At 35.2% G+C, this 144,179-nt stretch overlaps 10 protein-coding genes across 10 annotated transcripts in view; 5 read left to right on the top strand and 5 right to left on the bottom strand.

Annotated features, from left to right (window-relative positions):
* Positions 1 to 5,110, top strand: part of LOC132557652 (general transcription factor IIF subunit 1-like) — an 11,308-nt gene extending 6,198 nt beyond the window's left edge. Inside the window, exons 8-12 of the mRNA XM_060222172.1 lie at positions 259 to 443; positions 1,139 to 1,227; positions 1,482 to 1,548; positions 1,878 to 1,965; positions 4,348 to 5,110. Coding sequence (XP_060078155.1) covers positions 259 to 443; positions 1,139 to 1,227; positions 1,482 to 1,548; positions 1,878 to 1,965; positions 4,348 to 4,555 — 637 coding nt within the window. The 3' untranslated portion in view covers positions 4,556 to 5,110. The remainder of the gene's footprint in view (positions 1 to 258; positions 444 to 1,138; positions 1,228 to 1,481; positions 1,549 to 1,877; positions 1,966 to 4,347) is intronic.
* Positions 5,111 to 6,651: 1,541 nt separating this feature from the next.
* LOC132557692 (F-box only protein 4-like) lies at positions 6,652 to 9,822 on the bottom strand. The gene is made up of 6 exons (XM_060222212.1): positions 9,382 to 9,822; positions 8,877 to 9,088; positions 8,380 to 8,603; positions 7,828 to 8,073; positions 7,494 to 7,657; positions 6,652 to 7,355 (listed from the first exon to the last, which is right to left on the bottom strand). The coding sequence occupies exons 1-6, from the start codon at positions 9,715 to 9,717 to the stop codon at positions 7,275 to 7,277; spliced, it is 1,263 nt and encodes a 420-aa protein (XP_060078195.1). The 5' UTR covers positions 9,718 to 9,822; the 3' UTR covers positions 6,652 to 7,274.
* A 100-nt stretch (positions 9,823 to 9,922) lies between these two features.
* Positions 9,923 to 12,298, top strand: LOC132557651 (large ribosomal subunit protein eL37A-like). The gene is made up of 4 exons (XM_060222171.1): positions 9,923 to 9,975; positions 11,025 to 11,160; positions 11,474 to 11,558; positions 12,177 to 12,298. The coding sequence occupies exons 1-4, from the start codon at positions 9,973 to 9,975 to the stop codon at positions 12,256 to 12,258; spliced, it is 306 nt and encodes a 101-aa protein (XP_060078154.1). The 5' UTR covers positions 9,923 to 9,972; the 3' UTR covers positions 12,259 to 12,298.
* A 7,493-nt stretch (positions 12,299 to 19,791) lies between these two features.
* LOC132557686 (uncharacterized) lies at positions 19,792 to 21,339 on the bottom strand. The gene has a single exon (XM_060222205.1). It carries the CDS (start codon positions 21,262 to 21,264, stop codon positions 19,792 to 19,794), a length of 1,473 nt encoding a protein of 490 aa, XP_060078188.1. The 5' UTR covers positions 21,265 to 21,339.
* A 16,904-nt stretch (positions 21,340 to 38,243) lies between these two features.
* Positions 38,244 to 56,104, bottom strand: LOC132557685 (uncharacterized). Its single transcript, XM_060222204.1, has 24 exons — positions 55,954 to 56,104; positions 55,001 to 55,024; positions 53,991 to 54,240; positions 53,364 to 53,520; positions 51,431 to 51,576; positions 50,755 to 50,932; positions 50,285 to 50,415; positions 49,706 to 49,850; positions 48,544 to 48,665; positions 47,273 to 47,399; positions 46,942 to 47,075; positions 46,544 to 46,667; positions 45,782 to 45,915; positions 45,436 to 45,595; positions 44,904 to 45,105; positions 44,491 to 44,639; positions 43,742 to 43,960; positions 43,186 to 43,412; positions 42,296 to 42,527; positions 41,617 to 41,890; positions 40,417 to 40,673; positions 39,841 to 40,078; positions 39,329 to 39,426; positions 38,244 to 39,164 (listed from the first exon to the last, which is right to left on the bottom strand). The coding sequence occupies exons 1-24, from the start codon at positions 56,102 to 56,104 to the stop codon at positions 38,244 to 38,246; spliced, it is 4,800 nt and encodes a 1,599-aa protein (XP_060078187.1).
* A 16,187-nt stretch (positions 56,105 to 72,291) lies between these two features.
* Positions 72,292 to 73,160, top strand: LOC132557684 (uncharacterized). Its single transcript, XM_060222202.1, has 2 exons — positions 72,292 to 72,825; positions 73,086 to 73,160. The coding sequence occupies exons 1-2, from the start codon at positions 72,442 to 72,444 to the stop codon at positions 73,158 to 73,160; spliced, it is 459 nt and encodes a 152-aa protein (XP_060078185.1). The 5' UTR covers positions 72,292 to 72,441.
* Positions 73,161 to 74,111: 951 nt separating this feature from the next.
* Positions 74,112 to 75,633, bottom strand: LOC132557693 (P2X purinoceptor 7-like). Its single transcript, XM_060222214.1, has 3 exons — positions 75,311 to 75,633; positions 74,669 to 74,884; positions 74,112 to 74,326 (listed from the first exon to the last, which is right to left on the bottom strand). The coding sequence occupies exons 1-3, from the start codon at positions 75,550 to 75,552 to the stop codon at positions 74,167 to 74,169; spliced, it is 618 nt and encodes a 205-aa protein (XP_060078197.1). The 5' UTR covers positions 75,553 to 75,633; the 3' UTR covers positions 74,112 to 74,166.
* Positions 75,634 to 78,954: 3,321 nt separating this feature from the next.
* On the top strand, positions 78,955 to 99,083 carry LOC132557683 (uncharacterized). Its single transcript, XM_060222201.1, has 22 exons — positions 78,955 to 79,117; positions 79,972 to 80,221; positions 80,617 to 80,773; positions 81,516 to 81,658; positions 82,097 to 82,267; positions 83,774 to 83,918; positions 84,341 to 84,462; positions 85,895 to 86,021; positions 87,697 to 87,833; positions 88,125 to 88,248; positions 88,636 to 88,769; positions 89,230 to 89,389; positions 89,713 to 89,914; positions 90,174 to 90,319; positions 91,331 to 91,546; positions 94,790 to 95,016; positions 95,325 to 95,556; positions 95,686 to 95,959; positions 96,259 to 96,515; positions 96,778 to 97,015; positions 97,399 to 97,499; positions 98,097 to 99,083. The coding sequence occupies exons 1-22, from the start codon at positions 78,955 to 78,957 to the stop codon at positions 99,081 to 99,083; spliced, it is 4,713 nt and encodes a 1,570-aa protein (XP_060078184.1).
* Positions 99,084 to 116,365: 17,282 nt separating this feature from the next.
* LOC132557681 (uncharacterized) lies at positions 116,366 to 126,271 on the top strand. Its single transcript, XM_060222200.1, has 18 exons — positions 116,366 to 116,430; positions 116,655 to 116,805; positions 117,562 to 117,683; positions 117,879 to 118,005; positions 118,153 to 118,289; positions 118,839 to 118,962; positions 119,243 to 119,376; positions 120,420 to 120,579; positions 120,894 to 121,095; positions 121,774 to 121,922; positions 122,127 to 122,345; positions 122,512 to 122,738; positions 123,116 to 123,347; positions 123,715 to 123,988; positions 124,131 to 124,387; positions 124,666 to 124,903; positions 125,184 to 125,278; positions 125,498 to 126,271. Exons 1-18 carry the CDS (start codon positions 116,366 to 116,368, stop codon positions 126,269 to 126,271), a joined length of 3,687 nt encoding a protein of 1,228 aa, XP_060078183.1.
* Positions 126,272 to 143,038: 16,767 nt separating this feature from the next.
* LOC132557636 (uncharacterized) overlaps positions 143,039 to 144,179 on the bottom strand; it is a 1,548-nt gene continuing 407 nt past the window's right edge. Inside the window, exon 1 of the mRNA XM_060222156.1 lies at positions 143,039 to 144,179. This exon is cut by the window's right edge and continues 407 nt beyond it. Coding sequence (XP_060078139.1) covers positions 143,039 to 144,179 — 1,141 coding nt within the window.

The raw sequence follows: 144,179 nt of genomic DNA, 5'->3' as shown, positions 1-144,179 counted from the left end.
TTAAGGTCAAGGTCACTGTAACACTTTAATGAACATAAAATTTTCTTTCTTTCATATTTTGGAAAAATGCTTTCAGTTATCAGACTCTGTGTTGTGTAATACATTCAAACATTGTATCAGAGATGTTGATGTCACAGTAGTAGTATATAGAGTCAAGGTAAAATGTCCAGGTAATGCTTGCCTTACTGAATCCATCCTTTTTCTTGAGCATATCAATCCTCGGTAGACTCATGTCACAATACTTTCTTTGGTCTGCAGTAGTCTTTCTGAGACTGGGGACCGTGAGAAAGGAGACCTATACCAGGAGAAGGGAGTGGATGAGGAAAGAGGGTTGAAGAAGCTCTTGGACTCAGACGAGAGCAGTGAAGATGAAGAAGAAAAGAAAAAGCAAGAAGAAAAGGAGAAAGAAGAGGCAGAAAAGAATGAAAAGAAGAAAAAGGAAGGTAATGAACTTTAACTTTCAATTTAAAGATTTGTGGTTAAAATTATCTATCTGTTCCTTGATATCATTAATTCTGGGTTATTATGAAAAATTGTCTTGACTTCTAGCTGTGGTACTTGGTCGTGGTCAAAGGTCATCACAAAATTCAGCTTCATATGACATTAATCGTTATTTAATGAATGTGAAGTCGTATATTAAGAATAATATCGCATTATCATGGTATAAAGGTATTGTCACATAACAAAAGTTCCCTCTTTCTTCTTTCATTTATCCTTTCTCCTCATTTTTCTACATTTTCTTGTCTGCTGAAAACCATGATGGAAGTTGTAAACCTCATTAAATGAATAAATAAGTAAATAAATACATAGTGAAAGCTGTAGTCAAAATTGCAAAATAAAGTACTATTTTGGGACTGAAGAAATTATCATACTTTTAATATTTTCTGTAAGGTAAACATTGAGTAACCAGACTGTTTTAATGAAATATTAATATTTGGAAGTTCACAAGATTTTGCTGTAGATGTAAGTTCATTAGTAAATGGTAATGAGATCAGAGATAAAAGAGAGTATTGGTATGTGATTGATGCCTTATAGTGTTTTTGTGTATGTCAGAGGTAAAATAATTCCCCCTCCCCCACTGGAATTGATAACGATGATCTATATCTTTTGTGACCTTTGTGTTTTGCTGTGTTTTAAGGATCAGATAGTGACAGTAGTAGCTCCAGTTCCGACAGTGACTCAGATATTGACAAGGATGAGAAGATATCATCAGCTATATTCATGCAGGTATGTCCAGAAGATTTTTCTCATGAATATAACACCTGTCAGCACACTGTTATACAAGTGTCAATATTATACATGTCTAACATGTTATATTTAATGAAGCTGTGATGTTGTACTTAATTACTGATACATGTACTATAGTTCCATCAATTTATCTTGTACTTACTATATATATATAAGTATTAAATTCAGACCAGTATAAAAATGAAATATGTGTACAATTATATGTATTGAAGTTCACTCTTTATGATTTACAGAAGAAAGAGAAGCGTTTATCCCCAGTTCCCCGTGCTGGCACACCTGTAGACAGCGAGGATAAAAGCTGTAAGGAGACTAACTTTTATATCATTGGACCAGATCTAATAAAAGTCTTAAATATTGAGTACTATGGTAAAGTAAATGTGGGTCAATATAACTAGTACAGTGCAGTGTGTGAAGACACAATACATTTACAATGTGATATAATCGGTTATTAAAATACTTAATAAATCCTGTATAGATTTAATAATTATAATTTGTATTGAGTGAGTATAGATGAATGTACAGTATATCGTTTCATGTACACCTGTAAAATTTCTTAAGATTTATCATGTAATAATTTCTGATTAGCTATGTTTATAATGTATTTTTCCACCATTTTCACAATGTTTTAGCTCTGAAAAGAAAATTAGAGACTGAGACACAGGCATCAAAGAAGATGAGGACAGACAGTCCAAGTTTAGGTGCCCATGGATCATCAAGGTAAATTTTACAGGGGACATTTCTTGACTGTTCCTATCTTCTGTCATCTACAAGTTTCATACTCACAATAAGTTACTGCAAAACATAAAATCTCTATAACAGATTCTGATTAATCTTGATTCTATAAATGATTTCCTATTGTCCTGTTTCAGTGGTGTCATCACTGATGTATTGTTGTCCTGTTTCAGTGGTGTCATCACTGATGTATTGTTGTCCTGTTTCAGTGGTGTCATCACTGATGTATTGTTGTCCTGTTTCAGTGGTGTCATCACTGATGTATTGTTGTCCTGTTTCAGTGGTGTCATCACTGATGTATTGTTGTCCTGTTTCAGTGGTGTCATCACTGATGTATTGTTGTCCTGTTTCAGTGGTGTCATCACTGATGTATTGTTGTCCTGTTTCAGTGGTGTCATCACTGATGTATTGTTGTCCTGTTTCAGTGGTGTCATCACTGATGTATTGTTGTCCTGTTTCAGTGGTGTCATCACTGATGTATTGTTGTTCTGTTTCAGTGGTGTCATCACTGATGTATTGTTGTCCTGTTTCAGTGGTGTCATCACTGATGTATTGTTGTCTGTTTCAGTGGTGTCATCACTGATGTATTGTTGTCCTGTTTCAGTGGTGTAATCACACAGATGTATTGTTGTCCTGTTTCAGTGGTGTCATCACTGATGTATTGTTGTCCTGTTTCAGTGGTGTCATCACTGATGTATTGTTGTCCTGTTTCAGTGGTGTCATCACTGATGTATTGTTGTCCTGTTTCAGTGGTGTCATTACTGATGTATTGTTGTCCTGTTTCAGTGGTGTCATCACTGATGTATGGTTGTCCTGTTTCAGTGGTGTCATCACTGATGTATTGTTGTCCTGTTTCAGTGGTGTCATCACTGATATATTGTTGTCCTGTTTCAGTGGTGGTATCACAGATATATTGTTGTCCTGTTTCAGTGGTGGTATCACAGATATATTTTTGTCCTGTTTCAGTGGTGCTATCACAGATATATTGTTGTCCTGTTTCAGTGGTGCTATCACAGATATATTGTTGTCCTGTTTCAGTGGTGCTATCACAGATATATTGTTGTCCTGTTTCAGTGGTGCTATCACAGATATATTGTTGTCCTGTTTCAGTGGTGGTATCACTGATATATTGTTGTCCTGTTTCAGTGGTGTTATCACTGATATATCGTCGTCCTGTTTCAGTGGTGGTATCACTGATATATCGTTGTCCTGTTTCAGTGGTGGTATCACTGATATATGGTTGTCCTGTTTCAGTGGTGGTATCACAGATATATTGTTGTCCTGTTTCAGTGGTGGTATCACTGATGTATTGTTGTCCTGTTTCAGTGGTGGTATCACTGATATATGGTTGTCCTGTTTCAGTGGTGGTATCACTGATGTATTGTTGTCCTGTTTCAGTGGTGGTATCACTGATATATGGTTGTCCTGTTTCAGTGGTGGTATCACAGATATATTGTTGTCCTGTTTCAGTGGTGGTATCACTGATATATGGTTGTCCTGTTTCAGTGGTGGTATCACAGATATATTGTTGTCCTGTTTCAGTGGTGTCATCACTAATGTATTGTTGTCCTGTTTCAGTGGTGTCATTACTGATGTATTGTTGTCCTGTTTCAGTGGTGTCATCACTGATGTATGGTTGTCCTGTTTCAGTGGTGTCATCACTGATGTATTGTTGTCCTGTTTCAGTGGTGTCATCACTGATATATTGTTGTCCTGTTTCAGTGGTGGTATCACAGATATATTGTTGTCCTGTTTCAGTGGTGGTATCACAGATATATTTTTGTCCTGTTTCAGTGGTGCTATCACAGATATATTGTTGTCCTGTTTCAGTGGTGCTATCACAGATATATTGTTGTCCTGTTTCAGTGGTGCTATCACAGATATATTGTTGTCCTGTTTCAGTGGTGGTATCACAGATATATTGTTGTCCTGTTTCAGTGGTGGTATCACTGATATATTGTTGTCCTGTTTCAGTGGTGTTATCACTGATATATCGTCGTCCTGTTTCAGTGGTGGTATCACTGATATATCGTTGTCCTGTTTCAGTGGTGGTATCACTGATATATGGTTGTCCTGTTTCAGTGGTGGTATCACAGATATATTGTTGTCCTGTTTCAGTGGTGGTATCACTGATATATTGTTGTCCTGTTTCAGTGGTGGTATCACAGATATATTGTTGTCCTGTTTCAGTGGTGGTATCACTGATATATGGTTGTCCTGTTTCAGTGGTGGTATCACAGATATATTGTTGTCCTGTTTCAGTGGTGTCATCACTGATGTATTGTTGTCCTGTTTCAGTGGTGGTATCACAGATATATTGTTGTCCTGTTTCAGTGGTATCACAGATATATTGTTGTCCTGTTTCAGTGGTGGTATCACAGAAGAATCTATCAGAAGATACCTGATGAGGAAACCTATGACGACCAAGGAACTACTACACAAGTTCAAATCCAAACGTGTCGACATGACTAAAGACGCTATGATGAGTGCCATAGCAACACTTCTGAAAAAGATCAGTCCAAAGAAAGAAATGGTGAAAAATGTCATGTACTTATCACTGAAGAAAGATGGATGACCTTATTGATAACTAAGATGAAGGAATTGTTAAATAATCAAGTCGATGGTAGCCCAAGGCTGCTTATGACTTATGTATCCAGTTGTTATTATCTCACATGTTTCAGGACATGAAACATCAACAAGTGAGAAACTGGACAGATATACCAGTTATTTGGTGGTAACAACTGTCTAAGAATTCAGCTATCCATGGCCATGAAAGACAGTGTTCTCCACTTTCTGGTGTAAATTAATTTTGGAAGAAACTTTCCAAGCCAACTGTAAATTTGACTTTTAGATAATTTACATAGTTACATAGGTCTTGTTTTTTAAATCAGTGTTATAAAGCTTTGGGAGGCGGGGAGAAGAGGTGGCAGTTCACTTTTGGAATTCTCCTTGTGCCAAAATTTAGTGCTATCAGAAAACTGTGTGAAAATGGTATATGATCTTAAACTGTTTTCATCAGTTTGTAAATCCATCAGGTAAACTTGCTGGTTCTTGTTTTGGAAAGAAAGATAAATCTCACAGCTGGTCATGTGGATGAGACAAATAAAAGATTCATTGACCGTTGATTAAATTTGTCTGTTTTTTATATTGTGATCATATAGAAGTGTTGTGTTAAGCATATTTTGTATTGCTTTACTGTGGATTGATAGGTACTGAGGAGGGAGGTGAATTACAACTTGTGTAAACAGTACTAAGTCAGAACAAATAAATAAACACAAACTTGAAATCATATATCTATCATATTTAATTATGTTAACAATATTCATGTGTGTAAAAATCATGTGTGTGTAAAAATAAACAATGTATAAATATATCATAATGATAACAAATTGTATCACAGTGCATTCTCACATCAATAAAATTATCACGACAAATTCTTATAGCTACTAGTAATTGTATTATACAAATATATTAGTGCATATTCCTTGAGTAAATAATAGTCATATATTTGTAATATAAATATGTCACCATAGTTCCATACATCCTATAAACTACTGTTCATATTAGCTTAAACATTTGAACTATAATTATATGATAAGCAATTTGTTATTTGAACGAGGCGCGTGTGCCAAGAACTAAGAAAATGAAAAATTTATGATAACAGCTAATTTTAGGTGACGTTCTATGTAATATTAACTTGGAAATTAATATTTTATCTGTAGCTTTAGGTGTTAAAGTTATTTCTCATATGTCATCTTTATCACAAAATAAAGGTTGGTTTGTGAAGAATTGAATTGTAAAGTGAAATAAGTTCAAGATCCAATTAAATGTTTTGGTTTTCTTTGGTTCATATGATTTGAATACTAGATTGAAGCTATCTATTACGATGTAGATACAACAGAAGAGTTTCTATCACTTGTTAAATCCTTAAAGTCTATATTCAGTAAGACTTCAACCATAATGAGTGTTCTACCAACATTTCATTTGAAATTTTAGCCAGAAATACCAAACAGATGTTTTAAAAACTTGAAATTTAGGCAGGTTAGATGGTGTGACACCAAATAACTGCAACAACAAAAAAACAGTCCCATTATTATTTTATATTCAACACTTTGTAATGCTTTAAATTATAACTTTGAAATACAACTGATAGAATCATGTAGTGCTTAATATAATGACACTGATATATGTTTAAAGTAATATGGGAACTAGTCCTATTTATATCAATTCACAATCTACATTCACACTGTAAACTAACAAGACGAACACTATACTTTCAGTATGAATGTCATACAACACAAAAATTGATGTGAAAGTCTATCAATTATTTTGACAGATAAATGTGATCATAAAATATTAAGTTTCAATTAATCTCATTACTGCTGCCATCTGGTGGGGTATACACAATACACATTATTGGCACATTTGATTCCTCAAACTTTGCTTCCCGGTTTTTAAAAAAAAATTAAAATCCTTATGTGATATACCTCTGTTCTGTAATCAGTATTTGTATCCATAAAAATCTTCAATAATTTCTGTAGAATTACAGGTGACTAAATGCTCATCATCAAGGTAAAAATATATCTATGATTGGTGATGGATCAGCTACATTCTACTATTTAATTATCAGCTTTCTCAAAATCAATATCTGAGGCACAATATAAATAGTCTGAGTAATAAATACTGTTTTATCACTTTAAACTGATATGTTATGTGAGCACATGAAGCTTACAGCTGACACATGTATGCTGTACTTTACAAGATAACTTCATTTTCAGTTGTCCTGTTTTTAGAATTATGATGCATGGAACTAACTCTTTATCCTACCGAGGTAAAGAATGATGTTAAGTTTGAGTTGTGGAGGCTAGCTTCTCATTGTTTGGTCACATTGCTTGGTACTATTCTGAACCTCTATCTGTTCATTCAATACAATATGCGTGTAAAATTCTTCGTAAAATAGGTCTTTACTTGGTGAAAATAACAGATCAATTCTTTCCTGCTTAACAAGACTGCTACATTGAGGACGTTCTGATAGTCTGTGTTTGTCACTCAGTTTAAGGATGTTCTGATAATCTCTGTTTGTAACTCAGTATCTAGCTCCTTATTTTTTCTTTTCTGATGTTACTTGGATATGATCATCTTTAGGTGTGACTAGGCTTTTCACATGGCTGGCTTCTTTGTAGTCTGTGTGTGACTCCTCCGAGTGGGAGTGACCAGTAGCCATTTCTTGGACAGATGTCCACTGTGTCACATGCTGGTGTGACGTGTAGTTAATTGTTTACGGCAACAAACTTTCATCGTCTATGTGACTGTTCAACAACCCACCGAATTCCATTTAATACCTCTGTCAGGTTCTCAGATTCGCAATCACGCACCTGCAAACAGAATGAATGGTATTGGTAACATTAATCACCTCAAACACTGGATTTCAACACACATGTTAACATGATTTGAATGTGCTTCCAATATTTCAGAACAGATATGTGATATAACCTGTCAATATATTTCTTTACCTGCCATGGTCTTGTCATGTTTGACATTCCAAGCTTCTCCACGACCTTGATGCAAGGAATGCGACTGGTGTTGGAGTCTTTAACACAGGATAATACTAGAACTGGAACATGTGTGGCTGACCAGCGCTCATTTACCATGGTGTTTAACTCGTCATTCCCTTCACCTGCAATATAAACATTTCAATTTAACAAAAGAAACACCATCAAGTTTTACCTCATTTACAATTAGCGAAATTTGACTTTGATAAGGAGAAAAATATTTCTTGATGTTTTGGCACATTAAACCTATATCAGTGTCAATAAAACATTGACTTGTTAAAAAAAAGTGTCTTACCAGGAGCTGATAATGTTGAATCTACAACATAGATGAAAGCATCCACAGTTCGACAGAAATCTTTGACTGCTGGCTTGAGCTCCACACCGACTTGTCCACCATCATGTATTGATACCTGCAGTAAGTTATTGCCATTGATACGATCCCATCCTGGTTGTTGTCGGACTGATTTGGAAGCAGAGTATAGCACTGACAGCTGGAAATTTGTACTGTCTGCCATCTTCAGAAGCCAGCCAGAACCAACACCTTATAACAGATTAAGATAAATGAAAGCTACAAATTCCTGTGACACACTATCACTATAACATTACAGGGTAAATACCAACCATGTAGTATAATACCTACCATGAAATTTTTAGGAATAGGAATATTATATACACAATTAATAAAACTTTGTGAATCTGATACAAAGACCATTTACATATTTGTAATTTCTTTCACTAAGCTCAATTTACTATCTCTCATAACTCTATAAGAAAAAAGGGAATTTTTCAAAGATAATGGCTGATGGAAATATGTGATACTGATATCATCAAAGATATATATAAATACCATCAAACTGTCCTGGAACCATCCCCACTTGTTCCAATAACGTTCTTGCTGTCAGCATTTGTCTGACTAAACTGCTTGTGTTTTCAGATTCCAGGCCTGGACCAAACATGGCAATCTTTGGCACTTTCTTTGGAAGGAAATACCTCAGCATATTTGATATGCTTGTTAGCATGGAGTTTCTCTCATGCATAATTTGGTTGATTTCAGGAGAACATCTCAGAAATCTTAATAAAAAAAATTAAGAAAATGAAAGCAAAATCTTACTATGCAAATTGGACTATATACACACACACACATATATAATATATTTATGTTATTCCAAGTGATGTTTAAAAATATTACTAGTCTGAGTTGATCATTACTGATTTATGAAGATTAAAATAATCACCACTTTAATGTACTGTGTATACAAACAGATATTCATTAACATATTGATTGTTATGGCATGTGTAATGAACCATTAATCTACCAAACAGTGCAAATGCCCTGAAACTTACATTTCCTTATTTGACCATTCAGACTGCACTTCCCTGTATAAGGCTGGATTGGTCAAATGAGAAATAATATTCCAGGACTGAATGTTCCGTGTCAGTTTTTCCTGCCACAAGTGATTGTCCTGGCTCACATCATACCAGTCTCTACACACCCCACTCATCCGACAAAGGTCTTTCACTCCAAGGTAAGAGAAGATATGGAGCTTCACATTTAACTGTAAGATAAATGACATTTCATTCAAGATAAGGCTAGGTTTGATAACAGAGCAAATATATTCTAACATTAAACATTAATATGTACACCACACATGATATTTTAGTAATTCTTGATAGATTGATTGGTCTGGTTGCTTTTTATAGATCAAGCTTGTTAATGTCTCGACAATCACTTACAGATGATACTATCAGTACATCACCATGCCAGATTATCATAATCAGATAGTATAAACACATTAATGTTTATTTCCGGAAATTACATTAAGTCCATTCCTTATATACTTGTACTTACAGGTAACCCATGGAAAATCGATGCCTCCTGGTCGACATTTTTCTTTTCGTTCATTAAGCTCCTCTTTTTCATTTCCAGTTTGATCAGATACTGTTGCAGTCCTCCCGACACAAGGGTCTCTTGTTGATCACCCATTTGTTTTTTATATTTCTTCACTAAAGTTTTAAGGATAAAAAGAAGTCCTTCATCCAACAAATAATCATTTCCCAGTGGTGGCGTTATACCTGACCTTTGGTCGTTTTCATACGAAGGTTTTTCGGGCCGTTTAACATACAAACTTGGTCCACAAGCAAATGTTGTTGAACAAATATCATGAGGTATATCTATTTCAATCATTTTCAGGCCAACAGATGATTGACTTTGCGTAAGAAAACTTTTTACTGACAATATTGTCGCTGAATAAATCGTAATGTGAAGAATTCATAGTTACGTCTTTATATATACCAAGTTTCTTCTACGTAATGACAGCGATGTGTCAGCTCCAACGTGGCCAAAATAAGTTGTTAGTTTACTAAGGATGTGACGTCAGAAGCCTACGAGTTCACGGATCAGGAAAACGGAAGTGACCTTTCGCCATCTTGCTGGATAAACATGGTGAGCGATGAAAAATACCCGACATTCAATCGACCATTATCGGCTTCACAAATAAAGTTTGCGCAATGAAAGTTTACTTATTTAACTGATAAAAATTCATTGGTTTATTTTACATAAATATTTCGCTGCAATATGTCAAAGATTTTGTACAAGATACCCTATTTTGAATGTGTTCGAATAGGGTATTCGCGTGTAAATCAAATCATTAGACAGCATAGATATTGATGGTATATGAATGGTGGTTCGTTTATTTTGAGGTTTATTGCACCAGACACAAGGGACAGTGTCATCAATTCGGTGAAGGAAAGTTATCTATTAAATCTTGCGGGTATAACGTAATATTTCCCAACAACTGTCAAATGTTATGATCGAGATTGAAGTAAATTTCCTTTTTGTCTCGGAAGCGAAGTACGTGTTTCCTTACTTATGTTATCGACAATCGCAGTATTTCCCATTTGTTGAATTCGCATGAAGTGCTGTAATAAACAGAAGTTACCCTTTTAAATATAATGTGTGCCCTCAAGACCCACAGCGACAAGAATGTTGCTGGGAAGGGGCCTGTGTATATACATGAATATACACTATGATTAGTGGTTTACTATTCAACCCATTCATTGCAGTAGCATTGATTCTAGCTTATCAACATCCATTCACTTCTTCTATGCGATATATTTTGTAGTGTGATTTTCAAAAATCTGACCATTGACAATTATTGTATATCAAAGACATATGCCATGCAGTCCCAGTTTTCTACAGGCAAAACCAAACATTTCAGCAGACATGTCCAACCTTGATACAGTTTTATTTCAGAGATTGATATTCTCATTCACCAGATATTGTGTCATCATTTTTTTGGTGTAATCAATATGGGTGTACAGTTGAAATCATGTTAAGATATACTTTCACCATCACATTTTACATCTTTAAGTTTTCTTTGCATGAAATTATTTGTGAACTACCTAAAAGAAATGTGAGGTTGACACCTGGAACAATACAATTACAAGTATCATGGAAGTCACTGATATAACACAGTTCTTGTTTCTTTGCAGACCAAGGGAACATCCAGCTTTGGTAAACGGCACAATAAGACCCACACCCACTGCAGGAGGTGTGGGCGCCGCTCTTTCCATATCCAGAAGAAAGTATGTGCTTCATGTGGATATCCTAGTCCAAAGAAGAGGTCATGTGAGTACATAATCTTAATCTTCGTTGTTAATCCAATATGGGCACTTCAACCACAGGGGAACAGTGTTGACATGATATCTTGTGTCAAGCATCAAGCTTTTATGGCATGGTTAAAAGCTGTTGATTTTGTTGAGAATAACGGGGACAGTTAATGTTCAATAGAAAGCTGTAAGTTTTCATATTGAATTGATAAAATATTCTATTGGTGAAAAAATGTCTAAACTACATTGATGTGATTATATAATTGGAAGATGTCAAGACAATCCCTCAAGTTGAGAAAGCATGACAAAATTTTTCACTTTTGTATAAACAGATAACTGGAGTGAGAAATCTAAAAGGAGGAGGACAACTGGAACTGGACGTATGAGGCATCTTAAGGATGTTTTCAGGAGGTTCAGGTAAATTTTTATCACAATAACCGTTATATTGATGTACAGATAGGTCCATTTTAGTATTTAATATGTAAAAAATGAATGTATTAAGCCAGTCCTTTTCCAATGGAGAGTTTTGGTGCTGTTGGTATATTTCTTACTTCATTCAGATTGAAAACATGAAAATTTAATCCCTGATCAGCTACTGTTCTTACTTAAATGAGACAAAAAGACCATATTCCATAAAGAGAAGTAAATACCACGACCAAAGTAATCCAGACTTCCATCCCAGCTTTTTGTTGGCACAAAAACCTTGGTCAGTAAAATCAACTTAAAAGTTTCAGGGTTTTCCATAATTTTGTTAGTAGTAGGCTGTGTAGTGAAAGTAGGAGGCTGGCCTGCTGTGTATGTGTAGTCGTGTACGGAACATTATTGCGGAACTGGATTGGTGTAGGCAGCCAAATGATCAAGGTAGCCGGTAAAATTGGCTGGCAACCGGCTTTTATGGAAAACCCTGAAGTTTTGATAAAAAATTGTATGTACTTTTGAATAAGAATGAAAAATCAAAGATATATATATTTATCTTTACAGAAAGTGTCTGTAAAGTTCCTTAATTTAAGTTTATCTTTAATTTTATCATTGTAGGAATGGGTTCCGTGAGGGTACAGTAGCCAAGTCCAAGAAAAAGACAGCAGCCGCTCCATCATCTGCAGTTGCCACTAAATAGATAAATAAGTCTGCTGTAAATAAACAAAAAAAAAGAAAGACTGTTCTAGTTTGTCATGATTTTTGGTAGTTTTATTCAGTATTAACAATAAAGGGGGAAACTGTCTTTTTGTAGAAAATTGTTTTTAAAGATATTAAAAGATGGAAAGATTGTTAAGAGGAAATAATGTGATACAGTGGACCTGCCGTAACATGGACAACAGCAGTCTTGAAAACTTGCAATCGGGACAAAATGTTTTCATTGTTGTTAATACTCATACTCGCCAGTCTTTAGACCCAGATATGCTTTAAAGGAACAAAATGGACTTTTGATATCAATATTCCAGATATATTTGTTGGCCAGCACACTATGTATTGTGAACAGCATGATGGCACTTGCCTGAAATATGATGATAATGTAAAGAAAATATGAGGGTTTTTGCATAGGTATTAAAGTGTGGCACAAATTGTTAATTGGATATACACATTAATTGGGGCATTTCAAGTGTAAGGTAATTAACCTGATGTAGAAAGAAACCATTGACATTATTTGAATGTCTTGGATGAGGATGTAAGGGAAAAGGCAATTGGCTTGATGATCATGAATACTGGAAATGAGTTTTGTTCATGGGTTATATGAGAAGACAAAACTGACAATAGTGCATTTCTGTTTTCATGCAAAGTTGGCATATCTATATATATTTGTAATCTTCTCACGTAGAAATTGTTTATCATTTGGGGAAACATCTTTGATTTTCTTTAAAGAAAATTCTTTATAAAGGAAGTATATCACTGGCTCTCTGTTAATTAAGTGTAAAGTTCAATGTTTATCCAGCAGTATGATGCATTCCTATAGATGTTGATATGTGTATTGATCATAAACCAGATGTCTATCATAATGTTATAAAGAGACATAACTACATATGGTCAGTCATGCCCAAATTTGATAAAAACTAGCTACATAACCATGATTTTAGCAGTTGCCGGTAGTATATATATCGTCATTGAATTCATGTTACTTGCACTTCTCCATGGAACATCTTGACCATTAAGATACTCGATGGAACATCTTGACCATTATGATACTCGATGGAACATCTTGACCATTAAGATACTCGATGGAACATCTTGACCATTATGATACTCGATGGAACATCTTGACCATTATGAATCGTCATCACTATTTCCTGAGAACAGGACGGCTCATTCCCCTTTTTCGGAAGCAAGTTTTCCATGGTCCCTAGTTTAACGTTTTTTATTGTAAGACTGAAACAAAAATGACAGACAGGAAGCTGCTATGGTTTTGGAGGCTATAGTTTGTAATTTGTATTATAGAGAAGTAATAGATGAATTTTTCTCAGGTTCTGCATGTTGGTTTCACTTGGTGCCTTATTGTGCTTCACCTGTTTTAAAAACTCCTCAGGAAATCTAAATATTTTATTTTGACTGTTGTAGTCTGTTAATGCTCCGTCCATTAAGGTTTTTAAGTCATCTGACCCGAAGGGTCATGATGATATATAGCCATCATGCTTCTTCTGTTGTCAACTTTTGAAATTTCAAATTTCTTCTCAAGTTCCACTAGTGGGATTGTGCTCAAATTTGCATGAGATAGTCCTGACCAAATGTTATTTTTTAGGTATGTCTGAAATCCATGGTGGCCGCCATCTTGAAAAAATATATTTTAAATTCCTTTCTGATGTACGTGTAGATATAATGGTAGTCTACTATACAAAGCTACAAAATAGTGGCAAAACAGCGGTATAAGCATTTCCGGCTTAAACTTCAAGGGGAACATCTCCAAGTCCAAACCTGTCAGTATTTACGATGACTAAGTAACCAGTATCTTATTTGTCTATTGTATATCTAATGATCTTTCACTCAATTGTACCACATTTGTTCACCTACACCTTTGTAAGATACAAATGCCTTTCAGCTGGATGTTGTAGCCCTCATGTTTGAGTGGTTTACACTCTTACCCTGAAGGGCATAATGTTTCTGAAGTATACCTTGCTTCTTGTAACCATGGAAATATGTTAGAAACAGACACTAAGGTAAAATGACTTATTTTATGGTTGTCAAAGTGTGGCAACAAATTAGTCGTCAAATTGCCTGAATGTGTGGACATTTGATACAAGCTAGCACTCTTGTGATGCATTTTGGATATTTTGCTTTTTCTATTGTCTGGAAATGGTTTTCTGATTGTTAAGGTACATTGATATTTTGATATTTCCAAAACAAAATTCCACAACAAATGTTACTGATTATGTTTCATTTTGTTTGCGAATGATGTCAAACCATACCCAAAAAAATCAACAGCAACAGATGATTTACATCAAAATACCAGTAACAGTGTCGAAAATGTGTTAAAATCTATTATCATAACATTAAATAGATGTATATTATATTTCATTTTACCAACGCTTTGTGATATCTTGTTTTAAGCTGTAACAGGAAATGATGTCTTGTTCTTTCTCTCCTCAATCCTGTCCTTTTTGTTATCCATATCCTGTAAATCGGATGATGTCCTGTTTATGCTGTTAACATGTTAAGTTATGGAGGTATGCTGTTGATGTTTTCCCCTTTACAACACGCATTATATGCAAACGGTTCAGTTGTATCAACAAGGCAAACCCCCTTCTCCAATTTGTTCAAAATAAGCCGTCTGTACACAGCTTGAAGGTTTCAACACAGAAGTGTAATATCAGTATATTGCTTTCTTTTCATAGTTGATTTTTTTTTATCATCATGCAATATCAATCAAACTTCCGGTCCTATTTCATACACTTGAGTATGTAAAGAACTTAATTAATCTGTTGAATATTTTGCTCTTTTCTTGGTTTCGAAATTTTAATTGAATATACGCTTATGTACAATGTATATTGATGTTGAAACTAATCCTGATGTTTTTTGAGTTATCTCCCTTCCTTCAACATTAACCGGCAGGCTCCGATCCGACCTAAATCGAGCAGAAGAATGATAATAACTACAGAAAAGAAACTTTATATCTCGTCAAGTGTGGAAAGCTAGCTTATAATAAGTATATCTTAATCTTAGATAATTTCTTACAGTCCGCCAAAAATTGCTAGGCCTACTTTTCTTTCGAAATTTCACGGTAACAGGCATGCGCGTATACCGGAAAATGGAGAAGAGTTTGGTCAAATACTAATCATTATCGGAAACTGTGATGGTATTTGACTTAAACATATTTTATTACAAATAAAGATTTACAGAATTGAAGTCTTAAGTTTTCACAACTTATTTCAGTAATTTCCGTTAAAGTACAAAATTACAATCATGCGGCGGTTTATGCAGGGACGTATAATAATGTATTATACGTCCCTGGTTTACGTATTCATAAATCTCTTATTGGTAGATTTCGGCTTTCAGTGTGTAGAAACCAGACACCAGGATAGTGATGGGAGATATTACATGGATTACCATGTCTACACTTAGCTGTATTAGTATTTGCTCTTAACATGTCGTAATTAACATGACACCATTTATCAAGCGGCAATGAAGAATATATGGATTTAATCTACGTGAAGCCAATATTCCGTCTAACAGGCCTGTCACGTATTGACGATTAAGCGTGTACCAGCTAGTGTTGTATAGTTCAAAGCACACTGTTTTACGCTGGTTTATGTCGTAGTACGACCACCTTGGATACTCCAGGGCTTACAGTCACTTTCGCTCTCTGCAACCCTGGAAAATGTAATAACAAAATAAAAGGCACAAGCGAAATAATTTGATTGGTTCCAAGAGAAATAATCTGACCAATCACAGGCTGATTCGCTCCTTTTGAAGATTACAAGCGAGTGATACCGAACTTCAATACATTACAATATACCGTTATGAGACCTATATATTTGATGTATATCAAAGGATCAAACTAGTTTTTTCTTGTTTTTTGTTTGTTTTTGTTTTCTTGATAAACCGTTTAGACACGATAAGCCTCTGCCACGCATTTAAAAACATTTATATAAAGAAAATACTTTTTTAATAGTTCAGAAATCTATTTCGGTGACTATGCGCGTACAATAATAACAGCGCCAATCGGTGGGTAATAAATACATATACAGCACTTTGTATATTCCTCAATAATTGATATGTCCATTGATATTTTAGATATATTTCAAATACTTGTGTGGTAAGTGGCAACCACGATCAGATAAGGTTCTTCGGTACCCTTGTAAACACTCGAGTATAGTATAAATATATATACAGTTTATGTACTTACCACGTGAATGATGTAACTAAACTCGAGGACACCAGTCCTTTATCACTGTGTGTAATAACAGATACTTGAACTGACCCACACACACCAATGACCTACGATTGGTACACTTTTATTTCATATTTTGTTTGTAGTTTTAACATTTGTTGATATATTGGAAACCTGAGTTCCGTATCAATATTGACCTCTTGGAGGAACGGAAGATTGTATGGAAGCCGTCAGGGAGCAAGAAAACGGTAATTTGTGGAAAGAAGATAACAGACATAACCCTGCTGGTAGCATTAAATTTAGAAAACAATTATAAAGAATGTGGTAATGTTCAAATTTGTCCTACACGACATAATCCATTCCTTACGAGCTGCAGTTTTTTTTTTAAACAAAAATTAAATTCTTGGTATTTGGATTAAATAAATTAAATTTAATGGAAATAAACATAAATGTATTCACCGTATCAAACGATGTCCAAGGCTGTCGCCATTTTGGTTTCGAAGCCAGGAAACAGGGACCGTCTCAATATGTTCCGTCTACATGCTTTTAAACATTAGCGGACTCTTTGCTTTGCTGTTATACCCGTTCAGCAGCAATGGGGACTGATTGAAGCATTTGTAAATATCACCACATTTATAAAATAGTATAAACACATGGTGACGTTTAAACCCTATATTTCGTGGGCGGTCGTAATGGATCATTCTTAATCAAATATTGACACAAACTGAATCTAAACTAGTGTCGGAGGGTTAAGAATGTAACAAAATCACGATGTATCATTTTACTTACAAGTATACGCAATTATACTTCACCGGGACTACCTATTTCCTATATTTCTTTTATCATATATTCCACAAAAATAATTTTTCGTTTCTATAGATTTTCAAACTGTCAACATAAATCTAGAATTCAAAAAACAATGTAGCCTTCTGTGTTTCTAACAACAGACGTGGAGGCTGTTGTCAGTCAATTTCCATGCCTCTTCTATGTTTCGCTTCGCTTAGCATTCATATATATGTATAGATATTTAGCAGCGAGTGTTAATCGTAGTTATTGATACATTGTAGTACCACGGAATATTTCCATTGTATACCAGAAGCCTTCTTGCTTGTATGTTCCATTTCGTGAACCCTCCTCCCTGAGTTCTCTATTTTCGTCTCTTCGTTCTTTTCCATGTCCTCCCAGATCCTGGTGCTGTCTTTTAGAAACATGGTTATTGTGATGTCTTTCCACATCTTGTTGTCTGCTTAGTTATTCAAAAGAAATTTACTAGTATTCTTTAACCACTTTAATTTTCATTAGTTTTTTTCCCTAGAGTAAATGTTTTTTTATAATTCTTTCTTGTTTTCCTACACAACCTCTCTTAATGCTTCGTTTGAGTATACCTTGCAATCTGATTAAAATACATATCTTAATTTACCACTCCAATGCTTTCCTTAATGAAAGGAAAGTATTGGAGTGGAAAATTAAGATATGTATTTTAATCTGATTTGTTATACCTCGCCCATAACGCCAACGTTGAGCATCCGCCTTGGTAAAGGCATCAGGCTGTCCAGCGTCCCTAAAATTCCTAAAAAATCCTAATTTTTTTCAGTTTTGCTAACATTCCTAAAAAAAATGAAAAATTAAAAAGGAATTCCTAAAAAAGCCCTATATTTCTTACAATTTACTGAAAATGTTTTCATTAAATTCCTACTTAAAATGTATTTCAATGTAGTCTCTAGTTCTAATTCTGGGTAGACAATGAAAGGCAGTTGACCAGTGGACCCAGATTGTTATTGGTTGTGACTGAGTGACAGAGGTGTGATTCTTAAGGTCACAGCCAACAGCAGCTGGGACACTGAAACCCTGGAAGACACCTTTCCTGCAACTAAGACATTGTATGTTAGTTTCTATTTTATCAAATTTGCAAAGGTAAGTCAGTTTAATGCTTTCATACTCCTTATTCTAGTTACAAAATTCCTAATTTTAGCCCTAAATTTGCCCTAAAATTTTGTAATTTTAGCCCTAAATTTAGCCCCAATTTTTTGTAAAGAAGTGCTGGACAGCCTGAGGCATTTACCCACGTCTCAATTGAAGATCGTATCTATTCTGATGAAAACAAAACGAATTACGGTGTACGTTGTAAGATGCATATTGGAAATTTAGAAATGAATATTGATTTCAAACAATTCACAATGAGAACACGACAATTAATGTTAAAAGTTAGAATAAACTTTAATAAAATGTTCCTTTTCCCATTCAAACAATGTAAGTAAACATAAAAATAATATGCGTAACGAAAATGCGTAGAAATACATCGCAAAGATTAAAAAAAAGGCGGGGGGGGGGACTAAGGAGAAGAAAGTGAAGCAAAGTAAGACTTGCTCTTATTAGTCCTTTCAAAATTGATGATTTATCGTTTAAGCATAAACGACATGCTATCGTCGGACAATTTTGTACGATAAGAAATGGAAGTTTGAAGTTGTTTATTTACATGCCAAGCAGACTTGAAGTACCCCCACAACGCAAGAACAGGGGATCGTTGTGTATGAAAAGGTTATCATGGGGTACATAAATACACATTACCTATACAATCAATACACAGTTATCAACATCTCAACACAAAGATTTATAGAGCCAAATTGTTGACTTTTAATTCACCTATAAGCATAAATATAATCTCTCATCTAGAAATTTTCGCGTTTGTCATAATGAGATTATTTTCTATCGAATATCCAATAACGAAAAAAGTGCCTAGTAATTTGAACTGATTGAGATTGTATCTGTAACTATTTACTTAAAGTGGACTTTTAAAATGTTATGAGTTTTGGCATGAAGTGACGTGTTGCAGAGACTATGAAAGGGAAAAAAGATCACGTAGTAGAAGCTGCAATCTACATTCGATCCGTGAATATCTCTGAAATTTAACCAAGATAAGCGAATTCTCGTGTGGGAGAAAAGCCAGAATGTTTTCCCAATCATTTAAGATATACAAAAGATTAAATAAAAGGTTAAACACGGTGTCCATTCAAACCTTTTGATTCCTTGCTAAGCGATATTTGGTCAGATAACGTGTTGCGAATCAACACGTGAAATCGATATCACAGATATATGCTATATGGACACTTCACATGGGAATGAAAAACAGTTGACTACTAAATAACAGTTGCGTGTTAAATTAAAAGTACATAAAGTGTGTTCCACTTTTCACTTTTTGATGTAAAATTCAGAGCACAAAGTGCAGCTGTCGACAAATATTTAAACACTAATTCCACTATTGTTGTTAGCTAAGGTACTCATTTCCTTGTTTTCCCGAAAAATATTGTCGCACATACCAGATCCCATGTGAAATTAATTGTAATGCGCAGCCCGGCTTTGCCTCCCGTGTGAGTCGCTTCCGGACGCGTTTCCATTCGACATTCGGACTGACTCCTTTTTCGTCGAAGTCCCGCTGCTGATGGATTCGCTACTAGACGCCATCGAGCCGGAGCCATCCATTGATGAAGACGATTGCTTTCCGGACTGAACTGTCGAAGTTCTGCGCTTAGACTGTTCCTGTTGCTTTTGTTGTTGTTGCTGCTGTTGTTGTGTATGTCCCTGTTGTTGCTGTGATTGCTTCCGTTGTCTCCCAGTTTCTGCAGTGTTCTGTTTGGTCATGGAGCTGCTGGACCGTTTGCTTTTCTTCCCTTTTTCTTCTTCGTTCGTATCCTCCGATGGCGCTGGCGTAAGCGGGGCATCAAGGTAGGAGAGTTCCGAAGGAGTGATCTTTATCCCGTCTCTATACGACGGCGTACACTGGTACTCGTAATGACGATACAAACGTTTGAATTCCACCCTCCAACTAAAGTAAGGACCGTCCCGTCCATTCGATGAATCTCGGAGTTTCGAATCATAAGCCGATCTTGGCCTACCAGATTTCATGCTTTCACTGACCGGAAGTATTCCAGGAACAAGGAGATGGAACAGATATTCTGGATTATTACGAAAGTCTGTGAGTGGAGCACAGCGAAGAATCATCTTGTCATCCTTTTCGTTCGGTTCTAGTTCACGTCTGACAAAGTTACGGTAACTAACCACAGTTCGATCGTGTCCGTATAGACTTGAAGCACTGCTGCTGCTTGATGCAGATTCCCTACGAGCTAGAAGAAACGCTGTTTTGGGGCGTGTTCGATAAGAACGCCTTGATATAGATCCAAAATCAGAAAGTGTTCGAGAATGGAGACAATCTCGAGAAAGTCTAATATTCAATGAAGGTACCTGTGACAAAGATTCATTGTCTGCGTCAGCTTGTGTCTGATTTTCAACAGCTTCAATTGTTTCTGCGATTTTTCTCATTTTCAGCCTGTAGGCTTCGTCAACAGCTGTAAGTCCTTCGCGATTTTTCTTGTCGAATGCGAATTTGTATTTCCACTGCGCTTGTGTAATGACTTTAACGAGATTCAAATTGCCGCTTCGGACAGCATAGTGGAGCGCCGTATTCCCCCATTTGTCTTGTTCAAGTAAATCAAAATCTATTGCGTTGAGAAACACTTTGGCGAGGTCAACTCTTGTGTATATACAAGCAAGGTGCAACACCGTCATACCGTATTTGTCACAATTTTCCAAACTAGCGCCTTTTTCGATGAGCAGACGAGCAATCCCAGTTCCCCACACTTCTGGTTCCATAAAGGGACACAACATAATCGGGGTGCGGCCATTTTCATCTGTCTTTTCCATTTCCATGCCAAGGTCAATGAAGAATCGAACTTGCTGAAAGTACTCTAGTTTGATAATGTCTGTTAGCTGAGCTATAGGCTTAGCCTTCCCGAATCGTTTGGCCTTCATTTTCTGAGGATTGTATTCCAAAACTGTTCACTTATGTTGAAGGTGTCATTCTATGTGATCAATAAAATCTTTTACACTTTTTATGAGGACCACACTCGTCGAAACTATCTGTGTTTCCTTTGTTTATATAAACTCAAAGAAGCACTTCAAATAGAAATCATGGACAAAACAAATAAATCCTATTCCCTTTTTGACGGATACGAAACACGCATATTACAATTGTGGCGCTCCATATCTTTTCGAGTGTCAGTTTCAGGAGAACGGAGTGTAAATTTCAACATTCACTCTTCTCTATTGATCTAAGTGCGTATTACCACCACGATGCTTTGACAACGTTTAAAGTAAATAGTTATTATTTTGGTTGTAGTTTGCGTCCAATTATCTGTACGACACGTAACGGTTTTCAACTATACACGACTAATTCTGGTGTATTGCCATACATATTGTAGCCTTGAGTCGTCTTCGTGTTGTAAACTGTAGTTTGTTTAAATGACAGCAGGAGACCCCCGTTAACATAGGAATAAGGACATTTACGACGCAGCTGTTCACAGGTAGACTCTTCGTCAACTGCAAAATAATAAAATTGTGTATTAGATTTATCATTTGCAATCGTTATACTACTTTCCCATCTTTGTTTTAAATTCCATGAACATTATCAGCAATGGAAAGTGACTGCTGATTTTATTTGTATAAAACGCGAAAAACTTGAATTATTGGAATAAAATATGAGACATTTAAGCCAACAGAAACAGAGCTTAGATTAAGCGTATGATTGAACCAGCAAACACGGTTAATATAATGTATTTTAAACTATGCTGTTTGAATGATCGGATCAACCTATTCCTGAACTGGACTGTAACTTCCATCAAAATAGTTTAGTGGTTTTTTTTTTTTTTTTTAAATTTGAAGAACACCGTGGTCTAAATTCACACATGAAAAATAAATACACATGGAAAATAACAATAACTGGTGTTACCTTCCCTTCTGTTGAGATATGCAAGTCTATTATGTTTCGTAGTGTCTGACTACTTGTTTTAATAAAGACTTTAACGTTACCTTCAGCAGCCAAAATCAATTAAATCTTACAAATTGTGATACTTTGGTAGACGAGGGAGATTATTCTCATACACACAATACTCATACGTACAATATCAGCTAACTATTAAACCACTGATGTTTTCATGAAGGGATTTGTTTCTAATTCAAATAATATCAGTACTGCACATACCTATTACTAAAAAAATTATCATAATTATATTCATTTTTCATTTTGATAATTCTAAAACATCCCAATTGATATTTGTTGTCTGGGTTATTTTATTTTAAAAAATAGCTATAATGTGTGAGCTGTCAGTGGATATTAATTTAGAAAAAAGTGATCATGTATGTTTTCATTGTTATAAATTCACACTCCCGTAACATTTAGTTAACTGGCACTTCCTGAAAGACGTTTGGACCTTTCTATTTTACACTGTTGTACGCACCCGTTCTTTTGTGTTGGACCTCTCCAACTTACACTGTTGTATGTACGTTTAAGTCCGTGTTGGACCTTTCTAACTTAAACTGGTGTACCTACCTGTTCCACTGTGTTGGTCTTCTCTAACGTACACTGTTGTATGTACCTTATATTCTGTGTTGGTCTTCTCTAACTTACAATGGTATACGTACCTGTTCATCTGTGTTGGTCTTCTCTAACTTACAATGGTATACGTTATATTCTGTGTTCGACCTTTCTAACTGACAACGGTATCCGTACCTGTTCATCTGTGTTGGTCTTCTCTAACTTACAATGGTATACGTACCTGTTCATCTGTGTTGGTCTTCTCTAACTTACAATGGTATACGTACCTTTTCATTTTTGTTTGGTCTTCTCTAACTTACACTGTTGTATGTACCCTAGAGTCTGTGCTGGACCTCCTACACAAACCGCTGTATGTACCTGCGTTCGTACCTATGACTTGGCTGTTAGATATTTCATGCTTATAGAGAACTATTGAGCGTTGCCCCGATAGTTACCCCCTCATAGTGGAAAGATAAACAGCAACATCGATTTGTCTAACTACAAACTAAATACCTGCCCTGCAACGCCGCTTCTCTCCTTTATGTGTATGAAACATCGGAGGTAAAAACTGACTCCATGAGCACCGAGAAATGATAGCTATAAGGAGCTTTAGCTATAAGTAAATTAATTCCATACCAGAAATGATTGGTTTGTGCCAGCTCAATTATCATCCAGGTTTATTGAATATCGACGCGCTATTGGTTTCCAAACTATTTCCTCACTGTGTGTACCTGATTCTATCTCAGTGATGATTTGACCGAGATGATCAAGTATTTGCTATCACTGTCTTTTTCCTCGTTTATAAATGTCAAATGGTTATTTCCGACTTGTCTTGTCCAATCTGTCGAGTTCCGTCTCATGGTTCCTCTGTCAGGCTTACATTCATATTACTTAGAGTTACGTATATAAGACTGTATGTCTACTGAATCACTACACAGGTAAAATGTATTATAAGGAAAAGTCACGAGGCATGTCAAGACTCGATTTTCTTTGCAAACAATTTATCTCTACGCACGAAGCATTCAGGAGGTCAAAGGTTAGATAATTTATATGCTACAGGCATGTATTGTGGAGATATTAAGATATGATATAGGGTATTAGCGATCTTGACAAGTCTGCAAGTCCTTCACAATCAATCGCTCAGACTATAGATGCATTGTACTTTTGATAGTGAAGGACTGAACAGGTTTACACCGCCTGTGACTGCTAGTGTATTTAATTAGCAAGATTTGAAATATGTCAAATACATCGAAGTCCGTGCGAATACTAATTTACGGTTGAGGGTAACCAATGTAACGGGACGTTCTATAAATAGTTATACAAAGGTGTATCTCAGGTAAACAATTTTTCAGTACTAATGAACATAAGTGTCGCGCTTCATTGATTTTTATTTAGGCATTTTAATTCGAATATGTAAACACTCTTCCGGGTAGAAAGGACTCTTTGTCGGGTTTGTCATTAGTGTATTGCTATGTTTAAAGCGATGTCAATTGAGAATGTATTTAGTTTATACAGTGAATTGTTATAGCACTAAGTCACCAATATTATACGATATTTCATAACGGACTTTTGTTATTAGATCTGTGTTATGTTTAAAGCATTCATGCTTGTCCTTACTGAGTACAATTTGTGTAGTTGAGTCTTTATTCAAATTTAACACTGAACGTTTATACAAAAAGCTTTATGTTGACTTTCTTTTTGTAAGTGGTAAACTTGTTATTTATTTTAAAACTGTCGTATTATTACTGTAAGTGATAAACTTGTTACTTATTTTAAAACTGTCGTAATATTAATGTAAGTAATATACTTGTTACTTATTTTAAAACTGTCGTATTATTACTGTAAGTGATAAACTTGTTACTTATTTTAAAACTGTCGTAATATTAATGTAAGTAATATACTTGTTACTTATTTTAAAACTGTCGTAATATTTATGTAAGTGATAAACTTGTTACTTATTTTAAAACTGTCGTATCATTACTGTAAGTGATAAACTTGTTATTATTTTAAAACTGTCGTAATGTGTTATACTTGTTACTTATTTTAAAACTGTCGTAATATTTATGTAAGTGATAAACTTGTTACTTATTTTAAAACTGTCGTATCATTACTATGTGTTTGTCGCACCCATAGTTTGACCTTCAGTATATGTTCCTTAGCAACACGCTTTGATATGTTTCGCCTTATGTAGACTATTCAAATTTGCTTGTAACAAACATTGAATATGTGCTTATCTTGAATATCTTCGATATTGTCCAAGGAAAAACACTTTCTTGATATTTCATTATTATTGTTATTATTTGTTTTTGTTTTGTTTTTGTTTTTAAACATTCCACTGTTTCAAGAACAATTTAATTTAGTGATTCTGATGTATACTTTCGTCTATATAAATACCCTGTCACTTTACACCTGAAAGGAGCTGCGTTTCACATAAAGTAATAAAATCGTGGATGTTCCACACCATATTTGTTTGTTCGGTCGCTACACGGGTACATACGATCAAAGCTGGATTGTCACAAACGCTACCTGTTCAGTCTTAAGTGGCAGTTTTGACAAACATTAAAGTTTCAATATAGACAATCTTATCAACTGAATAGAAAGTCTATATCACCTTATACTTTACCTGTATCGGTGAGTTATGTCCACCGTTGTACCTGTGTATGATTAGTCTATTTTACTTACCTGTATGGGTGATATATCAACAAAACTTGGAATGTTACTATTTACCTACCCTAATCCGTCCCCCTCTGTGATTGAAGGATGTGCTTCCAGAAGACTTTCTACAATGCCCACACATTAGCACTCGGGGCTATGTACATTTCAATCACATTCACGCCCGCTTTGTTATGAGTTGACCATTTTCAGTTCTTTTTCCTCAAGGTTCATACTTATTTTACAATCTTTATAACGCCACTTGATAAATATGCCAAAAGATCCTAAATATCTCTATTTGGAATTTTATAAAAGTTCAAATCAATACTCGATATAATACATGCTTCCCAAGTAAGTAAAATAATTGACGAGTTCACCTAGTGTTGACTGGAATCCCCCACAAATCGTTTTATAACATTTCCATCCCCCCTGTATCACTTTAACTGTATGCCATGTAAATGATTTGTTCTTGTCTGATGTCGATGTCAAATAAACTAATATTCATCGAAATAACATTAAAACATATCAAATGTTATTAGCTAGCGATGAGTTTTTGTCTATTAATGGTTTTTAGCTAAATTGATTTCCATAGTAAAAAACATTGCACCAAAATATTTCTGTACATGTTTTGTTTCATACTCGTTACATTGGTGGTAAATTCGCAAACCTGTCTTCAATTTAAATGTACGAGTAACAACTAGTGTTTATAAGTAAATTGCAGATCAAACCCATTGTTAACATGATAATTCAATTATTATCAAAAGTTAGGTTAAGGTTTAAGCTTTAGTACTAGACATGTGTTGATACAGTTGTTACACACAAAATATGGATTTATAAATAAAAAACTAATAAATACATAGATAAATGAAAAATGTGCTGTCATGGTCTTGTCAATAGTAAAATTGTAGTTGTATCTGTAAAGAATCGATTTTATCTATGTCTAAAATATTATAGAATTTTCACAATGACGTGTCTCGCTTGCAGTGCGAGTTTAAAGGAAAGGGATATTTACCGTGGGTAAGTAGGAAGGGTGACTGTTATGAAAGCCCCTGTGGAGTTGGATAATGCTTTAAACAAATCGCCATTGACAGCCAAACATTTGTGATCGGCCGATCGATTGTACAGATCGATGACTACAATACACCAGAAGGTTGGGGTTGAGACGTTCGCGACTACCAGTGTTTAAAGAGGGGTAGGGGTTACCTTCCCCTAATCTGTGATACGAAAAGATAGCAGAGAAATGTAGGGGCACAATCACTTTCTCCAGAAAACTACAAGAGAATTAATGCCATTTCTCAAGAGTACATAGAAACTGCAAGGAATCCATGCCTTTCTCAATGGTTCAGAGAAACCGTGTGAAATTCAGGCCCTTTCTTAAAAGCTAGCACGGAAAGACTTTTGTAACCTTATTTTAAGTATTATCAAAATAAATGTCATCTTATCTATAAATAAGGTGACGTACTTAGTAACATTATAACAATATGCTGTTTTTTCCATTTTGTTTTATAATTAAGAGAATTGAGCTTTTAACGCTAAAACTTTCTAGTAATAGGATTTAAAAACTGCATTAAAACAGACATCTGACTGTATCAGAGCAGAAATGGTAATATTTAACTGCAGGAATATTCAATGTTTCCATAAATCTTCCACTTGCAGCTGTTTAAGAATTATGACTTACAATATTGGAGTCACTCCTTCCTGCTATCCCAGGAAAGCTAATTCTATCGATGCCTTTCAAACTATACCTGACGGTATCTTCAGTAAAAGACCAACGGGCGCCGAAGGAATTTCAACTCATATTTACTGGCAGTAATATATAATTGAGACCTTCCCAATACGTCGGTTGTTAATATCATGCTACCTAGGTAAATCTATACAAGCGTGTAGCTTTATAAGATAAAGTGATGTGTTTTAACATTTATGTTCATGTTTTTGTAAACAGGTGAATACACGTAACACCTTGTAAAGTAAGATCTCAGACATAACCTTACATGTAAACATTGATAATATCTCAGTATGACACCGTGTATTCATCGAGTTCTGGCTGACTGTAGAGGCAATGCATTCGACAACAAAAAGTCGCCATTATCAGTTATGTGCAGTTGTCGGCTAACAAATAAAGCTATTTACAAGGAAAACAGTAAAATATTTGCCCTGTGACCACATGAGTCTAAGGCAACGTGTGTGTGTGTGTGTGTGTGAGGAGTTGATATCATTCCAACATGAGGAATATAAGACTAAGAGGTTTAAAAACATCTCTTGATGCTACCTCCACATCAGAAGAGCTCCCGACGTACTATCTTAATTCTCGAACCCCTGGTTGCATACATACGTACGTTGCGTGCCGCTGCACTAATGCATGGTTTGTCTGAAAGCTTTGATATAGTGTTGTCACTAAAACATATTCAATAGCTGCTAACACGAACGTAATGGGAAACATATGTAAATCCATATTTTTCTTCATCATCCACCTGTTCCTAAATATTGAATTATTGACTAACTGATTAGGGTTTTGAATGGCGAACCAACAATGTTTCAATAAATAGTGCGATGTACAAATGTATGTTGTTTTATTGATCTCAAACATGGAGAACCACCTACCCTGAGAGGAATATAGTATTTTGAATATTGAAATTGATCCAATACGTTACTATGATTACAAAAATATACCACGATAACCATACAAAATACCAAGATAATCATACAAACATACCACAATACTAACACAAATATATCACGATAACCATACAAATATTCCACGATAATAATACAAACATACCACAATACTAACACAAATATATCACGATAACCATACAAATATACCACGATAATCATACAAATATACCACGATAATCATACAAATATACCACATCACCAACACAAATATACTACGATTACAATACAAATATATCGTGATAATGATACAAATATAAACCGTGGTAATGAAATATACCATGACAATCATACGAAACTCCCTATAAACTGTAGTACAGGTTTTACTTGATCAATCCTGATTTTAAAAGATGGTTCTTGACTGGTGGACGTATTATATTAATTCAAAATGAAATTAAAAGTTGAATTAGTTAATAAAAGTCTTTTTAAAATACTACATGCATTTGATCCAAACAAACAACGGTAAAACAAACACCCTAAACTACATGGATATCGACACTTTGAAATACAAATAATCTACTTACCAATCGTGAATGTTGACGCGGTTGTTAGGGTATCAGCTTTACTGGTGTAAGGACACTAGGATGAGAGACCAATATGTTGACCAAAAGTGTACACTACATTCAGAAATCCAGGAAGTTTCATAAATAAAGTACGCTCAACTGAGAAGATTTTTAAACGAACGCTCCTTCGTCCAGATAGTAACTATTGACTTTACGGCTACTCGGCTCTGCTAATCAATTTGAACACGATAGAAAGCCCCAGGTAGTGGAGATTCACACAGGGCACGTCACAGGTGAAAACATATCTGGGTACCTGCCAAGATATTTTACTTGTAAAACACCACCAAATTGTATATATATATACACACACAGAATTCAAAAGTGGTGAACAGATAAATCGAACATGTCTTTCTGTATAAAGGATTCCCTTTTTACACAGATCAATCGTTAGTCAGCGCTGTCAGATCTACCTGTACAGTGTCGACACTACCTACCACTGTTTGTGAAAATTATCTAATGTTTGTACTTGACACACATACACAACACAATGTAGGACTAACCCAATCGTCCTGTCCAAACTTTGTTAGTGCTTTTGGAACGTTTGTGAGGATCTCAAACTTTGAGTGTACATTTAACTATAAAATGACGGTGTAAAACTGCGATATAATGCCCCTCGTTAAATTTGTCTCTTCACTTTTGTTTTTATAACACATCCAATCAAAGTCTCCTTCGGTGAAATGCAGTAGTCAAATGACGTTTACACAATTCGTTTTATGTATTTATCATTGGTCAGTCAGACATTAACCTCGAACATGCATTTTGAATTGATTCGTGATGATGATGATGATGATGGTTTACCTGTAATGTTATAATGTAATGGGTCCATCTCTATGATTTACCTGTAATGTTATAATGTAATGAGTCAATATCTATGATTTACCTGTAATGTTATGATGTAATGAGTCAATCACTCTGATTTACCTGTAATATTATAATGTCACTAAGTAAGTAAGTAACTAACTGAGAGACTGACTGACTGATGAACTAATGAATTCATTAACCTTTCATACGTATGTACTTCTGTAGTTACTAAATACCCCGAATACTTTCAATAAGAATCAGTCAGATATACATCTCCCTAATTAATTCAATTATTTTTCATACTTATTATGTAGATAAAATTACTAAATACCAAAAATATTTTTAATAACTATTAAACAGATATGCATCTCCCAAGAGACAGAGTTCTACTAAATATTAATTTAGTGTCGTATTTCACCTTTCATGATACATGATTAAGCCACATGCAATACGTCCTAGATTAGAATGTCATTTAGATCAAATTATGTGTAGGGGATATATTTATTTTATCATCACATAGATCTAGTTCTATGTAAACACTTTTTTCATTCTTCTTTAGATTCTGTATGGTGTAAAACATATCCTATGAGGACTGATATATATACTTAAGAAATATCACATTTGTTTAACTCGCCTATCTACTCGGGCTTTGACAGTAGATTATGTGAAATATACCTAGAGAACGTACATATTGTAAAGAGTGTAACTCTCCCTGTGACGCATAGGACGAATATAATTTTTTTATTGGTATGTCCTTAATTCTATAACCTCAGATGACCTTATATTAAAGGATATTACCGGAAAAATCTATCCTTAAGGTTACAAAGTAATTGAATGTCCATTATGTCAAAGATTTGTGTCTTCTACAAAAAAAAAAAACAAAAACAAAAACAAAAAACATATATTGTCTTCATTCTCTGTACATTGTCCATGACTGGTTCTCTATATAGTGTATGCCGATAGGCCAAAGTTGAAATTAAATCTGAAAGTTCAGAGATAGGAATAATATTTCAAGCTTATGTACAGTAAAAACCTAGGCACAAGCATTTCTGGATCATGAAAAACCCTGTTTGTCATTTTTATAACAATCCTTAATCGTTGTTGACAGTTAATGTTCCTTTTAACAACTATGGTTATATGAGGATAGGTCTACATGGGAAAACATATACACACATCATCGAGAGAGAAGCAGTATAAAGTAATGGAGAAACATGAAGGTGTACAGTTGGTGATAACAAGTTTCTACAGCAGGAAGCTTCTTATCACGTGCCTCTGTGATTATATATTTGACCAAATAATGACACAAAAAGGTCACTAATTAATATATTTAAAAAAATACTGAGTATGAGAAAAAATTGAATATGACATTAGGATAAGATTTCTTCTCATTTCGTAATAACTTGTGTATAAATTCTACTGCATTTAAGTACAAAACATATTGATTAGGAGCACTGTTAAGTATTGTGCTTTCTCATAGTATCAATAATTCGCTCACACTGGACACTATTGTGGTCTTAGTGGTAGTGCGATGTGGTTGCACTTATCTGGCCCGATTCGTTTTTATTTTCCTGAATTAACGAAATACCAACGGTAATCAAATTATATCTAATTGTAAATGTCAGATTTAAATTTTCTAATGTCTATATCCTGATAATATTATGTAAAGTGATATTTATATAAAACTGTTCTGAAATGTCGATGTAGAAGATTCTACAAAAGACTCCCAAGATAATAAAATCGTTAAATAGTTGATAATTCAATTGCTTTAGACCAACAGACACTATCCAGTCATCCAAATTAAAATCAAATAACATCGTATAGAAACGACTGAACGTGAAAGGAAAACATCGCTATCTTGTTTAATGGTATAAGTATATGGGGGTTTTTTTTGTAAATTACAAGGTGATTATAAGTCAGTGATAATATTACCGAAATTTATATAAGAATATGTGGGCCGCATATCATGCACACAGACCAGTAATGCATACCTTATTATAATGTTTTTTTCATTTAAAAACACAATGGCATGAAGGTTAACCTTGATATTTCTCTCAAAATCGTTCTTTTTTTTTCAATTTAAAAGTGAAATTGAGTCATATACCTGGATGGGTAAGTAAACTGTGCCTTGGTGTCCCACGTAATAGGAGAGCGGCTATGTTTAAATCATAAAGTTATGACTGAAGTAAATTATCAGCACAGGGTTAAATACCGTTTCCAATTACTACGATCTCCCTCAGTTTGAAGTTTAGTTATACATTACAGCCAAACTAATTCGAAGTAAGCTAAATATTATTAATATCATAAACAAAATGAATACATCAAATATTACAAAAGTAAATATTACCAATACTATTAGTACTGTAAAATTAAATCTGAATTATACATTTTTTGAGGATCAGCACAAGTTTAGCCAGAACGGTGATCTTCCACATGTATCTCTAAACTGTCGCACAAATGATTTGGTTAAAACGTTATTTACATAAAAGACACGTACATGAAAATCATTACAGTTTATCAAAGTTACGATTATCACGTAATGCTACATATATAGTAATTATATATAAAGGATTAAGAAACAATTGCTGTGTATATAAATTCGTCTCCTCCAAGGCGTACATTTCATAATTCGTGTGATATATCTAAGAATTGAGCTGCTTTGAGTTGTTGAATTCCAGTTGGTTAAGAACATTTAATGAAACACGTTAACTCTGGATTTTCCATTGCATTTTCTTTTTCAGTTGCATTTATAATTCCAAGGATTGCTTACTAAAAGCGGTTCAAAGCGTATATTCATAATTTTCAATATTCATCTTGTTAACTGGGATAAGGTTACATTGTAGCAATACTATACAATAGTTAACATATATGTACATATTATGTGAAAACGAAGCATGATTGAAATGGTGGTAGCAGAAAATCAGACCAGAACCAAAATATTTGCATCGCGGTGGTCAAGCCATATGGCTATGGCAGCTGGAGCAGTCACAAATAGAAGAGAAAGTGTTCGGTAGTCTCTACAGGTTAGTTATAACTTTTAAGTACCACCCGAGCTTCCACGTGGAGAATGTACGTTAGATCAGCATGAAAAGGGTTACTGGCCGTGGACAATCGTGTACACTGTAAAACTAAATGATATGATGTTTCCTTCTCCGGACAATAAGATGATCCCGAACAGATTCTAACCACAGTCTGTCTTTATAGGTACGTTCAGTAGCCTCACTTACGATTCCAGCTCCCTATTTTTCCTTTTTAAAATCAATTTGGATTTCCCTCCGTAGCCTCATTAGATTCAATAATTGTGTCCTTTCGCATCATGCAGGAGGCCTAGAAGTCTAGGAAGGTGTCTAAATCAGTTTAATTCATTAATTGGCTCTGTTGTATCTGCCAATTTTGGTACAATCTCTGAACCAAGAACAGACAAAACGCCTCAAATATAATTAAATCGAAGTCAATACTTTGTTGCAGACGAAGATTTCGAATTTCATATATAATGACCGAGCATCTTCCTTATTAGTAGCTCTTACTACCTACTGTAGTTAGAGTCTGTTTGGGATCCATGATAACATTCAGTCCTCGATTATAAGAACTTTCTGTTAACAGAAATGTGAACGGCGGTACAAGTATACCAGGTATGGTTGTGTGTTGTACAGGGGATTGTTTCCTCAAAAGTACTTGTAAAGCTGTTAAAAAATATGAAAATGAATTGGTGTATGTGATCGAAGTGCTGACTGACAATACGAAAGCTGAGTTTGGTAGCAAGGTCTTCCAACATATCGACATATCCACGGACTGTGCTTTCTTTTCGGCCATTTTGATTCTGTTTTCATACGAAATGGATTTTATAGAAAGGCTTATAGAAACGGGTCAGAAAGACCTTGTCAAGTTCTTCAATCTTCAATAACTTTCAGATATATTGATTTCTTGTCTTTAGATAACAAAATTATCGACCACGCCCATCGTATATACCAAAGAGAATCGGTCGTTAAGGAAAAGCTCATCTACACCGCTTACTCCAACCTTATCCTACAGGGAAAGCAACAGGGAAAAGTTACCTACAATTATAAAAAGCACGATTATTTTGATTTCCCAACTATAACTGAATTTGCTATTTCTAGATGGTACAATTCCCGCTACTCTACAATATATATCGTTAATATGTCGCAGTTGAATAGATATATAAAAGGGCTTCCTCCCATCATTATGGTTTCCTTATTAAAAAATATCGACTGAGAAACAAAACACATAATGCAGGATTTCGAGATATGCAGATTAATTAAGACTACGAAGGTGCCGTGATCGCCACAATGACGTCATTGGAAAATATTCCAATTGACGAGATGGTATCGATGCCCGTCTGTATGTCCGGTGTTTTCGTTCCTGTTAACCTAGTCCTCATTTGAGAGGGCGACATCACTTTCTTGGACTGACCAATGTTTATGTGTTTGATATCAATATGCTAACCTTTCCTTAACACACGATCCCATTGTCCTGGTTCTTTACAAGTTTGTCTATGATCAATGTTTTCCCTTGTTTTAATGATTATGTTCGAATAAAAAATATTAATGTTTCAATGTTTTCGTTTTACATCGAGTGACAAATCATGCAAACATCAGCATTGATGTAATGCGTTTGGTTCCATTCCTTATTTAGTTCTTTTAACACATACAATGATATAGCCTTTTTTTGGAAAAAAAATAGTTTATGCCTACGATTGTAAAACGACAAGTAAATATTTTTTTGATACAAATTTAGTATGATCTATATTATCATACTATCTCTCCTACAGTGTGTCATTATAAGGATAGCGTTAAAATACCTAGATCTCTGGCCCCACTTGTATAAAACATCTCAACTTGAGATTTCCTCAAGTCGAGATTTTCCTCTGCTGATATCTCCTCAAAAACGGCTTGTATAAAATTTTCTCAAGGAACAGGAGGAAGTCATCGGCTAGGATGTCCTGAAATTCCTTGAGGAATTTTCATACAAGATATTTTCAAGGAGATATTAGCTGAGGAAAATCTGGGCTTGAGGAAATCTCAAGTTGAGATGTTTTTATACAAGTGGGGCCAGAAGTTATAAGACAATATTCCCGTTTACAGACTGGAGTCGACATAAACGAACGAACGAATGTACATGGTAAGCTGTATTAGTATTGTTAATTACATTTCGTTACTAGGGGTACTCTCTTTTATCTTAATACTTTTTATTCTTAAAGTCAGCATCGATATCCCATGTGAATGTTATATTGAATCAAATCTTATCTAGCTGCGCGTCCACGGCTACCTGCAGCATCGAATTACTCTACTTTGGTAATAATTGTCATTTTATTCGTCGAAGTATATATAGTTATCACAGTTATATGTAGGATTTATAGGTATGATAATTCGTATATCATGAGTTGTTTATATTAAGTATGTAATTTGATACAGAACTAATCACCATCCCCACCCTCCCTACCCCCAGAAACATATTAAAGACTTATTCAAAATGTCAGTAAATAACACTATATAAATAGATAAACAAATGACCTTGGGTGTTCACAGACAATAAACCCAGCAAACAAATAAACAGCAAATTACATTAACAGAGGAATTTAAGTGAAACATTATTTTATCGAGGTATGTATATCGAGATATTTTCAACCCAAGTTATTTTCGTTCTTGTACCAATATACATGAATTAGCCTCATGCTCATTTCGTCCACCGAGGATAACAGTGTAACAAGTGTTTGCCACACCTTAAATTCGCCCTACCTGTTCACCGACAAAAAAGGCGAAAATTTCCATGTATACATTAGTAACAGATCTAGAAATGTTATAATAATTTACTTTTGTAGCCATATGCATTACAAGATGGTGTGTTTCATAAAGTACCAACGAAATAATTGTAAAATAAACGAATGGATATCTTATTTATTAAATAACAGTAAAGAATCAACATGTAAATAAATCCAAATTGGTCATTCCTTACCAATACATATACCAAGTGATATTTATTAATTAAAATCAAAATGTGCACAGTCTCGTTCACTTGGTTTTGTGTTGAACCAGTCTTGCAGTACATTAATTAAATCGGAATTATTAAGTGTTGGTTGCAGAATATCATCACAGTACAAGTAGGAATTAATTGCTAGCTATTTGTTGCATGTACATTCAAATCTTTAAATCAATAAAACATTGCTAATCTCATTTTCAGTGAACAAACCCCCTAAACACAGTACTCTACTTAAATGGTGAACATTTTTAACTTTCATGATACATGAATGACTATTCTACTAAAAACCTTTCCTACTTTCATCGTCTTGTTTTATTAACTTTCGAAGGTGTGAAGCATGGCCAGATTTCAATTACTACATCTAATTTTCCTGGTATCTCGTAGATATTTTCTTAATAAAATAAATGCATATTATACACTAATATTAATTTGATAAACACTTTAATGAAGTTTAACCGACTCCTATTTAAATGTTGTATAATGTATATATCCCTACATACACTCAAGGTAGAAACGTCGTGATACATATGGGTGTTTTTTGGTCGGTATTTCGTAGGATTTTAGATTAGGTACAAACATACAATTTTCTGCTACCATTTCCAATTCTACCCTGATATAAAAGTGTTTTGAATGCCAATACATATAAAAAAACAACAGCTATTACATGTAAAACATATGTAATCAGACTCAAGCTTAATCAGTGATATCGTCAAACTTAAAATCCCTCCTGGTCAACAAATATCATAAGTGAATGACAGATCACTTCTTTAACCTAAAATAACATCATAACAGATAGATATCTCAACACAACAAATTCATCAGTTATACAGACATATATTGGTTGGCTTTATGGTGTCGCAGATTAGTGTTACAGTAAAACAAACCTGTCACAAAATAATGGCAGGTACTACAATTCTATATATATACAAACAACATATCAATATCACAGGATACAGCTGTTTAACAAGGCAATTCTCAGGCACAATGTATAGAAAAATAACATTCTTTGTTACCAACTTACAACAATTGTAGACATACAATAGGAATGTAAATTTAGCTGCTGCTAAGAAAGGAAATGTTAAACTGAATTGTATACTATAGAAAAATGAAAATATCAAATTAGAAATTAAATTACATAATTATGGCACAGTATAGGTACGGCAAATATCACATTATAAATATCATTTTGTTCTAAATTGGTCTGTAATGAATATTCATGTGGATGAGCATTAATATCAGTATCATTTGTATTGCCATTGTAAATATTGATTGATAGTCTATTACAAAAATTATAAAAAACAAGGTGAGCATGGACATGTAGATATACGGAACCCCAGTCGTTGATCAAAGTCTCAAGCATCCGTTGAACTGTAACCTTGATCAACAACATCTAATCAAGTTGTTATATGATGCTATGGTGTGAATATGAATCAAAGTTGTTCAAATGATATTTTGTAAACAAGGTCTCCATAGATGCACTGATATCAGAACAGACTTATGTTCAATCAGCTTGTGGGTTACAATAATTCATAAACTTTGAAAAATCATTGAATTTCCATTTTTTCTGTTGCTAAAATAGCACATGTATAAATATCAAAAACTTTCACTGAGAGATTTAAAATGTACACTTAAAAATAAAGGTAACACTTTGCACAGAGGGAAATAGCAATGGAGATAAGCACATACAGTATATCATTGTACACTATAATCTATTCTATAAACCTTATGTTTATCAATAATGTAACAGATTCCAACAATGAGATAAATAGAATTAAAAACACAAAAAAAACCTCTTTATTGTCAAGATTCTAGCTCTCAGATTAAAAACGGTCTGATAAGAATATGATACATGATATTGTTGACTTCCTGAGCATATTTCTTCAATAACATACAACAATAACAATATCTAAACTAGTGTTTCTAACACAAACAGCTCAACAAAAAAATGATAAAACAAATTTAGGAGATTGAAAATAGGAACATATTATGTAATTTTAGATAAATAAAATGTTGAACTACCAGTACTTTAGAGAGGCTACAGTAAATAAGATGTGAAGTAAAAGACTATCATTGTTGTTCTGATGCAGTGAACACACTAAATTAACTGACGTAAGCAAATCATCTTTAATCAAATTTGTAGTGGACTTGTAGATAAATTGTACACCAATGAGTTTAAATGCCTCTGTGAAACAAAGTAAATGTACATAACTGCAGATTTGACATTGGAATATATTGAATAAATTTGTGAGAAAAACAAATATCTGTCAACACAGGGTTCACAACTAATGTTTAAAATCTGATAAAGGTCGCTAAAGTGGAGTAGTAGAGGAGTCATACACACAAATGGCGAGACCCCTCATCAAGAAGCAAAACGATGTTGATGGTAAGTATCATAAATTTGCGGGTATAGCGCACACTTGGGTTATAAAAAAAGTGTATATAATATAAATATTGATTACTGGTTACCGCGGTGAAACCGTTAATGTTTTGATCCATCAATAATTAGGAAACCACAATGAGTATGGTCCTTATGCATTTCATTGTCTTATGTAAATAAATTCACCCAGGTGCCTGACTTATCACGCATAGAAGGCAAGGCTAATAGGGTAATTAACGGTAGGCAATGTTGTATGATGGTTACATGTAATGTTAAGTTTTGTTGATTCCTGATATCAGAAGTACACGCTCAATTATGTTTTTTGTTTTAGTTTATGAACATTTAATCTCAACCAGCATCAAAAAAGCACACATGAGGATGATTTTTCCTTTTGTGGTTTTGTTGTCGGCTGGGGTGGAGTTTCTACATATTGATGGCGGTACAGATATGGTGGAGGCAGAATAGTTGATGACTGTTTCTGATTTGGTTTAGATCGAGTCTTTGATGAAGTTTGTTTAGCTGCTGTAGTTTGTGTACCTGAAGAAGACTGTGAAAACAGTGAATCATAAGACGGTGGCTGATCATCTCCCTCTGCTTCGATTGAGACATCTGACTTTCCTGGACCGTCTTTTTCTCCAATGTTCTGTTTTTTTTCTCTTTCCACAGTTGAAGCAGGAATGTTACTTGTGTTAGATGTAGATAATTCAGGTTTTTGTTGAGTCTTTTCCTGACCTCCAGTTTGTATATTTTCAGTTTCATTGCCTTTCTTCTCTAGTGTCCTTAAAGTGACATCTGTAGTACAGACCTCATTTTTCTTGACATATTTTACATTTCCTATAGCAGTGGGTACAAATTCCATGATCTCTGCAAGAAGATTCTCAAATTTATCCCCCGTCCAAAGCATGCCAGGTTCTTCTTCATGACTGAAATCAATGAATCGAAACTGTGACAAGACCGTGCTCATTGGTCCACTTGGTGGCCAGTCCATCTTTTCCAACAGAAGAGGGACGACAGGCTTCTCAATTGAATCAGCCAGACTGACTTCTCGTCTACAATTGGCAGAGACTGCGTACTTGGTGGTCACACAGCTTAGGACAATCTTACAACCTCGGACACCTCGGTCAATCTTGTCATACAGAGAGTCACCTCCTCCCATCTGGTAGATGTCCATCCAGCAGGTCAAACCAAGCTCACAAAGCCTCTTGTAGAGCTGTTTGATCTGTGTCTGTTTACCCCACTGGTAAGACAGGAATACATCTGGGGACTTACTGGTCTCCTCCTACAATGTATTCACGCATACAATTTAAATAAAGATTTTCATTCAGTGAGATCAATTTGATCAATTTCATTAATTTTAAGACATACTCACTATCTACATGAAATGGAAAGATGATTATGGAGATATTGTAATTACAACAATGTATTGTAATTTGATTACATTACCTTGTCCACAGCTGTGATAGCTGTACTCTGACCTCCATTGTTTGACTTCGTGGTAATGATGCTTTCTTCAGTCACAGGAACCCACCAGTTTTTGTACTCTATAAGTATATAGACCAGGAAGAAAAACTGAAAATTACTCCATTTCCAGTAATACCAACAAAAATTAAAAATATTGACATTATTTTTTTTTATTTACAACAATGTAATACAATAAGTGACCAGTCTTCATGGTTTATAGATTAACGTCCAGTCTATCTTGGACCATTCATGATATATTTGCCTTCCATGATTTGATGTAAGTCATCACAAGATGTACATCATAAAGAGCAAGAAATGTTTACCTTTCCAACAGACGTGGGTTACTTTCCCTCACATGATTTTGTTTTCAATATGTATCAATTCATTTTTAATCTCAGAAATTTTGTTCAATATCTAGGAACCATTCTCGTCACTATCTAGTTTTGTATGACACATGCCATCAACAAACCTTGTGGTTACACGTTAACACTGACCTTCGGTAATCCGTGATTCATCAGGCATGATTTTGTAAATGTTCAGTTGCATGAGAATTTCCCGGAACTTCTGAACTGGCCAGTAACACTGGTTTGCAGTTTCCTCCCCTCCTCGCTGGAAAAATCTCACAAACAAGTACTCACTGAAGATGGGTCCCATGGAGCCCTTGGGAGGCCAGGCCATTTTCTCCATCAAGAGAGGAATCATGGGTTTCCCTAGGTTTACAGACAGGTTCACCTGAGAAAGTGATAGTAAATAGTGTATGCATACTAGGGTTTCTATCTGAAACTTGATTTTTAATTTTCCTTGTTTTAACATTAAAAATAACTATAAAAAATTGGGAATTGTTCCCCTTTTTTGTCATTTTAGTTCAGTATATTAAAATTCAAACATTCTACTAGTGGTAATACCTTTTCAAACATTTATCATTATTTTTATGAATATATATGTGCACAGAATGTTAGTTTGGTGGAAAGTTTGAGTCATAAACATTAAATATCAATAGAGTTCTTCCAACCTTATTTTATAATACACAATTGATCACAAACAGAAACGGTTGCCTTCCCTTCACTCACCTCTCTATTACAGTTGGGAGATTTGGCGTATTTTTCTGACACACAGCATATGATAACCTTTGACCCTCTTATTCCATTGTCAATCTTCTCAAACAGTTTATCCCCACCTCCCATCTGTCCAACATCCATCCAGCATTCATAGCCAGCCATGAGAAGGTGTTGTCGTAGTAACTTGACCTCATTCTGGTGACCCCATTGGTAGCTAAGGAAGATCGGAGGAGGTGTTGTGTAATCGTGGGCTTCCTCCACAACATCCTCTGGTTACATCAATGATATTATGATAAAAAAAACCTGCTTCTTACAGTGTGTGTAAAATCAGATGGTATCAATAATAATATAGGAAGGAAGTTAATGTTTAACATAAAATATAATTCATTGATAACAACAATTCATTGAAAGATTACAAAACATGACATTTGTGTGTTAAAAAATGTGATGCTGACATCATCATTATAGTAAGTTCTACTGTATAGTTATCCCATCTGTTTGTATTAAGATAATGTTCTATATTATGTTTGAACATCAATTTGACCTAATTGAATCCAAAACTTGACTTTTCATTTTTCAAATATGGAACAAAAGTCAGGAAATGTCAGGTGATTCCAGCATTTTCACAATAAAAGCAGGTCGATGCTATCACCAACATCAGGTGAGTTGATGCTATCACCAACATCAGGTGAGTCAGTGCTATCACCAACATCATGTGAGTTGGTGAGTTGATGCTATTACCAACATCGGGTGAGTTGATGCTATCACCAACATCGGGTGAGTTGGTGCTATCACCAACATCAGGTGAGTTGAAGCTATCACCAACATCGGGTGAGTTGGTGCTATCACCAACATCGGGTGAGCTGATCCTATCACCAACATCGGGTGAGTTGATCCTATCACCAACATCGGGTGAGTTGATCCTATCACCAACATCGGGTGAGTTGATCCTATCACCAACATCGGGTGAGTTGGTGCTATCACCAACATCAGGTGAGTTGAAGCTATCACCAACATCGGGTGAGTTGATGCTATCACCAACATCGGGTGAGTTGGTGATACTGCATGTACTATATTAAATATGACATAATAACATTAACAATCAAAACAATGGTGTATCATGATGCTAGTCTGTACATGACTGTAGTGGTCAAAAGATAGAATATTTAATTCTATAAACTTCAAAATTACAAAATATAGTACAATACTGACCTACTGCCTTCATAGCATTCTCTACAATGACTACAGCGTCCAGTCTGTTCATGTCTTGTAGAATGTTCAGTACTGCATGAGTAGCTTCAGCTGTCTTGTGGGTAGTATACCACTCACTAAGTACAGCCATGCAGGGGTCGCTGTGTGTGGCCCATGCTTTAATGTCATTCAGTGAATATCCCAAGCGCTGGGCCAACAATCTCCAATCGTGGTCAGATTTTGGATTCATCAACTTTGTAAGATCTCTTGACCATGCTGGGGCATTTGACATTGTCTGTTGAAGAGTCAGTATTTGAAAGTCATGATTTCAGTTGGAATCTTCATTTGACTGACCATGAATTCAATGTTTAACACAGTAAATATAAATTTAATCTTTTTGTCCAACAATTTTCTCTGCCACTGTTAAAATATGTGTAAAATATACCTTTACTGTTTTATGACAGTGACAGAAAATATGCATGCGCAAAAATCTAATCTGTTTCATAACAGCTAAATTATTCTGTCTCTAATATGACAAAAAGTAAGCATAATTTAAGCAGAAAATGCTGCATCAACAGAATACACATTCTGTGTCTTAGAATAAAAAAACCCCGACAGGGTTAGAGAGTATTCTAAAATGTAGGTAGCATCATTATCTTTAGATATCAATATTTTCTGCAAAAAAACCCATTCAGCTTACTTTGTTGTCTATTTCCTCAACTCTGACTTTCGTTTCATCAAGACCTTTTTCCACTACGTCTACCCGTTTTTCGACAGTTTCAAGTCCACTCTTGAAAGTTTTGATGTCCTTGCCTTGTTTGTCAACTTCTGTTTTCATCTCACTAACTACCGTTTCTACTTGTGTGACTTTCTTGTCAAGGACTTTGACCTTTCTCTTGGTTTGTATGACATCAGTGATGATACCCTCCATACTGAAGGAGAATAAAACAGGTACTGACTTGTGGAGTTTTATCTTCCCACTATGTATATTAATGTAGCTGTTGCCTAACTAATCTAACGGTATTCATTCTATAGAATTCATAAAAGAAAACTTCACTGTTTTATTCTTACAGTATTGGTTCAAATTCTCAATAAACAAGAGGCCAAATGGGGCTGAATTATTCATCTGTTCTGCAGATCAAATGGAAGACTGTCCGTTATCTCAAGCAATGTCTAAATGGAAAAGTTGATGATGAACAGATGGACGATAGATGCCCTTTGGGTAAGTGAGCTAAAAAAATTATTACAACACTATGTAAGGATGAAGATAAAGCCACTTGCACTTTGGGTACATGAGCTAAAAATTATCATTACACAATGTAAGGATGAATATAATATGTTACTCATAGGTGAAATCATTCACAGCATGATATAGAAAGCTCAACAACTGGAAACACACCATTTAGCTCATCATAGATTTAAAATTACTGAAACTGGCAAATGAAATTGCCTGTCGAATATGCTTCAATAAAGAAAAAAATGTTTGAGAATGCATTTTTTTAAAAGGTTTTTTCTTTTTCTTTTTTTCATGTTTGGTCTCGAGGCTTAATCGTCAAGTCCATATTGTTACTACTTAAATTATCTAATTACCTGACCCCATCCATTGCATTTACAATAGCAGCTGATGTGTCCTTGACAGGGGAAGTTTTTCCATATTTCTGCAAATCCTCAAAGTATTTACGGTGGAGCTTAAGTGTTTCCACACCATATTTAGCCCCTAGAATTCGGATAGCATCTAACAGAGATATCTGGTGATTTGGATCAGTCCAACTTTGTGTCAAAGTGACAAGCTCTTGTAGAATAGTATCAGCCATTTCCTGTAAATTATGACACACAACATTCCTCAATATGCAACAAAAATTCAGTCAGCAGCAATATGGACAAAACTTTATATTTTTTTTGCTTTTAGCATTGACATTGATCTAAACGACAGGGCTTAAAAAACAAATTATATTGGTAGTATTGTAGATCTACAGTTCACTACTGGGATATTTTTTTTTCAAAAGGAGGGACAATATCCCTGATTAATATCAGCACATATTCAAGAGGGAATTCTTTATCATTGAACTGATGTATGTCAAGCAGATTAATTACCAGATAATTATAAAATCCAAACACCAATTCATCAACTATATAAAGAACAAACCTTTTTCTTCAGGCCTAAGTTGACAGCAATTATTTGGACCGAAGCTGCATTAACAACATCTAGGTTAGGATTTTGTAAGACATGTTTAATCATGTTATCTCCAAACAGTTGTGGTTGGCAGGCTATTATTTCACCAAAAGCCGTCAATACATTGTACTGCGACAATTTGTCATCCAGAAACCTCTTAATCATCCAGTCAATATGTTCCCGAGTAAATAGCTGAAAAAAGAGAAAAAAATTAAGATTTAAGCAATCCCATGGTAAAAGTTTCTGGTGTAATTTGTGATACAGATATGACCTGTTATCACTTATTCTTTTCACAAGTGTCCGTTCTTTTTCAGATGTTTCCATTTAAATACTTCCATTTATAGACAAAAAATTGAAATTTAAATGAAATAGCTGCCGATAACTTCATCTCCCATTTTAAATCTTTCAACTAATATTCAATCTTCAATCTAGCTATAGATGATTTGAAATCTATCCTAAAACTGGGTAACAGCTTTAACCATTTGACCAAGCTCAATACTGCTCCAGCTGTGAATTTTAACCTCTCACATAAGTATAAATGATTTGACTTTTGCAAACAAATGGCTTTAGCTTTAATATGAAATTCAAACTCTGATAAAAAAAAAATAGATAACTTGTCATCCAACATGGAATCCAAACAACGACCCAGCTACTGATTAATTTATCACAAACATAAATATGACCTTTGGCCTAGCTGTTAATTGACCTGTGATATTTCTCACCTCAGCTTGTCTTTCAGCCATTAATTTTAACAGCATACCGTGTGTAAAAACTTTGGAATTATCAGTGTCCTCTTCTATTGCCTCCATAATGACATTAAAATCTGGAGTTGTGAATCCATCACTTTCCTCAAAAGGCTTCCAGAGTGCTCCTAAAACATGTCAGTTTGAAAGGAATGAAAGAAAATGGTAACATATGATAATACATAGGTTTTATGTACAAACATCAACAAATATGTTAACTGTTTAATGTATGAAGTAAATTCTGGCATCTCATAGTTACATTTACCAGTAGCCATTAAATAGCTATAATTCTGGAAAAATGTCCACCTGAACATGTGGACAGAAAGACACTCTAAACAGATAATTCCCCCTTCCCCTACACACTTTCATGAAATGGAAAATGATGCACATACTCAAAGCAAAAGCAGATAGTGTTTCTTTGTACCAGGTGACAAGGGCACCCAGATGTCCATGCAGTAGTTTGTAGTCATCAACGCTGATAATATAGACAATGGCCTGACTCTTCTCCATCAATATTTTCTCCTCATGTTTCAATTGTTTCACAATGGCTGGAATAAGGGGCAAACACACATCAGAGGTCTTGGTCCCAATATGCTGAAACAGACAATTGTATAGACCTAACAGTATTTACTCTTAAGTGTATGTATGTTTCTAATCAGCAAAGATTATAACTAATATTGAAAAAAAAAGTTCGACATCAATTTTACTTTTTTTATATACATTTCCTATATATAAGTATTCAAAATAGATAAGTATATGAAATCTCCTCACAAATAGACATTGAAACAATGAAAATATATTTAGGGGCATTCCTCAGTCCCCTCTCTCTACTCTTGACTGTTAAAAAAATCCTATTTACATGGCATTCGTCATTACACATATCATTCATTCTAAAGTTTACAATTTATCAAAAGGACTTCTTACTTTTCTTACGAAGGATTCCAGATATTCTGAAGCTGCAAGTCCATACAGAGATGTCTGTCTGAAATCCATGTCTACGTAGTCCAAATCTTCTGTCTGCATTGCCCAAAGAAACATCTTAATCAAGATTTGGTTTACTTCATCTGGTATTTCTTTTCCAATGCTGAAACAAACACCACAATAAAATCATTATTGGTGGCTTATTCAAGCTGTGTTAAAAATTCAGAATTAGTTGAGTATTGTTTCAGATACCTCAATAACCCCTTACGTTACATAACGTTGATCTGCAACACACTTTCATTTTCCTGACCTTGGACTCTAGGAAATTTTTATTATTGGTTGTACATACCTGTAGGCCTCTAAGGCTTTCTCCATGAACTTGGTCCCAATCAAATATGTATTGTAGTCATCCCATATGTAGTCCCTGTCATAGAATAGCACTGCAAATCTCTTCATCAGGCCAGGAATCACCTCCTGGTTTGACTGAAAGTTAACAAAATATATCAACCCCCCTACTTAGAGTTCTTATCTGAAGACTATTTGAAATTGAATTAATATTTCCATCAATTATTTATTCTTACTTGAAACATTTTTAACATAGCAGTGTTAAAGGACGTCCTCAATAAAGTATCAACTAGAACAAGAGATCCCAGAGAGCTCTTCATGTCCACCACTGTTTGATCTGTATGTATTTGTTATTTAAGAATGTATAAAAAAGTTTTAAAAATAAAAGTCTTTCACTTATTTCCTGTTTTTGCTCTTAACTACATGAAAAAGGCTAAAAAAGAACATGTTTGATAAATTACCTTCTATTGTCTGTCATTCAACAAACTTTGGTCAACTTAGTAGTTACCATATTATAAGAAAAGGGTGCAGCTTATTTTCCAATGTGGCTAATAAGTGGATCAAATAAAAAAAATCAGTGAAATTTGGCTTTGCAGCCTATGTACCAGTGCAACTTAAGACCTGTAAATTACAGTATTATAGAAAATTCTATAGCACGACTGATTCTGCCAGTAAACTGTTTCTCCACATACACATACTCAATGTTTACTGAAATTCATGATGATTTGCTAACACAATAAGTTAGTGTGGGTATTTAATCACTCACCTCCAGGCTTATCTCTCTGACAAATCTCTCAACAAACTGACACAGCAGCTTGGATCTTTTCTCCATCATAGTCATGGCCATTTCTGCTACATACCCATGCAATTTCTCTGAGATTTTAGCGAATCTGAATAAAAAAGAAAACAACAATCATGCCAGAAATATTAGTGTAGCCAATAATGCTATACACTAAATAAAAATAACTGCTGAAAAAAGTGAGTGATGGTTCTAAAGAAGAAGTCATTTATACAGAGGAACGGATTAATGATAGATACTAAACAAATCCTTGTCTACGACCACACTGATGCACTGTTACTATCAGTATTGTATGTTTATTTATAAAATCTTTATACATGGATGACAGATACATGCCATTTAGGCCTCTTGTACTATATACAAACTTGAACTGTTCCAGAAGTGTGTAGATAGTGTTCCCACAGTTCTCTAAAAGTCTTTCATCTTTGTCATCACCATTTAAGTGAAGGTGCACCTCTCCTATAGGTTCTATGATGTCTAAAGCCTCCTGGTAATTTTGCTGAAAGAACAAGTGATCGGATGATTTTCATGCTCACTTACTAGTGTCCTGCTTGAAATAATGAATTAAAATCTTTACATTTAATGAATATTTTTTCCTATAGTTGACAGCACATTGCATTAAATCAATAATTTTGATTTTTCTGTACTCTTCTGAAATGACATTAACATGTCTACATTGTATATAAAACTTCTTACTTTCCAGTTCCAAATCTTCATAAACTTTTTCTGTCTGAATGTGTCCCGACACCGGTACACTCCTTTCCTGTGCATGGATTTCATCATTACCTTCATGAGAGGAAACCATTTTTTCTCTGATCCCTTCCTGCAAAGTCATACCAACAGTGTACATGTACTGGTGTATTTATATTTTAGGTTCAGGTACCATTAAGTTGTCTGAGAGTTTTGTTGACATTAAAATTGTAAATCAAACACAAATTATATAATCAGAATATATACAACAGGGTATTGGTTTTGTCATTTGGTTAGTATCCTAAAAGCACATTACATGTATGGGAAGAAGATTCAGAAATTTCAAAATTAGCTCAAGTTGAGCTCTCTTCCAAACTCAAACTGATCCTCTTGTCTTGTTGAATTCCCTTTCTGACCAAATCATTTCAATCCATTCCATTTTAATCCTTATAACCAAATCCTAAAACATAACAACTAAAACACCTGGACAACTCCAATTGTTTGCATGTTCCTGTCAAGTTAAACTAGAATTCCAAACAGAACTGGTGCTCTACTGGTCCCAAACAGAACTGGTGCTCTACTGGTTCCAAACAGAACTGGTGCTCTACTGGTTCCAAACAGAACTGGTGCTCTACTGGTTCCAAACAGAACAGGTGCTCTACTGGTTCCAAACAGAACTGGTGCTCTACCGGTTCCAAACAGAACTGGTGCTCTACTGGTTCCAGACAGAACTGGTGCTCTACTGGTTCCAAACAGAACTGGTGCACTACTGGTTCCAAACAGAACTGGTGCTCTACTGGTTCCAAACAGAACTGGTGCTCCACTGATTCCAAACAGAACTGGTGCTCTACTGGTTCCAAACAGAACTGGTGCTCTACTGGTGGTGTCAAACTTTGTCTTACATATGACTTTGTATGGCTTTTCATTCAGAAGATGTAATAACAATATTGTCAAAATGGTTGCCATAGAGACTACCTTGAATATATCTCAGACTTGGATTTCGCCTCCCACGTAGACCACACAAAACTCATTCATAGAAGTCTTATCTAAATAGAAATATCCCTTCAGGAAATATTGGGACAAGATAACAAGGGCAGCCATCTTGACTGCAGCACTAATCAGAATTTCAGTTAGGCCCATCTTCAGACCATACACAGCTTATTAGTGGAAGGAGATAATTATTTCTGATTGATCTACCAAGTTGTATAATCTAAACATACATGGGGTTCTCATGTTGGTGCTTTCCACCTGAACAAGCAGGTAAACATGTGACTAACCTCGCAGAAGACTTCTCACTCAACACGGTGATATAATAGTAGGCCCAAGGCATAATCTCTGGCTTCTTCTGCACAATTTCTGTAAACATCACAAGCATGTTGTCCATAATCTCAGGGTTATTCTGAAAGATAGAACAAACCTTTATTAAAATGAACATATACTCAAGACATACACCGTAAGTATTCACTTTAGAACATCATAGTTTTCAACAATAGTCTGTTTCAACAACAGATCCGAGAGGGATCTTGAAACCAGACATTATATGATTTGATTAGTTCTTTATCAATCATATTTTGCGTTCTGCTTTTCTCTTTAATTCAATCTGTCCGAAAATGAAAATATTAACATCGTGACACCAAGACAAACATACGGCTTAAATCTGAGAAAGATCCTTCCAGTATTCAACAAAGAGGTATTAAAAAATCGGTAAGCAGGACCAGACAACGCCAATGAAGATCTTCTGTAACTTTTTAACCTAACCTTTGGTACCGGACTCGGTATTCCCTCAGGGAATCAGCTGTGGAGTGATACCGGACTTACCAGCCTTACCTCTTGGACGATGGATCTCTTTTTCTTCGTAAAGTGGTATTAATTTCAACTTTCAAAAAAATGTCGCACAAAAAGGGCCCAAAAGGGAGGAGTCTGGACATGAATCTGAGAAAAATACAATCCAGTATTTCTCAAAATATAGCAATAACAAACTTCAATTTTCATAAGTCATGGTGGATGCTTGTTGGTCATTGTTTTTCACATTAGTCCTTAACTTGAACATGCACAACTAGGGGCTAAGAGGAATGTGATGCAAGACCAACAGATCCAGTTTCTAAAGAAATAATGATTACAAGAATTGTTTAAGGACAGACAGACAATGGACCACGGACAGAGCAGGATTTGAACAGTCATCAGATGGTAGGCTAAAATTGCCAAAACATTCTCATAACATTTCATAAATTTTAAATACCCTGGCACATTCCATTATTTTCAAAACAAACTGAACTTTATGATCTGTATATAAATTTCCTGCTTTTGAGGAAAACTGCAGAATTTTATCAAGGATCAATGACTTCGGTAATATTTATAGTCTAGAAGTAGTATTTTCCCAGACTTTTACAGAAGGTCAGGTTTAAATGCTCCATACACTACAGTCCTTGTTCAACTTACATCATACACTTCTGCTTCTGTTACTGTCACCAGATGCAGTATTCTAGATAATACTCTGGGTCTGTTGACACCATCTTTAGTGAGAAAATAGCTTTTCATCATGTGTACGACTTCATCCCAAAGTTCAACTGTCCATTCTTTTTCTCTGAAAGAAAACTAAGTTCTGATGATAAAGAAACGAAAATCAAATTCATAAACATCAACAAAAAAGGAGGTTGATCTACTAGACGGTGTGTGTTTCTAACATATGTTGGAGGTTGATCTAATAGACGGTGTGTGTTTCTAACATATGTTGGAGGTTGATCTACTAGACGGTGTGTGTTTCTAATGTACAATATTATATATTGAAGTTTGAGTTTCCATTTATTGGTGTGATACTTATAAAATGTTGAAGTTAGATCTACTAGTTATTGGTGTGTATTTCTAATGTATATTACATAATTTTACTGTTACATAGGTGTTTTCTGCTGATCAAAGTAATTCTGTAACTGAACATTTGAATCAGGACATGCTATATCAGAATCAATCAATACAATCCTAGCGAAGCTAAAATTCTTGTATACCTCCACAACCACTTACATAATACAGTCCACCATTAGACTGACAATTTCCACAGAAACATCAACATGATTTTCCTTGAATTTGTTGCTGCAGATTGTGGACTCAACAGACTTCCAGTGTCTCCGCAGGATGTCAGGTTTCGTTAGAACCTAGTATTGAGGAAACAATCATTATTTATTGATGTATGAGCCTTTAAATCAATTTCATGTTGATTAATGTTTCATCAACTCTGCATATGGGACTCTGCCTTTGTTTCTTTTGTGTTCGTGTGTCATCAGTCTTAACTATGATATCTATACATGTAAACGGTTAAGTATACCGGCAACATCAAGTTTTTATTTTTAGGAAGAAACCTTGACCTTTGCTTGTAAAAAGGTACATGTATGTCTAAGGGAAACATGCGTATTGAATTTCAAAATAAAAATAAGTCAGTATGTACAAATTGACAACTGTGATAGGGTGAAAACATATCCATACCCCCTACCTACCTGGTATGGGTTTCCGTCATGTTGGTCAGAATAAGCCGTTTCTATCCTCTTCATAGCATACTCTAAGTGGTGAATATGATCATCTGGTACCTCAGTAATTTTGGTGAAGTAAGACAGGTACAGTTCCAGAAACTGTTGATGAACTGTTGGTTTATAAACTTTCTTACTCTTGTAGTTTCTGTAAAAGTTTTACATATACAGACCAACAGTGATTTCCTAATTCAACATTCTACTGTTCTCGGGAAATCTTATAAAGATGACTGCCATAGCATTATCAATATTTCCTGAGTCTAGAGGACACCTATAAGTAACGTGCTACCATGCTAAATGAAGACTTCTCCTCTAAATACTTAGCATTGATATGTTTATCCAGTGTTGCCATGAAAGACATTTAGAACATAACTAGAAATAGCGAAACAATTTTTGTTAAATGATATCAGATTTAGCCCCAAAATTTCATGTGTAGTATTATCAACAGCTGTCTTCAGTGATCTTATAAATACACAATCATCACATATTTACTTCTGTGTTGTAATTCATGGCTGACACTGTAATCTACATTGGGACCTAAAACCTGTAACAAGGACATAACATTGTGTTTCCCACTCCATATATCTATGTAATGAATTTAACATATGACTGTTTACCTGCAAAGGATCTCGTGTACATTTCTTACCCAAGAATGATTTTAAGGAGTTTGTAGATACAGACACCCCAGTAATAAGACTGTGATTCATGCACAAATTTCTTTGGATCCTCGGGTACATAATGCCAATCCTTTAAACTGTTAATCACCATGGTTAGTTTCTCTCCATCTAAAGCCTTTAAAGCAAAGAGATTCATATTACAGGTTAGTTTTTTTTTCTTTTGAAAAAAACAAACAAACAAACAAAACAAAACAAAACAAAAAAAATGTAAAATTGAAATCATAACAAAAAATAACCCCTTGAAATAACAAACAAATTAAAACGTCACAGGAAATATTTCATAATCAGTATAAACATGACAACAGTCTTTTTATCACAGCCTTATACCGACTGTATTATAGGAGGAAGTCTATAAGAAGATAAATGATGCTAGAATATCTGTGTTACAGTATATATAGTGACTGGTAAGTATGACTCCATGTCTGGGGTCCTGTGTTACAGTATATATAATTACTGGTAAGTATGACTCCATGTCTGGGGTTCTGTGTTACAGTATATATAATTACTGGTAAGTATGACACCATGTCTGGGGTCCTGTGTTACAGTACATATAATTACTGGTAAGTATGACACCATGTCGGGGGTTCTGTGTTACAGTATATATAGTGACTGGTAAGTATGACTCCATGTCTGGGGTTCTGTGTTACAGTATATATAGTGACTGGTAAGTATGACTCCATGTCTGGGGTCCTGTGTTACAGTATATATAATTACTGGTAAGTATGACTCCATGTCTGGGGTTCTGTGTTACAGTATATATAATTACTGGTAAGTATGACACCATGTCTGGGGTCCTGTGTTACAGTACATATAATTACTGGTAAGTATGACACCATGTCGGGGGTTCTGTGTTACAGTATATATAGTGACTGGTAAGTATGACTCCATGTCTGGGGTTCTGTGTTACAGTATATATAGTGACTGGTAAGTATGACTCCATGTCTGGGGTCCTGTGTTACAGTACATATAATTACTGGTAAGTATGACTCCATGTCTGGGGTTCTGTGTTACAGTATATATAATTACTGGTAAGTAAGACACCATGTCGGGGTTCTGTGTTACAGTACATATAATTACTGGTAAGTATGACACCATGTCTGGGGTCCTGTGTTACAGTACATATAATTACTGGTAAGTATGACACCATGTCGGGGGTTCTGTGTTACAGTATATATAATTACTGGTAAGTATGACTCCATGTCTGGGGTCCTGTGTTACAGTATATATAATTACTGGTAAGTATGACTCCATGTCTGGGGTCCTGTGTTACAGTACATATAATTACTGGTAAGTATGCCTCCATGTCTGGGGTTCTGTGTTACAGTACATATAATTACTGGTAAGTATGACACCATGTCTGTAGTCCTGTGTTACAGTATGTATAATTACTGGTAAGTATGACTCCATGTCTAGGGTCCTGTGTTACAGTATATGTAATTACTGGTAAGTATGACTCCATGTCTTGTGTTTCAGTATGTATAATTACTGGTAAGTATGACTCCATGTCTGGGGTTCTGTGTTACAGTATATATAATTACTGGTAAGTATGACTCCATGTCTGGGGTCCTGTGTTACAGTACATATAATTACTGGTAAGTATGACACCATGTCTGGGGTCCTGTGTTACAGTACATATAATTACTGGTAAGTATGACACCATGTCTGGGGTCCTGTGTTACAGTATATATAATTACTGGTAAGTATGACTCCATGTCTGGGGTTCTGTGTTACAGTATATATAATTACTGGTAAGTATGACACCATGTCTGGGGTACTGCGTTACAGTATATATAATTACTGGTAAGTATGACACCATGTCTGGGGTCCTGCGTTACAGTATATATAACTACTGATAAGTATGACTCTATGTCGGGGGTCCTGTGTTAAAGTGTTTATAATTACCGCTAAGAATGACTCCATGTTTTGAATCCTCAATAATTTTTCGTTGATTAAGTAAGCAGCAGAAGATCCAGGTCCGTACTGTAAAAGACTCAGTAGGAATTCAAACCACAGTCCCTGACAAGTTTCCTCACTCACTCTTCTATCTGTTACACATACACTGTAAAACAGTTGTTAAAAAATCTCTATAAAGTTCCTCTATACCTGCATTGGAAATATAAGTGGTAAAATGTCAACATAATTCTAGTATACCTGTGACTGAAGTGGTTCAGGATAATGTATCATATTTCTTAAACCTGCTGCCATCTATCCAAATCACATGGTTGTGAAATGAGTTTGACCGATATCTTGGTTTTTGATTATCAAAATCACTTCCAAGGACCTCAGAAGTCTGTACCTAAGCATCATACATGTATTGTACTGAGTATGAACCAGATGGAATTTGTGCCAAGCCCTTGCAGTTATATCTAATAAGAATGAAAATGAGTGTTAACAAGTTCATGTAATTGGACTACACTAACGCTCCCAATCCAAATAAAAACCAGTTCCTTCTGCGACTTATAAAGTTTTTCTCTGCAAGGTTTAAATTTGTAACTATATCGTAGTACTGTACACTTGTCATAAACTTACCTCATTACCTCTTCTATCAGTTTCAATACTTTATCAGTCATCCCCTCTCCAACAGAATGTGGTGGTGGGAACCCCATCACACAGATCTTCTCCTGCAGCGCTGTTAGACAGGCTCGCAAGGTTTCGGAACTCCCCTCACGACCACAGGTTTGCCAATGACTGTACAATTCTTTTCGTAAATGATCATTCTCCGAATAAGCGGCATTCACAAAGTCATACCTTCTGATTATATATTCCAATACAGACGGACCTGTAAATAAATTACCAATCTAAAATGCATAAAATAAGGACCCACAACAAGTACTAATACAACCTCCAGGACATACATTGTGTAGATACTAAGGGAGATAATCGAGTTTAATGTAATTTCTACATCTTCCTGCCAGTGTTAGATAGATTACATATGTACCTTGGGTTATTCTCTCATTGTTAGGTGACTAATCATTTCCTTACTGAAATAAATGTATGTATGGCAAATTTTGGTGAACAAAGAGCAGTAATTATGTATAAAATATCAGAAAAACCTTACTTTACTCCACAAAACTTCAAAGTATATCACCTAACAGGTATTTATACTAATACAGGTATTCATTGAGGGAAATATATATATATATATATATATTTATAGGGGAAAAATATATATATATATATATATATATATAGGTGGCAGATTAAATGAAATACTTTACAAAATTTAGAAACTGGCTTAGTCTCAGGGTTTAATTACATGATCAATTTATTTCATAAACATTACATGTATATACCTGATCCCAGAAATTAATATATTATTTCACAAATATTTTCAAATAATATGGACAGTAGTTTAACAGATATTAAGCCAAAACTGCAGAAGAAAGAAAAAAAAACAACATAAAACAAATATTTCATCCCAGCACTTTGACAAATCTTAATGAGCAGTAAATGATAAAATACTTAACTGCTATATGTAAAATATATATATGTTGACAGTATTTAAAAGATAACATTATCAAAATACATCTAGTACAAACCTTGTGGTTCAGGTTCTGGATCATCTGTAAACAATCAATATATCATTATAACCATGAAACAGAAAGCATGTCAAATAAAACAAGCCTGTGTAGCAATCATCTGTAATTCAATGCTATATATCTTATATAGATATAATACTGACATGATCAACATTCACACAGGCTTCAGTAATAAAATATCATCAATCACCTGATTGGAAAGTTCAGCTGATTTCAAGATTAAATGTATTGCTATGATTTACCTATTTCTATGTGTGCAAACATTTCAACAGTTGTTTCCCTTTAGAATAATTGAGCAAAAATTAAGGAAAACTAGACTGACCTCCCACTGAAGCTTTATGTTTTTTGTTTGAACATGGGTTCTTGTGAATTGAAGTTATTGATGAAAGACTTATAAATCATAAAATCTGGATTTACAATTAAACTATGAAATTTTGAGAAGGTTGAGTTTACTGTAGTTTACCACTTCCATACCACATTTAGATACAGCTTTCCATTGTTGCCTGTATCTTGTACATATACATTGTAAATGTTTTATCATAGTTCACTGGAGGAGGGGAAGTAACTCTGATTTTCATTTTATTTAATGTCACACAAGAAATTAAGATCCTGTTGAGTAAGGATGAACTGCTTCCCCATGTAACACAACTATGCACATACCATAGATGATGGATTATTTTAGTTAAATCAATGACAGACAATGTTTTTAATCTGATTTTCACCAATTGATATATAAATCCTGACAGATACAGAATAATTTAATGATGGAAAACAAGAGTCCATCATCTCTGCTGTGTTGTGTGATTTTTTTTAGATAACGGTGAAAAATTAAGGACTTCTCTTAATTATTATAGTACTTATTGTGTGGATACTGTGTCCTTAACCGAAACAATCAGGTGATCAGTGTAAAAATGTTCTCACAGATTATAACAATCCTTATAATGCAAACTTACATATTCTCGGATCCTTCCAGGTGGTATAATTATCATTGTGATTGACAAAGTAAACGCGAGTGTCTGGGTTGGGTGAGACCGCCTTTTGCCATCCCGGAGGTAGTGGTGTTTCTGGCTGATTTGTTGTGTCACCTTGTTTAGCGGCTGCCATTATCAGGTGTAACTGTTATATCACTGACAAATGTTTAACAGTGTTTTCCTCCATTCTTGATCCAATACTGATATACCTGTAAAAAATGATCACATGATGAAAATCTTGTTGTTTAATGAAAAAACCTATTTCATCAACCTTCTAGAAGTGATGTAGTTAATCCTAGATCTATTTGATATATACACGTATTTACACATTTCATTGTTTATAATTCTACCACTCAGACCTGTTAAAATGTAGAAGCTGCATGATGATGATCTCCATCAGCGGATAAATTTTGTTATTGTTAGATCAAATTTGATAAAAATCTGCTTAGTCCTTTAAGATTGGAAGCGATTTGCAGGAAAAACTGACCAAGGAATGGATGATTGATGCCATTGTATAACATATGCTCATCAGTACTTTGAACCAGGTAAGCCAATAAAACATTCAACAGAATTTATACCACATGATGGATCAGTATTACTGGTTTTAGTTCTGAGAATTTGGTGATACCAGGCTTATCAATGTAATTTGGTGGCATCCCTTCTGATATCTTATCAATCTATAATAAAAAGTTAATGTATACATATCACTCAATCTTTAAGTTAGAGATGAAAACAGTGACTCAGAAATATGATATAAATGTAAGATACACTGTATCAAAGTTACCTCTTTTCCCAAATGTGCTGAACCAAGCAGTAGTACTTTCTTTGGGACATTAGTTTTGGATCTCTCAAGAATTGATTCTTGCTAGCTACGTTATGTCAATGAAATGGAGTCAAACAAATCCATAAATTAAATGAAATGTGTTCATTCTGTAAGATTTATTTTAAAAAAAGACCAGTGAAAGTCCGGTACTTTTTTAAAAAATTATCCACAGATATGACCTCAAACTCACTCACCTGAAATGATCAACATATTTATCGGAAATGTGATTGCACTTCCGTTTCTGATGACATTGCTAAATCACAGAGATGTTTGAGTTAGCTTTAAATGAAGTGAATTCTTCATCAGTCACTCTACAATTCACTAGTCATTTAAAATTGGAAATGAGTCATCAAATGTTATAATTTAAAAATCACCACTTTTTCAATATAAGACGTCCTTGTTTGGACATTTGTAACCAAAAAATTGCAAGAAGGCATGGCCTAATATTCCTGATCAATTTTTATACACTGGGCAGACAACTGGCATTTGAGGATTGATTGATTGGTTATTTCATCATATCTGGAAGGATGATTGACATGTAAAAATGTGTAATAAGAAAAAATAAAGCCACTTTACCAAAAGATATATTCTCAACACATTTATGGTACATAGTTTTAATGACAAATTGTTATTCTTTCTGGAAGTCTAATATGTTACAGCAACCAAAGAATCCATGTGCGAGGACAAGCAGGTCAATAGTTCGAGTGATACGGTTCGACAAATTAGCCGTTCCGAAATACATAACGGTCCGGACCCGATGTATAGACGATATTGTGGCTTACTGCTAAGAAAAGTATAAAAGAGACAAATAATAATGCAAGTTCTAGAAAGGATGAGCAACATTAGCCGCGGACTGAAGTCAGTGGTAGAACTGAAACGGTATGCTAAATCTACCGTTTCCGCATGTCTTCTATCGATGCACCGGATATACTTACCCGAAGACAGATGGGGCAGGTGCCTTTCCACAGCCATTTGTAAACAAGTTGGTAACAACACTAGCGAAACATGAAAACTCTCGAGGGCTTCCAAAACACAAAGGTGCGTTCGCATTTCCAAATGCATTCGTGTTGCGATATATATCAACCAATATTGCGAAATAAGCATGCATGAATTCGAGGAATGAATGAATTTCTTCTGATAGTCATGTCGCACACTCTAAATACACCTAAAAGCTTGGTATTTTCCAAATTATCGTTTGGGTATTTCCCCGTTATTAGAATGGTTAAGCTCAAAATAAATAGAGCGTGAACTATTGATTCCATCACATATACATATCAAAAGAATATATTAAATTATGTTATTTTTTACAGCGACATACATGTATGTATAGGAAAACTTCAACGGTTTATAAATGTAGCCGGGTTCCAATGCTACAGTGTTTTATAAAATAACGCTGGATTAATTCCTTTCATACGTTTATTTAGACGCACCAAAAGACCCTACAATAACACAAATAAAACATAAGTCCATGTATAAGACATATTACAAACTACGCACTGTATGTTATACACTGGACATGGAGTCAACTTTACTTTTTACACATATTTATATTTCCCGTAACGGTTACACTAAACTTTACGAATTCATCAAAAAATATATATCCAATGCCAACACATGATAAACTATAGGATTTACCATTTGTATTACACAGATGTAGTTAATAGTTAAATAATATATATACATAATATACCTACCCTATCAATCTGACAGGGGTCTCAAGAGATAACATCCTTTTTTACAATAAAATGATCTATGGTTCTGTTGAAAGAAAAACAACAAAACGTAATTAACTATATTTGTAATAAATTTCTTTAAGATAATTCTGCAAAAATTACTATTCCCATTACAAAAGGAATAATGAAAAAAACCACAAAGAGATATTTCAATTTCTTCAAATATTTCAATAAATACGAAAATACTAATTCTGTAAAAGTTAACTAACATTATCGTTTAAAATAATTAAATGATATTTCAAATACTTACTATTTTAAAATGTATTTTTGCCACCACAGTCGTCCGTACGTAGCTACATATAATTGCGACTGTCCATGTCTCTGTCCAGCGCGTGAATAACGATACAGAACATACAGGTGCACGAACAAGCATGTAATCACGTGACAAGACATTTACATAACAAAACACAGGTGAGAAATTCTTAGAACATACACTGACAAAACAAACCGGTTGGACAAGTACATTTATAAAAATATATATAAATAGATAAAAGTAAAATTGACACTGCCACATACTCCCCCTGCAAATAAGATGACGTCCTCGTCAGTTTTTCTTGGTGACAAGAGACACTACTGCTTCTGTCATCTGTGGAGAGAGATTTAAAAATTCTTTTGAATTAGCTAGTGTCAACAAGTATCTGACTCTACGCAGCCAATCAGGCTCCTGGCCTGACATGACAAACTCACCTGAGGTGAACCACTTGGGTGGAGCTCTAACACGCTCCGACCTCCTGAGCTCAGTCTCTGGCTCCCGAGGTTGCTCACCCTCAACGTCTTGGGGTGGATCGTCATCAACAACCTCATCATCCCAGTCAGCTGTATGTGGACCGTCATCCTGCTGAACTGGAATGATATATACTGGAATATCATTGTTTGGCTGACTTTCCACTATATAAATTTCACCCTCCCATGGGTCAGCAATCTTGTGCCGGCCTTTGAATGCAAGTACTTTGACAAGTACTCTGTCTCCTGGCTCCAAGGTGGCACCACGTACTCGTACATCATACCCCACTTTCTGTTTCCTTTGTGCTTGATCAACATTCAATGAAGCCAAATGATATGCTTGCTTCAAACGTTCACGTAACTCCTCAACATATGCAGAATATGAGGGTTGATCAGAGTCTTCATCCTGCTCCCTAACGCCAAAAGCAACATCAACTGGTAGTCTGGGGTGTCGACCGAACATCAGGTAGTACGGTGAATACCCTGTTGTCTCGTGCCTAGTGCAGTTGTATGCATTAGTGAAGGGTCCAATAAATGACTTCCAATCTTTCTTTTGGTCTGGATTCAATGTGCGAAGCATGTCAAGCAAAGTTCTGTTAAACCTCTCACACAAACCATTTCCTTGCGGATGATAAGGACTTGTCCTCGACTTCTCTATTCCTAATAGCAGACATAACTCCTTTATGAGATCTCCTTCAAAGTTAGTTCCCTGGTCGGAGTGGATTCGCTTGGGCATCCCATAATGGATGAAGAAGTTATGGTAAAGAGCATCTGCAGTAGTATGAGCCGACATATTCCGAGTAGGTATGGCTTGTGCATATTTAGTGAAGTGATCGGTTATCACTAAAAGATATTGATAATTTCCTTTGGCTGGTTCTAGTGTAAGAAAGTCAATACACACAAGTTCCATTGGCTGTGATGTTTGTATGCTGACAAGTGGGGCTCGGGTTCTTGCTGGTGTCTTGGCTCTGGTACAGCGATCGCACAGCTTCACCCATTCCTCTATGTCCTTGCACATTCCAGGCCAATAGAATCGATCCTGTATGTTTGACGTCGTCCTATCACGCCCAGGGTGTCCTATGTCATTGTGTAAGGCCTGAAGCACCCTCCGTCTCAATGACAAGGGCAATACTAACTGAAGTGTATCATCTCGAGTCTTCTTGTATAGGACCCCTCTGGAGAGAGTTAAGTTGTAAAATTTCTTTGCATAGACCTTGAACTCATTACAATTATCCATAAATCTTGTTGGCCTCTGATGATTCCTGACATAGGGCAATATGTCACCAATTGCTCCGTCCTCACTCTGTAGTTTCCTCATCTGTGTGGGTGTGTATTCTCCGAAGTCTTGTCCAATGTCGGTATCATCTAAGACCTCAGCTGACATGCACATGGTTTCCATAAATGGAGATCCCTCAGTGATGGCATTGCACACAGCTTTGATGCATTCCCTGGTAATGTGTTGGATGTCTGTCCTACAATCATCCTCAAGTCCTGGGTATCTTGATAAAGTATCTGCATCCAGGTTGTTCTTTCCAGGCTTGTAGCGTATGTCAAAGTTGTATGTAGCTAAGGCCGACAACCAGCGATGGCCTGCAGCATCCAGTTTTGCCTTCGAAAGTACATAAGTTAAAGGGTTGTTATCCGTGTAAACTGTGAAGTGGTTTCCATACAAATAATCATGAAACTTGTCGGTAATGGCCCACTTCATAGCTAAAAATTCTAGCTTATGAGCTGGGTAATTCTTCTCCGTTTTTGTAAGTCCACGACTGGCGTAAGAAACTGGACGGCATGTACCATCATGGTCTTGATACAAAACAGCTCCCAAACCGATTGAACTGGCATCTGTATGAAGCTCAAATGGTTTGGTGTAATCGGCAAATCCAAGAACAGGTGGTGATGAAAGAGCTTCTTTCAAGTTTTGGAATGATAGTCTTTCCCGGGTGCCCCATTTCCACTCAACTTCTTCCTGCTTCTTAGACTTTGCTGACTTCTTATGAGTAGGTGGTAGTAAATCAGTGAGCGGTCTGGCAATATGAGCAAAGTTGGGTACAAATTTGCGATAATATCCGGCAAATCCTAAAAATTTTCTTACATCTTCAGGCGTTGATGGTTCTGGCCAATCTCGAATCTTTGCAATCTTGTCTGGATCAGCTTCTATACCAGCCTCCGATACAATATGTCCTACGTACTTCACTCGATTCCTGAAGAAACAACATTTCTTTGGCGACAACTTCAAATCACAATCCCTGAGTCTCTGAAATATATTTTCAAGACAACGTAAATGTTCTTCATAAGTATCTGAAAACACAATAAGATCATCCAAATAGATAAGACAAATGTTCGAATGAAGATCACCAAGACATTCTTCCATTAGACGCTGATAGGTCGCTGGGGCGTTGGACAATCCAAAAGGCATACGGTTAAATTCGAACAAGAGGCCCATGGGCCTTAACGGTCATCTGACAAAAAGCAAGCCAAACCTAGAAAGTGGGTTGAGGTCATTCATTTGAACAAACTTGGTAGCCTCTCCTCCAAGCATCTTACAGGCCCAATATCAGCACTCATAGACTTTTGCTTGTTGAGAAGAAGTCGTTTGTATATTTTAACATATTTGACCCCTGTGACCTTGAAAGTGGGTTGAGGTCATTCATTTGAATAAACTTGGTAGCCTTTCCTCCCAGCATGCTACAGACCCAATATCGGCACTCATAGACTTTTGCTTATTGAGATGAAGTCCTTTGTATATTTTAACATATTTGACTCCTGTGACCTTGAAAGTGGGCCAAGGTCATTCATTTGAACAAACTTTGTAGGGCTCCATGCCAGCATGCTATGGGCCAAGTATTAGCCCCCTAGGCCTTCTAGTATTTGAGAAGAAGTTATTTAAAGATTTTGACATATTTGACCCCTGTGACCTTTAAAGTGGGTCAAGGTCATTCATTTGAACAAACTTGGTAGTCCTTCATCCCAGCATGCCACTGGCACAATATCAGCAATCTGAGCCTTTTGGTTATTGAGAAGAAGTTGTTTAAAGATTTTAACATATTTGACCCCTGTGACCTTTAAAGTGGGTCAAGGTCATTCATTTGAACAAACTTGGTAGTCCTTCATCCCAGCATGTCACAGGCCCAATATCTACACTCTGAGCCTTTTGGTTAATGAGAAGAAGTTGTTTGAAGATTTTAACATATTTGACCACTGTGACCCTTAAAGTGTGTCAAGGTCATTCATTTGAACAAACTTGGTAGAGCTCCATGCCAGTATCCTCTGTGCCAAGTATTAGCCCCCTAGACCTTCTAGTATTTGAGAAGAAGTCGTTTGAATGAAAAGTTTACGGACGGCGCACGGCGGACGACGGCGCACGGCGGACGACGACGGACGAAGCATGATGACTATAGGTCATCGGACCCTTCGGGTCCGATGACCTAAAAATCCTAACGGTCCAACAGTGAATGCTGTTCTTTCTTTGTGTAGTTCATCTATCTCCACCTGGTGGTAACCACTCTTCATATCCAGCACAGTGAAAAACTTGTTACCACTCAAACAGTCTAAGATCTCCTCTATTCTAGGCAAGGTGTAAGAATCTTTGATAGTGCGATTATTCAATTGCCGGTAATCCACACACATCCTTAAACTGCCATCTTTTTTCCTCACCAACACAACATTAGAAGTCCATGGTGAATGCGACTTCCTGATGATCCCTCCTGACAAAAGTATGTATGTTATTGTGTACAAACTATGTTGGTTAAAACTTCATCCCTTGCACTTTCCCCTGAACCGTTACAAATAGCGAAGCCCACGATTCTGAACATCAAAACCCCGGAAAACCTGTACAACATTATATATTAACATAGGATGGTTGCCGGTATTGAAAAATCACGCTTACCATACATCTTGGTGAAACTTGTCCCATTTGGTTTGGTTGTATTTGATAGATTTTCATGGAAACTATTTTCAATGATATGTTTTTATTATTATTATCAGAGACATATACGTCTCTGTTATTATTATTATTATTTTATTTAAAAAAAAAATTACAAAAACATTTTTAATACTCTATTTTTACATGAGAAATCATGTCTCTTAGTACATACTTATACTCTTATACATGTAACTAAAGCAAGGCAGAATCATGAAGTCAAGAGTTGAAAAACATAGTACTAAGGTGCCTTAGATGTAATAAAGATTTTTTTTTCTAATAATTATATTATGTTAAAAAAACTTTCATTCATGCATTAAATATGGAAATTATTGAAAATTTAATACATCTTAAATTTCTTTTGACATTTGTTCCAATCTGATAACTTTTATTATGAAATGCTCCAAATGATACGGTACATGTTTCTAGATTTCCATCGGTCCTAATTCCCCAATATTATATACGTCTCTGCTGCTATCAAGTTATCTTTCTATATAAAATACATGTACCTATAAGTAAGAATAAACAAAATACCAATTTCAAAATAGTATATATCCGGATTTTGAAGTAATTTAATCAGTTATTGATCTAACATCAAATGTTAAATAGTAAATGGGTAGTAAGAAGGATGGGCTGGATCAACAATTCCATAATAATCCTCCGGACACCCAATAACGCCTCTCTTCAACTTACACTTGTCCCCTTCCAATCCGTCTGGTTATAATTCCCAATACTTTTCATGGCTGCTGTTATTTCACTCAGTACACGTTTCGGTTTATTTTGCATTTACACGTCTTCACAATACAATTTTCAAATCTTCTTTTCTGCTTTCTCGCAGCCATAACTGTTATTGTGTTACTATGTTTTTTTTTTATGTTCATACTGGGCATCAGCAGTTCGATATCATCATCTTTTCATCGTCACATGCATATAAACTTATAACATACTCCTGTTCTTTTCTCTGTAGTTCCTAATATGGTAATTGCAATGTATTTAAAAATATCATCAAGTGATTATGACCCCAGTTCCCTTTATCTACGTACTCTGAAGAAATTTCCGTTTTTAGAGTCATACATCTCCTTCATGAACGTTGATATTCAGAGCCTCTTGCCAAAATTGACCGGACTTTCACGGTCCTTATCACTACTGTAGATCCGATAGATTTGGATATGGAAGATCGGGGGCACGATTGATGCCCCCACCTCCGTTGTTGCACTGAAAGTAAGACCTGTTCTAGAAATGGGACAGACGGATGGATGGAGGGACGGAAAGTGATACCGCATTAGAAATCCATTTTTCCATGGTTTTATGCTCAACTATGTTATTCACGAGTTATTATTACATACAGTGCGCTTTGTTGAGAACAGAGACGTATGTAACACGCGTACGTTTCTGCTGAGAAGCACGTGATGGATATTGGACAAGTTTGACAGGTGTGTTACTGTGCACGTGCTGAATTCTGGCATGTGTTCTGAGTAAAGCATGATTCGTACGACGTGATGTATACAAATTGTATCGGCGACAGAGACGTTGTACAATTTTGGAGCTAAGTATAAATCGTTACCGGTACAATCGAACCAAACAACGGGAAAAGGGAGGAAGAATGATAGGAACAAGGGAGTGAAGGAGGAGAAAGAGAATATCGGTTGGAGATACATTTCATCTGAAGCTTCCTGCTGGCACGCTCTCTAAATTGACAGATTGTGTGGCGATTGAAACAACTGTCGGCATTTTCATACCAGTTACAGTAGCTATAAAACGCCACATGTACTTGGGAATGCATGCAACATTTCAAGGACATTTGTTACAAGTCTCTTGCTCAAATCGGAGTCTTATATCACTGATTTAAATGTATTAATCGACAATCTTCTATTTCTCGATACGTGTAAATCGTCACTGAATGCCATCTACTGGAAACTGAAAACTTTTTGGAAAACTAGGAAATGAAAACGCTTTTTGTTAAGAATGATTCAATCAAACTACAATCACATAGAATTCCAACATTTAAATATATTAGATATATATATCCTTTCCATATCCTATCGTATTTATATATCATGAACACACAGCAATCGTAATGTTAAAGATATCCAAAGACATAGAATATCCATGTATCTTTTTAATGTATAATAATGCGTCATAAAAAGCATATCTAACCAAACAGTGACTAGTGGCTTATTAGACACGATAATTAAATATATAATGATTAGCTAAGTGTCATAGGAGAAGTGAGGAGAAGGATGGGGCAGGGGTTAGGGTTGGGGTGGGGTGGGGTGGGGATCTGTTATTATACCAATCTGACAACAGTGCAGTATGCTTTATAATGACTTATTCAAATTATTAATCTACAATGTGATGAGCAGACTACTGACAACAACCCAGGACGAATCCAGGGTCTCTGGCCGGCGGTACCCTGGGGCACGCTCAACCGGCCTGGTGAAACTGGTTAGGGACAGAAGAGACGTCACGGACTCAGTAGTATTAAGTGAGATTAAGTGAAGTAAGTGTTAATTTTTATATTTTAAGATTTTAAGAAGAATGAAATTGCGTTAACTCCCATACTTATGAATGGTAAAAAGTATGTAATGAAGTAGCCCAAGTTCTGTATTTTTTATGTAATCTTTTTCATTGGAATTCATCAAAGTAGGATTCCGTTACTGAGAAAAGGTTAAGAAATACCTGCTTGTCTTACCCAATAAATATAAATATTGAAGTTTGTCTGTTTCTAAAAAGGAACTTAAGAAATACTGTTATGAAATAAATTCCTTGCTTGATAGGACTACAAATATATTTGTTATTAAGTATCCGTATTTGTAAGTGCTGCATACGTCATCAGTTAAAATATTGAAGTTTGTTACAACAGAGTTACTTCTCCTTGTTTATATATATATATATAGAACAAATACATCTGACCAAATGTTTAAGTGTTGTTTTAAGTTTCACCATATTGCATGTTGAAATGTGTTCTATTTCTTTTAATTATGAATTTCTTGTGATATATAGTCATTTTTTTATTTTGATACAGGACTTTAATAACCACATTGATAGAGTAAACAGGGAATACAAAGCTCAGTACACTGGACTTGAAGGAAGTAAGTTGCATATATTTTTCTTTATTTATCAACTATTACTTTATGATACTCTACTTTCACTCTTACTTTCTGTTGTTGCCTGTTACTACCCGTTACATTAATCTGTAACAGTAAATTACCTTTATTTCATTTTCTTTTGAATTACAGATTATACAACTAGGAAACTGATTGAAAAAACCAGAACGAAAGTCTGAGTAAGTTTGCCTGCATGTCCCCACTGCCCCAAGAAACATGTACATCTGTTTGTATTTATTTAAATAGATTTTACATTTAATATTTTTTAATATATTGTAATCTGTATGGATACTTAAAAAAGGAGATCATTCCATATAACTTCAATTTGTTTTAGAATTTTCATCAATGCATTATCATTGACTTCTGATCCATTAAATCAATATAAAATTACCCATTTTATTTATTGTATTTAGAGAAAAATGCCTGAAGATGTACATATTTCATTCTTGTTGGATCTTTATCACTTTCCCCCAGCCCCACCCCTGCCCATTCTTCTTTCATCAAAATGAAGAGAAAAAGAGAAGATTGCCAAAAAAAAGTATCATTGTAAGTATATATTGTCAATTGCTTTGATTTTATTCGATTTTCATTGTATTTTGAAATAAAAGAATGGAATTGTGTGTATGTTATGTTGATTCAAAACGCGTTAATTTTTCAAGTGCCAGACACAAGACAGACTACTGTAAGTATGCAGCATGCACCCGCTATCCATTTCCACTTGACTAACATTTCTGTTCTCTCATTTAGTCTAACCATCATTTATTTGAAAGACTAGGACAGTCATTGTTTATTAAGGTAAAACAAGTAATATCCTACGACAAAACTATCATCAACATTATACTGATGATCATAACACTTTAAAGACGACTGAAATGACACCAACCGACCTATGTTCCGAAAACTGACACGACACCTACCGACCGACTTACCGACAGACGCGACACCTACCGACTGACTTACAGACGACACATACGACACCTACCGACCTACGTACCGACGACAGACACGACACCTACCGACCTACGTATCGACGACAGACACGACAACTACCGACCTACGTACCGAAAACTGACACGACACCTACATACCTACGCACCGAAAACTGACACGACAACTACAGACCTACATACAGAGGACTGACATGACACCTACCAACAGACTTACCGACGACAGACACCTACCGACCTACGTACCCTTGGTCAGTAGGTGTCTGACCTACGTACTGACGACTGAAACGACAACAACCGACCTATGTAACATTGGTCAGTAGGTGTCTGACCTACGTACCAACGACTGACAGGACACCAGCCGTCCTACCTATTAATGACTGACACAACACCTACCGACCTATGCATCATTGGTCAGTAGGTGCCAGCCATACCTACAGACGAATTACGCGACACAATCCGACCTACGAACAGACAACTGACACGATGCCTACCGACCAACTGACCGACGACGGACACGACGCCTACCGACCGACTGACCGACGACGGACTCGACGCCTACCGACCGACTGACCGACGACGGACTCGACGCCTACCGACCGACTGACCGACGACGGACACGACGCCTACCGACCGACTGACCGACGACGGACTCGACGCCTACTGACCGACTGACCGACGACGGACTCGACGCCTACCGACCGACTGACCGACGACGGACACGACGCCTACCGACCGACTGACCGACGACGGACTGGACGCCTACCGACCGACTGACCGACGACGGACTCGACGACTACCGACCGATTGACCGACGACAGATTCGACTCCTACCGACCGACTGACCGACGACGGACACGACGACTACCGACCGACTGACTGACGACGGACTCGACGCCTACCGACCGACAGACCGACGACGGACTCGACGCCTACCAAACGAATGACTGACGACGGACACGACATCTACCGACCGACTACGGACACGACGCCTACCGACCGACTGACCGACTACGGACTCGACGCCTACCGACCGACTGACCGACGATGGACTCGACGCCTCCCGACTATTATAAACTTTATTTATTTTACAACAATTGCGAAACAAGTTATGTCAACTTATACTAATCACTCTTGTTGGCCCGGATGTAAGCGCGCGAGGGGTCTTATTGTGGGAGGAAACCGGAGTACCCGGGGAAAACCCACGTGGTCCGGCAGGTGGCCCCTTACCTTTCACGTCCGTTCCGGGAATCGAACCCCGGTCGGCTTGGTGAAAGGCGAGTGCGTTAACACTGCGCCACCGACGCCTCCCGACTGACTGACAGATGACGGACACGACGCCTTCCGACCGACTGACCGACTACGGACTCGACGTCTGCCGACCGACTGACCGACGAATTACACGACACCTACCGACCAACTTACTAACGACAGACACGATACCTACTGACTGACATACACACAATAGACATGACACTAACCGACCAACATACCAATGACAGACACGACACCTATCAACAGACAAGCACGAAACGTATCATTATCAAAATTACAATGAAAAAATAAAAGATAAAAACAAAATGAGATATATCTTTATATTACTTTTAGATTGTTTACATGAATAAGTTGTGAAGATATTACCTTTTTTGCAGATTAAGTATTGAAGTAGATTAAAATGTGAATTTAATCTAGTTTCTTTTCCTGTAGAAGAAACATCGAGTAGCTAGTGATGTCAATGAACCTGATCCTGTGATGTGGACACAAGCAGCAGTGACCTCATATTTGGGAGGACTAATTAACTGACAATCATTGAAATACAAGAGGACAGGGTACCAAGGAGTATACACATGAGACTCTATGGATTATATCTAGGCTAAAATTTTCAACATCAGTTTCGTGCAGATTTTAATAGTAACACCGAGGAACATTTATATTCTTGATGTTACCTTGTTATATTCCAAAAGGCATCATTTCATAATTCCTTTCATAAAACAAATAAAATTATCTGTAAATTTTACCTGTTCATTATTCGAAAAGAATGTTTGTAGATCCCATAAAAATCATAGCAGCCATAAAGCATTTGTATATTTTGTTTATTAAATTTGTTAAATTCAAATTATTGTTGTTTTTTTTATTGTTTCTATTGTCATTGATTCTTTCAATCTCTACCTACTTTGCTTCCCTGCTACATTTGCTTCTATGTTGTACGTTACTGTTTGAAAAATTATTTAAAAAATACATTCATGGCTGTATAAGAAAATAACAGTTCGATGATTGTTCTAATCCAGCTAGCTGTATAAGTAGACAATGTAACAATGCCATGATTGTTCTAATCCAGCTAGCTGTATAGGTAGATAATGTAACAATGCCATGATTGTTCTAATCCAGCTAGCTGTATAAGTAGATAAGATGATGATTCCGTGATTGTTCTAGTCCAGCTAACTGCGTAGGTAGATAATGTAACAATTCCATGATTGTTCTAATCCAGCTAGCTGTATAAGTAGATAAGATGATGATTCTGTGATTGTTCTAATCCAGCTAACTGTATAGGTACATAACAACACAATTCCATGGTTGCATTAGTCCAACTAGCTGTAAAAACACTCCTCTAACCTTACAATTACATGAAGGTTGGCTATAATACACTTGTACATAGATGGATAATTATATATATACAGGAAATGTAGTAAGTTGCCATTGATTGCTTCCTCAGAAACAATCACATATCATGAGGAAATGAAACCAAATTAATGAAGCATCTTCAACATCCAAGAGTGTTGCTTTCAATATTAGGCGAATTGTGTACTCTGTATCTTTGGAATATGTAAAGCAAAGAGTAACATTAAATTATTATAGCTGGTGACCAGCTTACAAAACATTTTAAGAATGGTCCATCACATTTCATACAGAGCAACTTGGAGGAAATTGTAAACTTCTTGCCAAATGACACAGGATGTTCAATGATAATTGGAACCACCACATGAACCTTGGGTCTTCAACTGAGGTGTATAGTACCAGATAAATTTAATGATCAACTGGAGACACCACAGTGAAAAAACTACCATATTATGACTGTACATTAGCACATATGTCTATCTATACTCCAACATTACCACAAACTCACAAATACATGTGGTACATTTCAAAGTCATGTGAAGACATTACATTTAGGTAGAATTCACTACTAATACTTATTTGTAAATCAACACTAAAAATGTCAATTTTAATATCGAAAGTCAAATTTTATGTTTGGTCGATAATGCTAATGAGAAGTGGAGATTATTGAAATAAATCTGTTATATAGTCAATGGGACATTTTACGGGAAGTCTTGTATAGGAGGAAGTGTAATCTTTGTAAGGTGTAGAAAATATTGAGAAGAAACTGTCAGGATGGGGCAAATAGTGCAAGTAGTTAATGAGTGTATGGTATTAGGTCTTAACTTTACTAATCACTTTCGGTATTAATAAAGTTTGCTAATGTGTATATAGTTATGTGAAAATTAAAACATAGTGTACTATAGACCACGTTAGCGTGTAAAACTCACAAATTCACGAAGTCCATGTATGTATTATTGTGAGCCATGGCACTTTTGAAATTAATTAAGATCTGGCACGGGAAAGTGATTCTGTAAGTCCTCTTTGCAATAATATTTTCTCTCATTTCTGGGAGAGGGGTTCCGATATACACCCCATATAATATTGAGAGAATTCTCGAACCCTTCATAACGTTTTATGCTATGTAAATGGCTATTTCAATTACTTTTCATGTTATAAAATGAGTGTTGACAATGTTAAACATCTGATGAATGATATCTGATAGTTAAATGCGACTACTGCCAACTAGAAAATGGTCTCCTCACAGCGAAGTAAAACTTGCCAATTCCGCCTAAACCACATTTTGCGCGTAGGAGAGAGAGAGAGAGAGGAACGTATTTTCCGCTCCCACCATATATCAATAACGACAACTTAACTTTTTGGCGAAGTTTTTTTCCGCATATGAAATGAACTTGAATATCCAGGTAAGATATGTGGAGTGATGTTAGCGCGGAATTCTTCAATCAAGTCATAAAATCATTGCTCCAATAGTATTACATAGTTAAAATAAATTTAGGGTACAGTACGACATACTATAGAGCTTATAAAGACGACGGGATTCTGTATCACATAGTGGCATTCCTATATTAAATCAGTCATACAGTCAGTGGGCTGCCTAATGGCGGGTGATCTGTCAATTTATTACTTTTGTGATTTATACAATTCGTTACAAAAATGAATTATTGTTAAAAAACTCGTTTCATAATCTCACATGAAATCATTGTGGAGACACATATATCTATAATGCTATACTGTATTTTAGTGGAAGTCGGTACGAACCTGACCCTTTTCCTATGGAAAATTAATAAGTTATTTCAGTTCTGAGTATCACAATGTGAGTACACGCGGACCGAATCTATCAAAGTCTATCGAACAACAGAATAACTGAGACTATGAGTTCGTACAAAAAAGTCTTTATCTCACACAGTTATTTAAATATTATGCACACTATATCCAACTAAAACCTTTTGTCGTATTTCTTTTCGTGTTGGTGCATGTTGGTTACAGTTGTTAACATCAATCTATTCTCCAGAATTGCTTATGGTATGAGAATTCGTGTTATAATATTGTGAATTACAGCTGTAGATAAAGTGCCACTCCCACACACCACCGACTCAATTTATGGTGTTGTTGCAAAAACGTGAGTCCGCTGACCCTGCCTTAGGGAATATATTCTTTTGAAACCTTGGTTTCTGGTTTTCCCCAACATTACATTCATTCAAAGCTTGGTCAACTTATTTAGTTAAAGTGTACCTAGATTACATGTTTATTTATAGTTGTTAATTGGTATGTATATAGACGTTCATAAATATATATAAAAAAATCATTTCAGTTTTATAGTTTTGATGCTTTACGGCAAAAACCGAAAAACATACCTTTGAATAAACCGCTCTCACATCAAATCGAGGCTCTATTTGCTCGTGACGTCACAAGGGTAGCATTTGGGACGACCCGCCATGCCAGGTAACTTTCGCGTGTAGACTGTCGAAAATATGTGAAACAGACGTTTGGTTGTTTAATCTTCATACTTCTCGTCCTGTATTTATATCCTACCATATTTGTGCGTATCAAGTGATATTTATTTTTATTCAAAACGTGCGAAATTCGAAGTATTAGCTTAACTATGGAAGCGACTCCGACCAACAAACGTTCACGTGGGAAGAGATGTGTAGCGTATGGATGTGGAAACACCACTTTAGACGGTGTTTCACTTCATTTTTTCCCATTAGACAGACCGGAAATATGCAAAGTTTGGACTGCATTTGTGCGGAGGAAAAGGGATTTGTGGGACGGGCCAACAAAACATTCAGTTTTGTGTTCGGAACATTTCGGTGAGGACTGCTACCCGATGCAGTACAGATTTCTTCAATCAATGGGACGTACACCACCGAAAAAGAAAACGCTAATAAAAGATGCTGTGCCAACGATTAACAAAGGCTGCACCAACGTAGAGGAAACGCCTGTCAAAAGACCACGGACTGCTTTCGCAAAAAGAGAGAACAGAAGGGTAATTATTACATAATACATGAAGATCTAGGGCCTATGTATATCATATAAGTTATAGTAGTATCTGAGTAGAAAAGGTAATGAGTAATGCAGCCTTCCTTAGTGGACAATACTCCTATTTAGCATTTAATAAACCTTTTCCCAGTAAATGTTTCAGTGTATGCGAGGTATCTTCAGTTTTAACTTAAATGTACGTATTAAACAGCTACACTGTGACTACATGTACATTATTTGTATGATAAATTTGATTTTTTTTTATAGATAGTCGAGCAATGTTTGAAAGAGAGTTCCACGGTATCCACAGACACTCAGGTGGAGGAAGATCCTGATGTATGAGTATGTAAAAGATTTAGGCAGCCAGTCTTAATTCTTAAGATATTGATGATACTTAATCAGGAAAGTTTAAATATTGTTGCATCTCTTTGAATAGGGTGATTCTAGCTGCACTTCACCACAATGAAAATGTGAGAAGAGAACAAGCCATGACATCTGCTGGGGAGAAAATGTTTAAGATAATCTACCCTAAACAGAAGAAAGGTGGATACACTGTCAGAAAAGTCAAAACAAAACAAACATTTGGTAAGTATTATGTTGCATATGAAGACGAGTTCAATATTTTAGGTTAGGTTCAGTATTCTATATATTGCAGTACATGATTCTTCAATTAACAACTTGCATTTTAGTTGCAGGAAAATATGTCCATGTATACAAAACATTTAAAGTCTTTACTAGCAATAATGTCAGATTTTGTGTAATAGTGATTGGAAAAAATAATAAAACCAGTGTACTTGTATATGTACTTTTTATCTTACAGACTATGTACATGAACTGATGGCAGAAGTGCTACAAGTGGCAGAAAAAAGTACGATGCAAGTGGAGGATATGCTACTTAAAGACCAACCCCCACCACTCTGTAGTGATTTTGTCAGACCTGTAAAAATGGAAGCTGTCGCATTGATGGAATCAAGATTTAACTTGAACATTTAAAATACATACATGTACATGAATTTTCATCTTTTTTTTATATGGTCTGCAAGTCTGTTTTACTTTACTTCTGTGTACCAACTGACGTTTTAGGTAGTAGTCTTATAGAAGAAAAGTATTTTCAATTTCGACAAAATGCACATTTCCCAAGGAGTTTTTAAAAACGTACCTACTGGTAATCCTCCGTTTTCATAGTTATGATTGTTCAAGTTAAGTGGTATGTTCTAGTAGGTCACATGACGAGACTTACAGATCCTATTACAGTTTCAAGTGTATATATGAATAAAAAACAACAATCAGATATCAATTATAATTTTATTGTTTCATGTCATTCTTTCAATGTTTTCAACACATATTTTTAATGCACAAAATTAAAACCTTTAAAATTTCCATTTGGTGCAGGAAATGTTTCTCTAATAATCTTCACAGCACACGCAGGTAATGGCACTCTTATGCTTTTTCCCAAGTACCCCCAACACCATCTCACAAATTGTCTGTATGCTGTATAGCGGTATCTCCTGATAAAACAAGAACAATATATTCTGTAATCATTGTTAATGCCAAGTTTGCCATTAATCTGCGGAGGATGCAAGCACTAGTGAATTATGGTAAACACAAGTAACTCTACAATACATATGTGTAACAATTCCAAACCAGATTTTCAGAAATGTTGACTTATTATTGAAAATCTATTTTATCTTGTCTGGTTATTGGTTCTTTTGCAGTATTTTAGACCTGTAACTTGATAGACAAGTTTGTAACATCATTTTTAAAATATCTTCTTAACAAATGAATTATTTTATTATGTTTCAAGTTTTATAATAATAAATTTGATGCTGTAGATAAACATCATAACTTACTCAGGGCATTCTGGTATCTCTCCATGAAGTTGTCTGTACTGGAAATAAGATGTTCTCAGCACATAAATATCCAAACAGACTGGCCCAAATCCAGGATGGTCTGTTATGCACTGTATCCCTGGTATGTCGTCTTTTGTGTTCAGTACACTGTGTATCTCACTACAGCACCTGCACTCCTCAATGGTAGGCATAAGACTGCAGTTACCGCAAAGACACCTGTAACATATAAAATTTTCTGTGTTTTATACATAATTCACTAGTATGTTGGTGTGAAAATACCTTTAAAATGTCTTGTTAGAAGTTTTCTATTCAACACTTTATAGTACATACCAGTACCATTTGACATAGCAAAAGAATACACTTTGTTTCCAGGAAATGTTCTCCTTTGTAAAAAGAAATGCTATGCACATTAATTTATGTAACACAAAATATTTAGGGGTGGGTATTATGTAAAAGTCAAATAATTGTAAATGCAAAAAAAAGGCATTGGCTGTTATCTCGACAAAGTCGGACTTGTGAGGTTGAGCAAGTGGAGAAAAAATCCTGAAAATCCGCATTTGTTAACATGCACGATGCATTTTGAAAAGGGAAAATTCCTGGAAAAAAATAATCATACGTGAAAGCTAACATCTCTGAACATACCAGTCTAAGGATCCCAGGCGATCAGCATTATCATCGCTACGTGTAGACGACGCAGGTGAAGATGGACTGCTTTCACCATCTACCTCGGGTTCAAATTGGTATGGTTGAATACCAGCTTGTCTCTCTATAACCTCCGTGTCGTAATCAGAAGATTCAAAGCTTAAATTCAGGCTGCATTCTTCCGAATTGTTTGAGTCTTCGAACCACTCGCACTCGCTGTTATCACTGTCCGACATTATCATTTCTTAGACCAAGCGCTACCCTTGTGACGTCACGGGATTTTCCGGTCTGTTAACCGGAAGTTGGGAAGTGTGTTAATTAGCCTCCATCGACAGGTGCAAACCGGTTCCGAACGGTGAATTTAACGACAAATATCTCAAAAACTAAGCGACAAATTTTGACCGGGTTTCCGATTTTTTTTAATAAGAAAGGAAACATAATTAATATTAATTAATACTATACCGTAATCTAGGTACACTTTAAAGTAATATTAAAAACTCATCAAGTATGAGGGTCGTTCTTAAATCACTTACAGTATGGAGTGTAATATTATGGCGTTCAAACATAATTCTCAAGGTCTTAATGTATATACTTTTATCTTTTTGAAATTACAAGACATCGTTTTCATTTCTTTTTTCGACTAGACGATGGCGAAAAAGGAATGCGAGTCGTTGTATTTTGCCTAGCGAATGCACCCGTAAGATTTCGTTCGGGTATTCTCTAAGTTACCCGAGTTCTTGCTGTCAAACGTCTGCTGTGGTGCCAAATCGATGATAGGCTATACCAATTGGTAAGCTGGATGACTGTGCAGAGGCATGGTAGTTTTTTTTATCGTAATTTTAAGATAAAAATGTTTAAAAACAATGACAGTGTATAGGAGTGAGTTCGAAGTCTTCAATGGTGATGTTGTGAATGTGTGACTTGAAGGCCTCTATTGTAGTGCTTTGTACCGCTGCCACTTGTAGAGAGTTCCAGACGTCGTATTGTGTGTGGGAAGAATGAGTACCTGTAAGTGTCATTGGTGGCAAACACGTGTCAGTATGTGTAAGGGTAAACTTGTCTAATTTTGTAAAACAATATGATTCTTGTTCTTAATCTTGTATTTGTAGAGCTAGAGTTGGTCAGCTGAGGTTTTCCATCATGTCATTATATACTGAGCTAGTATTGTGATATCTGTTTGTCGTGTAACGTGCAGCTCAGCTTTTTGTTTTTTTTTTTTCAAGTTAGCAGGTTTGGTTTGTTTAGTTGTTAGTCCCACATGGAGGTGCAGTATTCTGTTTTAGGTCTGACTTTGGATTTGTATGCATATTCTTTTATGTGTTAAGTCAGCAGTTTCTGTGGTATGTTTTTGTTGACGGATTTGTGAAGTGTGGATATAAACAAGTTCCAAAGTGAGTCTGTAGTTTCGTTTGTATGGTTTCCAAATGTACTGTCAAGTTCAGTGTCTTATCTGATTCCAGTTGGCTTTGTTGTATAAAAATACGTTTCTTGCTCTCCTGGATCTCTTGAGTCTAACATCTATTTCTGTGTATGCAATATCATGGTTTGCTGTGCCAATGGGTGGTGTTGTGTCTATTTTGTTTATGACTGATGGTCTATTTAGGAATCTGAGGTGAAGTATGTGGTTGCCTCAAGTGGGTTTGTCTATAAATGTGTAAATGAATTGTCTTCCATAATATCTAGTAAGCATTGGTGCTGCATTTGTTCTAGTTTACCTGTGATGGCTTGGTTTCCAATCAATGTGAGAATTGTTAAAATCTCCACAAATGAATGTTATTGTTGATTTGGCCTAATCTGTTCCTAGAGATTTCCAGTTGTTGTAGTGAATCTCCTTTCTCTGATAGTGATCTCTAATATGCTGCTATTATGAGGTTATGTGCATTTGCCATTGAGATATATGTCCAAATTGCCTTGATGTCTGTTTATAGTCCAGTAATATGTTGGGATATATATACTGAAAGGATAAAGAAACGCAGGGTAATATTTATTCCGATATTTTGAAAGCGTGTTCTCCAAATAAAGTGAAACTTTGTGGATTGATTAATTAGGTCTTATTACACCTTGTCATGTATCGAAAATTTAGTCACGGTACAGTGCGCAGCTCTGGTAAAAGGAGGAAGGAAAAAACAAGAATCTCGTGCACCGTGTTGTTCTGGTCTCATGCAGCATTGGTCAAGTCACTCTTCGTTAGTCTTTATACAGACCAACTGCTTCCCTAAAATTAATTGAGATTTCGATTCGTTTTAAGAATGGCACGACTCACAGAAGTTCAGAGGGGTCAGGCCATTCAGATGCTGATGCAAGGACAGCTGCAAAATCAGGTTGCTAGGCACTTTGGTGTTAATGTTTCCACCATAGAACGTTTTGTAAGACGTCTTCGGGAAACTGGGCGATTAGCCGATCGACCTAGGTCAGGACGTCCGCGCGTAACATCACGATGTCAGGATCGCTATATTGTCGTCTCTCATGTGTGTAATCGGCGTCTCACTGCCGTTGAGAGTACACTTAATGTTCGTGGAAATCATGGGCGTCCTATAAGTTCAAAAACTGTAAGGAATCGATTACGAGAAGTTGGTGTAAGAGCACGTCGCCCCTATGTAGGTCCACACCTTACCTCTGCTCGACGTCAGCGTGGTATGGCCTGGGTCGCTGCTCATGCTCCACGACGGTTTCCACTGAGGCAGTGGAGACAAGTTTTCTTCACGGACGAGTCTCGATTCTGTCTCTCTCGATCTGACGGCCGTCAACGTGTCTACTGACATCGTGGCGAACGTTTTACGGACGCTTGCATTGTAGAGAGGGATAGGTTTGGGGGCGGTTCAGTAATGGTGTGGGGAGGAATCTCACACGGGTTAAAATCACAATTGGTTGTTATTGATGGCAATTTAACAGCAGCTAAGTATAAAGATGAGATCCTCCGACCCCGTGTTATCCCTTTCTTACAGCAGCATAATCTAACCCTCCAACAGGATAATGCTAGGCCCCATGTAGCAAGGATTTGCCAAGTCTTTCTGGCCAACAACAACATTCAACCACGAGATTGGCCACCATATAGCCCTGATTTGTCCCCGATCGAGCATCTTTGGGACCAGTTGGATAGACAGGTTCGAAAGCACCAGCCACCCCCTGCTACTTGAGAGCAGTTGACCAGAGCTCTGATTGAAGAGTGGGACAACATCCCCATAAGACGGATTAACGCTCTCATGAACTCAATGACCAGAAGAATAAGGGCCATGACCACAACAAACGGCGGACACACAAGATATTGATGACTCAGTTCAGTTTCAATTTCAAAATTCTATGGGTCCATTCAATTTAATCGTTAGTACCTCTAAACCAATTGTCAGATACAAAATACAGACTTTGGAAACTTTTAAGCTTTAATTTATCTGTAAGTATACAAAATTTCGTTTTAAGTGAAGCCCGATATCATATTTACTTTCTGGTTTAAAGTTCACCCTGCGTTTCTTTATCCTTTTAGTATATTTGCTTGTGATTGCTATGAGTTCTCCTCCTTGACTTGATCCCTTTCTACAAGGCCTGTAGTCATGATTTGTTTGTAATATTTCTTTGTTCAATCATGAACATTATGTCATTTCAGATTTATAGTCAGTTGAATTGATGCTCTGCTGTCTTCATGATATATGGCCTATTTAAACCAAGGGCATGTGTTAAACCAAACTCATGGTATGAACCAGTACGGACCTCCACTTCCACAAGGCTGGCAACATGCTTTTACTCCAGAGGGTAAAATCTACTTTATAAACCACAATGATGGAACCACCTCTTGGAATGATCCCAGGATACGTAAGTAATACATATATACTGGATACAATATAGATAAATTATTTTAAATGCTTTTTCTTCAGCACTGTGCTGCCAAGAGTCATATTGGCAGCCTTTAAGTTCCTTCCTTTAAACAATAACTGGTCACAAATATCAATCATTTAAACTATAATTATGAGATATGACTGATTGTTTTACATTACAATATGTATATTCACTTGTTCCACTTTTTATAACAGTTAATGTTTCCTTTTTTCAGATGCCCCAGGACAAATACAGCAAGGTTTGTTTTTGGTGCTGATATAATATTTTTGGTCTCCTTTCAATGAAGGGCAGTGAAGCCAGAGACTTTGAGATTCTGGGGTCTGTAAGCTCATATCCAGCCCTATAGTGATTGAGTTTGGCATCTGTCTGTTGTCTGTATGTCAGCAAGTTATTTGTGTGGGTGTAAGCAGTTTCATTTCCTGAGATTTTCTCAGTATTTAGATATTTTACATAGTGTTGTACTATGATATGTAGGTCTGCAATGGGACCCTATTGTGTCAATTCAACATGCTCATGGTAATTGAGTTAAAGATTAGGGACAAGTCTCATATCTGTGTTGTATTACCACTTGTGACAGGTCACTTTTAGAGTCAGACTTTTATGGGTCAGAGTTCTTATTATTTTGTAAGTCACTGCAGAAAAGTATATGTTTATTGATATTAAAAAAAATCAAGGTAATTTTTCTAAGTACCTATTCAAAAGTGTTGAAGGTCAAAGCTATAAAAGTGTTAGTGTAGAGTCAATAAGGATTATATAAATGTATGTTTGACAGCAACAGGTCCTTCTGTAATACTAGATGTAATTCAGTTGAACACATGAATGTTTGACAGGTCAGTCCTTGCTGTTAGGAATCATAAAAAGGTACAATTGTGCAACTGCCAATAAGGAACAAGTTGGACTTCAAGAAAGGGAATGGAGAGATATCAGGTCGAAATGTAGAGAAGAAGGGAATGAAGACACCTTGAAGGCATGTGTAAAAGCCCTGCAGGAACAGGTCTGTGTTAAGGGTTTCCCTTCCCAGGAGTCAGCAGGGGCTGAGATGGCAATTGAAGTCTACCAGAGGATCGAGGATGTGATGGAGTAAGTCTCTGATTTAATGATCTCTCACTACTTTGTATCATATAAAAAGTACATTTAACTGTCTTCTGCCATATTTTGTGTATCAAACATATTTATAAAATATATTTGTACAATATTTAAAACTCTATTATCTATAGATTGGTAGGAAACATATGAAACTTCTTTGCGGTATTTCCAAAATAGTGGCACAAAAAAGGTTATCATAGTTTGTCAAAATTAGTTTTGCAGTTCTACACAAAATAATGCAATTATCTTAATTCTGCTGTTAATACCTATATTGTATCAATGTCATGATTACCTGGTTACAATCTAAATCTCACAATAAATGTTTCAGTCTTAATACAATTACTGTGTTGATATCACAATCAATGTGTTAATCTCACACTTTGATACAGGGTATGTGTAAAGGAAAGGAAAGTGACAGCTGAAGCATGTCAAAAGATGTTGTTTGAACTACTCATAGGCCTGTTAGAGACAGGACCAGGAAGTACAGCTGCACATATCATACAGAAACGGCTGGTCCGAACTCAGAATATTGATAAGTACTTGGAGGTAACTGATCGCATAACAACATCCCTTTACGTGATTCTGTGTTTTAGGATATGCACTCTATAGAACATACAAACACCATATGTTGACTTTAATTTACCTCTATATTCAATAAAAATCATTGTATATAACACTTGTACAGAACCAGTTATATATTTTACTAAAGCAGTTTGTGTTCATCAGCATTGGTAATCATGTATGTACCTCTATTGATACCAGTTATATATATATGTGTCAGTTATGTGTCTATCTATATATGTAGCAGTTATGTGTCTATCTATATATGTAGCAGTTATGTGTTTATCTATATATGTAGCAGTTATGTGTTTATCTCTGTATGTAGCAGTTATTTGTTTATCTCTGTATGTATCAGTTATGTGTTTATCTCTGTATGTAGTAGTTATGTGTTTATCTCTGTATGTATCAGTTATGTTTATCTCTGTATGTAGCAGTTATGTGTTCATCTCTGTATGTAGCAGTTATGTGTATATCTCTTTATGTATTAGTTATGTGTTTATCTCTGTATGTATCAGTTATGTTTATCTCTGTATGTAGCAGTTATGTGTCTATCTCTGTATGTATCAGTTATTTGTTTATCTCTGTATGTATCAGTTATGTGTTTATCTCTGTATGTAGCAGTTATTTATCTATCTCTCTACATAGCAGTTATTTGTCTATCTCTATACAGTGATAGGTTTATTACAAAACAAAAATGAAATGTCATATTTAGTATTATTTGTTATAGGACTTGAAAGGGGAAGAATTTACAAGAATTATTGAAAGCTTGAAATTATGGACTCACAGTTCTGAGGGACCAGATATGACAGTGAAAGACCAGAGTCAGCAATGGGAATACTGCACATCTAAAGTTTTGAGCAAAACACTTGGGTAATTACTTCAAATTAGATATCATGTACATAATGTACTTTCATTTTGATACTCCAATTAGATTTGATACTTGGAGCATAGAAAACCTCACACATTGTCTGTCAAACCAGAAACATTTCCAATTCAAATGAATCCCACCTGCACGTAGTCTAAAACAAGGAACACTAGTAATTTAAGCTTCATTCTTGTTTTTCTATCCCAAATATATTGTATGTATACCATTGTTAAATATTGAAAAGATATTCATTGCAACTATTTTAAAACCAACATACATCATATTACAGACTGTATGTTATATTGCTAATGTTACCCAGGTAACTAGTCGCCCTAATATACTGCTCATTTAGAGAAAACTTATTTTTGACTCAATCATTTATGCACATTTTTCTAAATATACATTTCAAAATAACATTAATGTCAATATTCATGTATTTTCAGGGATAAGAAAAGTGACAAAGTTTATGAACCAGCTATTCATCAACAAATTCTGGAACTTTATCTTTTCTATTTTGAAAAGATAGGAAAGGAACCAGAAGAATATGCTAAGCATGTGTGTTCTGTCATGGATGTAATACAAGCTTGTTACCGGGATAACCATGAAAGGAATCCGTACTTGGTAAAAATGTCTTTGAAATTTCAATCTATTGAACAAATTTTGTTTACATATAAAATGATCAAAATCAAAAACATCAGAAATTAAAATTAAACTAGAATGAATGAATAGAGAGCATGTTTCTGGCCCAAATATTGATGAGGCTGGTTGTGTGCTGAAATGATCTGTGCTGAATTTCAGAGTGTCCTGAAGCTGGTTGTGCTGTATATAACTGGTGGTGAAACAACAACCTGGTTGTGTACTGATATTGTGTGCTGGTGGTTGTGTGCTGAGGCTATAATGACATGTGTGTCCTGAGGCACTTGTGTGAGAAACTGGTTGTGTGGTGAATGTTGGTTGTGTGATCATGACAGCTGGTTGTGTTGAGGCTGTGCACTGAAAATTGTGTGGTGAAGCTGGTTGTGTACTGAGGCTGGTTGTGTGCTGAGACTGGTTGTACTGAGACTGGTTGTGTACTGAGGCTGGTTGTGTACTGAGGCTGGTTGTGTGCTGAGGCTGGTTGTGTGGTGAAGCTGGTTGTGTGCTGAGGCTGGTTGTGTGCTGAGGCTGGTTGTGTGGTTGTGTGGTGAGACTGGTTGTGTACTGAGGCTGGTTGTGTGGTGAGGCTGGTTGTGTGCTGAGGCTGGTTGTGTGCTGAGGCTGGTGTACTGAACCTGGTTGTGTACTGGGGCTGGTTGTGTGGTGAGACTGGTTGTGTGTTTGTGTACTGAGGCAGGTTGTGTGGTGAGGCTGGTTGTGTGGTGAAGCTGGTTGTGTGGTGAAGCTGGTTGTGTACTGAGGCTGATAGTGTCCTGAAGCTGGTTGTGTGCTGGGGCTGGTTGTGTGGTTGTGTACTGAAGCTGGTTGTGTGCTGAGGCTGGTTGTGTGGTGAGGCTGGTTGTGTGGTGAGGCTGGTTGTGTGGTGAAGCTGGTTGTGTACTGAGGCAGGTTGTGTGGTGAGGCTGGTTGTGTGGTGAAGCTGGTTGTGTGGTGAAGCTGGTTGTGTACTGAAGCTGGTTGTGCTGAACCTGGTGGTACTGAACCTGGTTGTGTACTGGGGCTGGTTGTGTGCTGAGGCTGGTTGTGTGCTGAGGCTGATCGTGTGCTGAGGCTGATAGTGTCCTGAAGCTGGTTGTGCTGAACCTGGTGGTACTGAACCTGGTGGTACTGAACCTGGTTGTGTACTGGGCAATATACTTTTCCAGAGCCTATTTTTGGGAATGGATTATTTTTAAGATGTTTTTCCCAGCATGGACTGCAGGGCTTGTTTTTAAGAATTGGTGTTTTCAATATGTTTTTCCCTGCACACACTCCAGAGCTTATTTTCAAAATTGGCTTTTATTTTAAAGTTTTTAGCGTAACAGTTATATCATAAGTATGTATACTAATCATTACAATGTATGAGTCATTGTTGGACTTAGTTTTGTGACATACATGTATATAAGACTTTATCATGTCTTCTTTTCACGATTCTGATTATACAATAATTCACTTCCTGTGTGCTATGATCTGTTATCCTGCAGAAAGAAGAACTGGATTATGGATGTTTGGGATGATATTCTAAACATGTTGAAGAAGTACTATTCTTCTAAAAATGCTAAGAAGTACGAAAAGGTATTAAGAGATATAAAGTATCTTCTGGAAAAACTCCCAGAGGAGGTATACAAGGTAAGTTTTATTTTCAGCTTATCTATAACAAATATATTTGTAAATTTTACTTTGTTAGCTTTTAATCACTAATTTTCTTACTACTGTGATATATCGGGATTTTTTTTTATGGTTTCAAAGCGAACATTTCTACAGCCTTCCCCAGTCCATTTTGTTGTAGCTTTGTTCAAAGTGTAAGCAATCTTCTTATGTTTATAGAGCAAATTATAGTTATTCTGATCTAAGAGTACTTGTCAAACGGTGATATACACAGCCTGTCAGTATGAGAATGAGAAAGGCTCAAATATACATGTTCACTTTAAATGAAGGATAATTCTAACAAACAGAATGTTACAATATAAAAAAAGCAGTTTAACAGGAGGAAAACATTAGGTGTTTGATGTTTTTGTGTCAATTAAAAAAAATCCAAATTTGTATTTTAGAATCACCCAGAAATAGTGGACTCACTTGTGCCTGTACTCACAGAACTTGCACAAAAACATCCAGAAAATGTTGATTGGACCTCCAGCTACACATCTCTCATGAACAAGTGGGCCAGTGCCAAGTAAGATACATTTTTTTTTGTATCATCAGCTGTCATACTTAAAATATTTCATATGTAATCAAATATTCATTACCATATAAAACAGGGATACCATTATTGAGTTTTACATCTCTTCAACACATAGGAATCTTAACTGACAATGTACACTAGAGGTATGAATTGAATTTTATTACATTTGTCAAAACAGGGAAAAAACCTAAAGGTCACAATAACCTATTTTCATATTTCCTTATTTTTCATCATCCACTGTTTCCAAACTTTTTTCATGAAAATGCTACTCCTTAATGGTTGAGTGGGTTTCAACCAGATTTTGCTCTGAAACATCTTTGTGGGTAGGCTCGTTCTTGGTAGTGTGAGAAAGAAGGGCATGGAGGAGAGGGGCATGGAGGGGGGGGACAGGGAATTTAACTACAAGTTTGCTTTAAAATGCATCTCTCTGAAACATCTTAGTAGTTTTCATTTCTTAATTCTTTAATTAATTAAGTTGATTTGACAACAAGGGACATCACACTGGGACCTTAAAAGGTAATTTCAGCTAAAATATTATTTTAAAATGCTAGGACTATTCCTTAAAACTTAAAATGTGAGTGCATGGATTTCCCCAAACATCACTGGAGAGGGCAATCATTTGTTAAACAAGGTTCATCTACTGGGATTGTGGAAAAACTCAGACCTGATTTTTTATTTGAATGATTGTTCCATAAATACGCTAAATATATTGGATGTTTAATCGTCAGATGACTGTTAAGGCTTACAGACCTCTTTTTTTGTTTCTGTTCTGTTTTTTTTTTTTTCTTTTTTTATAATTCATCTGCCATTTTCTGATCTGAAGGTTTTCTCAGGAGCTGAGGTGATTTTCATAAAAGTTTACATGCACATGTTACAATGTACTCTACTGATATTGCAAATAACTTTGTCTCTTCCTTAAATGAAATTACATGTGTCGACGTCTAGAGGGAAACTTTCCCGTATTGCCTAACAGCTACAAATTTAGTTATCATTATCCATCTGTAGGCAATGTCAGTAGACTTTATCAACACGACAGGGAGGTGTGTTTTTCTAAATTACATTTTGATTTGATAATGTTTTGAAGGGTTGTTGTCCCTTGCTTATTAGCATTTTAATGTTGTCTCAATTTTAGACTGATCCATTTGAAAAACTGGTATGCTTTATTATGAAGACATATAGCATTGTTTTCCACAAAAGCCTTTTGTTTGGAAGGATTATTGCCTACTGATTTTTCTGCTTTTAGTAGTGTCTGGAAATCCCCTCTCTTTTGATTTTTGATAGATTTCTTGTTAATGGGGTAAGCTTTCACAATTTTTGTTTTGATTTGACAAATATTGCAACAATTTCAATGACATTTTTTTGATTGATTTTATTTTGTTAAATTTTATCTTGTTAAAGATTATGAAGTATACAATATTTTCAGGAAAGGAACTGAACTGAGTTGGCTTAAGCTTCTAAAAGTGCTAGTTAAAACAGGCACAGAGGAGGGTGCACGCAGATGCTACAATACCATAGACGAGGGAAAATTTAGGAAAATTTGGAATTGGAAAGTAAGATTTTTTTTCTACCTCAATGGACAGATGTGAAACCTATAGTCTGGTGATAGACACATGTGTGTAGTATAGACATGTGTGAAACCTACAGACATGTGACACAGGTGTGTGTAATATAGATATTTGTGAAACATATAGAAAAGTAATGCACAGGGACGAATGATAACTATAGACAGATGTGAATCAAGTGGACAGGTGATAGCAATAGACAGGTGTGCATCCATGTGACAGATGATAGTAATAGACAGGGTAGAAATAGAACATGTGATAGTAATAGACAGGTGTGCATCCATGTGACAAATGATAGTAATAGACAGGTGTGCATCCATGTGACAGATGATAGTAATAGACAGGGTAGAAATAGAACATGTGATAGTAATAGACAGATGTGAATCAAGTGAACAGGTGATAGTAATAGACAGGTGTGCATCCATGTGACAAATGATAGTAATAGACAGGTGTGCATCCATGTGACAGATGATAGTAATAGACAGGGTAGAAATAGAACATGTGATAGTAATAGACAAGTGTGCGTCCATGTGACAGATGATAGTAATAGACAGGTGTGCATCCATGTGACAGATGATAGTAATAGACAGGGTAGAAATAGAACATGTGATAGTAATAGACAGGTGTGCATCCATGAGACAGATGACAGTAATAGACAGGGTAGAAATAGAACATGTGATAGTAATAGACAGGTGTGCATCCATGTGACAAATGATAGTAATAGACAGGGTAGAAATAGAACAGGTGATAGTAATAGACAGGTGTGCGTCCATGTGACAGATGATAGTAATAGACAGGGTAGAAATAGAACATATGATAGTAATAGACAAGTTGCGTCCATGTGACAGATGATAGTAATAGACAGGGTAGAAATAGAACATGTGATAGTAATAGACAAGTTGCGTCCATGTGACAAATGATAGTAATAGACAGGGTAGAAATAGAACATGTGATAGTAATAGACAAGTTGCGTCCATGTGACAAATGATAGTAATAGACAGGGTAGAAATAGAACATGTGATAGTAATAGACAAGTTGCGTCCATGTGACAAATGATAGTAATAGACAGGGTAGAAATAGAACATGTGATAGTAATAGACAAGTTGCGTCCATGTGACAAATGATAGTAATAGACAGGGTAGAAATAGAACATGTGATAGTAATAGACAGGTGTGCGTCCATGTGACAAATGATAGTACCAGGTAATAGACAAATGTAAATTCTGAGTACAGTTGATAGTAAGGACAGGTGTGATCTTGATGACAGATAATTGCATAGTTAAAAGCAGTTGTAATCCTCTAGATAGTAATGAACTGTTGTAAATAGGTATTAGACAGATTGTTGATGGGTATAAGATCAAAGACCATCTGTTTTTAGTTGTATAGACAGGTATGATAATCTAAAACTTTTGATTGATAAATGATTAACTGCTGTAAATGGAAACTCATTAAATATGACATGTTTAATGTACAGGTAGTATATAAATGTATGAAAGAAAAAATGTTTATAGATAGCCAAAGAATACCAGCTGAATATTGGTACAAACATTCTTATCTCTGAAAATCAATTTTGCTGCGAAGGTATTTTAGTCCAGGAAATTTTGAATCTATGATTTAGCCTTAAGAACATTAAATACATATATTGAATAAATTCCTCTTACCAGCAAAATTTTCAACACGCCATAGACATCATTAAATCTATTGGTGAAGCCCAGCTTCATGTGACAGACAATAAGGAAAGTGACGAAAAGCGGATGAAATTCTGTGGGAACATTGCACGCAAGCTTCTGGAGCAGTTCTCGTATGTACCAAGTAGACAATTCTGTAGACCCTATAGTTCTGATACAATATTGCTTAACAGTGTGTTTTTATAACCTTTACACCAAATGTGTAGCAAACTAGTTATAGAAAGTAAGAAATGTTAAACGATGAAAGCTGTAAGTTTTGAAGCACACAATTATTACTGTCACATAAAAGAAAAGAGTCCATGTAATAATTGAAATAATTTTAATCTCACCACCTTCGCTTGTTTTAGGTAACTGCATTAACATTATTGTACATTTAGTTAAAGTTTGTTGGCCATGATTTTCAGACTAGCCAAAATTCCAGAGAAGCTTAATGGGGATTTAATTGTACTGGTCATTACAACAATGGAGAGGAAATCCATAATGTTGAACCGTTTTGTGGAAATATTCATTACAGATTTCGCACTTGCGGTAAGTCATTCAATATGTGATGATATCTGAGAAGAACTGGATGGATCATTCTTAAATTGTGTATATGTTGGTTCTACATAGTACCTTGATTAGTTGTGCATTTTCCATATTAAAAACTGGTCAGAAAAAACAAAATGATTACAGACAGTTAAATAAAGTTTAAGACAATTTTCTGAGAGGTATGCAGTTTTATAGAATTATGAGTAATTATGAGGAAAGAAGAGAAATGAAATGAAAAATCCAACTTATTAAGGACAAATAGATATCGCATAATGATGGGTGCCAAGATCTCTCTCAATCTCTTGTACATGTACGAGGTAATGTTCATTATTTTTTTTACATTTTAAAGAGAATATTGAAAAGTTTTATTACTTTTGTATATTTCAGACAAACAAGAATGTCATTCCGGGTGTGATAAAGAGATTTTCATTGCTGCTTTTTGACAGGGATTACATGTGGAGTGAATTTGATACAAAAAGATGTGGAGACTATTTCATTCAAAAAGTGTTAGATGCCTATAGGTATATGTTATATAATGGATAGACTAATTGTATTTTTGAACATATAACACAATATGAAATGGCAATGCTGTTTTACAAGCGACATGCAGTATTCAGTTTACCCTGACTTTTGTTTCATCCAGGAATTGTTCTAAAAGAATCCATAATCCTTAGCACTGTTGATATTTGACAAAGTTTACAGATCATTAATTTAATTTAAATGTGAATTGTTGTTGGTTCGCAGAAAATGTCCTTATACCCCCCATAATGAACTTAAAAAGTACTTGCTGGCTATAATCCTTGTATAATGTATTAATCTGTAAAATGTTGAGCTAATTTCCTTTTTGGAAGGTCATGCTCCTTTGGAAATGGTTGGGGAGAGAGGTTATGAGTTGATTCCCAGATGACAGTTTGAGTTAGTAATTAGTCAATAGTGTGGGAATCTGATCAACAATAGAACTAGAAAAATACTTTGTTTCAGCACTGGGAAAGAAATGCCTGATGATGTCAACAAAACTTTCATACGGATGTTTATATGGACAATGCAGACAGAGGATTTAGAATTTGTTGATATGGAAAAAGGGACAGACACCTTGTATACCCGTGTTGCTTCACAGCACTTGAGAACATTTGTAGACAAGGTAAAATTTCAATTGGTTTTCAAAAGGCATGCAAATTTCAGTATAGAAATAACAAATAATGAAAATGTTTCAGATCAGTTTCTTCTTTTTGTAAAAGTTTTCTTAATCAACAACAGTTTATAGATAAATGAGCTGATTCCGAATTCTGAACATATTACAGATTGCCAATATATTAAGATCAAAGTAAAAGGTTTAAGTTCAAATCATTTTAATACTTGTCTTGATAACATTCTTGACCAGAAAGTATGTGAAGTAGTGACTCTGTATCTAAAGTTTGAAGCTGTATCTGAATTGAGAAAAAAACTTAATTTTGGCCGTTTTAGCATATCCGCAAACAAAATGGTCACGTTTGTAAACCGCTGATACCTCCCATATTGGAACAAATGACACATGAGGAGGAGGACCTAGCTCAGGCAAGCTTGTCAATTGTTGGGTTGATTAGTACAAGTGACCCCAAGCTTTTGGATGGACATCTCAGCTATCTCGTAGCATGGTGCAAAAGGACAGGTTCCATGGACGCCATTAGTAAGTTAATTGTACAGTGTCTAAATAGATGATATGTTAAGCGATAAGCTACCATATGGAGTGACATGAGAGATTATATGTCAGTGTTTATGTAACATTATCTAATCCATTCAATTATTTGATGTCCTGAATTATGGAAAACTAACTTGTATTATTATTTCATAGTTTACTACAGGATTAAAATGCGTTTCTGGTAGTATTTTGTATGGGTAAAATTTGATACAGCATGAGTATGGATTTTTTGTGTGTTTTTTTTAAGGTGCTTTATGGAAGCCATATGAAGAAAGTGATGGTGTCACTAAACAGGATTTCCAAGAGATCATGCAAGTAATAGAAAATAATGCTGACGGGGATTTTAATATGGAGGGTGTTTTGTTGAAAGCAATGGGAGAGAAACAACCTGAGGTGAGAAAATTTCAAGATTAATTAAACAAAATGATTGGTGGGCATTCTTTAAAGACAGGCAAACAATTAACAGTGCAATTGATATTTATTGTATGGCTTATCCTGTTTCTCATAAAGCTAGTGTTTGTTCATCCTGTTCCTCTTAAAGCTAGAGTTTATTTATCCTGTTCCTCATCAAGCTAGAGTTTATTTATCCTGTTTCTCATAAAGCTAGAGTTTATTTATCCTGTTCCTCATAAAGCTAGAGTTTATTTATCCTGTTCCTCATAAAGCTAGAGTTTATTTATCCTGTTTCTCATAAAGCTAGAGTTTATTTATCCTGTTCCTCATAAAGCTAGTGTTTATTTATCCTGTTCCTCATAAAGCTAGTGTTTGTTCATCCTGTTTCTCATAAAGCTAGAGTTTATTTATCCAGTTCCTCATAAAGCTAGAGTTTATTTCTCCTGTTTCTCATAAAGCTAGAGTTTATTTATCCTGTTTCTCATAAAGCTAGTGTTTATTTATCCTGTTCCTCATAAAGCTAGTGTTTGTTCATCCTGTTCCTCATAAAGCTAGTGTTTGTTCATCCTGTTCCTCATAAAGCTAGTGTTTGTTCATCCTGTTCCTCATAAAGCTAGTGTTTGTTCATCCTGTTCCTCATAAAGCTAGTGTTTGTTCATCCTGTTCCTCATAAAGCTAGAGTTTGTTCATCCTGTTTCTCATAAAGCTAGAGTTTGTTCATCCTGTTTCTCATAAAGCTAGTGTTTGTTCATCCTGTTCCTCATAAAGGTAGTGTTTGTTCATCCTGTTCCTCATAAAGGTAGTGTTTGTTCATCCTGTTCCTCATAAAGGTAGTGTTTGTTCATCCTGTTTCTCATAAAGCTAGAGTACATTTTACCTCAGAAGATTATATTTCATTTTATTAAATCTTCTAGCTAATTCTAATAACATTTGTTGAATTTTTCTCCATACACTAAGGTTTCATTATAATCAATTTTGTTTTTAATTGTTGTTTTTTTTAAACCGTTTTAGCTCTTCACCCAGCACCATGTTGACTTTTTGGTTGGCCTTTTGGGAAAGCAGTACACACAATACTATATTTTATTAGTTTTGGGTGAAATTATACCTGTGCAGCCACAACTGTTTGGAGAAAACATTATCAAACATGTTTTACAAAATCCAGAAATAGAAATCATGTATTCCTCAGCAGTTCAGAAAGTAGCAGTCAACCTAGGACTGAAGAAAAAGGTAATATTTTAAAAAAAGTTCATTTAATCTTATCAACTTCCACAAAATTTCTAGTTAGTGATATAAGTGTCATGATTACAATACAGAGAGTTTGTCAAAATTGGATTTTTAACTCATTGTTTACTCTTTGTATTGTATCAGGTTCATAGATCACTGTGGGTATTGTATCTGGTTCAAAGTTCACTGTAGGTATTGTATCAGGTTCATAGATTACTGTGGGTATTGTATCTGGTTCAAAGTTCACTGTAGGTATTGTATCTGGTTCAAAGTTCACTGTAGGTATTGTATCAGGTTCATAGATCACTGTGGGTATTGTATCTGGTTCAAAGTTCACTGTAGGTATTGTATCAGGTTCATAGATCACTGTGGGTATTGTATCTGGTTCAAAGTTCACTGTAGGTATTGTATCAGGTTCATAGATCACTGTGGGTATTGTATTAGGTTCATTGTTTACTGTGGGTATTGTATCAGGTTCATAGATCACTGTAGGTATTGTATCAGGTTCATAGATCACTGTGGGTATTGTATCTGGTTCATAGATCACTGTGGGTATTGTATCTGGTTCAAAGTTCACTGTAGGTATTGTATCAGGTTCATAGATCACTGTGGGTATTGTATCTGGTTCAAAGTTCACTGTAGGTATTGTATCAGGTTCATAGATCACTGTGGGTATTGTATCTGGTTCAAAGTTCACTGTAGGTATTGTATCAGGTTCATAGATCACTGTGGGTATTGTATCTGGTTCAAAGTTCACTGTAGGTATTGTATCAGGTTCATAGATCACTGTGGGTATTGTATCTGGTTCAAAGTTCACTGTAGGTATTGTATCAGGTTCATAGATCACTGTGGGTATTGTATCAGGTTCATTGTTTACTGTGGGTATTGTATCAGGTTCATAGATCACTGTAGGTATTGTATCAGGTTCATAGATCACTGTGGGTATTGTATCTGGTTCATAGATCACTGTGGGTATTGTATTAGGTTCATTGTTTACTGTGGGTATTGTATCAGGTTCATAGATCACTGTAGGTATTGTATCAGGTTCATAGATCACTGTGGGTATTGTATCTGGTTCATAGATCACTGTGGGTATTGTATCTGGTTCAAAGTTCACTGTAGGTATTGTATCAGGTTCATAGATCACTGTGGGTATTGTATCTGGTTCAAAGTTCACTGTAGGTATTGTATCAGGTTCATAGATCACTGTGGGTATTGTATCTGGTTCAAAGTTCACTGTAGGTATTGTATCAGGTTCATAGATCACTGTGGGTATTGTATCTGGTTCAAAGTTCACTGTAGGTATTGTATCAGGTTCATAGATCACTGTGGGTATTGTATCTGGTTCAAAGTTCACTGTAGGTATTGTATCAGGTTCATAGATCACTGTGGGTATTGTATTAGGTTCATTGTTTACTGTGGGTATTGTATCAGGTTCATAGATCACTGTAGGTATTGTATCAGGTTCATAGATCACTGTGGGTATTGTATCTGGTTCATAGATCACTGTGGGTATTGTATCTGGTTCAAAGTTCACTGTAGGTATTGTATCAGGTTCATAGATCACTGTGGGTATTGTATCTGGTTCAAAGTTCACTGTAGGTATGGTATCAGGTTCATAGATCACTGTGGGTATTGTATCTGGTTCAAAGTTCACTGTAGGTATTGTATCAGGTTCATAGATCACTGTGGGTATTGTATCTGGTTCAAAGTTCACTGTAGGTATTGTATCAGGTTCATAGATCACTGTGGGTATTGTATCTGGTTCAAAGTTCACTGTAGGTATTGTATCAGGTTCATAGATCACTGTGGGTATTGTATCAGGTTCATTGTTTACTGTGGGTATTGTATCAGGTTCATAGATCACTGTAGGTATTGTATCAGGTTCATAGATCACTGTGGGTATTGTATCTGGTTCATAGATCACTGTGGGTATTGTATTAGGTTCATTGTTTACTGTGGGTATTGTATCAGGTTCATAGATCACTGTAGGTATTGTATCAGGTTCATAGATCACTGTGGGTATTGTATCTGGTTCATAGATCACTGTGGGTATTGTATCTGGTTCAAAGTTCACTGTAGGTATTGTATCAGGTTCATAGATCACTGTGGGTATTGTATCTGGTTCAAAGTTCACTGTAGGTATTGTATCAGGTTCATAGATCACTGTGGGTATTGTATCTGGTTCAAAGTTCACTGTAGGTATTGTATCAGGTTCATAGATCACTGTGGGTATTGTATCTGGTTCAAAGTTCACTGTAGGTATTGTATCAGGTTCATAGATCACTGTGGGTATTGTATCTGGTTCAAAGTTCACTGTAGGTATTGTATCAGGTTCATAGATCACTGTGGGTATTGTATCAGGTTCATTGTTTACTGTGGGTATTGTATCAGGTTCATAGATCACTGTAGGTATTGTATCAGGTTCATAGATCACTGTGGGTATTGTATCTGGTTCAAAGTTCACTGTGGGTATTGTATCAGGTTCATAGATCACTGTGGGTATTGTATTAGGTTCATAGTTTACTGTGGGTATTGTATCTGGTTCATAGTTTACTGTGGGTATTGTATCTGGTTCATAGTTTACTGTGGGTATTGTATCTGGTTCATAGATCACTGTGGGTATTGTATCTGGTTCATAGATCACTGTGGGTATTGTATCAGGTTCATAGATCACTGTGGGTATTGTATCAGGTTCATAGTTTACTGTGGGTATTGTATCTGGTTCATAGTTCACTGTGGGTATTGTATCAGGTTCATAGATCACTGTTGGTATTGTATCTGGTACATAGTTTACTGTAGGTATTGTATCTGGTTCATAGTTTACTGTAGGTATTGTATCTGGTTCATATCCAAATATCTGGTTCAAAGTTCACTGTGGATATTGTATCTGATCCATTGTTTACTGTGGGTATTGTATCTGGTTTATAGTTTACTGTGGGTATTGTCATTGGTTCATAGATCACTGTGGGTATTGTATCTGGTTCATAGTTTACTGTGGGTATTGTATCTGGTTCATAGTTTACTGTGGGTATTGTATCTGGTTTATAGTTTACTGTGGGTATTGTCTCTGATTGATCTTGTCATTTATTAGGGAATATCTGATTGTGCAAAAATATACATTTAACTTTAAATGATGTGAATTATATACATTTAATTTATTTTACTGTGTGAGTTTATGTAATATATAACATCTGACACCTTTCTGAGCCATAATCTGAAGGTTATCTAAATTTATCTCAACAGGCACTGGTGGACACCATTTTGAAGGAGCTTGTCATTATGTCCAAGAACTGTAAAGATTCCAATTATCAATATCCCATATTAGATGCTATCCAAATATTGGCTGCTAAGTATGGCATAGATACCCTCAAGCCTCATCGGAAATACTTTGAGGATTTGCAACAGAATGGAAAAACCACCTTCTTGAAAGATGTTGCAACATCTATTGTTAATGCAATGGATGGAATCAGGTATATTATGTAGCATTGAATAATAATGCAAATATTCTGCATTAGTTTTACCATTTTAGTTGATAACTCAACACCAGATGTGTTATAGATTGTCAGTGAATGGAATCAGGTGTTATGAGGCTATAAATAGTAACGGAAATACTTTTTGCAAGTTACAAAGTGTCGTTTGATACCTGGACACCAATCGTGTTATTCATTGTAAAAAGTTAACAGAAAGTCAAGCAATTTGAGCAACATCTCTTACAATGTGCACTTTCTTCACTGACACCACATGTCAAATATGATTTTCCTGCCCTTTTAACTTTCAGTATGGAAGGTATTGTAACAGATGTCATACAAACTAAGAAGAAGGTCAAGGAACTCGATGAGAAGGTCACAAAAGTTGAAGGTGAAGTCAAAGGCATGAAAACTACTGTTGAAAGACATGACAAGGAAATAAAAACAGCCAAAACTGAAATCAAAACTGTCAAAAAACGTGTTGACGTTGTGGAGAAAGATGTGGAAGAAACAAAAGTCAAGGTTGAAGAGATTGACAAAAAGGTAAGAATTCCTTTTTATGGTCTCTTTCAATTTATTGAAATGAATACATCTTGAAATGATTAAAACTTGACAGGAGAAATAACATTGGGGCTAACATTCAGTTATTATAATTGTAAAGTTTGTTTACAGACAATGAGCAATGCTCCGGCATGGTCTCGAGATCTTACCAAATTGATGAACCCAAAATCTGACCATGATTGGAGGTTGTTGGCCCAGCGCCTGGGATATTTACCTCAGGACATAAAAGCATGGGCCACCCAGAATGACCCTTGCATGGCCCTCCTTAGTGAATGGTATGCCACCAATAAGACAACAGAGGCCACTCATGCAATACTGACCACACTTCAGGAAATGAACAGGTTGGACGCTGCAATCATCCTGGAGAATGCCATGAAGGCAGTAGGTCAGTGACGTATCTCTTTTGGAGGTTTTAAATATATTTTTCAAATTGTTTCTTTAAAATATATAGCTGGCCATCAATATGTTGTTGGTATCATTCAATATCATAACACAAGCATGGAGCTTCCAGCTGCCTTTTACTATAACATTAGATGAAGATTTAAGTGCTCTGCATTACAAATACCTATCCATGTAATCTATGATTAAGACATGCTCTGCATTTCTACAATAACAAGTGCTTTCACCAAAACTGTTACCGTTAATGAAACAATAATATGTTGAAATGTATCTATTTTAATTCAGAGGATGTGGTGGTGGAGGCCAAAGAATACACCAAACCTCCACCAATCTTCCTTAGCTACCAATGGGGTCACCAGAACGAGGTCAAGTTACTACGACAACACCTTCTCATGGCTGGCTATGAATGCTGGATGGATGTTGGACAAATGGGAGGTGGGGATAAACTGTTTGAGAAGATTGACAATGGAATAAGAGGGTCAAAGGTCATCATATGCTGTGTGTCAGAAAAATACGCCAAATCTCCCAACTGTAATAGAGAGGCAAGTATTAGTTTTCAGTCAGAGTAAGTTGATTCAAATATATATGTTTTCTGTTTATTAAATTGGAACCATCCTATGTATGGAATCTATTGAAGCAAAAACAGCATTTTCAACCTTCTGATAATAGATACCTTTATGAAAAAAATTTTTTTTGAAAGAACCATATGGTATCGGAAAAGTTAATCGATAAATTATATAAAAGTGTTAAATTTGTATAAAATGTTTGAGCTTTTGTATAGATTTTTTTTCTTCTTAATTTTAGGTCAACTTGTCTGTCAATCTTGGAAAGCCTATGATTCCCCTCCTGATGGAAAAAATGGCCTGGCCTCCTAAGGGCTCCATGGGACCCATCTTCAGTGAATACCTCTTCGTGAGATTTTTTCAGCGAGGAGGGGAAGAGACTTCAGACAAACGTTTCTGGCCTGTTCCAAAATTTCAAGAACTTTTGATGCAACTAAACATCCACAAAGCCCTGCCTGATGAATCACTGATAAAAAAGGGTTAGTTGATGATTACATTCGTTTGTTAAATAGGCAAGAGTTTAAATGTTTCAATGTAATACTAACATCAATGTCATTCTCAAAAAGGTTGATAAGTAAATGTACGTTTTGGGTTTTGATTGTTCAGTTTGCATTGGGAACAGTGAAGAAACTCAGGTGGTCTCTGCTGCATTCTCTTTCATACTTAAATATTTTTTCTGTGATATTTATTTTTTATGGCATATTTGAGAATGGAGTCCTAAATAAATGAAAAAGGAGTATTTCAAAAACTAGATTTTGTTTCTTGAAACATAATTTACAAAATAAGTCATTTTGATGACAAATATACTTTTTATTAGTGCACAGTAGCAAACCTAATATTATTTCATTTACCAATTATACAGAGTACAAAAACTGGTGGGTTCCTGTCGCAGAGGAAATTGTCATCACCAAGAAAAAAACTAAAACTGGAGGACAGAATACAGCAGACTCGACTGGTAACAAGGTACATAAAAAGTTTCACTGAGTATAATGCATATTAATGTTAGCGTTGCTGAAAGGAATTAGTATTCTTATGAATCTATACTTGAATATGGAAGGATAGTCACTGTGACCTTATACATCTTATTCTCTGTGAAAAACCATAATTCAGGGTGGGTTTGCCCGGGATGGGTTTGCCTGTGGAAAATTGTGACACTTTACTGAATTAATCTGACCAAAATATACATGAGTGCTGTTGATGGAACAGAAGCAACATTCCCTTCTGGAACATGTGGTCTTAATATCTTTGTACTTTTTCTTGAAAATTTGCATGAATCATTTTTTTGTTCATGTTTTGTCCCCATTTATTGATATTGGGTTTGAGTGACAGTTTTGTTAACTTGTTGGTATCTTCTTCCATACTTAACAAGTACTATCAGGCTTGTACATTAGATTCAACTTTTGCTATTGGGGAAGTAACTTTTTTCTGCGTTTTCCTTTTCATAACAACAGAAATACAGATGATGCTATGCCATACTTTGTCTTCTTCTGTTTTATCAATATTCGTTGGGTATGGATTTTAAACAGTTTCTTTAACATATCTGATGTCTTTACATTAAAGGAGGAGACCAGTAAGTCCCCAGATGTATTCCTGTCTTACCAGTGGGGTAAACAGACACAGATCAAACAGCTCTACAAGAGGCTTTGTGAGCTTGGTTTGACCTGCTGGATGGACATCTACCAGATGGGAGGTGGTGACTCTCTGTATGACAAGATTGACCGAGGTGTCCGAGGTTGTAAGATTGTCCTAAGCTGTGTGACCACCAAGTACGCAGTCTCTGCCAATTGTAGACGAGAAGTCAGTCTGGCTGATTCATTAAAGAAGCCTGTCATCCCTCTTCTTTTGGAAAAGATGGACTGGCCACCAAGTGGACCTATGAGCATGGTCTTTACACAGCTTCTGTTCATTAATTTCTACCGTGATGAGAAAATCCAGATGAATTGGACAGGAGATAAATTTGATGAGCTCCTGACCAAGATAATAGAACATGTGCCTAATGCAACTGGCTGTAGTGAGGAAATGCAGAAAAATATGACAAAAGAAACTTCTGATAAGAAAACAGAACAAAACAATACAGCCACACCACAAACAGCTACTCAAGCTGAAACAAACAGTACACCAAATGCAGGTAAAGAGCATGCACCACCACCTCCACCACCTCCACCACCTCCACAAAATCAAAATTTGGAGCATTCACCTACTGCACAATCAACAGCACAGCCTCCACCATATACACAACATCCCCAGTTTGTCCAACCAAATCCTGCTCAAGCACACATGTCAGCTCCACCAGCAGCCAATCAGCAAGCACAATACCACAGGCAACCATACAATCAGCAACAACAATTATACGGACATACACAACCGCAACAAAACGTTCAACCATATGCTCAACAGCAACCGTACGGGCATATGCAAGTGCAGCCAAATGTACCACAGCAGATGTATGGACAACCGCAACAACACATGCAGAATACACCGAACCAGGCTGCCCCAACACAAGCAGGGCGAACCAATGAAAAATCGTCCTCCTGTGTGCTTCTTTAGTTTTGTTGAACACAAAAAGACCTAAGTTATGTTTTGAATACTTTCCTATTGAGCAAATTCAGTGCATTACATTCCCAGGTTTTTGACCATTAGCAGCAAATGAGATTTACTTTATTTTGATGGTTTATCACACTTAAGCTTTAACTGAAATAGATTAAATATTAATATCGTGAAATAGAGTTAAGAATTTGCCAATTTGAGAACTTTCCAATAAAGTGTTTAATTTTAATCATTTGTCTGTCAAACATTGATTTATAAATGAAGTAAAATACATCAGAATTGTAAACATTGTGCAGAATGTGCCTACTCTATCACCGTAACGTGTACTTTTTGTAGAGTACATTCTGTTCACTAGTGTAGAATATAATAATGTATCAATAAAAAAGAACGAAAAGACGTTAACATTTCCATCCAATTACATTCTTGTATTTTGGTTTCTGAGTTAAATTGTTGATGAATGAGATTTTATTTAATTTTATTTATGAAGATATTCTTTATTATGTAGACTTTCTGTAAATGCTTGTATTGCTGTCAGAATACGGGCCAATATTTCAGTTTTCAATGTTTGTTTATGTATACAATTATACTTATTTACATGAATTTAGTAAATTGATTAAACTTTTAATAATTGAATGTAACGTCTCGGAAGTGTCATATATCTTGTTGCAATGTTATTTTTCATATATTTTTATATTGCACATTGTTTTAATTTAAACTAAAAAAAAATTTCTGTTAATTAATAGTGCCATGCATAGTATGAGGTATTTTTGTATTGGTATCCATCCTATTGTTTAAAATGTTACATTAAACTTGTTGAAAGTGTCTTTCTATTTAAGATATAAACTGACCGGAGATATTCATGATTGCATACTTTTATTTATGTTGCTTCAGCATGAAACAAGTTCATTAAGTGCTTGTTTACTTCTTCTTTGGCATGTAATAAAACGGGTTGCAGTAAATTGCACGTGTCTGAAATGAAAACAAAATGTTACCAGTATAAACACATGTATTTGATACTCTTACTGTGAGTAGTTCAAGCAATACTTGATTGAAATTCAAATATTTATTTTGTTTTATTAGAAATTGAATTGGTAAAAAATAAGATTAGATAGAATAATAATAACCATGATTGAAATGTTTGTAAATGAAACTGATAATTTTTAAAAATTGAAAAAAATCTAGTAATAACAATCAGTTCTTTAACTATCAAATGCTGTGCTTTTTAAATTATGATCTTTAAATTGAACTCTTGTTTTCATAATTTAATCTGATAATGAGGTAAGAGCATCATTTTTACATTTGTTATGTCATTTTGAATATTTTAAATTCAAATATTTATTATGTACAGGATTTTATTTTTCCTTTACAAGTTTTTAACTGTGCAATCAAAAACTTAGGAATCTCTTTTCTCATAAGCCATTTGAGATGTGCCATTTACATATATCTATATTTAAATGACGTTTTGTGCTCCAGATAAATTTAAATGAACTTTTTGTGATTTAAACACCAGCGTTTGTTACTGTATTACTGACCTGCTTGCGTCAAAGTGCCATATGATATTGTAAATATATCACTACAAGGCATTATGTAAGGTATTATGTATTTTCCAATGTTATTAACTGTTGATATTAGTTACCTAATGGTGTGCCATATTTATCGAGATACATTAATCCACACCCATATCTTATCATGTTTGTTGGTAATATTTTGTGTGATCTTTATAAAATCATGGAATATTTTACCTGTGAATTCAGCAGCATAATCTAGATTGACTTGCTATACCACAACCCCCGCATGATTTGAAATAATACCTAAGAAGTCTGTTGACTACACTTTGAAATGTACGGGGCATGTATTTGGTAATTTCATCTCTGAAGTCATTTATAAGATTTCTTATATATTTTATTGACAGAAACGCATCTATATATAAAATACATTTATTGCATATGAATTCACAGGATATATTCATTTTAAATTTACATTTATATTGCAATTCATGTTGTATGTGTGAAATATCAACTCTGTGTATTTCTTTTAAGTTTTAAGAGTGGTCACAATTTAGTGAAAGATTTCTTTTAATCATTATTAAATAGCTGTGATATATGTGTTATTATGTACAATGTGATATTAAAATATCTTTTTGACCTATTTAAAAATGGCAAATATTGATGCCAATATACAATGTGTTGAATCTAAAAAGAAAGCAGGAAGCAAATAGAACATTCTTTTATCTATGGTTGATCTAAGGTGGTTCTATTTGTAAATAAGCCTCAAATGACCTACAATGTATTGTGATTGCCATTTGTCTGGTGTCTTCTGTCCGTTGTAAACAATTGGCATTTTCTAATTCCTCTTAACAACAGAAAGGCCCAGAGTGTTGTTATTGGGCCTGTAGCATGCTGGGATGAAGGGCAACCAAATTTGTTCATATTATTGACCTTGACATACTTTCAAGGTCACAGGTGTCAAGTATGTAAATACCAAAAGACCGAGAGTGCTGATATTTAGCTTGTAGTATGCTGGCACAAAGGGTTACCAAGTTTGTTTATATTGTTGACCTTGACCCACTTTTAAAGTCACAGGTTTTAAATTTGTCAAAATATTTAAAACTACTTCTTCTCACTAACCAAAAGGTTGGATAAAGGGGATACTCACTAATCAAAAGGTGGGATGAAGGGCTACCAAGTTTGTTGAAATGAATGATTTTGACCCGCTTTCAAGCTTATAGGTGTCAAATATATTAAAATCCTTATATCACTTCTTCTCAATAAACAAAAAGTACAGGATGCTGATACTGAATCTGTAGCATACTTGGATGATGTGCTACCAAGGTTGTCTATATCATTGACTTTGACACATTTTGAAGGTCTGTCATGTTTGTTCAAATTTTTATTCATGTCACAGGGGTCAAATATGAACTACAGTTATCAGTTCCATTTGAAAATCAAGCCTTTAGACTACGAAAAAATAAAAACCGTCCAAAGACCTGAAGACCTCAGGTGACGTTAAGGCCATGAAAATATATATATAAGAAGTTATTTATAGTGTAGACAGAAGTTTCATTCTAGAAGTGGTCAAAGTATGACCTATGACCCTTATTACTACACTTATGTTGTATAATGTATGTGTAGATATGACCTCAGTTCGTTATGAGGTAATTACTGACCTAAATATACCTGTTATTGATATTTGGTTTAGTTATAATTATTAAGTTAAAAACTATTTTACGGCAAAAATCAAAATTGTATGAAAAATGTAATTTGTAAATGTTATAATATTTTTATATTACTGATGTGATGGAGAAATATCATTGTATGATATAAAACAGTTACTTGGGGAGAGGATGGGTGAACATTCCACTCACAAAAGTCTTATTCTTTTTTCTGTATAAAGAAATATTATGACATCGACATGTTTTACTATTATTTTTCACACTTTACCAGAACACTTACATTTGTAGGTGTGACATTGCCGTTGGATAGGTAGTAGTGAAGGTGGAAAACTTCTAACAAACAAATCAATCAACTATTGCATGAAACATGTACATTTGTTTCTAATGTAAAACTTTGAGAATTCAAATGTACTTTGAAATTTTGTGATTTATGTTCAATATCTTGTAAGTTATATCCTGAAGTTTGTGTTTCATAATCAAAATATGATATTTAAAGTTGTTAATTTTGTGATGTATATTTGAAAAAATCTGATGATTATATCGTAAAACTTGCAATCTGAATTATTAATAGTGTTTTATATTGTAAAACAGGTGATGTAGTGATTTTTCACGTGGTGTCAAAGATTTTGATTCCAAAGCACAAGATTAAAAATTTTCAAAATATAAAACACAAATTTCTGAACCAACATTACAGGATATAAGAATATTGCAACATTTTATACATCATACATTTGCAATTTAGCTACAGGGAACAATTTTAGAATATTCATTTCTATTTACGGAAACCATTGTTTTAGGTTTCCCATCAATCCCATACTCATTAGATAGGAGGATGGATGATGTCGTATCTACCTACTAAAGGGGCTTGGTAGAAATTCCCAACCCGAGGGTTGTGTACAGATATATGCATTTTAAGTATTCATGATAATAAGAATTCCAAAGAATTGGATATATTGCCTGGCCAGCAAGGCTTTTGGAGATGAGTTTATGGAAAAATAGCCACAGATATTCATTGTATTTATTCCATTTCTGTAATTTGATTTGCTCCAAATCCGGTAGTCTCGAACAAGCCACTTTGGTTAAGAAGCACTGCATGAAGGTTAAGTGTAATTGTCAAAAGAGAACTCAAGATTTCGCTTGAAAATCCTTTTCCTATATATGGTAATACTGCCCTCGATCTTTGACCTTCAAACCTCAAAAGCAATCCCAAGGAAGCACTTTGGTAAAGAAGCACTGTACAAATCGGCCAGAGCGTACTCAAGTCATCATGAAAACAACAATTTTCTATTTATAGTAACAGTGACCTTGAACTTTGACCTTCAAACCTCATAAGTAAACCCAATCCAGCACTTTTGGTTAGAAGGCTCTGTATGAAGTTTCAGCTTGATTGGCCAAAGTGAACTCAAGTTATCGCGAAATAACCCCTTTGGCAGGCGACATAAAATTACGTGGACCGCTTGAGAGGTTCGGAGTTTTGAGCTGTTTTACCTCCAATTTAATGAGCTTACCTTATTGTTCAATATCCGGATCTGTTTACATATACATGTATATGTTTCCGTAACTGCTGATCAAGTCTTGCTGGACAAAGTATCCGTGTTGTGTGACTTCCTGCTCCGTTACCCGTCTGTTTATGATGACAAATTTACTTTTTTTTTTGTCTGAGAGAGTGAAAATAAATTCGTAATACAGAATAATGATAATAAAAAATATCCAACATGCCAACAGAATCATAATTCAAATTCAAATTAATTAAAAACTGGGGCAAAATGTTAACAAAAGAAAGATTTACATGGAGATTCCTGAAAAAGGTATGGGAATAAGACCAGGTGTTCTGGATGATCATCGTCCTCATAATGCCTACGGTTCTTTCCAATCTAGTCAACCTTTGAAAAGGAGGAGGAAATGTTAAAGTAGAAAAGGTGTTCATTAGCTAAAGTTAAAACAATGTGTAAAGCTTTTATAAATATTGACGAAAAGATGAGGAAAATGTTTATTTCTTGATTTATAAGCTGACTTACCTCTGGGGCGTGGTCCTCGCTTCTTTCACCTAGTTTACAGATACCAATGGCTGTATGTCTCTTATGTCATCATCTTCGACTTAAAGCAAGACCACAGTCCTGTGTTCTTCTCCAAACACATTGATCGTAAGGGGAAATCATGACTTTACGGAGACTCTCGGAATACGTTTCTGAAAGTTTTCTTTGTAGCAACTTCAAAGTACTACTCCTAAATATTATTTTATTAAACCGTAAATTTGAAGTTGCGGTTCTTTTTCCTCCTAATATGTTAATTAGGATGCTGTGTAAAAGTCAGCTTCATCCTTTTACAACATTGACAAATTCTAGCTCTTTTTGTTCTCTTCGTCGGTTTCTCCCATGGGACGAGATCACAAAGTGTTTGACAGAGGTCGTTATAGTCTTAAAGAATAAATTAGTAGATCGTTCAACACACCTGTTGTACCAAACTTTAATGATAGTATGTAGATGTTGGTTCTCCGAATTTTTTTTTATTAACCTTAGGACAATTTATATCACGTGGACGTCTCTGTATATATATCACACCTGTTATGGCAAGGCATTCCTGATATTGAAGATTTTATTAATCTTCTGTGAGATTCAGTGACAAATATGACCTGCCGAGTTTTTGTTTATTATCTGGATGTGACATCACAAATGTCTGGGCAGTCGATCATACATTGTTCACACATTGATATGAATAATGTCAGACCATGTTTTTCCTATTTATGGCGCCCCAAAGGGGTAATTAACATGGAATATGTCAATAGCGTTTGTTAGACTAGCTCTGATTTACTGCACTCTTTTCCATTTCTGTTAAAACTAAAGATTTTGTATATTTGTTTGATTTCGTGGCAGCTACTCTCTTACGAGGACGAGTGTTCAGGGAGACACTAAACGAAGACAACAAAACGCAGAAAGATCGTATATAATGGCCTGCTCGAGTTGCTAACTGTGGGTTAAACGAAATACAAGGCTGTCCTTGAACATAACGTAGTTGCCAAATTATTTCTAACAAGCGAATAGTCCATGTAACGATATCATCTGTTGTGGTATTCCGGGCCACATATACATATCAAAGGTTGATTACGGTCAATGGTTAAATTCTTACTAATACAAATGTGTATTCATAAATCACGTTTCCGAATGCATGGGGTGGGAAAACCAGAAACCAAGGTTCCAGAGAAGCAACATCACTTAATAGAATACATAACAAAGACATTCTTTGGGTATTCAGAAAGTCAATGTCAGCAAAAATCGATACCTTGGTCTAGTGCTTCTGATAAATCATTAAGGAATGGTGGATATGAATTGTTAAACGCCCACGTACATATATATCGGTGTTTTTGTCAAAGTGTGGGATGATTGATCCTATTCTGAAAAGTTCCATACGTGTGTTTGTAGATGTACGTACCTATGTATTACTGTAATAGCTATTACCTCGTTATAGATCTCCAAAATGTGTCTGCATACTGTATAAGGTATACATTGTATGTAACCCTCTAAACATTAAACTCTATAAGATCTAGGTCTGAATATTTCATTATTTATTTCAAATTCATTATCTGGCTTGTCTGTGTGTAAGAGTCGTGCTGTATACACTCTTGAGTGACACTGAATTGAAATTCTTGCTGGTATTTAGCACAATTGGTTATTACAGTAAGTCAAACACAAATACCAGGTTATTTGTAAAGTAAATAAACATGGTAGAACGAACACGTTAGTCAATGAAGCCAGTGATCGCAGGTTCGATCGGAAACATTCTATTGCCTTTAATACATCACTATTACAAACATAGGCGCCGCGGCCTATATCAACATACCATGGTCTCTAGATCTGCTGGACTTGCTGTGCGGACTATTGGGTATGGACAGTTTGAAATTTTCGTTAATTTCCTTAAATGAATGGTCACGATGTCACTATATTAATTTAATATAATTATGTTATGTCATTAAAGTTCTTTTTTAAGGAATTCAGAGCATGGATGGGTACAATTATTGGTCGGCGCTAAAATGGCACCACAAGAAAGAAATATGAGTGGTTATGTATATTTAAATCGACGTCCGTGTAGAAACATGTATATAAAATATAGTTATTGACCTGTTTAGACGTAAACAACACTTTATTTGTACAAACATTACTCGGTATATATCTATATGTATATCGGGCAACGGCTGATTCTACCCTTCACTGGATTCAAAATCAATGAGCCAATGATTAAAGAGTTCGTCAAAAATGTGCCACTGACTGAAATGTGTACGTGTGGATATACATGTAGGTCACTATTTTACCGTACGCCTATTGATTGGAAATCGGTGAGTCATCAACTTGAATTATCTTTCTCTATGAATGATGTTTTTATATTTAGTAACCGACCTTGACCAGAAAATGTCGTATAATAGGCCTGATATGGGTTTTACCACATTTGTGAATTCATACACGTTTTTCAAGTCTGTCGTTAAACGTGTATTGCAATACATGTTCGAACGCACCTTTCTTTTTTAATTCGGAAAGCCTCAGGCTCTAACCAATATCTTTCACGTAATAGGATATAGTAACCAAACTTGTTTACAAATGGCTGGAAAAGTGCTGTTTCGGTCCTGAGGACTATGCATTTACGTTATATCGGCGACAGGTAATTATAAAAAACATAGAATTGCATTTTGATACCAATATCAAGATGCTTTGACTGTGCAACTGTCACTCCTTTACAAGATACGTTTCCTGATCAGATAAACATAACAACGAGGAAATGGCGGGAGTTCCGAAACATGCATGATGAGACGATTCCTACATGTATGTAATTGTTACATATGGTTGCTAATGGAGCAAAAGCAGAGGAGTTTGATCCAACAGATGTCATAACATGTTTAGCTTTTAGCATCAGAGACTAGTGATCAATTTCTACAATCTGTATCATGTTTTACATGAAAATGAAATTCAAGATGGCCGCCATTACCGCCATCTTTAAAATGTATTTTGATCTTGTATCTCGTATACTATTTAAATGATATCGATGAAACTTTATAAGAATTATCAGAAGATGGTTTTGTATAAATGATATTAATTTATTGTCCATTACAACTGCTATTAGCACAATTGTTATATGATCAAGGCATGAAAGAAAATGACACCAAATTCTGATTGTGGTTTGTGGACAACTTAAAATTATTTGGAATTGATTTTTTGCCAGTATGTAAGGAGGTGAAAATTTGGATAGAATAATTATTTATGTAAACTAGAACTAATATTTCTTGTGACAGGCCACACAATGAAAAATGCAACTTTATTAATAACTTATCAATATATTAATGTTATACATTCATGACTTTTACACCAGAAACTATCAAGTCTGTGTTGTGTATTGTCAGCTTTACTGGATGAAGGAATTTAACTTAATTTCAAATTGTATATTGACATTTAGAAAAAAAGAACAATAGCTCTATCAGTTGATATTATTGATTGAAATTGATGACTTATTTGACGTGTCATTTGGTGACCTTTATATTGACATTTGGCATAAGTTTATTGTATTATAATGTGCAAATAAGAATAAAAAATATATTGATTGATCTTGAAGACATAATTAACCTGTGACCTTTGGTGACCTATGTATTGACTTTTGGCATTGTCAATCATTTTGGAATATGTGCAATAAAAGATATTGAATACTGATAGGAATAGATGACCAATTAGACTTTTGACCTATTGACCTTTTTCATGCATTGGAAAAGTATGGCATGTTGATAAGCATGATAATCATTGATGACTGAAATACATTCATTTGTTTTACTTTTATAATGTTATCATATGTGACCTTCAATGACATATAGTTGGTGGGGTTCAATGACAATACAATAATCAAAGCGAAGACTAGCACTAGTGTGATATAGGAGGTGGATGTTAGGGAGATACCTGATCTGTTGGTCAGATGAGTAGTTAGACCTATACGTCTCTTGTTTGTTTACATACCAACATTGGTTTTGATGCTTTCAGTAACCCAGAGTAATGTCAAGCAGTAGTGAGACTCCCCTTCCCCCGGGATGGGAGCAGGCAACCACACCCGAAGGCCAAAACTATTTCATAAACCACAATAATGGCTTCACAAGTTGGAATGATCCCAGGAAATGTAAGTAAAAGTGATAGAGACCACCACAGGGGCTGACAAAAATAATGTGATATAGATATAGCCTCTCTCTGAAAAGAAAGTGCAATGAGATCATTAGGCATCCTGGATACTCGAGTGGTTATGATCACTTTCACTCTCTACACCCCTGGAACATGTCACGACAAAATTGAAGGCACATGTTAAGTAATTTGATTGGTTCCAGGAGAAAAAACCTGACCAATCACAGGCTGACTTATCAGTTAGTCTACTTATTTTACCCACATACAGAGATTTTTATGATATATTTTACAACAAATTCTACCTGTAAAGTACATAAAATGAGACTATTTTATTGTTTACGATATCATTACAGTAGTAGTCCGTTAAAGAGAGACAACTCTAATTGATTTGTTGCCTTTAACTAAATATGAGGTACATTTAAATATACACATACATGTATATCACTTTCAATTATATAATTTCCTTGCTGCCTAGACTACAGTTTAATTACATATAGCCTCATCATCTATATAGACTACAATCAGGTTGTATGTGGATCATTTAGAATGTCCTCTGTATCGCTTTCCGCAAACTTGATTGTATAATGGTATGAGATTATAGCATTACAAAAGAAGGTATCAGATAAACACCTCAACAGAATGTGGCCAAATAGCAAAAACAAAAAAAAAAACGTTAATGTTTGTTAAATTTTGTTGAATTCAATTTAAGACATCAAGGAAAGAGGTCAAAAGAATTATTTTGAATAATCACAAGTTGACAATTTAAAGACTGTACTGCTTAAATTTTTTTTTTCAACTCACCATTTTGAAATATGAAAAGGCAAATCCCTTATGCAGTTTGTTGGATTATTTATAACTTTGAAGTTTCACTCATGATATAAACATCGTTAGACAAATAGACAGTAAATACATCAAATTCAATATCAACACCTTTGAAAAATACCTTTTTTTCACATCACATATTTTTGGTATTATGAAAAGGATTAAACAGCAGCATCCATGTACATGTATGCAAATTTCCCCCAAGACAACTGATATAAACCATACAATGTATAATGGTATCTCAAGTCATTATTTCTGTATAAAATTTGATGACGGGGGAAACAACTCTATTTCTGCAATGTCAAAAAACAAAAATACTTTTGGCTTTGTCTTCAAATCTGTTGTAAGGAGTTGAATGCAAATATGTTGAACTTATTCTTCCATATACAAGGGGGCCTGGGGTTTGGTCATATATCTTTAAAATGTTTAATATAAAAACTTGCCTCTACAACAAAATGTTATTGATAAGTTTTTTGATATTGTTGATGTTGTATTTTATCAATATGTAACACTGGGCGTTACTGCTAATATTACCATTACAAAAGAAGTATAAAACTTCATTTTCAATGTTTTTTTACCATTATTTCTTTATGTTACAGATTGTGTAGTACACCAATCTTATTCTGTCTCTGTATTGGAAGAGAAACTCAAAGTTTATACAATAAAACTTAGTGTTGGTGATTTCTGATGTCACATGTGAATAGAAACAGAAGTGATTATTACAAATTTATTGTGCTAGATTGAAAAGATGTGATATTTCGCTGGAAAAAATCTAGATGTAATTATTGGATATGATATGGCTGTTCACACAGCAGATATTATCAGCTAATTATCTTTCAGAGACTGTGTTCACTGTCTAAATTTCTGTAATTTCTTGACTTGCAGATCCAACTGTACAGATGGTCTTGAGTACAGGTATGTCTTACTGGTCAAAAGGCACAACATATGTTGACGTATACATGTATGTATGGATGTGCTTCATGCTTAAATTTAATTTTCAAAGTTATAGCTTCATGGCTATTTAGGCTTTACTAATCAGAAGTGTTTCCAATGTTATTATCTATATATGTATATATAAGAAAGTTAAAATTTGTGATGTGCTGTATACATATGAAAACATGATAAAATTGGAAACACTTCTGCATAAGTATAAGCACATTCATATAGTATATCCAGCCATTACTGATGACATCGTAATGTGATACCATGTAGGCCTTCTGAGGTAGCAAAACTAATTTTAAAGCATTTGAAGCAATCATCACAATTTTCCAAAAACCACTTGATGGATTGTGCATTTTGAACAGCTAACAAAGTCAAAATGGCCGGCAAGCATCCATCTTGGATATGGCAGTTGAAATTTGTTAATCACGGCCAGGAGACTTTAAAGGCTTACTTCATGGTAAGGCCTTAAGCTCTTCAATGCCATACCTACCAGCATAGTAATTTGAATAGTTAATGATCTATGATATCTTATGATGTTTATAGCTGTACATAGCATCATTATATTTGCAGTTCCATGGTGTTATTGGGGGCTCTATGGGTATGATCTGTATAGCTATACCATGGTGTTATCGGGAACTCCATGGGTATGATTTTTGTGGCTAAACTATTGTGATTTGGGAGATTCATGGTCATATCTTCAGCTTTCTAATGTTTTATCTAGCACCTTGATCATGCCTTTCGCTGTTGATTCAAGTTAAAATTATTAATCTATATGTGCATGGCATACAGGTGTACCTTTGATATCTAGATGTACCAGGTATATAGTGTTATAGACTTCTTTTTGGTGATTACATACTTTTCAGTTCTCCAGGCAGATTCTGCATGAAAGTAGATGTATGGTGTGTAAATGAGGCCTTTAACATTGACTAGAAAAAAGAAGAAGGAATTCTATGTTTGGTGTTTTTATTTCTGTAGCCCCAACATCATTGCTGGAGTCCATCTTGAGGAAATATGACCCAATGAAGGCCAACGAACAAGCAGTAATGTATTTAAATGTTGAACTGGCAAAGAACAGATCAAGATACTTCCAGGAAGGAACTGTAGAAAACTTACAAAGAATATTTGTAGTCTTCCAGGCCTATATCAGTGCCCCTGGGTTCCCTCCAATGAAATCCCAAGCAGGAGAATCGGTTGAGGAAATGTATACTAATATGGAAATTTTGATTACGTAAGTGTACCTTTAATACAATATCATTGTTACCAATAACTGAATAAAGTCTCCCAAATTGCTGGATTATTTCTAAAATATAAGCAGACTTGCTTTATTCTAATGATTTCAGTTCCTTGATACAAAGTATGAGACTGGACAAGCCTACATTACATAAGATGATGCTGGAATGTATGGTGGCTTTATTGAACACAGGGCCAAATAACACTGCAGCCTTCATGATTCATCGCAGAATGATTGAAACTTCTGGCTTCCATAAATACTTAGAGGTAACTTGTGGTTATCGTAAATATACTACTCACAGTTAGCTAAGGATCACATTAGTTATGTGCTTTGTGGGAAAAAATCCAAATGTAAGTAAATTAGTACCCTTCCATTTTCATTTGAAAGACATGTTAGCCTCCTAAATCAGTCTTCCAGCAAGGATGTTATTCAGTCAACCATAAAGGTGTGTACATGCAATTCCATGTGTATACAACATTTTTAAAAACTATGACTTTCTATCTTCTTTTGGTACATAGGTAGTCACTCTGAAAGTTAGGAACCATCTTAATGATCCTGGTTTAAGGTCACATAGACCAACAATACTAGTTCCCTTGTCTGACTGCTATGTTAGAGACCAATTCGACTGGGCCCAAGCTCACAGCTCTTGGATTCTTCAGGAATGGAAACCACTTCTTTTTACTGATGAGCCCAGATTCTGTCTTGATTTCACCAATAGACACTTTGGAGCACTTGGTATGGAGACAACCTCGGGATAGGTTCCAGGCAGATAACGTTTTTGACGATCACTGATGTTGTGGAGGTTCAGTGAAAAAGTATAGGCCTTAGTGGGAAAGTTCAGCTTCATATCTTGTGAAATGGTACCCAGATTTATTGCAATGAAATCCTTTGTTCCTTTGTCAGACCCTACACTAGAGCTATTGACCTTGACTTTATCCTTCTGAGTGATAATTTTAGATCACCTAGAGCAAAGGTTACTGAGCAGTATCTAAAGTAAGAGACCATTCAATGAAGGGATTGGCCAGCTCACTCGTCGGATCTTAATATGATTGAGCATCAGTGGGACTTGCTGCAGACAGCTCTCTCTCTGTGCCAGAAAGGTTCAGCCATAGACACTTCATGAGCTGGAAACAGCTTTAGTAAATGGAACACTATTCCACAAAAGCAGATTTACAATCTCATTTGGACATGCACAGACATTTTGTGGGTGTATATTAATGCTCATGGGCATCATATTGTATCAAAAGCCCAATAAGTTTATTAAGGACAAGTTTTGTTCAGTTGAAGAAATACCTCTTTGTAACCGATATTAAAGGTAACCATTTTCCTGTGGTACAAAAATGTGATCCTTTCCAAAATATGAGTAATATACTTACAGGTAAACACTTACTTCTATTGATTTACATATTCTTGAAAGGTAGGTGACTCAAATTTAAAGGCAGAATAAAAATTTTAAAAACCCAAATGAAGATTTGCACTTACAGGATATAGTTGTCGAAAACTACTTATATTGATGTGAAGGTGCTCATTTTATAAAAAGGTTCATTTCTCTGAAACTGTTGTATTTAGAATTTAACACAAAAAAATATGTGCATTGTATTATCAAGAAATATACCTGGTAATTAGTTTTTGGGGTGACATTTGAAAACTAGTTACAATGTATGAAATGAAAATCTGTGTTATGTTGGGTGTTTTATAGGGACTTAAAGGACCAGACTTGACAAGAGTTATCAACACTTTGATGCAGTGGTCACACGTCCCAGAGCATGGGTGTTCACTCCAGCAACAGGCTCGTGACTGGGGTGATTGTGTTACACGAGTTGTTGAATTAATATTGGGGTAAACTTAAGCTTTTCACTAATAACAAATACTTTATATTTGACCTAAAATCTAATGACATACAGAAATGTACCCACAATATCTGGATGAAGAAACGTCTTTGCTTTTTCTATATAGGATATAATAAAAGCTTTTAAGAATAAGAGAAATTAACTGTCTGTAATGCCTCTAATATTACCATTTGGAATGCTGGTAAGAAAAAATCATACACTAAGAATATGTTTCTTAATTCTAATAAAACTACCTGTCAATACCTAACTACCAACTGTAACAAATGAAATTATCATATATGATGACCTTTGACCTTTTTGTCATTGGTGCCATACTTATATTTTAGGGAGGGAAACCAATCTGAGAAGCTGAAGGCAAAAGGAGTTCAGGAGCAGTTCTTGGATCTTTATATGTTCTACTCCAGTGAAATCGCTGTATCACCCAAAGAATACAACTCACAAATTGAGACAATTATGTATATGATAGAAAAGAAATGTGGAGGGAACATGAAAGGCAATCCATACGAGGTGAGACAGCATGTAATTCTAAAGATAAATCATCATCCTCTCATCAGTCTGTGTTTAAAATATACTACTCTGTAGATCTATCTCCTGAAATCTCCACTGTTCTATCATAACAAACATTCAACCTTAAGTCAGTGGTATTGGTTTATGACCTTGTGGCCTATTGCACGATGAAAACAGATTTCCTATTAAACTTTATATTTTCTTTTCACAATAGCAATTCAGTTAGAAGAATAGCTAAGAATCTAGGATTCTACTTTTGGAGTTAGGGCAGAAAAAACATTTATTCTATGTGAGAAAACCTGTGTTTTGTTACGTGATACCATCCATTGAATTTAATTTATGATTTCTTAAGAATTAATAGTCATTAAACTGCACCAGGGATAGAAGTTTTTTAGAATACAAGGATCAAGTGGATATTGTTTGGTTTTATGTTGTTTAATATCTATGGTCATTTAAGAATGACTGCCCAATATATGTGAGGTGAGCACATGTGTTGAGTGAGTGTTTGTAGCTATACATAAAAGGCAGTGATATGTTTGTGTAAGTTTCCTTATGATCTTTATAGATGAAGGCTTGTGCTCACGTTAACAAACACAAAGCTGATATCAAATTTGATGGCTGTTTATAAGTATATACAAATGTACAAAACATAATTCTGTTAATGCCCCTCACGCTATCAGATAGGAACTAGGAAAAACTCCCCTCAAGGTAACTCAACAAAATGAGAAAATAAAAAAGGAGAGAAATTAAAAAGATCCAATTCACAATTAGTTATAAGGAACCTTTTCAAAGTTTATCCAAAGAGTTCAAGGTCACTGATAATTTGACTGTTAAACATTTGCTTTATAGGTATTGTGATCCTTGTGTCTCTATAATGACACGAGTTACAGTCTCGATGATAAAAAAAACGAATGTTAAAACAAAAACAAAAGAAACCAACAACAAAACCCCAGATATTTGCTTTCTTTAGAATCTCTATTATTTTTGATATTGTGATTTATATGATTTTTTTTTGTGTTCATAATATGTAGAATAATTCAAATTTATCCCAAAGTAATTTGTTTTGCTGTCAATTTGTTTTTGTGTTTTTATTTGTTTGTCGTTGAGTTATAACTATTTGTAGTAAGAAATTTGGAAGAAGAAATGGAGATAGAGGACTAAGTGATGAGCTGAATATTTGACAGTCACATTTTATTTGGGAAAGCATTCTGAACAATGTGTTACATTTAATTTTTGCGTTTCTGTTTTAGTCATTAGATAATGTTGACACTGTACTCAAACATTGGGACCAGAAAAAAGCACTAGTGACTAGCGACCAGGCAAACCAGCAAAAGGTTGAAGTCAAGAAGGCAGCGAAGATGATCAGCTTAATGATAGACACGATTGGGTAAATATAGTGACAGGATGTTTATTGTTTTAGTCAGTTTGCTCCGGAATTTCTCTGATCTAACACTGAACCTAACTTTACAGAAAGCCTGTCAGGTTCAGGTTTATATGTAGTGTCTTTTTGTAACATACATTGTCCATGCCTAGAAAGTCTGTCAGGTTCAGGTTTATATGTAGTGTCTTTTTGTAACATACATTGTCCATGCCTAGAAAGTCTGTCAGGTTCAGGTTTATATGTAGTGTCTTTTTGTAACATACATTGTCCATGCCTAGAAAGTCTGTCAGGTGTAGGTTTATATGTAGTGCCTTTTTGTAACATTCATTGTCCATGCCTAGAAAGTCTGTCAGGTTCAGGTTTATATGTAGTGTCTTTTTGTAACATACATTGTCCATGCCTAGAAAGTCTGTCAGGTGTAGGTTTATATGTAGTGTCTTTTTGTAACATACATTGTCCATGCCTAGAAAGTCTGTCAGGTTCAGGTTTATATGTAGTGCCTTCTTGTAACATACATTGTCCATGCCTAGAAAGTCTGTCAGGTGTAGGTTTATATGTAGTGTCTTTTTGTAACATACATTGTCCATGCCTAGAAAGTCTGTCAGGTTCAGGTTTATATGTAGTGCCTTTTTGTAACATTCATTGTCCATGCCTAGAAAGTCTGTCAGGTTCAGGTTTATATGTAGTGTCTTTTTGTAACATACATTGTCCATGCCTAGAAAGTCTGTCAGGTGTAGGTTTATATGTAGTGTCTTTTTGTAACATACATTGTCCATGCCTAGAAAGTCTGTCAGGTTCAGGTTTATATGTAGTGCCTTTTTGTAACATACATTGTCCATGCCTAGAAAGTCTGTCAGGTGTAGGTTTATATGTAGTGTCTTTTTGTAACATACATTGTCCATGCCTAGAAAGTCTGTCAGGTTCAGGTTTATATGTAGTGCCTTTTTGTAACATACATTGTCCATGCCTAGAAAGTCTGTCAGGTGTAGGTTTATATGTAGTGTCTTTTTGTAACATACATTGTCCATGCCTAGAAAGTCTGTCAGGTTCAGGTTTATATGTAGTGCCTTTTTGTAAAATTCATTGTCCATGCCCTTTTATACATAATATGATTAACTGATCATTTCCACTATAACTGTTACTGTTTATCATATTTGTATTTTTGTTATTATCATTGACATAAATAAGTCAGATATGATTCTGTTATTTCCAAATATGTCTTAGTATAGTACTCATGCCAGAAAACAGTTTTGAGATCTGCATGCAGATTCTGACAATTATCTTTGTATTGATTGCCAAGTGTGAAGTTTTGAATGTTGATTGTCCCTAAATTGGTGATCATATCTTGACCCAGTTTTTACTGCTAGTAACACGTGTACAAATACAATAAGATAACAATTGTTGTTCATATCTTCTGTAGAGATGACTTCTCCTTTCTGCGTCACAGTTGATAATGAATTGGTCATTAAAAGACATGTTTCTAAAACCCTAGTTAAAGGTTGCTGACTGTTGTCCCTTTGCAGGAGAAAAGGCTGGACTGCTGAAAGATGGGATGACATGGTGGACCTTGTGCGACAATACTCACTTGTTAACTGTGAAACTCATCCGGACAAACTACCAATATTGTCGTCATTCCTTGAGTTGATGGAAAAAACTCCAACAGACATATACATGGTATGTAATTATATTTCTATTGGGTCCATGTCTTAGTTCAAATTCCACTGCTGTATGCAGACTCATTTAAATTGCCATTAATTTCCCATTAATTTCTCATTAAAATGTATAAACCTGTTAATCCATGTCATTAATTCTTGTCATTGGTTTATGAAAACTATTAATAAAGGTCATTAAAATTCCTTTAATTAAGAATAATTGAAGGAATACCCCATAAAACTGTCAATTAAGTTCTTTTCTTCAGCTCTGCTTATAAAAAATAGATATAGTTTAAGTGTCACCATTACTAGTCTCTATAAACATGGTTGAATATGAACATGTTTGATGTCTATGTATAAAAAGGGAATTACCAAAATGTTTAATGTCACAAAAATGAAGAGGTCAAAATCAAAGGTCGTGTATCACAACATCACTTTAGATCAATTTTTTTTAATCATTTTTAAAAAGACTTTCCATTAATTGTGTTGTGTTCATTTACAATTGTAGAAGTGTATAAAGTCAGGCCACATCTATCTATATCTAGTTATTGCTATTCTGGTACTTTCACAATCTAGACATCACTAATCTTGTTACCCTACAATCCAGTTGCCATTTATTTAGACTTACCCACAATCAAACTACTTTAATTTTTTTCCTGTTCATATCAGATATGATAACTGGAACTTCAGTGACATTAAAGTTTTTATGTAAACTAGACTATGTGATATATATTCCATAAAAAATAATAACTAAACAATATATTAATTTCATATCTAGACAAACCCTCAACTTGTGGACAAACTGCTGCCCATGGTCCCAGAAATTATCCAGAAGTGCCCTCCACACTTTAATTGGGTAGCAAATGTTGCTGGAATTATGCAGAAGAAATGCACTTTAAAGTAAGTAAAATACTCCTTTAAATTTGCATTTATATCAGATAAAAGATTTTCAGATGTGCTGCCCTGAAGTATTTTGAGAATAATTTCCCAATGAAGAAGTCTGAGAGAACCAATTTGTCTGGTCAATAGACAGATTTATTGTCCATGTCATGGTTGACTAGACTTGTGAATGATATGTAATGCTCTATTTGCCAGGAAAGGATCAGCAACTGGTTGGATACCAATTGTGAAAGCGTTCCTAAAATCTGGAAAGGAGTGGGGAGTGTGGAAATGTTCTGATCTACTGCAGGAAGGAAAGTTCAAGAAGATTTGGAATTGGAAAGTATGACATTTAACCTATTGTAACATTTCAGTTTAAATTTCAGGTGCATTTTGCCTTTTGTTTCCAGAAATTTAGAGAATTTCAAATATTTAATCATGGTTACTTTACGTATATGTTAAACAAAATCTTTCCTGTGTTTCTCATCAGAAAAACTTCCTGGAGGCTCAGGAAATCATCCAGTTTATCAGCCAATACCAATTGACCAAAAACGTAAACTATGAAGAATCTGAAAAGATGCTAACTTACTATGGACTTGCTATTGCCTATCTTCTGGAACAGTTCTCGTGTGTATACTTTTGGGAATTTTGAATTGGTTATAAACATTGTTCAGACCTACATTGACTTTTCTTTGACAGAAATATGTGTATCTACAGTGTTAATTTTCTATATAGATCTATAGATTTTGAAGATGTTATCTAATTGGTATCTTATACATCTATGTTGAAATAGTGGAAATTTTTGGCAAGCTCAAGAGTATTTGGTGAAAACATTATATAAATACTTCTATAGCACGATATTTACTTGACAAGTTTCATGTACCTACAATGTACATGAAAGTTAATACACCTTGTAGTTTTGATACAATGGTACTTTTAGAAAAATATGTGAAATATATGTTTGTAGGCTAAGATGTTTTCTTATCAAGTTGTTTTACTGACAGTTTTGTAATGAAAACCAGACAGAATATGTAATATTCAGTGTTCCATATTTAATTACAATAGAAAGTTATACTATCAATCACTTCATCATTATTGTAAAAAAAAAACAATTTCTAAACAATTCTAGACTTCATTTGTTTATATTTTTCATAAAAGCAACTACATTTTTTACAGTTTGGCGAATATTCAAGAAAAAATCAATGGTGAGATAGCAGAACTTGCTATAACTATGATGGAGAATCGGTCCAAGTCTTTGAACAAGTTCATTGAGGCCTTTGTTGTGAGAATATCTCTCGAGGTAACATGTCAAGTAGATCAACAGACCAACAACATATTATAGTGAATACACATTACTTTATTATCATTCTTCAAAAGGATTATCAAAATTTAAAGATTTTAATTTTGTGATGTTGCTTCTGATAAAAAAACATTTACACAGTAATCACAGTCAGTAACTTAGGAATACAAAAACTTTAATCCAAGAAAATGTGTCAAGGTTAATGAACGTTTGAAATTTAACCATGTTTTAATTTGGAATGATTTGGAGGAAGTTTTAGAAAGCAGTATTTTTGTTTCAGAAATCCAAGCATGTGATTCCTAATGTGACTGAGAGGTTGTCAGTGTTGTTCTGTGATGAGGAGTATATTTGGGATGATTTTCCTACACAGAAGTCGGGAAGTTTTATTTTGTTGAAGATCATTGAGGCCTATAGGTAATAATACACAAAGAGATCAGTCTTTCTACTGCTGTAATACAGTGAAATAAAGAGAAAGATTTTCCTTTCCACCATTAGGGAAGACATAGAAAATTCTCTCTAAATCAGGTAGTGGAAAGCAGCTTTCTTGGGGTAGATTCTGTTGTAAACTAATTAGGAGAAAACACTCTTTTGGTCTTTCTGTTTATATTTGTTAAACTTAATTTGCAAACCGCTCCACAGTCTGTAGTTGTAAATGATTTATTTCAGTATTGGTAGTCATATTTTCATTGATTTTGCAGATTAATAAACTGTTCATTTTCTATATCCATGTTATGCATCCGCTAAATGTTTGAATGTGGAGGAGTGTTCCAAAAATAGATGGTACATGTAGTGGTCATGTAGAAACCATATTCTTTACACATGGACAAAATTGAGTTATTACTAGTTATGAAGATGTATGATAATAATTTCTTGTCAACTATACTAAAATGTAATATTTTATGAATTGAGGTGCCTATGATATCACCTGGAAACTGTCATGTCCCTTTATAATAACAATCAAACTAAGTTCCTCAATTTAAAATATGTAAATGATGAATGGCGCACAAACTTTCTCTTATGAAAGGGCACAATTTTAATGTTTTGTTGAGAAATAAAATAAATAAAAAAAACCCCAACGAAAACGGTGAATTTTAGGAAATAACAAAATCTTTGTCTTACAGGAATATCTAACTTTTCACTATACAATAAAGTCCATCTAGATGGATATTGTATCTGGATTTTTCTACACCTTTAACTGAAGTTTAAAGACTGTTAACTGTAAAGGGATAATATATGAATTAAGTGGAACATGGAAGAGGATACAGTTACAGTGTTGACCACATTGTAGGAGTGTTGACCACGCTGCAGTAGTGTTGACCAAACTGTTTGAGTGTTGGTCATGTCCTGAATAATGCAAGAATTTATCAGCTGGCCGTTGACAATGCTTCAGAAATAAAAAACTTATATGATTATTTATTCTTCTATGTTATGATATTATGAAAACCAAATAATTTCAGTGCTGGCAAGGAGATACCAGGTGAAGTCAATATAAGCCTGATAAAGATGTTTCTATATGCCATGCAGACAGAAGACTTGGACTATATAGAAATGGAACATGGAACTGCAACAATGTATGGCTTAGCTGCCACTCAGTACCTCAGTGTTTTTGTTTCAAAGGTTAGAAATTGTGTGTGAGATATACATGTGAGAGTATTTCTATATGGTTTTGGTGCTTAATCATAATACATGTACCTTACCCCGGTAATTGATTTGTTAAAGACTTGCTGAAGAAATTATGTATCAAAACTATTATGTTAATTACATGTACAGATATACTTAACAATGATTAGATAAATTTCCTCCAAAGACATAGCAAAGTGGGGTTATCTTTGAAGTACTACTTCATAAACACTTGTTGGGATAGTAACCCTTTGGAGCTGTTCATATTAACTTTAGTATAGTGACCTACAAATGTATGTTTTCTTTCCCAGCATGTTGGGACAGACAGCTCTCATGTGTGTGCACAACTGGTACCAGCCATTGTCAAACAGATGAAACATCAGGATGAAATGCTTGCCAATGCAAGCTTCCCCATCATCAGTCATATCTGCCGTCAAGATCCTAAACTCATGGCCAGTGAAATGGGTGCTCTAGCAGAGTGGTACAGCACACAACATACCACTTTAGCTCTAAGTATGTAGCAACATGAAATTTACAAATAATTTTATTATCAATATTTCTTAATTTCAAATATATATGAAATAACAGCAGGAACTGTAAATTGCATGCATTAATATCTATGTATTTGTTGTATAAATTTTTTCTCTTTCATCATTGAAAGTTATTACCAAGAAATAGTTTTCTGACATTGCCTAATGCAGATGTCTATATAAAATCTAAGTGTTTATATCATATGTCACAAATGAAGCAGAAGGCACTTATCCTTCCAGAATACCTGGTCTTATTCTCATACCTTTTCAGGAGTCTCTGTGTAAATCTTTACTTTGTTCCTATTCTGTCAAGTTTTGAATGGTGAAATAAGAAATAAATTTGAATTGAGACTCTGTTAATGTGTTAGTCTTTGTTGTTGTTTAATATCCCATTGTTGAATAAAAATATCTTATTGAAATAAAAAACATATTGGCAAGTCCTTAAAAGTGCCATGATCTTCAACGTATGTTTTTTTTTTTGTGTGGAAACTTTACATGATTTTTAAAACAGTATGTAGGAGTCTTTTTTTTCGTACTTGGTAACATGACTTCAGATTGTTAATTATAATTAGTCCAAAACAGTAGGAATAAGATAACCCTATAATCTCTTATCAAAATTTGATGTGATAGATAAAATGTATAATATGTCTGTGTTTGTCAGATGCTATCCCTAAGCCCTATGAGGAAAGTATTGGATTTACACAACCAGAGTTTAATATGGTGATGTCAGCAATAGAAGAGGACTCGGATCAAACTAACGCTGTTTTCCAGGCTCTCTTAATAAAACTGCTGGCTGAGGATCAACCAGAGGTAGGTCACAAGACAACTTCAAGCTAATGAAGTAAGGAAAGAGATATTTTGAATAATCTGACATTGGTTCAGTGTCTTCAGTATTAACTTCAGTTATCTAGGCTGATGTCACAAGTTGGTGTAGACATTCCTCAATGTCAGGTCACAGAGGGGTCAGATTAGACATATGTTGTGATATAATGATGTTTTATTTCTGTTGTGCAGCTCTTCACACAAAGCCATATTGACTACATGATCAAGCATTTTATGCCAAACAATGAGACACAAATCGTCCTACTGATAGCCCTGGGTGACATCATTCCGGAACAGCCCGAACTATTTGGAAATAACATACTGAATAATGTCCTGCAGAATCCAAAACTAGACCTGAAAAATGCTGCTTCAATCCAAGTGATCTGTGTCAACTTGGGTCTGAAAAAACAGGTATGTTTTTATGTGTTACATGTTTAGTCTCGGTTTAATAAATTAGGTCTTTGACTGACATGTTTAATAGAAAAGTGGATTTTAATTGATTTTTTACAGGTAGAACGGTTTATCTGAATTTCAGTAATGGAAAATTATGAAGATTTTTTTCTATGATTTGTTTCAGGCACTAGCAGATAGCTTGATTAAAGAGTTGGTTGTTCTAGTAAAACAAGCAAAGGACGCCAATCAACAAGCAGCTCTTGTAGATTCCCTCCGAACATTGGGCGCCAAGTATGGTGTAGACAGTCTAAGACCAGATCGCAAGTTCTTTGAAGACTTGCAGAAAAATGGACAAAATTCCTCTGTCAAAGACATGGCTACTGCCATAGTAAATGCCATGGATGGTGTCAGGTACTGTCTTTGTGTAATTATTTTTTCAATTCAAAACTTCAATTCCTGTCTCCCAATAAAATGTGTATATTAACGAGTTTAAATTTATTCAAAAGATATTTGTCTTTGTATTTAAAAACAAATGAAATGTAGGATAAGATATTTATGCTTTGATTGTTATTAATATCAGTAACTTGCTATCTGGCAATATACTTTTATCTTTGATATTTTATAAGTTACTTTCAGTTTACTTGGTTTTTTAAGTATACAGTGCCTTGTCTATATGAGAAGTGTAGAGTCATATTTTTTCTCCTTAAAATTTCAATGTAAAACAAAGTAAATTCTTATATTATTCACATGTACTACATCTAACGAGAACCACCATTGATCATTTTCAGTATGACAGGCATCACCACTGAAGTCATACATATCAAGAGACAGGTTGGGGAACTTGATGAGAGGGTCACTAAAACTGAGGTAGAGGTCAAAGGCTTAAAGGTAACGGTTGATAGGCATGGCCGAGAAATCAAAACCATGAAAACTGGACTTAAAATGGTCAACAAACGTGTGGATGGGATGCAGCAAGATATTGACGATACCAAGCAGAAGGTGGAAGAACTTGACAACATGGTAGAGTATTGTGTTTCCATTATAAGACATAACTATATTAAGATTTTCATGATCATAGATTGATATGAGCTAAAAGTGCATTCAAATAGAAAATGTCATAAGTTTTATATCTACCTGAAAATTATCATGATTATAAACAAATGTTAACCTTATCCCACTTTGTCTTCTTTGTACATGTGTACTAAACATGTTCTAGTTAGATTACCAGGTATGTGTAATACTGTAGAAAATAATTGTTAAAGACATGAAAGGAGACTTTGTTAAATACATATTTATATTTCATGTAGTATTTGTCAATACGTTAACGACACCATCGAAAAATGAAAACTGGGAATCGCATCAAAACTTATACATACACATATTACAGGCAATGAGCAACGCTCCAGCTTGGTCCAGAGATCTTTCCAAGTTGATGAACCCAAAATCTGACCATGATTGGAGGTTGTTGGCCCAGCGTCTTGGATATTCACCGAGGGACATCCGAGCATGGGCCACCCAGAATGACCCCTGCATGTCCCTTCTTAGTGAGTGGTATGCCACCCACAAGACAGCTGAAGCCACCCATGCAGTACTGACCATTCTACAAGACATGAACAGACTGGATGCTGCAGTCATTGTAGAGAATGCTATGAAGGCAGTAGGTTGGTACTGTTTTTGTTTCCTAGATATAAATATATTTACATGAAAGCAAGACAATAATCCATATTTTTATCTTTTCAGAAAGTGATCCTGGAAGATGATTGAAAATGTATATTACTATTTTCCTTTGAATTTGCTTAACAGAGGATGTTGTGGTGGAGGCCAAAGAATACACCAAACCTCCACCGATCTTCCTTAGCTACCAATGGGGTCACCAGAACGAGGTCAAGTTACTACGACAACACCTTCTCATGGCTGGCTATGAATGCTGGATGGATGTTGGACAAATGGGAGGTGGGGATAAACTGTTTGAAAAGATTGACAATGGGATTAGAGGATCTAAGGTTGTCATATGCTGTGTATCTCAGAAGTACGCCAAATCTCCTAACTGTAATAGAGAGGTGAGGTATTGATAGATGACCAGACTAATGTACCTTAATTTTAAAAAATACATGTATTAAAAGACTAACATTTTACCATCCAAAATATCATTGACTGACTGCCCAATACAACATCTTCCAAGTAGAACACAAGTCACAATGGAATTTATTATTAAGCTTACCATCAAAATGTCCTGTTCAGGAATGGTGTTATTACCTTCACTCTTAAAAAGAACACCTTGTGTAGATTTTTAATTCATATCCACACTTACTGTCTTGATTTATGCCTCCACTCGCAGGTGAACCTGTCTGTAAACCTAGGGAAACCCATGATTCCTCTCCTGATGGAGAAAATGGCCTGGCCTCCCCAGGGCTCCATGGGACCCATCTTCAGTGAGTACTTGTTTGTGAGATTTTTCCAGCGAGGAGGGGAGGAAACAGAAGACAAGCGTTACTGGCCAGTTCCAAAATTTCAGGAACTTTTGATGCAACTCAACATATACAAAGCCATGCCTGATGAATCACTCATTAAGAAAGGTCAGTAAAAAGATAGCTAGAACAGCCAATAATGTTTTTCTTATTTTGTGAAAAATTGAAACAGCACAGAAATTATGATTATTTTCAGCTGTTATTTGCAAAATTGCAGAATGTTTGTAATGAGAATTTGAAGAAATCTATTCCATAGTAAAATATAGATTAAGGTTTGCTACTAATTAGAGAAAAATATGTTAGTATCTAGATATTCTTTGAAAGTATGTTGATGTTTCAATTGAAAATACCTCAACATTTTTTGGCTGATGTATTTTTATGTCAACAGAATACAAGAACTGGTGGGTTCCTGTGGCAGAGGAAATCATCATTACCAAGAAGTCAAACACAGGACAAATTGATTCCAATTCCAGTTCTGCAAAGGTATGACGCTAACACACACTATACAATATACAACAATGTACATTTCATACCTTGTAACTCAGAATATATTAAGGATCAATTTTGTACAGCTCTTTTACTAAATATATATATTCTTTTACAATGTTTGATAATGATTGTACATTGTAAATGCCAAACTTTTTGAAGTGTTTCAACTATATGATATTACTAAATACTAAATAAGTCTATTTTGATTACCAGGAGGAGACTAGTAAGTCCCCAGATGTATTCCTGTCTTACCAGTGGGGTAAACAGACACAGATCAAACAGCTCTACAAGAGGCTTTGTGAGCTTGGTTTGACCTGCTGGATGGACATCTACCAGATGGGAGGAGGTGACTCTCTGTATGACAAGATTGACCGAGGTGTCCGAGGTTGTAAGATTGTCCTAAGCTGTGTGACCACCAAGTACGCAGTCTCTGCCAATTGTAGACGAGAAGTCAGTCTGGCTGATTCATTAAAGAAGCCTGTCGTCCCTCTTCTTTTGGAAAAGATGGACTGGCCACCAAGTGGACCTATGAGCATGGTCTTTACACAGCTTCTGTTCATTAATTTCTACCGTGATGAGGAAGTTCAAAAGACATGGACTGGGGATAAATTTGATGAGCTACTAGACAAGATCATGGAAAATGTGCCAAATACAATTGGATATGTTCCAAAGAAAAAGGAAGATGAAGAATCTGCACCAAATCCAGAAAAGGCACCTCCACCGTACAAACCAAACCCACAGTATGGACAAACACAACAACAGCTACAAACACAACCACACCAAACACAGCCCTACACACAATCTCAACCGTACCAACAAGCTCAACCGTACCAACAAGCTCAACCGTACCAACAAGCTCAACCATACCAACAAGCCCAGCCCTATCCTCAAACTCAGCCCTATCCTCAGTCTCAGTCTTATGGACATCATGCACAGCAACAGAGGAGTCCGGCAAATCAGAAATCCTCTTCCTGTGTCCTTCTGTAAACTTATAATTTTGTAGATTATCACAAACAGTTGAATGTAAGATTAAATTGAAAAGAAAATTTAGATCTTGTCTATGCAAAAGAAGGATGGTCATATAAATTTGAATTCTGTAATGTTTTCTTAAGGTTGTGGAATATACATTGTATAAACTGAGTGTTTTTTGAAATTATGTTCACCTCCACTTCATAGCTGTCTCAATAACACTGAGTTGTCAGAATATCACAACAAATTCCTTCACAGAATTTCTTCAAGACTGAAAATTCTGACTTTTGTTTTGTTTACAGACATAAAATTGGCCTTTTTTAAGTTGTTTTACCTGAGATTATCAGTACAAATTTAAGTACAGAAACAGATCGAGTATGCAAAATACCATATGTAGGTATAGAACAGCAGCAGCTGATTATAGATCATAATTATAAACTTATGAGAATAATTCTCTCGCCCTGGGTATATAACACATTGTAAATGTTCATGTAAATGAACCTAATCAGTAATACTACAAAGAGGTGAGATGAACTCAGATGTGACGAACTTTACAGGGAATTATAGATATGGCAGTCCGGTGTGTATGTTTTATATATAACTATTAATTACATGGCATGAAAACATTAAGATCCATTGTGAAGACTGATATTATGATTTATCAAAGATTTTTTTTACATTTTTACCAATCATATCAAACTTTCCAATTAGAGTATCTAATTAATATTGATTGTCACTTTTATTTATCATCATGCACGATTCTTATTTAGATATTTTATCATCAGATCTACAGAAACATTAATTACAAGCATACCGGTAAATGAATGATACATTAATGGAGAATAAATAGAATCGAAAATTGAATTTATACGCAAGCACTGACACACATCAACATATAATAAGTATCACAGATATACAATATATTTATGTTTGTATCAACCAGAATACTTTATAGTGTATTTTTATATGTTTACATGCCTGAATTATTAAGGTGTTCTGGAACATCCACATGTTCTTTTAATGAATGTTACAACCCTTAGCATAATAAATCAATTATCATTCATTGTACAAAATGTAGAATGATTTCGTACATTTATTTGTCTGGTGTCTGTGATCAAAAATTAATTGTTGACGGTTTATAAAAACACCTCTCTTTGATATAGCATAATAATATGGTATTTTGGTAAGAGATATTAAAACATGTTTGATCTGAGGGTTATGTAAAAACATTTTTACCACATCAATGTCTATGGCTACGTGTAACTAATTGATGTTGTTGTGCCTTATCTGATGAAATAACCTGATGGCTGTTTCTGTTTGTATAACATTTTAGTGGCAGTGAGAAAAGTTATCAGTAAGGTTTGTGATAGATTTTTTCATGTGGTTATCTGTAAGAAATGTTGTTATCTATCGTGTATATTTTGTTAGAGTATAATTATAACTATACAGATAGATTGAAATATTATATGAGAGTATTTATATATATTGTTTACGCACAATCACATGCACAATGTTTGACTTAGTGCCATAAGGAAGTGAAATAGATGTATAAGCCTAGAAAATAGAACAGTTCTGGTGTAGTGTGATGAAGTGGATTGTGGTACACTATACAATGCAGTATGGTGAAATGTGCTCCCCCCTCCCTCCCCCTTCCTCCCCTCCCCCTCCCCCTTCCTCCCCTCCCACTCCCCCTCCTTCCAGATGTTTTAGTGAAGCTGCTTTATATTAAACAAATGCTTATTTTCTCATATGTAAAGGGACATATATATGATACAAAAATTAAGCGAGGGAAATTAAATTAAATAAAACATGAAACGTTCTCACTCAACCATGAAGGGGGTTTCATTCATTATAACAATGAGATAAATTGCGGTCCACTTCACCATTTTTGTTTTTGACCCCGCTTCATTTAGTCATGCTTCAGAATACCATGCTACACCGGGTCTCATACGACAATACATTAACTTATCTTTTATTACTGCAATATTGATTTTTTTGCAAAATTTCAAAATTCTTATATTTTATAACATGTCTTTTACAATCCAGTAGTACTGTTGTTGTTGGTTTACATTATTTTATTTTTTTATTTCTAAAATGTGCCACATGACTGCATTCATTTCATAACATTGATAATTCTAGTTTCTTAAATTTTTACATTGATAATTCTAGTTTCTTAAATTTTTACATTGATAATTCTAGTTTCTTAAATGCCATTATTATATTAAAGAGTTATTTTACAAGTTTGTGGACTTATTAATACTAAATATACATATACATCTGTGATATCAAATTACATATTTTATAACCATTTTGAAACAAAGCATATCAGTTGATATCGATTACTCTCAACTCTCCTGACTTACGTACAATCCAGCGGAAAAAACCCACGTAGTGTTGTAGATGGTTCTATATCTGTTGACGTCCGCTCGGAGAACCAACCATACCTTGATGGAAGTAAGACAATAAATGGGAGGTGATATTGAATTCCAAGGTCCTATCTATGATGACAACTTAACATGATCAGTTCTGATAGTCAGCAAATCATAGAAAAGGGACGTGGAATGAATGATTGTATGTATGTTACACGCTGTACTGATATCGGTAGGAAAGTTATCTTTAAGAAAATTGATATTACTTACCAATTCAAAATTATCAGTTCCGTGGACTCATATGCTCATATAAGCCAAATTATGTATTTCAAAATGTTTAACTTAGATAAAACAAAAAATAAAACTACAGTTGTCACCCGTTTTCTGTTGTGATTGTTTTGTTCCGGAAGCTACAATATGTGAAAAGTTAATGGTGGAGGTGAGGTAGTATCTGTCACTATTTTCTTCTAAAGTGTCTGTCCTGTCTCTGAAACTATAATATGTAAACTGTGATGGGATATTTGTTGGATGTATCAATGGTCTGTTTTACGAGAGTGTCTGTCTTGTGTCTGAAACTATAATATTGTAAACTGTGTTGGGATATTTGTTGGATGCTTCAATGACCTGTTTTACGAGAGTGTCTGTCTTGTCTCCGAAACTATAATATGTAAACTGTGATGGGATATTTGTTGGAGGTATCAATGGTCTGTTTTACGAGAATGTCTGTCTTGTCTCTGAAACTACAATATGTAAATTGTGATGGCATATTTGTTGGAGGTATCAATGAATTGTTTTACAAGAGTGTCTGTCTTGTCTCCGAAACTATAATATGTAAACTGTGATGGGATATTTGTTGGATGTTTCAATGACCTGTTTTACGAGAGTGTTTGTCTTGTCTCTGAAACTAAAATCTATAAACTATGATTAGATGTTTGTGGGCTGTATCTGTCACTTGTGTTTTTAAGAGTGTCTGTCTTGTCTCCGAAATTACAGTCCTTACCCTAACATGCTATATTTTACCGTGAGAAGATTCAATTTCGCGTTCTTGTTTAGGAACATAAAGTAGCGAATTAGGTCATAATTTGATAATTGTTTAAACTTTATAAAGTTATAATTCATTATTATATTCATTAGAAGCCTGGAATGGAGTCCTAAACAGGAGCGTTCAATTTCTATGTGTGATATTTTTACCATTAAATTTGGAGACAATTTACGACATACATGTCTATTATATAGACTTGGGATGGAGTAATAATCGGACATACAAGTATACTTTCACTTAAAGAGATAGTTTATAAGGCATGTTATGACTAGAGGTTTTCCATGTTATATAGATGTTATATAAGTTTATCCTAATTACAGACAGTGTACACGTAAACTACATACACATGGAATAAAGTCATGACCAAATATATTCCAGGATAATCTATTTTCAACAAGTTAATTGCTGCTAGCTCCCTGATCCGAATTTAATCTCCAAAATGTTGGTGAGGGAAATATCACAAAATGTTTTCTAGACGGTAGACAATATTCTTATCTCCGGTAATTGACGTAAGACATCCAGACGCTCCTTTTTATCGTCGTTTGTACGTAAAGCGAACAGTGATGAAATGGTTTTGTACATGTTAAGTGTTAACTTAATACAAAATAACAAGCTTAAGAAAACAGCAACAGTACAACAAGTGATCCTCACGATTGTATTGGTAATTCCCCTCGACCGAACAGAACACAAAATAACTTTCGATAATTCCTTAGATGTACTGAATGTGATTAACTCTGATGTGATACAAGTAAAGAATATATCTTTGCGTAGAAGAAATTTCTAAAAGCAATTTCAAGACAAAATTTTATGATAAGATGCTTTTCTTTCCTCGGGTGTATATATTTATGAACAGAATTATTGTTCTTCAACTTGGTACCAATACTTAACAAACGAACTGCATAGATTCTAACGAGAAAACCAAACTGGATGGTAAGCTTTCGACAGTTACTTCTCTTTATCTATAACTCTTCCAAACACACCTTAGGCCTCCTATAAGTAATGATACCGGATACGTACTGTTTTCCTCCATGAACAAGCTGATCTACAATACAACAACAGTCTCTGATTTATGACATTTATCAATCATAAAACTCCTGTCGATGACGATGGTTAAAACACCGCTATACATATACGCATTTTCTCAAATATCAGTGGAAAAAAAAACATAATATTAAAATCCTGACAATAAGGATATAATGATGCCGACAGTTGAATAACTAACAAGTGCGTGTACCACCGAATGTACCTTTTAGAAATTCTTCACTGACCACAATATTAACCAATAAATAATGTTTGACATGTCACATGCAGCATCAAGTTTCCTTAACGTAAGGCTTAATTGTGATATCCTTCATCAGGCTGTCAATCGTTTGATATTTACGCTATGTTACACAGTTATACATCCTTTAAAATAAATTCTGCTGATGATGATAAATACAAAAGGACTCATGCTTTCTTGGAATTAGACTTCCTGGAAGCAGATCATCAATTATATAAAAATATAGTAGTATACATACTTCATATTCTGTTGAAGTTGGGACCTCCTCGTTACGGAACTTCGGCGTGGAATCGCATCTGTCACGGAATACATGTGAAATCACAGTAAGCAACTGTTTTTCACTTGACAAAGACATAACCATAAGGTGATGAAATGCTAACTACCTTTTATGGTAACGTTACCATGAGGCTGTGTTAGTTTTTTTTCTCTTTATTTCACCGGAAGTATAGTTTGTTTTTATTGAATTGAGTATAATCGGAGGCTACAAAGAAGAATACATATTAAAGGATCTCTTTCACGAACAATGAAATTTTGCTCACACACCAAATGAAATAAAGGAGGGTGTTATTTGTAGCACCTTGAGTGACTTCCCATAAAAAGGATAGAAAAAATCAAAAGGTCCATAGGTCCTGTGCTAAGACCCATTAGTGTCGTAACCATAGGAATTGACAAGTTTTACGTTTTCATCTTAAGAAAAAGTGATAGAACCACAACGTACATTACCAAATGATAAACTGTTTGATTATCAAGGACAATTTTGACAACATGGTGATGAAAACGTATCAAAATATTGCAATGTAAAAAAAACATGTAGTTGAAAAAAACATGATATTTTTAACGTTTTTTCAGCAAAGACAATTTTTCAAAGAACTGCAGCATGTTCTTCCAGTTTGAATGCACCAAAAATCTGTATATATTATTTGGTCCTTTATGTCAAGAACGTTTGGTGAAAAATTCAGGAAAATCGAGAACCGGTAAAGGTACCATTTTAAAGCCAAAACATTAGCAACTCAATTTTAGTCAATTTTAGTCAGGGTTTGACAGGGGTCAGTATTTCCTAAAATATCCAAACTTGATCAAAACATTATATTTAGTTTGAGACTTGTGACGTGAATGAATCTGTCCACGAACAATTTCATCTGTATGATGGTACACCCTGGCTTCATAGTCACCACATTCTGTTTGGTGCTCAGAACTGTAACCAGACGACAACTTGATCTGATATATGCCTTATGCAATCGTCTGGAATGTTGGATGGTTATAGCTTCATCCACTCTGATTTTGCTCTACACGACATGTAAACAACCTTGGTACGATTCAACCACCCATCTAGTGTTTTGTGCACAAACGATCATAGTTTGCTTGCACATTGTCAGTTTGGGACTACAAAGCTTGCAAGAATGATGGCATTTTTGCATCATACCCGAAGTCTGCCAGGACATCTAAAATGTCCATCTGTCTTCTTTGACATTGTCACTGTCTTGCAACCAACCCTTAAGAACATCGAAAGTCTCAATACTGAGCCGCGTCATTGTTTTTAAACTACAGTTCTGGTGAGTTGTCTTGAGTGGATATCTCGTAGTAGCTCCGATTGAGCAAAGACACTTTAGTAGCGGGATGTAAAAACTCCCAATGAGGTGTTCTGGACAAACATGGGGATCAGGAGAGCACCATAGCCGATGTTTGATGCCCAGATTGTGGCGCGCAGATTTGGGTATATTAACACAGTCATTATAAATAAGACATAAAGAACATTTTTGATGAGAAGTTGCGGCATACTTCAGGTCGTCAACACTCAAGTATTGGATAGCGTCTGTGAAATTCCCAACACTATCTGCTGATATTCTTGGATGTATACTCTTAAGATGGAGCTTCATCATATCGGGAGTAATCATTGTTTGTATCTGGTCTTGGTGTTTTTAAGAAAATACTTTGCATAACACCTTTTGCTAATCTTGTTTGCTAATCTTGCTATAAGTTTCCATTCATAACCCCTCTTCCATGAGCATAGATTTTAGCCAACTATCATGCTGTAAATCAAGACTCCCAGACACATTGCTAGGTTTTGTCACTGTCCTTGGACCTTGTATGGCAACTTGGAATGATGCACTTGTCATTAATTTTGATGTAATTACTAATTTGCTATGAAAAATGGTACGTGATATTACTTGAAGATATCATATCACTCAACTAATAGAGATATATTGCTATACCTCTTAAAGCTGAATTTAGAACTGTACGATTCAAGAATCATTTAATACTACAGGAATTAGAAGAAAACGTTCACAACACTCTATTGATGCTCAGGCATGTCTTTTATGCAAGGTGACTATTTTAGCCTAACTGTTATTCAGCAGCTTCCTGTAGGCTCTATATACATACGAAGGTTACATTCATTGTTGTTGCTAGCTTGCTTCATTTTAATACATACAATTCAATGACATTTGTAAAATGATGAAAAATAACATTCAGGTGAAATATTTGTAAACACTTGCCTTGTCAGAATACTGTTTATTAGATAATTCTACTCTTCTTCCTCGCATTTTCTTGATTTTCAAATAATGTGATAAAAAGTATTTAGTTTACTGAAAACGGAAATAAGTTTTTTCTTTCAAGGAAACAAAATCTGATAAACTGTTGAAATGTCATTTTTTCAAGTTTGAGATTGTTAATTTTTATTAATTAACAATATTCGTATTTACTTTTGCAATGGACATTTGCAATAGAATCTACTTATTTAAAACTGACATCCTATGACTATGTACACCATTGTTTTAACAGATGTTTTGAGGAAATACCGAACCCTGTCAAACCCCAACAAAACTGACTAAAACTGAAAAGCTAATATTTGGGCTTTAAAATGACACCTTTACCGGTTCTTAATTTCCCTGAAATTTTCACCAAATATTTTGACATAATGAACCAGAAAAACATGCTTCAGTTCTTTTGTCTTAGCTGTTTTTTTTTTAATAATCATACTTTTCAATTTTGGAACTATGTGATTATGTTTTATTTTGCAATATTTTGATACATATTTACTACCATATTGTAAAAATAATCCTTGTTCATCAAACAGTATATCATTTGGTAATGTATGTTGTGGTTTTTTTTCAGATGACAAACTGAACCATGCTATGCTTCCGAGGTTACGACACTGAATAGGTCTTAGCTCAGGCCCTATGAACCTTTGGAATCATTTAATCCTATATCATGAGTAGAGACTCAGTTTGCTACAAATACCACCAATTTTATTTAATTTCGTGCGTGGGCAAAATTCCACTGTTCATGAAAGATATCCTTTACCTATGATGAAAATCGAAATGCAATTGATATAGATGCATCGAAAATTGCTGTCGCAGGCGTTTATTTCACAACAGGCAGATTCGTTGAAACAGTACTCGCACACATTAACGTGGATAATCTAATCGGTAACTGAAGAACATAGCGGTTAAAAAAAACAAAAAAACAAACGAACGGATTAAATTAGTAAAAAAAAAAAAAAAAAAATGCAAAAAAACCCCAAAAAACAAAAGATAAATAAATGAAAAAAATATGAATGAAATAGAAAAATGGATAAAAAGAAAAAAAACCCAAAAAACCACGGTAGTACATTGATCTATTGCAGAAGTGATTAACAAAATGGAAATTGTAAAACACGAAACCCCAATAAAACTTTTGATATCTGAAAGGTAAATTGATCCTGTGGTGAAATCCAACCTAACAAAAGTCCTGTTTGTCATTCCACACTTCACAGGAGGAACATTCCTATCATACATCACCATACATTATCACGCTGAAGACCCGAGCGAATTCTACACCAGCGGTAAAATCTGAAAAAAAAATCATATGCGGCAGATTCGAGAACAGGGACATCTCGAGAAATATCCGCAAATATTACAAAACGATGAGTAGTAATTTGTATCTGTTTGAAAAAAAAATCATTATTTATGATCGCAGGAGAGTTTGAAATAAAGAAATGCTTGGTGCTACTATAAGCCCGGAGATTTTATATGTAAGGGTTTTGATGGAAGTTGGCAAAATTGATTGAGTTATTTTATTATGAAAGAGGAAAACACATTGAATTGAACTTAAACGTCAGCTGAAGGTGGAACGATAACATGTCAGTTATAGGGTTGTGATTCAGAGTACCTGTGAAGTGTCAATATCATATATATGTAGATATCCATTATTGCCCATCATCAGGTTTGTGATGAACATATGAAAATTCAATGTCAAAATCGTGGTTATGTCTTTTTGAGAAACAAACTGCAACAGTGGATTCAGATTTGATTTTGATCGTGTTTATTGTTGCCTCTCCCCATCCTCCGTCGCAGCAAGATGGTAGCCCCATCCTACACTTTATCACGTGGAAGGCTTCTGTTACGGGACATTTGAGTATGTTTGGGTTTTATATTGTTTAACGTTTCCTCTCCCTCGCCTTCCGTCGCTACAAGATGGCAGCCCCACTCCTCTCTTCATCGTCGGGAGGTGTCTGTTACGGGACATTTGAGTATGTTTGGGTTTTATATTGTTTAACGTTTCCTCTCCCTCGCCTTCCGTCGCTGCATGATGGCAGCCCCACTCCCCACTTCATTGTCAGGCAGTTTCTGTTCAGAGACGTTTGAGTATGTTCGCTTTGGATTTATATTGGTTAACGTACCAATAGCTAGATTTAAGGGTAAATTCCCTAGGTATATGAGATGAGTGAATCTGCTTAGTGTGTGTGGAAGGCTGCGATATTTCCTTGTAAGTGTCCCTTTGATAGTACGAAGCTGAAGCGACATTATAGTGCTACTACACTGAAGTATACTGCCAAAGGCATCCAACAGGACATTCCCTTAGGTTACATTATACTGACAACGGGCGACCCAGTCGCAACACCAACACAGCATTGAGCGTTACAGATGGATTATTAACTACCATTTTATAGGTTTTGATGTTTGATTGTTGGCTAGGGCATAGATTTCAAAGGCCTCCTTAAAGTGTCAAACGCTAGTCGAAATACCAAGAATAAGTAGTTTCAATGCAGACATTAGGGAAAAGAATAGTTGTTTAGAAAGAAAACGTTAATTTCTAAATGTATGATCATGTAAAGTAGCTTCTTGCATAATCAGTTTTTTTTCGCTGTCTTTTTCTAAGGGGACAATGAAAAGACGAATTACCTGCTGCTCCCTTGGGATATGTGTGTTGTGCTTTTCCTTCTGCCTATCTACCCTATCTAGTTTCCTTGGTTACCAATTCCCACTTTGCGACATTGTCAGATGCAGGTAAACGTCCTCCTTTGCAGAAATTCGACATTGAAGTTTGTTATGACATGTACTTTTATGTTATGCTCTTGTCTTTCATGAAATTTTGACGATTATTTAAGGATAATTCTAGTTAACAACTGCTTTGACACGCGCACGTACATATATATATATATATGTCTATACAATGTACACTTTTGTGAGTTAGAACCTTAATACCCGTCGAAGGAAAGACTAGAACGTTGCCGAGTTAACGACATGGCTAGAAGTATAATGTCTCTTTGTAACCTTAGGTGTTATGTTGTCATTAGTGTTATCTACGTCATTGATTAGATAATAAAGCATGCAATATTGTAATGCAGAATAAAGATTTAAAAAGACAAAAGATGTTGCTGTCACTACCAGTTGAAATCTCTGTCTTATTAGGTCCCGAGGACACTTATGAAATAAACGTTAGCATGCTATATTTACTCTGATGACGAAGGACTTTCTTTTATGTTTTATATTTAGAAGAGTTTTTCTTTATTTGGCTCATCGTATGATCAAGTAAACGAGTGTTCGCTGGAGACAGGTACGCTTATCATGACCAATCAGTCCTCCCGTGTATTGATTAAACCCTGTACTGACGTCACAGGAAGTATAAAACACAGTTTTAATGTCCGTCGTCACATGCAGACATGGTATTTGTCTCGCTGCCTAACGGAGAATCGAAATAGCTTAATGAATCCTGCTACATAAGTACGCTATATTTACATTAATATTGAAAAAAGGATATACGACAAAACACGTCCAAGTTCTTATCGAAAGACATAGCGATCTATGGTACCGGAGCATTGGTTTCATAAATTAATTACGACTAAAATTGATTTCCAGAATATTTCAGATGAAAGTTTCTGGACATTTTTTATAATCCATTTAGGGGCAATTTCCTTAAATTCCAAGTACTTAAAATCAATTTGTATCGGTGGCATTATGGCAACTAGGGACCAAGGAGAAACGGTACGGGCATTTGGTATATAAGATGTTAAATATATTAAATGATCCACGTTTAACCTGAAGATATGGTATGTAGTTGTCGATTGTTGAACGCGCCATTAATCTTTGTAGCATTGTAAGTCTACATTAAAAGGTCTTATACTATGATATTTTCACTTTCATTTTTGCAAACAGTTTATGACCAATGATACACTGACATACCGACAGTAAAAAAAACCCCAAAAAACAAAACAGCAACTTCATTTTATGTGCATGTTTGTCCGATTAACAAATAATTTTGTCGAAAAAACATCGAGCATTGAATGTTTTCATGGTAGATTTGAAGTTCAACATTCATAAAATTTCGTGAAAATATTGAAAATTACGTATCTTTTTGATTTATTAGAACTTGAAAAACTCCTCTGAATCAAAGCGACCATGTAACGATGTTATTTTCTGTCTAAACATTTAGCAGTCGTGTAAGATAAGACAATACGCTCACTTTAACCGAACAGTCAAATATACACCAAGTGATGATCATTGTTTTGGTCAACCGATGGTATTTGCAGGTTACAGTTGATTCGATATCCAAGGGCGTGTTCCCATTATCACGATTTTCGTGCACGATGTCGTCAATTGACTGAAAAACTCAACACAAGGGTTCCAAAGATATAGGTTGATGAAAGTCATAGGGAAGTTTTATGGTCGTCATAGTGATTTCATTGGGAAATAATCTATTTGTTTTTGCGACATAAATATGAATGTATTTGATGCTCGTTAGTTTGCCTATTGGTTCCATTGTTGTATACCATGTTCTCATTTGAGAAAGTGACATAACTTACTTGGAATTACCAAAGTTTATATGGCGGGTGTTGTCGATGAAACAGAAGACGCTTACTCTTCCGGAACATAACCAAGATGACATTTCAGTAAGGAAAAGCATTCACATGAAATAATCTAATGATTCTTTAAACTGTAAGATTTTTCTTCTTTAAATTTTAGCATTTAGAACTGCAGTTTTTTAACATGTTCAACAGACAGCAATTTACACCCATGGAGAGATACCACTTCACGTAAGACATCCTTTTTTATGATACAAAATGAAACTTACAGATATCGTTCAATATTCACTTCACAATAGCTATAAACAAGCAAACGGCAATTTTGAAGGTTTTGTATTTTTTGTGTGAAATTGAAATATTCCATTTAAGAGCTATAAAAAGCTCATATTCCAACGAATTCATACTTAGACACTATTGTGTTTGATTTCTATGAATATTCTATTCCATATTTGAAATGCGACCAAAGACAAAATATTCGACATTTGAATGCTTTTCAGAAATACAGCAATACCCATGGTACTTTTTCTCGATAATAAGTCTGTATTGTACAGTTATTGGCCATGCAATAACGGTGTTTGCGAATTCTGATTGTTACACAAAAAATGTTTATGTTCTACTTCAAATTTTTGAAAGTATTCTCCCCAGTTTATTTACATGGCTTTTCTGCAATGCATATACCATTCAATATGATGAAAAAAAATTAAATAGAACATAAAGGATTTTTTTGCATTATATTTGAAGTTTAACATTAAAGCGAAAAGAAGAACCAATTATTTTCTATTTTTGCCCTTTTTGTAATAAAGGCATTTTGTCTGTCAGACCATTACACAAATGAATATGATATAAGGTATGGTATATTTAGGTACTTTTCTTTACAAGTAAATTTTGCAATAATGAAAGGTACATTTTAAATCAAGGTGACCGCCTAATTTTGTTTTGTTCTTATTATGGGTAATCAAAGCGAATATTGATGCGTTCACTAGGTTGATGTAGAATATTGAAAGTGTGATATATTACCCATGTACTATTTTCCTGATTTATTGTAATTCATTTTATGGAGGATTGTCAATTAAGGGAAATTAAACATTAATATGAACAAACTGTTTAGAGAACTGACATGCTACAGTAAATGCCTTGACGTTTTAACGTGTAAAACTACCTGTAATCCCATTGTTTTATAGAATCTATAAACAATTCAACACGACTATGCTACCACCAATCATTAATATTTTGTAACCTTTACACACATACCGTCAGCAAGGCAAAGTTACACAGATGGCTCATGGACCTGGCAGTTGGCGCCACATGTTACAGTCCGAGCTAGAATCAGGCACTTCCTGTATTGTGTGCCATTGTCTGAAGCCTGGCGACGTTTACAGATGTCCCGAACAGAGACACATACATTAAGATAAATGCATTGATATTTGCATAGCTGTGAGTCATCAAATTTCTTTTCTCATCTAATAAATATTTCAAACACACATACCCAAAACGTTTGTTCATTACTTCAACAGCCCTGTTATTTATTAAATAGACGATAAACTAACGATTTTTACCGGTTTCTAATAACCAATGAGTTGCGACATGTGGTTTCCTTAGATTTTCATCAATTACAAAAATTAAAAATTACAAAAACATAAGTAATATATATATAAGAAAGGCAAGTAATACTACGTACAATTCTTTCACTCGAGTACCTAAATTAAACAGATTTTGTCAATTAAAATGGAACCTATGACAGACTTTTATATCCGCAGCGGAATGTGACCAGTCAACGAGATGCAGAGCCAACAGCAGACATGACACACTCAAATTTCTTGTTTTACTATGCATGAAAAATGGATCTTGGATAAGAAAAAAAATACCTAAGTTAACTTAAATTTCGTTTGTTAAAAGTTGCCTCTTGGATGTAAGATTTTATAGACGTCTGTCTGTTTAAGTCATTGGTCCTAGATTTGTCTTAAGTCGAGTTTGTTTGTTATTGTCCTTTCTGAAAATGCTTGTCTCATTTAAAAATGGGTTCGTGCATATGACCTGTGTCTCTTAAAATCGCTTTAAGTCTTGCTGGAATAGGTAAAATTCACTCTACAAAGTTTAATGTCAAGACTCTTTGTTGAAATTAAAGAAACTCATTCGTAATTGGATTTGTATGTCTGTTCTGACCTTTTGCTGGCCCCTTAAATAAAACACACTAACAGCTCACAACACATGCATGTTTGTATACTACTTAAGAGTACTATTATAGCATCCGTAACAATAGTGCAGATCTATTGTTAGTTGAACGAGCCAATGTCTCCATGGTAGAGACTTTTCTAATTATTATACAATTATATACCTATTGTACATGTCATGTAGCATTAACACTGAGAATGAAAAGCAAACCTACATATGTATGTTATGTGTTATTATACAATGAATAACCCTTCAGAAAACCAACACCTGTTTGTTTTCTAACTTCTATTTTTATTTTATATTTTATTCACCTCCTTTTGATTGTAAGAAGATCGGGAATAAATATCCCAAAGTCTTACCACGACAAGTTTTCCTAATTCCATACTGATTCAAAACTTATTGCAACAGATTTAAGACATGTTTAACGTAGACATAACCTAGTATTATCAGAACCGCATTAACTACCAAATCCCGAGTGCTGGTTACGTACAATCATAAGGAAGACTATTCATTATAAGCAATGTTTTAATGGAGACATTGATTACTTTGGCGATGATATCTAACCACATATCTTAAGTAATCGAGTTTAAATAGAATACTTTGAAGATTAGAAATTGACCTTAGTTACTATTTAGTCAATTATAAATTAACCCTGCTGATTGTGTGATCCGGAAATTTCGATTAGGAAATCCTCTTATCCTTGCATAAATCGATGATTCTCTACTTTATGTTCATTAGCTCAGCCAAGCAGACAGCAGCTGTAGGCACTGATTGTCGTGACCTTGTCGTATCTCCAGCACTCGATGTCAAGGACAAGTCAAAATGTTATAAGTTTTGGTATCGAAATACAATGAAATTCAACGTCTTACATATGGCGTATATACATATTTCAGGAAGGATATTTTGCTATCGAATGTATCTTATAATAGTTGTCTGACATCGAATCTCCAAAGTACTGTGGGTAAATGTTGTTAACATCTACTCTGAAATAAACCGCAATCCTTAACCATGTTTCTATTTTCTTACACTGCACGGTTTTCCATAGTTGGTGTCGTCGGAGGCATTGCTAAAATGAACCCAACTAACCCTGTATTATCAAATAGTGATGGACACTTTATTAGCTAATGTTAAAAGCTTACGAAAGAATAAATCGTTGCTATCGCATCGGTCCAATAACTCGTCTCGTTGAAAATGTTATGGCGATGAGTAATTAACTCTATAAGATGACCGGAAGTAGACGCCATTTGTCGTACTAAGAGACAGGAAGTCGATGCTCTGAAGAGTCTATCGAAGCAATTACATTTGCCGAGATACCTACCTTACTTAAGTATAAAGACCAAATATATATGAAATCGATAGGTACACTACAAGGTTCTTTAGTGATGGACGTTAGTCTGGGTTCCTACAAAGTTTTGTAATGATGAGGAATTGATTCCAGGTAATTGATATGCTTTACAGACGCGATAAGGCTTCATGGAGGATTCGTGATGGTAGGTAACAGCAGGAAAGTAGACAAACTCACAGCAGACCTGCTTAAAACATGCAATATTCATAACTCCACGGCAACAAATTCCATTGTGGAACAGATGGAATTTCACTATATGAGGATCAAAGGTTTCATCCATTTACCTGAAACGGGGACGACTATTAAAGATAAATAATGCACGCAATTTGTCCAGGCCTTACGTACGCCACTATGATGCTTTTACCAATAATATAATTCGTATTGGAATAAATTTTCATTCTTCAATAAAGAAAAAAACACGTTCGTAGTTTAAATGGTTGCGCTTCAGTAAAGAAAATAGATTACTATTTCTTGTCAAAGATTTCATGTTTTCATGAGATCAGGTTTAGTTAATCTACACCAGCTTATCGATTTTTTAATATCTGTTCTCTGATCCGCTTCAAACTTCGATGCATCAACAGCACATTTAGCAATTTTATTATTCTTGCATTTTTAGACATTTTGTGAAGCGGGAGTTACCTTTATCCTATACCGAATCAAACGTTAGCTTCTTTATCTTGCGTCTTTGTTGAATTTTGTTCGGTAGTTCTAGAGCATATATAAATCAGGGCATAAAAACACATTTACAGTCTTGAACACACCATCGATAGGTATCTTCATGAAAAATCATCAGCCATTTCAATGTTTCAAACAGATATCAGTTTTTGTTGGTTTTTAACGATTAAAACAAACGATACAACAAATATTTTTTCCACATGTCAACTGTATTGAATTTTTGTCACATACATGTTCAACGTGCATAATCAGTAACAACTCCACTACGAATTAACGTGGTAAATATATATATATATAAATCTACAAAAACGATGATGGTTCGTTGACGAAAGGTACGTATACAAATATGATAATTTACTTGGGTACTTTCGGTATAATTAAGAACTACAGACATTAAACCGAAGAGTGACGAAACATTCCTAAATCACCTACTAATGCACTTGTTTGATGTACGACGGAATGTTGAGGTGTAGAAAAATATGACACTCGGAACACATCTAGATTTTTCTCTACCATTAAAAAGAGTACGAACATTTACGACGACAAAAGAAGATACGTAGTATCTGATTGTGCTAGAAATATTCGTGTTAATTACGAATACTGTAATTAAAACCTTAAATACATAATTATGAGAATACAAAAAATCACTGACCATATTTTATTTCGTATAAAAAGTCAAATTTTCTGTATTTTTCTACTGCATGGAAAGAAATACATATTTCTTTTGAACGCAGGCATCAAACACAATGAACGGTATCAAAACAGGTAAAAAAGAAAATCATAATTACAAATGACAACGATAAAATGATAGACTTATAAAAGTAACTGGAATGGTGGACACTATACCGGTAGTAAATCTGTTTTGTCAAAATACTTCATGACGTCATCAGTCAAAGTTAGGGAGTCTTCTGAACGTGTGTCGTCCTCCACCTCTACATAATGATTACGTAGCCGATCCAGACACGATTCACTCCTAAATATACCAATGCATGTCTTGTATGGCCCTACCTGACCAGAATTTAATTTGCAATCACGTCCCTCCGATAAATTGTATAAAGACTTCACACGAGTCAGTTCTCGGTTCCTATGATCCTCTAATAGCAGGGCTTCTGAATCACAATCTATCACAACGTTCTCAGGAGACGCTTCGGCGTCTATAACAAGAGAACATGCGTCGGGTGAATTACACGCAGGGTCCTTTGTTAAACATGCATCCGGCAAATCACTCTCATCCTGTTCTTGTTCACATGAACCTTCCTGTATTGAAACCCTCCGTAATGTGTACCCCCTTGCATCCGAATTGTTGTGGTCTTGCATATTGTCCTGATGAGACGCCTCCATGTGTACCTGAACTTTCGTTAAATGCGTCCCATGTGAAAACACAGGCGAATCTGGGGAATGTGTAGGGCCTATTTCTGTCATTTTGATTGTTTCAGTAGGCGAGTCTCTAAAAGCTGGATTATCACATCCTGTAGTATCGTCTTTCGTTAAATTACCCATGTTTTCCTGAAAACTCTTTGATATTTCAGAATTATTTACAAATTGAGACCTGCATTTTTTCGATGCCCGCATCGCTTCTCTGATGGCACTTTTCGGACGAATATTTGGGAGGGAAGACGTCTTCAACCAAGACTCCCTCCGTGTTACAGCTATGGGCACTATTCGTACTCGTTCAACCTGTTTTGCACTTATTGGCACTGAAATTGACATGTTTCTGTCCCTGTCCCGCCATTTCCGTTGCATTTCTGGTGTAATCAACAAAGCCGGCGTACTAATGCTGAGTGCTTTAAATAATGTCGGTAATTTCTTCTCCATTGGATTTTCTTTTTGATCTGTTTTCGATTTTAATGGCACTTCAATTCCCCGGAAATAGTTTTTCCGAAATTCACTTATGATCATATCATATAATTCATCCTTTCTAAGCTGTTTGACATCTCTGTCCGGTAGAATATGCGTCACATATTTGTCCTTAATTTCACAA

This window comes from Ylistrum balloti, unplaced genomic scaffold (genome assembly GCF_031769215.1).
Source record: "Ylistrum balloti isolate Yb309-2 unplaced genomic scaffold, AGI_CSIRO_Ybal_v1 Utg370706, whole genome shotgun sequence".
Lineage (NCBI taxonomy): Eukaryota > Metazoa > Mollusca > Bivalvia > Pectinida > Pectinidae > Ylistrum > Ylistrum balloti.
Note: the sequence above shows the minus strand (reverse complement) of the source record. Positions and strands in the feature narration are given on the sequence as shown.

What these genes read in the sequence shown, in the direction of transcription:
- LOC132557692 (XM_060222212.1), bottom strand. Translation starts at nt 9,717, where the DNA reads ATGATTGAAATAGATATACCTCATGATATTTGTTCAACAACATTTGCT. An exon ending in GAATGGTCAAATAAGGAAAT is followed by an intron (nt 8,604 to 8,876) that starts GTAAGTTTCAGG and finishes TTTTTTATTAAG; the next exon opens with ATTTCTGAGATGTTCTCCTG. An exon ending in TTCAACATTATCAGCTCCTG is followed by an intron (nt 7,658 to 7,827) that starts GTAAGACACTTT and finishes TTTATATTGCAG; the next exon opens with GTGAAGGGAATGACGAGTTA.
- LOC132557651 (XM_060222171.1), top strand. An exon ending in TAGTCCAAAGAAGAGGTCAT is followed by an intron (nt 11,161 to 11,473) that starts GTGAGTACATAA and finishes TTGTATAAACAG; the next exon opens with ATAACTGGAGTGAGAAATCT. An exon ending in GATGTTTTCAGGAGGTTCAG is followed by an intron (nt 11,559 to 12,176) that starts GTAAATTTTTAT and finishes TTATCATTGTAG; the next exon opens with GAATGGGTTCCGTGAGGGTA.
- LOC132557686 (XM_060222205.1), bottom strand. Translation starts at nt 21,264, where the DNA reads ATGAAGGCCAAACGATTCGGGAAGGCTAAGCCTATAGCTCAGCTAACA.
- LOC132557685 (XM_060222204.1), bottom strand. Translation starts at nt 56,104, where the DNA reads ATGGCAGCCGCTAAACAAGGTGACACAACAAATCAGCCAGAAACACCA. An exon ending in TGAAGATTTGGAACTGGAAA is followed by an intron (nt 47,076 to 47,272) that starts GTAAGAAGTTTT and finishes TTGTTCTTTCAG; the next exon opens with CAAAATTACCAGGAGGCTTT. An exon ending in CTCCCAACTGTAATAGAGAG is followed by an intron (nt 40,079 to 40,416) that starts GTGAGTGAAGGG and finishes TCACTTTCTCAG; the next exon opens with GTGAACCTGTCTGTAAACCT.
- LOC132557684 (XM_060222202.1), top strand. Translation starts at nt 72,442, where the DNA reads ATGGAAGCGACTCCGACCAACAAACGTTCACGTGGGAAGAGATGTGTA. An exon ending in CAAAAAGAGAGAACAGAAGG is followed by an intron (nt 72,826 to 73,085) that starts GTAATTATTACA and finishes TTTTTTTTATAG; the next exon opens with ATAGTCGAGCAATGTTTGAA.
- LOC132557693 (XM_060222214.1), bottom strand. Translation starts at nt 75,552, where the DNA reads ATGATAATGTCGGACAGTGATAACAGCGAGTGCGAGTGGTTCGAAGAC. An exon ending in CGCCTGGGATCCTTAGACTG is followed by an intron (nt 74,885 to 75,310) that starts GTATGTTCAGAG and finishes TATATGTTACAG; the next exon opens with GTGTCTTTGCGGTAACTGCA. An exon ending in GAGATACCAGAATGCCCTGA is followed by an intron (nt 74,327 to 74,668) that starts GTAAGTTATGAT and finishes TTGTTTTATCAG; the next exon opens with GAGATACCGCTATACAGCAT.
- LOC132557683 (XM_060222201.1), top strand. Translation starts at nt 78,955, where the DNA reads ATGGCCTATTTAAACCAAGGGCATGTGTTAAACCAAACTCATGGTATG. An exon ending in AGGATCGAGGATGTGATGGA is followed by an intron (nt 80,222 to 80,616) that starts GTAAGTCTCTGA and finishes ACTTTGATACAG; the next exon opens with GGTATGTGTAAAGGAAAGGA. An exon ending in AGGTTCCATGGACGCCATTA is followed by an intron (nt 89,915 to 90,173) that starts GTAAGTTAATTG and finishes GTTTTTTTTAAG; the next exon opens with GTGCTTTATGGAAGCCATAT.
- LOC132557681 (XM_060222200.1), top strand. Translation starts at nt 116,366, where the DNA reads ATGCCAGAAAACAGTTTTGAGATCTGCATGCAGATTCTGACAATTATC. An exon ending in TATCTTCTGGAACAGTTCTC is followed by an intron (nt 118,290 to 118,838) that starts GTGTGTATACTT and finishes CATTTTTTACAG; the next exon opens with TTTGGCGAATATTCAAGAAA. An exon ending in ACATACCACTTTAGCTCTAA is followed by an intron (nt 121,096 to 121,773) that starts GTATGTAGCAAC and finishes TGTGTTTGTCAG; the next exon opens with ATGCTATCCCTAAGCCCTAT.